Source organism: Saimiri boliviensis, chromosome 10 (genome assembly GCF_048565385.1).
Source record: "Saimiri boliviensis isolate mSaiBol1 chromosome 10, mSaiBol1.pri, whole genome shotgun sequence".
Lineage (NCBI taxonomy): Eukaryota > Metazoa > Chordata > Mammalia > Primates > Cebidae > Saimiri > Saimiri boliviensis.
Genome location: NC_133458.1, coordinates 41,871,101 through 42,015,279, shown reverse-complemented (window position 1 = coordinate 42,015,279; position 144,179 = coordinate 41,871,101). Strand labels below are relative to the sequence as shown.

Sequence of the window (144,179 nt, the reverse complement as noted above, 5' to 3'; positions counted from 1 at the left end):
AAGTAGCTGATATCATTGCCATGACTTTGGTTTATTATGAATAGTATTGTGCATAGCTTACATTTACTAAGTGCTGACCAAATAATCCTTGCCACCACCCTATAAGAAGAAAATTGAGCCAAAGTCATAGCAAGTAACTGCCCCACGGTGACATACAGTAGGTGACAGAGACAAAATTTCAACCAAGACAGTCTGAAATTGGGTCCTCCAGTCCTTCCCACCTTCCTAAGCTGCCTCTTTTCCCAAGTGGAGAAATAGTTGTGCTCATTCCCTCTTTGTCCAAATTCTGTCAATCATCTGATTCCTGTTTCCAGTCTCAAATTTTTAGGAAAGAGGTTCCTGAACACTATGGTTATTAATAATCTTGTCTAAACCTCGGTGTTCAAATACAGCATCTTTCCCAGAGATAAATAATTCTGAACATGGAAACTTCTATGTGAGCTACAAAGATTTGTGAAAATAGTAGGATAGTCAGAGTTTGGAAAGATGAAGGAAGAAAAATAACCTATTATGCAGAGGTATGGCACAAATCTGGGTAACACTCAGGAGTAAAGAGTTAACATGGAGTGCCAGAGGAATGGTGGGGACCACCCCACACCAGGCTGGAGAAAACCAAGATAAAATTGAATAGGGAGAGCAGCATTAGAGATTTTGACAGATTGCGGGTTTTGATCCTTCCTTCCTTCCTTCCTTCCTTCCTTCCTTCCTTCCTTCCTTCCTTCCTTCCTTCCTTCCTTTCTTCCTTCCTTCCTTCCTTCCTTTCACCCATCTTTCTTTCTTTCTTTGAGACATTCTCGCTCTGTCACTCAGGCTAGAGTGCAGTGATGCTAACAGAGCTCACTGTGACCTCAAATCCCTGGGCTCAAGTGATCCACCTGCCTCAGGTTCCTGAGTAGCTGGAACTACAAGAGGGTATCACCATGACTGTTTTTTTTTTCTTTTTTCTTTTTTTTTTTTGCACCATGCCTAACTATGTTACCTAGGCTAGTCTCAAACTCCTGGCTTCAAGTGATCATCCCACCACAGCCCTCCAAAGTGCCAGGATTACAGGCATGAGCTACCATGACTGGCCTTTATTTTTATCGTGAATGAAGCTGTTAAAAATAAAATATTAGAAAAGACACTAACAATAATTAAAAATTTCAGGAAGAATTAATCCATATTTGGGTAGTAGCTATAACTGATTAAAAGAGAAAAACAAAGCCAGGAAGACTAGTGGAGAATCTATCACAGCAATCCAAGTATGGAATAATGAGAGCTTGAAATGTGGTGTTAGTGGGGAAAATGAAAAAAAGAAAAAAAAAACAACAAAAAACTGTGCTGATTCACAAAGCACTTGGAGGAAGACAGTAAGTAGCTTCATTAATCACAGTTTAAAGTCAAGATGATTGGGAAATAGTGACTCACATCCACTTAGGTTGGTCAACTCTGTCCTTCTTTGAAGTGTATTTCTCTTAGTGGGTTACCAACACTTTTGTATTATGATGTCTCTCTTAAACTTTGCTTTGTACTCTGAAATGTAGACTGTCTTTTGTGATGAGGACAATGACTTTATTAATGTTTGTAATGTTACCATCCTTGTTGTCCAGGTATACAAGCATACTTTTTGAGGGTTGACTTGTTGGCAATCATGGATTACTTGATTCTGATTTTTTCCAGCCCTCACTACTACTCTGTGACTATTCATTGAAGGGGCAGAAAATAGCAGAAAGGGAATTAGGGAATTTTGTGCAATAAGGGGTTTCATATATTTTCAGATGTTTAATTACATAAGGTATAAGTTCTGTGTTCACAATTCCAAACATGGAAAAGTATGGACTTTACTTAGGTCACCTCCCACTCTCCCCCAGGCAGAAGTAATTAATTCTCTTTAATTATTTCCTTTGATTATTTGTTTTTCTTTTATTATTAACATTAATTATTATTATTTGACAGAGTCTTGTTCTGTCACTAGGCTAGAGTGCAGTGGTGCAATCTCGACTCACTGCAACCCCAGCCTCCTGTGTTCAAGCAATTCTGTATCAGCCTCCCTAGTAGCTGGGACTGCAGGCGCACACCACCACCCCCAGATAATTTTTTTTTTTGTAATTTTAGTAGAGACAGGGTTTCACCACGTTGGCCAGGATGATCTCTATCTCTGGACTTCACACCTCGTGATCTGCCTGTCTCAGCCTCCCAAACTGTTGGCATTACAGACATAAACCACCACACCTGACCTTCTTTATTACAGCTCTTATCACATTGTTTTCTTAGTTTGAAGCATACTTGCAGTTACTGCCATTAACTTTTGAGTTCTTGGGGAGAGTATTTATACCTGGAAGCCAGACTTTTATGGCAGCTTCCCAAAATATTTTTAGAAAGAGATGGAGAAAAGGAAAAAAGAAAAAGAGAAAAATAACTTGTTGTAGGGAGATACAGGTATGTGTATATACATGAGGCCAAAGAGAAAAGGAAACTTGACTAATAATTTGTACTAATTACACAGTCAGTTAATATATTACCATGAGTGTGTGCATGTGTGCACACAATTGTGCACACGCACACATGTACCTGTCTGGTAACAGCCGGAGGAATTATCTATAATGAATGTTTTATTTTTAAAGTTGTTTGAGTATATCTATGGTATTAACAATATTAGAGCAATGACAGCCTTTTTGTTACCTTTGCTAGTTCTGGACATAAGATAATTCCTCTGAGCAACATAGTGTTGTTTATCAGGAATGGAGCTGATGTGAAGTGATAAATCATTTTCTCTATAACTAATGCTTCAGCCAAGAGACAATGACAATGGTGGCGGTGGGGAGCTGAGTTGTTGGTGAGAGTGAGCTACAGCATCTTCCTAAAGCACTACAGGCACCCAGTTCTATTTGTTTGTGAGTACACTTGGTCCTTGGCATCTAAGGGGAATCTGTTCTAGGATCCCTGTGGATACCCAAATCTCGAATACTCAAGTCCCTTACATAAAATGGGGTCATATTAACAAATAACCTACACACATCCTCCTATATATTTAAACCTACCTCTAGCCTACTTATAATACCGAATACAGTACAAATGCTGTGTAAATGGTTGTTTTAAATACACACACACACACACACACACACACACACACACACATTTAATACTGTGGTCTGCAGTTGGTTAAATTCTCAAATGCAGAATGCAGGTATGGAAGGACAACTATATTCATGATACAGCTCCATATTTTCTGTGTATATAGATACTATTTGATATTGTACAGTTTGTCTCTTTTATGGACTTTATTGTGTATTATCTTGCTTACTGTTATATAATTTAAGGCAGAATCATGTCTTACTTGTTTTGAAGTTCTGCACAATGCTTAGCTCAATCTCTAGACTATAGCAGTTATTTTTAGTAAACTGAGTTGAGTTAAATGAACCAATCCTGTATAAATTTAATTTTACATGAACTATATACATTCAGTATATATCCTATCAAAAGTTTGCTTATTTTCTGTTCTTTTTTCTTCTGTTCATTCTTTTTCATCAACATGTACTGACTACATTTCTTCGACACTGAAATCAATGTTAGAAATTTTTAAAAACTGACTGAAAAAATACACAAAACTTCCCCAAAACATAGCACCTAATTTCAAGGAAATGACTTTCTTTACCTTTCTTTTTTTAAATTTTACCTTAAGTTCCAGGATACATATGCAGGACATGCAGGCTCATTACATAGTTATGTGTGTGCCATGGTGGTGTGCGGCATCTGTCAACCGTCATCTAGGTTTTAAGCCCTGCATGCATTAGCTATTTGTCCTGATGTTCTCCCTCCCCTCACCCCCATCCCAACAAGCCTTGGTGTGTGTTATTCCATGTGTTTTCACTGTTCAGCTCTCACTTATGAGTGAGAAGATGTGGTGTTTGGTTTCCTGTTTCTGTATTAGTTTGCTGAAGATGATGCTTCCAGCTTCATTCATGTCCCTGCAAAGGACATGATTTTATCTCTTTTTATGGCTGCATAGTATTCCATGGTGTCTATGTACCACATTTTCTTTATCCAGTCTATCACTGATGGGCATTTTGGTTGGTTCCATGTCTTTGCTATTGTAAATAGTGTTGCAAATAAACATACATGTGCATGTATCTTTGTAATAGAATGATTTATATTTTGGGGGTATTACCCAGTATTGGTATTGCTGGGTTAAATGGTATTTCTAGTTATAAATTCCTAAGAAATTACTACACTGCCTTCCACAATGGTTGAAATAATTTACATTCTCATTAACAGAGTAAAAGCATTCCTTTTCTCCACAGCCTTGCCAACATCTGTTGTTTCTTGACTTTTTAATAATCACCATTCTGACCAGTGTGAGACGGTATCTAATTGTGGTTTTCATTTGCATTTCTCTACTGATTAGTGATTTTGAGCTTTTTTTTTTTTCATATGTTTGTTGGTCACATAAATGTCTTCTTTTGAGAAGTATCTGTTCATGTCCTTTGCCCACTTTTTGATGTTTTTTTCCTTGTAAATTTATTTAAGTTCCTTGTGCATTCTGGCTATTAGACCTTTGTCAGATGGGTAGATTGCAAAAATTTTATTCCATGTTGTAGCTTGACTGTTGTCTCTGATGGTAGTATATCTTTCACTGTGCAGAAGCGGTTTAATTTAATTAGATCCCATTTGTCAATTTTAGCTTTTGCTACAATTGCTTTTGTTGATTTCATCATAAAATCTTTGCTCATACTTATGTCCTGAATGGTATTGCCTAGGTTTTCTTCTAGGGTTTTTATGGTTTTGGGTTTTACATTTTAGTCTTTGATCCATCCTGAGTTAATTTTTGTATAAGGTGTGATGGAGAGGTCCAGTTTCAGTTTTCTACATATAGCTAGCCAGTCTTCCCAGTACCATTTATTAAATAGGGATTTCTTTCCCCATTGCTTGTTTTTGTCAGGTTTGTTGAAAATCAGATGGTTGTAGATATGTGGTGTTATTTTAAGGTCTCTATTTGTTCCATTGGTCTATATGTTTGTTTTGCTTCCAGTACCATGCTGTTTTGCTTACTGCAGCCTTGTAGTATACTGTGAAGTCAGGTAGCATGATGCCTGCAGCTTTGTTGTTTTTGCTTAGGATTGTCTTGGCTCTGTGGGCTCTTTTTTGGTTCCATATGAATTTTAAAGTAGTTTTTTTAAAAAATCTGTGAAGAATATCAACTGTAGTTTGATAAGAATAGCATTGAATCTGTAATGCTTTCTATCCATGAGCATGGAAAATTTTTCCATTTGTTTGTGTCCTCTCTTATTTCCTTGAGCAGTGTTTTATAGTTTTCCTGGAAGAGGTCCTCACATTCCTTGTTAGCTGTATCACTACGCATTTTATTCTCTTTGTAACAATTGTGAATGGGAGTTCATTCATGATTCGGCTCTCTACTTGTCTGTTATTGGTGTACAGGAATATTTGTGATTTTTGCACATTGGTTTTGTCTCCCGAGACTTTGCTGAAGTTGATTATCAGTTTAAGGAGCTTTTGGTCTGAGATGATGTAGTTTTCTAAATCAAGGATTATGTCAGCCACAAACAGAGACGATCTGACTTCCTCTCTTCCTATTTGAATATCCTTTATTTATTTCTCTTACGTGGTTGCCCTGGCCAGTACTTTCAATACTATGTTGAATAGGTGTGGTGAAAGAGGGCATCCTTGTCTTATGTCATTTTTCAAAGGAAATGCTTCCAGCTTTTGTCCATTCAGTATGATGTTGGCTGTGGGTTTGTCATAAAAAGCTATTATTATTTTGAGTTATAGTCCATCAATACCTAGTTTAATAAGCGTTTTTAACATGAAGGAATATCGACTTTTACCAAAGGCCTTTTCTGCACCTGTTGAGATAATCATGTGATTTTTGTCATTGGTTCTGTTTATGTGAAGGATTATATTTATTGATTTTCATATATTAAATCAGCCTTGGATCCCAGGGATGAAGTGGATTTGATTGTGGTTGGTAAGTTTTTTGATGTGCTGTTGGATTTGATTTTCCAGTATTTTATGGAGGATTTTTGCATCAATGTTCATCAGGGATATTGGCCTGAAATTTTCCTTTTTTGTTGTGTCTCTGCTAGGTTTTGGTATCAGGATGATGCTGGCCTCATAAAATGAGTTAGGGAGGAGTCCCTCCTTCAATTGTTTGGAATAGTTTCAGAAGGAATGGTACCAGCTCCTGTTTGTATCACTGGTAGAAGTTGGCTGTGAATCTCTCTGGTCCTGGGTTTTTGTTGGTTGGTAGCCTATTTGTTACTGCCTCAATTTTAGAACTTGTTATTGGTCTATTCTGGTAGTCAACTTATTTCTGGATTGCTCTTTGGAGGGTGTATATGTCCAGGAATTTATCCATTTCTTTTAGGATTTCTAATATATTTGTATAGAGGTGTTTACAGTATTCTCTGATGACGGTTTGTATTTCCATGAGGTCAGGGTGGTATCCCCTTCATCATTTTTAGTGTGTCTATTTGGTTTTTTTAATTCTTTCTTCTTTATCAGTCTAGCTAGTGGTCTATCTATTTTGTTTTATTTATTTATTTTTTTCAAGAAAACAGCTCCTGGATTTATTGATTTTTTTTTGAAGGAGTTTTCCTGTCTCTATCTCCTTTAGTTCCACTCTGATTTTAGTTATTTTTTGTCTTCTGCTAGCTTTTGGATTTGTTTGCTCTTGCCTCTCTAGTGTTTTTAATTATGATGTTGGGGTGTCCATTTGAAATCTCTGTAGGTTTCTGATGTGAGTATTTAGGGCTATAAATTTCCCTTTTAACGCTGCTTTAGCTGCATCCCAGATTCTGTACATTGCCTTTTTTTTTTTTTCTCATTGTTTCAAAGAACTTCTTGATTTCTGTTTTAATTTCATTATTTGCCCTGGAGTCATCCAGGAGCAGGTTGTTAAATTTCCATGTAGTTGTGTGGTTTGGAGTAAGTTTTTTAAACTTGAATTCTAATCTGATTGTATTGTGATCGGAGAGACTGTTATTATTTCCAGTTCTTTTGCATTTGCTGAGGAGTGTTTTACTTCCAATTATATGGTCAATCTTAAATAATATTTTAAGTGCCCTGTGGGACTGAGAAGACTGTATATTCTGGTGATTTGGAGTGGAGATTTCTGTAGATGTCTATTAGTTCCATTTGATCCAGAGCTGAGTTCAAGTCCTGAATGTCCTTGTTAATTTTCTGTCTCATTGATCTGTCTAATATTGATAGATCTCCCACTATTATTGTTGGGGTGTCTGTCTCTTTGTAGATCTCTAAGAACTTGTTTTATGAATCTAGGTGCTCCCATATTGGTTGCGTATATATTTAGGGTAGTTAGCTCTTCCTGTTGAATTGATCCCTTTGCTATTGTGTAATGCCCTTTGTCTTTTGTGATCTTCGTTGGTTTAAAGCATATTATGTCAGAGATGAGGATCACAACCCCTGCTTTTTTCTGCTTTCCATTGGCATGGTAAATTTTCCTCCATTCCTTTATTTTGAACCTATGTGTGCCTTGGCATGTGAGATGGGTCTCCTGAATCCAGCATAGCAGCAGGGCTTGATACTTTATCTAATTGGCCAGTCTGTGTCTTTTAATAGGGGCATTTAGCCCATTTACATTTAAGGGTTATTTTGTTATGTGTGAATTAGATCCTGTCTTCTTGAGGCTAGCTGGTTATTTTAGACATTAGTTGATGGTTTCTTCACAGTTTTATTGGTCTTTATATTTTGGGGTGTCTTAGCAGTGGCTGGTACCGGTTAAAAAAGTAACATTCATGTTACATAATGGCAACACTACCTCAATTTTATTTGCTTGGTGGGTTCTACTTTGAAAGACTAATTATCTGTATCTAGGTTTTCACAATATTATTATTCTCTATAAAGAGTAGAAACCTGATGATTTTTTGTTGGAATTGAAACATTTGCCTCCATCTGTCATTTCTACTTTCATCCTTTAATTAATCTCTCTCTTTCTATTTAAAATAAAGATGCAATTAAATTATATTTTTAAATGCTAACATGAAAAGTAAATGATAAAAATTCAGAAGAAGAGATGGGGGATATCTCAATCCCTAGTACCTACATAAGGTGTAAATGTCCAAAACGTTTGTTTTATGGGTCTGCACTATTTCTGCACCTAAAAATTATTAACAGTTTGAAGAAACAATTTTGGATATCTACTTTGTCATCAATTAAGAAATATCCATGACATTTGACATTTGAAGTTGTATTACTATATAAATTTTACTGTTGTAAAGACATTAAGAGCTTACGGATTCTGGTAAGATAGTACTATGTTACAGATGAGGTAACACTGGCATAAGCCCCAGTGATAACCAAGGTCCTTTGCAAAGTAAAAGAACTTTGAACAGAACCCAAAATTCATGACTCTCATCTAGTCTAGAGATCTTTGTATTGTGCTATGCTTCTTAAAATGCCATGTAACACATTTTACTATTTCATTATGTATGCCATATATTTTGATTGTCACAGCAATTATAACACAATTCGATACATACAGCTTTGTCTAACTGCACTAGTTGAGGTTACAAAAAGGAATAAGATACTCATTTATTTCAATCATTCAGAAACATTCAGAACACCTATTCTGGGCCAGGCACCATGAAAGATACAGAAAGTATCCTGAAAGACATGGTCCTGACCTCTAAGAGCTGAGTAGTTTGTGCACTATTTTTACACCCTCCAGCTCCATTGAAGTGCATCAAAGATCATGTCTAAAACTGAAGAAGTTTCCACAGACCAATAAAAAAATTTTAAAGTAATTCATTTATTGACAATTTATCTGTTTCACACATGGTCTTAGGGAGGATTTCCCTTGAACGAAGAGCTCTAAATCTAGCCCAGTGAAATTGACTAATGTACAGAAAACATAAAAACTATATTTGAGATGAAAGAAAAATACATGGCCATGCCTCTGCTATAATAAACATTGTTTTCTCTAAAATAAAATTTATTATAAACCAAGTTCTTATTTCTTTTTCTTTCCCCATTTTCAGTGTTCCTCCGCACAGATATTTTTGACAATTTTAATAATTTTGATACTAACCTGGTCATCATGTTGAATAAAGAGCTACTTCCCTACAGATGTAAATGTTTTGCATTTAAAAAATGTTTATTCTTGGAATGATGTGATAGTTTTATTTTGCAGTTGATACAATATTATATTTGCTTACAGAATTAAACTTTTGCTATTTGGCATTTTGAATTAATCACACAAGTGGAATGAATGACTATTGGTTGGAGCAATATGATCTAGATTATGAAATGACTTTAGAACACAATACTCAGTTGTATCTTCTGACTAGATAGCTTAGATTTCATGATCATGTTAATAATGCCACCTAAGTGGAGAGGTCTGTCTTTTTTGTTTTATGCTGGTGCAAAATTTAATTTCATTGTAGCAATGAGATATAAACACCTTGCTCTTCTAGAGAGCTCTTGTATTTCTTGGCTGCTTAAAGTCACTCAAACTTCAGCCTATGACCCTATAACATTATCCAAGGCACTCAAAAATCACACAGAAATTTGCACCACTTGTTGCAACCAGCTGAACCTCAAAGATTCCTCAGAAAACTAAAAGCCACGTTGGATCCATATTAAGAGTTTAGGTTATTTGGTTGATAAACAACTAGCTAGACATAATAGCATAATTTGTCAAGTGAGTCCAAATTCCATTTCATTTATATCTACAGAACTTGGGGACTTTCAGAAGTTTATCAAAAGTTTTGCTTCTATTCAGGACCAACAAAAATAAGAGCTCTGCAATGAGCTCATTATGAAAATGTGTTTTTTTAAAACTAAATTTGCTATTTCTTTTACCTATGTAGACTATATTCTGTTGTTGAGAATATTAACAAGAAGGATCCTGTTAGAAAAAAAGAGAGAAACTTATTTGATAACGTAGTCTTCTAGAAACATGAAATTTCTGCAAATATACACTAGAAATTTAGAAATAACATTTAATACATGGTAGAATAGTAAGAAACATGTTTAAATAAATAGCTTTTGAATATTATAACTATATTTTTATAAAGGTTTTACTATGCATTCAATATGATGAACTCATAATATGTAAATGTATTCTGCTGTTAATATGCATTCACAGCATATGTGGATAATGGTTCCAAAGGAACTGTTATAAGATGTACTCTGAATATGTATGAAGAATAATAGACACATGTTATGGGTTCAATATATAGTAATGGTCCAAAGGCAGAATATATGGGTTTGTTAATCCTCATTCACTAAAAATACTGAAGCAACAAAAAGAGATACATTATGGCAAAAGTCTGAATACATATTGAATACACAGCACAAACTTAGCAAGCCTTTATGACTTCATCAATACTGCACAGTAATGTGATGAATAGTATTTTATTACAGATCATTAGCTAGTCCATAAACATAGACATTATATAGATTGAATAATATAACTCACATTTTAACAAAATGAAATACTTGGAAAAGATGTACACCTGTAATCTATTGATTGATGCAAAGGCTTGGTAAGTCTGTTTCTATTATAGAGGAATAAACCTCTAAGACACTAATCATCCCACAGATTACAGCTAAAAATTTTAGAGAAAATACAGATCAACTACCTGAAGGATATGAATAAAAACTATGGACAAAGGCTGAGAGATTTTAAAAGTGAGTCAAAACTTGAATTAAAGAAAGGGTATAGTATGAGTTCCTGGGTTTTACAAACTCTGGACTGAGGGTGGAAAGTTGAAACTCTGAGAAAAACTCATGGTCTGTCTGGACTAAGAAATCAAAACACAGACCTCAAGGGCTCACTGCCATAATAAAATGAAGGATAATCCTAAGAATCAAAGAGCTATAGAAGAGAATGATCTCTTAGAACTGGTATACCTTGGATGGGTATTAATTCTGCTCATGTTTCTGAGCCATGCATCAGGACCAAAAAAACTGTGTTTAGAGGGAAAATAATGGCTTTAAATACATCTATGTGAAAAGAAGAAAGTTTCAAATCAATGATGTGACTTAAGAACCCAGAAAAAAAAATAGAGCAAATTAAACCCATTATGCATAGAATAAAAGAAAAATATAGAGTAGAAGTCAATAAAACAGAGAAGCAATGAAGAAAATTTTAGAGTTAAAAGGTGAATTCTTTGAAAGGACCAATAAAATTGATAAACTTCTAACTAAACAGATCAAAAAATACAGAAAAAGAAAGAGTGTATGTAAAATCAAGAACAGGTGATGAATTATTATGGCATATCCTGTACATATTAAAAGGATAACAGGGGAATGTTAACAATAACATTGTGCCAAAATTTTTAACTTTTTAAAATGCAGTTTACCAAAAGTGACACCAGATGAAATAGAAAATCTGTGTTCTCAGTGCAGGCCAAGATTTCTTAGAAAGGACACACAAATATACAATAATGCTTCAATAGAGTTGTTGAATAAAATGCAGATTTGGGAAGTAGATTCTTAGTATCATATTTGTTATCTAACTATAGAGCTTTACATATATGCATTAGGAAAACACTAGAGAACACCACAGAAAGATTATGATGATTAAACACACTGTGTTTGGAAGCTTCCAACACGGTTCCTAATGATCCCCACCACTTGCTATTTACCCCCTCATGCTATCTACTCTTCTGTAGGGTAGACAATAGCTAGTCACCTGCTTCACACCAACAAATATGACAAAAGTAATGAGATGTCACTTGTGTCATCAGGTGTCTTCTCACTTGCTCACGCTCTTTCTGGTACTCTTTGGCCCACTTGTCCACTTGCTCTAATAAAACTATATTCCATGTTGTGATAATTTATAGAGAGGTGCATATAGCAAGAAATTACATGAGGCCTCTAGTCAATAGCTTACAAAAACGGCACCTTAGTCCAACTATGCATAAGAAACAGAATTATGTCAACAACCTTACAGGTGGGTGCATTAGCAAGTTCTGTCCCTAGAGGGACAGAACTAACATACACACACCCACACCCCCCCACACATATATATATCACATATATAACATTTTAATAACATATATATAACTCATATATATAAATGAGTTCATTAAGTATTAACTTACACAATCACAGTTCCACAATAGGCTGTCTGCAAACTTGAAGAGCAAGAAGAGTCAGTTTGAGTCTCAAAATTGAAGAACTTGGAGTCGAATGTTTGAGGGCAGGAAGCATCCAGCATGGGAGAAAGATGTAGGCTGGGAGGCTAGACAATCTCACCTGTTCACATTTTTCTGCCTGTTTTATATTTGCTGGCAGCTGATTAGATTGTGCCCACCAGATTAAGGGTGGGTCTGTCTTCCCCAGCCCAGTGACTCAAATGTTAATTTCCTTTGGCAATACTATCACAGACACACCCAGGATCAATACTTTGCATGCTTCAATTAAATCAAGTTGACACTCAGTATTAATCATCACAAGACCACTACCCCCTCGCTTTTTTTTTTTCTTTTTTTTTGAGATGGAGTCTTGCTCTTGTCCAGGATGGAGTGCAGTGGGACGATCTATGCTCACTGTAAACTCTGCCTCCCAGGTTCAAGCGATTCTCCTGCCTCAGCCTCCTGAGTAGCCAAGATTACAGGCAACAGCCACCACAACTGGCCAATTTTTGTATTTTTAGTAGAGATGGTGTTTCCCTCCATTTGCAAGGCTGGTCTCAAACTCTGACCTCAGATGATTCTCCTGCCTCAGCCTTCCAAAGTGCTGGGATTAATGGTGTGAGCCAGCATGCCTGGCCAAGTCCAACCCTTTTAAATTTGAACCTACACAGATCTCCTGAGATCATACATAATCTTCAAATAAATACAATAATAAGATTATAATTATGCCTAACATAATTCAAGGTCATAATTATGCCTAACATAATATAACTAACTGGAAGCACACCAATCTCCAACTCAAATGCTATTACATAAAGTTAAGGATACTTAAATGCTGATACGAAGTCAATAAATCTTATGCCACATGATAAAGGAAAAGAAAATAAAATGAAGGTATTTTCTTAGTATATGTGTATATATGCACAAACATGTTTTTAACAAAAGAAGGAGGAAATACTCATGACAGTTCCAATCTTCAGTTCTGCAGCTGGTCACGTGGTTGTAGTTGGTATTGATGACTAAACTCTTCTACTACCCATTCTGTATTCCCTTTGCCTTCAGGAAACACCTCAGCAGGTGAGGTTTTTTTTTTTTTGCCCCCTGGTAGAGTGACCTATATCCTCAACCCTGAGGGTTCTAGACTAGTTGCAGTCCTGCCTGGATTGGGGCTGTTGTGGTTTCCCATTGACATTAATCATAGGCCATGGTAATGCTAAGAGATGCCCTAATGGATCTCCTGTATTCCATGTGTACTCTTCCTTACCTCTGTTATGGAGTAGTAGACTAATTTCATCTTTATATTCTGGGTCAATCACCCTAGCCAACACTGTTACTCCCTTCTTAGCCTGTTGACTTAATTGTAGGAGGAGCCCAAAGTGTCCAGGTGGCAATCTTAACTTCCAGTTTAATAGAATCATTGTTGTGTCTCCTGGTGGTAGCTTTCTACCATCTGAGACTGAGATCTCTAGGCCAGCAGAATTAATGTTGCAGGAACAGGAAGGAAAAATTTTCCAGGAACAGGAAGCAAAAATTTTGCTAGTGGATCACTAGGGGCAATGGTGAGTGGTGCCTCTTCTACTTCCACCTCTTGATTCTTGGATCTATGAATCCTGGCTATGAGGGAAATAATACCATATATTGGATGTTGATTCAGAGCATACATGGTCTTCTGGAGAATTTAGCCCCAGCCGTGCAATGTATTGTCACCTAGTTGGTGTTGTAAATGTGACTTCAAAAGGCCATTCCACTGTTCTATCAATCCAGCTGCTTCAGGATGATGGGGAACATGGTAAGACTGGTGAATTCTAAGAGCATGAGTCGACTGCTGCACTTCTTTATCTGTAAAGTGAGTGCCTTGGTCAGAGGCAATCCTGTATCGAATACCATGATGGTGGATAAGACATTCTGTGAGTCTATAAATGGTAGTCTTGGCAGAATCATTGAATTCAGGATAGGCAAACCCACCTTCAGAGTAAGTGTCTATTCAAGTGAGGACAAACTTTTGCCTTTTCCATGATGGAAAAGGTCCAATAAAATCAATCTGCCACCAGGTAACTTGCTGACCACCCTGAGAAATGATGCCATATCGCAGGCTCAGTGTTGGTCTTTGCTGCTGGTACACTGGGTACTCAACAGTGGTCAGATGAACCCTAGAGAGTGGAAGTTCATGTTGCTGAGCCCACATGTAATTGTCATCCCTGTCACCATGGCCTCTTTTTTCATAGGCCCATTGGGCAATGTCAAGGGTGGTTGGGAAAGAAGCTGAGTTGTGTCCACAGAACAGGTCATTCTATCCACTTGATTATTAAAATCCTCCTCTGCTGAGGTCACCCATTGGTGAGCACTCACATGGGATACAAATATCTTCACTGTTTTTGACCACTCAGAAAGGTCCATCTGTATACCTCTTCCCCAAATGTCTTTGTCACCACCTTCCAATTGTGTAAATTAATTTTTATATATATATATATATATATATATATATATATATACACACACACACACACACACACACATATATATATACACACACATATATATACATATATGGATGTTGGCAGAAGACAAGAAACACTGCTGTCTGAGACAAAGAACAGTTTATTACTCACAGCGATAGTGGTAGCCAGAGTATCAGCATATATATATATATATATATGCAACTATGACAGGTTATCTAGTTAGCATGCAGGTAGGGTAAAATCTCTGATGCTTCATAGTTCTTGACAAAAATACTTGGTAATAAATATATCAAAATATGCCTCAACACTCAAAATTGTAAACATTACTGCCACTAAAGAGAATGTAAATAAATAGAGAGGCATAAGATTATTATTGATCAAGAGACTCACTATTAAGATATTCATTCTTCCTGTATTTAGAGATTCAATGCAATTCATTTCAAAATTCCAGGAGGCTATTTGCAAGAAATACACAAGATCATTCTAAAATTCATGTGAAAAGTCAGAGCATTTAAAACAGTCAAATCAATTTTGGAGAAAAAGCAACACTGGGAAACTCAAACTATATAACTTTAATGCTTACAGTAAAACTAGAGCTATGGTGTGGTATTCATGTAAGAAAGATAATTGATGGAACAGATAGAGTCCAGAAACAGACACATGGATTTATACTTGAGGTTTGGCAAAACTTGCAAATCGATTGGATGGGGGAAAGAAATGTATTTAACACATTTTGCTGGAACCACTGAATGTCTATATAAAAAAGTTAATCGAGAACCCTATCTCAATTAAAACATCCCAAAAGAACAATTGAGATAGACTAGAACTAAATTTAGAAATCAGAACCATAAAGCTTCTAAAGGAAAATTCACAGCCTCAGAGCTGACAAAGACTTCTTGGACAGGCTAAGACAAGCGTAAACCATTACATTTAAAAAGAGATAATTGGACATTATCAAAAATCAACATTTGACCCATCAAAAGACTTTGTCAAGAAATCAATAAACAAGCTACTGTCTGGGAGAAGTATTCACAGCACATACCTCTAAATAAAAGACTTATATAATACATAATTATAATAATATAATATTTCATATTAATACACACATACACATATGACAATAAAAATCCAAGCAACTCAACATAAAAATCAGCAAGATATATATGAATGGTCAATAAACACATGAAAAAGTGCATAATCTCATTATCTGTCAAAGAAATTCAAATTAATCCCACAGTGAAACATGATTTTTACCTACTACAATGGCTAAGATAAATACTACTAAAAAGATGAAATGTTACCAAGCATGTCAAGCAACTGGAACTCTCCAAAATGTCTAATGGGGTTATAAAATAGAAAAGCTCTGACAGTTTTTCAAAAAATTATCTGTATGCTTACAAAGAAATTCAGCCCCCAGGTACTTACCAAGCACAAATAAAAACATATATTTACACAAAAACTTGTACTCAAATATTTATAGTAGATTTATTCATAATAGGCAAAACTTTAAATAACCCAAATGCCCAACAGCAGATGAATGAATAAACAAATGATAGAATATCCACTTAAATAAATTAATCTCAGCAATAAAAAAATGAAACTACTAATGCTAGCTGCAGCATGAATAAATTTAAAAATTATGTTAAGCTAAGTGATCCAGACATGAAACACTACACAGTGTGTTTAAATGTATTCATGTAAGATCTACTTAAGACAAAACTAATATATGTTGATAGAAATTAGATAATTTAGAGTTGGAGAGTTTAGTGGGAAGAACTAGTGACAGAAAAAAAGGCAAGAATAAATTTTCTAGGGTAATGGAAATATTCTGTGGCTTTTGGGTAGCGGTTAAATAGAATTGTTCAAAACTTATCAAACTAAACATTTATGTTCTGTTCATTTTCTTACATATTATTCATATCTCAGTTAAAATATCCGAATAGCTGATGTTTTATGGGGGTAGAAAAAGTCATTTATTCATAGGTATGAAGGATAATATTAAGACTTTACTGGTAGGCACACATTTATTTTGAAAAAGACTGAAAAAGAATGTATTTATTTGGTATTTATTTGGTTTGAGAAGTAAAGAAACAATGATCCTCTGCTTAGGGAATGTCAGCATAAGTGCTGGGCAGTTAGATAGTTGCCAAGGCTAAAGCTGTCTCCTTATAGCCCTGAATGGTGTTCTATTATCCATTGTAGATTTAGAAAGAGACAAGTGGCTAAATGATTATATCAGTTATCTATCATTGCATTACAAATTACTGCAAAATTTACTGGCTTAAAACAACACCAATTTGTTATTGCATAGTTTCAGTGTGTCTAGAATCTAGGCAAGGCTTAGCCAGGCTCTCTACTTCAGGGTTTCTCACAGGCAGGAATCAAGTTGTCAGCAGGCTGTGGTCTCATTTGAAGGCTCAACTAGGGAAAGATTTTATTCTAAACTTACTTACATGGTTTTCAACTGGATCCAGTTCTTCAAGGGCTGTTGGCTGAAAGCCACCCTCAGTTCCTTGCTGTAATGAAACAGAGAGAGTAAGTGTCAACATGAAGAGGAGGAGGAGGAGGAAGAGGAGGAGGAGGAGGAGGAGGAAGAGGAGGAGGAGGAGGAGGAGGAGGAGGAGGAGGAGGAGGAGGAGGAGGAGGAGGAGGAGGAGGCAGGGAGAGAGACAGAGAGAGTAAGAGAGTGAAAGCATAAAGATGAAACTGTCAGGCTTTTGTAACCTAATCCTAGAAGAGATATCCCATGATTTTGCCTTATTATATTCATTAGAAGCAAGTCGCTGGGTTCAGCTACACAGGAGGTGAGGATCATAAAAGATTGTCTTAGAATGCTACCTGCTAAGATACTTAATAATGTGTCTAGGTAAGGAGATACTAAATGTAATATACTATTTTAAGGAAAATTATATTTTCTGGACCTCCATACACATAAGTTCTTTTGAGAAATTTTCATGACACTGTAGAGAAAATATAGCAATCTTTAAATATACCTTCATGTTATACAATAGTAAGATATGTATATATATGTATATATATATGTATCAGATAATTATATAATATAAACATTGGCTGATAGGGGAACAAAATACTTCAGAGTCATAAATATTAAATTTCTACTACAATGTGTAAAGGTAAGTAATAAAGGGATTATGATCTACATAAAGTAATTTAACTTGATTTTTTTTTGTATTTAAGAAGGCATGCAGTACATTTTATTTATTTAATTTTCAATTTTTATGGGTACACAGTGGGGGTATATATTCATGGAGTGCATGAAATATTTTGATGTCATTGCAAATGACTGGATCTCATGTTACTTATAGATCAATAGTACTCCATTTTGTATATGTACTATATTGTTTTTTATCCATTTGTCTGTTGATGGACACTTAGGTTGCTTTTAAATCTTGGCTGCTGTCAATTAACTAGATTTTTTAAGTTGACTATATCATTTTCAGAAATATAAATTTGTTCATTGTGTATAATAGCTATAACTTGACTATATGAAAAATTAATTTCATATTGGTTTGATATATCAATGAAAGAGCTCATCTCAAACCACCAAAAGTAATGATTTAAGTTGATTTTTAAAAAGTATTAATTTTAAAATAATTTATTAATTATGCTACTGTTATGCATTTAAAATATAGATGACAACAAAATAGTTTGAAAATTTTTATAATATGGGAAAAAATATATATCTTTTATGCAATATTTGGAATTTCCATTTGTCTCCTACTAACATCACAAAACTACACATTTATAGATAGGTAAACATTTTTATTAATATATTTTATTAGTTAAGCTTCTGTATTATCCATAATCCCAAAAGCAAGATTCTTTAAGGTAGAGGTTATCATTTTTTGGAAGAATTTTAACAAATCAAAAGAATGATGTTATGCTCACTAGAGATGAAAAGATGAATTTTCTTCATTTTGACTCATTTAAATATGTGCTATTTTTCACATATCTGTTGCTTTGGGTCAAATGCCACTAAGAAAGTATCTCAAACTGCTGGTTGTTTTGCTACAATATTTCAGTTTACTCTTGGATTAAGGTTTAGGGTTCCCTAATTAATCAAAAGTCTTCTCGTTCCCTGTTGCTCCCTTGTCTATATGGGGGAAGGGGTTTGGGGAGAGATGTGGCTTCTTGATGTAAGAACCATTGAGTCTTGGAAAGCATGACTTTAGCAAAGCTGAAGAAAGAAAGTGATTTCTGATCTTTATGCTGAACTAAAAATCAGAATCATAATTTGCATTAAGAATCCTCCAGCCTTGTTTTGAAGGCAGTTATGCTTACTATTGAAGATTACACTGAATTTTTAAAATGCTTTTACAAAAGTGATACTAAGAGAATCTCACGTCGTCTACAAGAACTGATTTATCAGAAGGAAAAAATCTGGGTGGCCCTAAGAAGTTGCTTCTATCTGGTGTTGAAGTCATCAGCTCCTTTGTAAGAAAGAGATTTAGTGTCTGTAACACTGAGCAATCACAGACAATGTCTGTTGGTCAGTATCTAAGAGAAGAGCACTGTGGGTCTGAGTGTATACCAAATGAGATATTCTAAAGTCACTCCAGCAAGTGCAAATAGAGTGGTTTCATTTTGTAATGGTTTGTTTCAACCTTACCTTTTTATAATCTTTGGCATTAATGTTTATGTTTTATATGGCTTATGTATTTCTTTTGACGTAGTTTAATAATTATATCTTTATAAACACCACTCGCTTTCTTTTGTTAAAAAAATTATCTCTTACTCATTAGTGGGCTTTCAAAATACCAGCTTCTTGGTTAATGAGAGACCCAGGAAAGATTTTTTTCTGCTCTTCAGCAACTAAATGATAGAGTATAGGATATAAATAGATGAACTAAGGGCCTCTAGACGAAGTCACACTTCAACAACACTGTGGAACCTATGAAGTGATGCGACACTATTCTATCTAATATTGGGGTGCAGTTTATGGTGTTAGTGCAAGTGAACCTTCTAAGAATACTTTTTTTTTTCCTATCATGTGAATTTTTGCCAGCAACATGCAGCCAAGGGCATCTTGGACATACTTCAAATGAGTTTTTGTCTGATCACTTAGGGGGAAATTGCATGAACAGTCTCATTGTTAGAGAGTAAAGCCCTATAAAAGAATTCTGAGACGAACTTAAAACTTCTGGAATGTGTAAATGTCCTATTTTGATACACATTTTAAGAAATACAACAGAGCAGGCATGGGATTTGTTTTCTGAATGTCTTCTCCTGTATCTTTGCACATGCTGTTCTATTTTCCCTTCCTTTCCTTTGTTCCATGATTAACTCCTTGTCAACCAGCATGTCTTCTCCAGACACATTTTATTTCTCAAATTCCTTTCTCTCCAGATTGGGTTTCATGATGCCTCTTCCATCCTTCTGCAGAACCTAATTCCTATCTCATCGTACGAATCTTCCATGAAGATCTAAGATGAAGATATTATTTTAATCTTTTCTTTATATCTTAATCCTCTCTTTACTTGGCCCTTTTCCCTACTGTACTTTTAATTTCTGTTAGAGCAGGGACTTTGTCTCTAATTCTTTTTTTTTTTTTCGAGATGGAGTCTCATTCTCACCCAGGCTGGAGTATACTGGCATGATCTCAGCTCATTGCAACCTGTCTCTCAGATTCAAGCAATTCTGCTGACTCAGCCTCCTGAGTAGCTGAGATTAGAGGCATGTGCCACCACGCCCAGCTAATTTTTGTATTTTTAGTAGACACAGGGTTTCACCATGTTGGCCAGGCTGGTCTTGAACTCCTGATCCCAAGTTCTCCATCCAACTAGGCCTCCCAAAGTGCTGGAATTACTTGCATGAACTACAGTGGCTGGCCCTTTGTCTCTAATTCTATGTGCCTCCTACACATTCTCACAGCATTTCATCATTTTCATCACTAAACACTATTTGTGCTTATATATTTATATGTGTGATTACTTGATTAATGCCTATCTGCCTCATGACTTAATTTTATAGAGCCAGAGCACATCAACTTTCTTTTCCATTTTACTCCAGTATTTGGCAAAGCAATGAATCTCTGTTGTTGAACAAATGAATTCTGTATTGCTAGGACCTAACAGGAGGTCTGGCATACAGTATGCACTCAGTATATATCTGATGAATAATTAGACGCAAAGTTCAGTTTAACTCCACACTTTTCAACTTACAGAGTGAAGATGACAATACATTTAATACCAGTTACAAAGAGTTATCCCAAGGATAAAATTGAGTGATGTGTGGTTTAAAAAAAAGTGTGCATTTTAAGAAACTTTCTGCATGAGAGTCATAATGAAGAGATGGGCTGGAACTGCAGAGATATTGGGACAGACATATGTCAGCCTCAAAACAAACAAACAAACAAACAAAAAAAAAACACAAAAAAACCAAAAAACAAAACACTGAGTTCCTTCAGAAATTAAAAGGTAAGATTGCTTGTCTTCTTGATAGGGAAAGAACAGCAAAATTTGAATACTGAAGATTGGCACACTGAGCCTAAATAGCCTCGATTTCACTATTCCTAAAGACAAGTTATATTGGTTTCCTGTGGCCACTGTGCCAAGTCACCCCAAGATTGGTGGCTTAAAAGAACAAAACATTATTCTCACAGTCATAGAGACCAGAAGTGTGAAAGTGAAGTGTTGAAAGGCCATCCTCCATTTGGAGGCTCTAGGGGAATATCCACTCCATGACCCTTCTGATTTCTGAAGGTTGGACAGCTTCTTCTGCTTGTGGTCATTTAACGCTGACTTCTGTGTCCATCTTTATAACACCTTCTCCTCTATGTCTGTCTTCTCCTCTGTGTGTCGCTTATAAGGATATTTGCCACTGAAATTAGGGCCTACCTGGATAATCCAGGAGTATCTCTTCATCTAAAAATATTTAACTTAATTACATCTGCAAAGACTATTGACCCAAATAGGTAGCAGACAGGATTAGGACATGAACATAGCTTTTAATGAGCCACCATTCAGCTCTACAGGTTGAATATCCCTTATTCAAAATGTTGGGACCAAAAGCATTTTGAATTTTGGATTTTTTCAGATATTGGAATATTTGCATATACATTTTGGGATCTCTTGGGGCTGGGACCTGAGTCTAAATATGAAATTCACTTATGTTTTATATAGACCTCAAAGATGTAGCCTGAAGAGAATTTTATATAATAATTTAAATAGTATATGTGACCTGTCACATGATGTCAGGTGCGAAATTTTCCATTGTGATGTCATGTCACACATGATTTTGGATTTTGGAGCATTTTGGATTTCAAATTTTTGGATTAGGAATGCTCAACCTGGATGAGCTTAGGTTAAAAAGACACACACATATGTATAGATATACTGTTTTAACCAAAATTTTCTAGTGCTGCTGATCTTAAAGCCAAACTAAGTAGTTGCTTCTACCTAATTTTAGGGATATATAACATCTTCATTTCTTCTAGTAATTTTATTACATTGCCTGATAATCTATCAATACAAGTTCATGTAATATTTTAATGATGATGATGATTTCTTATTTCTGGTGGCGATGGTGGTAGTAGTCGTAGTAGAAATTGTCATTATGATGGTCATAGTCATTATTTTGGACCTCTCGAACAGAGCTGAGTTAATCAGCACCTTGGTATATGGTACATTATATTCACTGGTCTGTGCAAGCCCCCCTTTTTTATGCCTATGTTTGTCTGCATGTATTTATTTGTTCTCTCTGATTCCCACTCTCCACTCTCTCTTCTGTCTCCTCAGAGGTTCTGTTCTCCCTGCACATGTTTTTAGTGATAAATTGTTGCTAAACAAAAAATATATCCTGCTTCTTACACTTTTCACTGTCGTTTTTGGATCCATTTTGTTTCTACATGTGTTTATCATCTGTTCCTTCTAACAGCTACACAATATCCCATGCTGTGCATCTACCTAATCAACTTCCTGTTTCCCAAGGATGAGTGCCTAGGTTGATTTCAACTCCCTGCCATACAAATAGTGTGGCAATAAATAACCTGTCTATGTCTTCTTGTGGGCCTAACTACATTTTTGAGGGTCTGTGAAGATAGAGACATAACTGTTGCTGGTAGAGTTAAGAAGATCATGAGTTATTCATATCTTTGTATTTAACATGTAAATCAAATGTATTCCTTATAATGCTTGGCACAAATTTTTACACTGTCTAAAGTTGATTACCTATGGTTGCAAGAAAAGAATACAGAGCCGCAAGTGCCAGGGAGACAGCCAGGTGCTGTTTGAAGTAGGAGAGAGAAGAAGGATGGGAGGTGGAAGGATATTCAAGAAACCCTGCCTTTTTCCCAATGTTGACTATAGATACCATGCTTGGGTGAACAATATACAGCTGTGCATAGCTTAACATATGTCCTGAGAAATGTGTCGCTGGGTGATTTTATTGTTGTGTGAATGTCACAGAGTGTACTTCCACAAACACAGATGGTATAGCTTACTACACACCTAGGCTGTATGGTATGCATATTGCTCTTAGGCTATACACCTGTACAATATGCTACTGTATTGAGCACTGTGGGCTATTGATACACAATAAGTATCTATATATCTAAACATAGAGAAGGTACAGTAAAAATATGGCATAAAAGATAAAAAATGGTAGACCTAAATAAGGCATTCTGTTACAGTCTTACAGAACCACTGTCATTATGTCATCTGTTGTTGACTGAAACATCGTTATGTTGCTCATGACTGTAGTTTTGTTATAATTCTGCTTTTTAAATTTAGCATGTATTCCTTAATAAAAAATTTGGAGAAATATGAGCACTGATTCAAATTTCAAAGTTGATATTTTCTTTCTTAACCTGAGACTTTAAATGAGATTAGGGATTACAGTAACAATAGAATCATCATCTTCTACACCATTTTAAACATTTTTGTCATGATCATCATGCTAACATTATTTCCAACTGCAGTTTCAGCACATTGGTCTGTATTTTCAGGAGCTCCTTGTATTTACTACTTTTCCACAATTTTTATTCTCCTGGAATATCTAGGTTCACTTTCTAAGTATGAAGAAAATGTCTACCTATTGTCTACTGCATATGTTATGACCATTTTCATTTCTGTCTTCAGTCATGTTGCTTTTATCTGACAAGTGCCACTGTATGCCTTAACATCTCCCTCCCTTCTTTTAAAACACAAGAAGGAAAGTACAGTGACAGCAAGGAAAGACCCTGAAGGCCAGTGCCCCAGGCCAGAGAAGTCAGCCAACTGAAAGGGACACTAACTGAGAGCTTGGAGAGGACTAATTCAGCAACAAGAGATTTTATGCCTGGTTCTTTGGTTACCCATTCACAACAGAAAAATCTTCAGAACTTCAAAATATAACAAAAGGCATGCTCTTGCTTCACCATCAATTAGAAGTGATGGATTCATTTACATGCAATATCCAGATAGCTACAGCAAGAAGCCTGGATGGCAAGAAACTCGCGCTCCTAAGGCTGGCTCTGTAATTAACCCACTAACTGACCTTTGCCAAGTCATTTAACTTCTCTGGGGCTTTCACATTTCTTCGTCTTTGCAAGTGTTACTTCTATGTGGAATTCCCTAACTTTCTTGAAAGGCAAACTTACTCATGACAATACTCAGTTTGGTATTATCTTCTCTCTGAAATGTACCCTGACTCTCCCCACCTACGCCTGAGCTGAGTTAGGTAGGTGCTACTTCCTTTTTGCTCCTGCAGTATGGTAAGCTTTCGTGTGACTGTTCTGCTGCTACATTGCTGCCTTCTTCTGCCCCTGGCCTTATAGTCTATAAACTCCCAGAAGACTAAAACAGTATTTCTTCTATATTTGAAATGCTAGTGTCTGGCATGTGGTTTGACACATAGTAAATATTCAATATAAATTTGTTGAACATAGTGAGTAAGCTTTATGTCGTTGTATTTTTTTATATGTTAAATGAAGAAGTTGAGTAAGACTGGTGACTTTTTAACTTTCAAAAAGTGGAGGAACCCATTGTTTCAGTTAAAATTTAAGAGAAGGACTGATACATTATGGAGGAAAAGAAGAACGTGTTCTACTCTAAGAGCAGGGTTCCAGAAACGTGTGAACGTGACCTTCTCTGCACCTGAGTGCACCTAACGCAGTACTAGGAGCTGGATGGAGCAGTGCCATCAAGACAGCTTTGCCTGGAATTATGATTGCTAATTTCCCTCGCAGCTGTAAAATTGTCATCTGTGGAATTTACTCTTTTAAGTAGCAACATTTTTTAAAAGGAATTTTTGAACATGTTTGAAGGAGTTTTTCCTAGAATATAAAAAGATTGACCTGACCCCCTAAAAACAGAACATAGCACTAACAAAACTAAATGAGTCTTTCCTTAATGACTCAGGGTCTCATTTGGAACATCGACTATTTCACGAAGCTGAATTCACAAAGGTGTTAAAACATGTTTACACCTGTATCTTCCTTGTCTGTCAGCTGTCATCTCTCCTGCTGTCAGTTTTTCTGACCTAATAGATCCCTTAGCTAATCTCTTCCCCTCAAAATCCCTGTGCCAAGTTTTCTTCTTCTAAAATACTGTGAGCTGAAACGAAAGAAAATAAAGTTTGATTAGAGGTGTGTATTCACAAAAGAACATGTAGGATTTGAGAAGAATTATGTCTTTTGTGTTGGCACTTTCTGAACATCATGAAGGTTATTTTAGGTATGTAGTGTGTTGATGTTATTTCCTGGTTTCTATGTCATTAGGTTTGGGGATTGCTAAAGTCCTGCTTCTAACCTAAAGGAGGTAAATATATTTTCCAGTAAACCTACCCTTGATATAATCTGGGAATGATTCCTTAGATTCAAAGCATTTAAATTTTTTTTTTAAACAAAGAAACAAAGTGTTTGAATGTGAACCCTTAATGTATGTTTACTTATAAATCATACCCAAGTACTTTTGTATGAATGTGCAATATAATACATAAAAACATACTCAGAAATGGAAATAAAAAATTATAACATAAAAACATGTATGAATGCTCACTCTAATATTTTCTGTCCACATATCAGTAGATTGTCGTATGCGTCCCTTGGGATGCTCTTACAGTTACACACCCCACTTGTAGACCTCTGGTTTAGAGATCTATGCCAGGAGATTAACTTTGATTTTACAAGGCAAATAAGCTTCTGTTCAAGTGAAAACTAATTTAGCTGCTTTTCAAGACATCAAATCAAATTTCTTTATCTCCAGAGCCTTACATGTGGCCTAGCATATAGTAGGTGCACAATAAATGTTTGATGAATGTTTAATGAATGAATGATGAAGATTAAGTAGTCCATAAGGATGCTTTATAAACTCCTTTAATTAGTTCTTTATTTTATTTGCTTAGCTCATGTCAGACCTTTTTAACAACGTGTTCACATACTATTATATCATCATTAGTGTGTACATCACTAGGCAGGAATGGTTGTAAGGCACACTAGAATTTCAAAGGCAGGGGGCTTTGATCCAGGGCTAGGGCATTTAGTTCCACCGGCAGGCTGATATCCCTGGAGAATTTCTACCCACCCAGATTAAGATAGCATAAGACATGGCAAAATCTAGCTTAATAAAGACAACCCAGGGAAATCTGTGGTAGCAAGTGGAACACTGACAGTAGTAGCACTTATAAACAGTAGTGGTTCTCCAAGCCAGGCAGATAATGGTATTACGCCACTGGGAAGGATGTGGAGGAAGGAAGACAGGCCAGTAAGGACACATGTGATTGAGTTCCAGGGCACAGCTCCGTCTTAGGGCTTCTGCTTTTACTCTGCACACTAACCTTGGACACTCTTCCAACCTGCTAGTTAGCAAAGTGCCTTATATATCCTTATAATCCAGGCACATGTCCAGCAGCCTGTGTAGGACAGTTCCAATTAGCCCTTTCACACATACTGCATCATTTACATGATTAACTCAGCAGCTTTCCCCAAAACCAGCCTCTCCTGAATGTTTCCATCTCTGTAGGTTGTATCACCACCATTTACCTAATTGCAGAAAGCTGGCAGTGTCTCTGAATTCCTCTAGCTTCCTCATCCTTTATCTCTATCTACTTGGCTCTTCCAACATTAGCCCTTGCCTCCAGATTGGACTCCGTAGATCCACTCTCAGTCCTCCACACAATTTTATGCATAATACCAGAATGGCTTTTATAAACAGTAAGTTAGAAAATATGTCTCCCCAAAGTTCATATGTTGAATCTTAATCACCAAGATGATGGTATTAGAAGGTGGGGTCTGGGGAACTCTCGTGTGTATTTTTTTTTATTTTTTATTTTTTAAGAGACAGGGTTTTGCTTTGTTGCTGGAGTTGGAGTGCAGTGGGCCACATAGGTCACGGTAACCTCCAGCTGGGGCTTAAGTGATCCTCCCGCCTCATCCTGTAGAGTAGCTGGCCACAGGAGTATGCCACTATGCTCTGCTAATTTTTAAAAAACAATTGTGTAGAGACCAGGTCTTTCTCTGTTGCCCAGGCTGGTCTTACAGTGCTGGCCTCAAAAGATCCTGCTTTTGTGTGAGCCACCACACCTAGCCTCTTGTGTCTTTTTGTAAGGGCATTAATTCTACTCATGAGGGCTCCACTCTTACAGCTTAATTACCTCCAAAGGCCCCACTTACTAATACTATGAGATTAGGGGCTAGGATTTCAGCATATGAATTTTGGGGAAACACAAACTTTCAGTTCTTGACACTGAGTACAACAATTAGAGATGAAGGTACTGCTTGTGCTTGTCAGGAAACAAACTAAGCAATCAGAACAAGCAACTGCAGCCAGGGATGTGGGAAATGGAGGCAGGGGGAACACTCAGGAACCCACACTCAACTCCCGGCATATCAGACACTAGGCTAATGGCATTAAGACCACCTCTACGTCCCAGAGGAGAACCTGAGTTACAAAGGATGCAGGATAGCCTAGAAGACAGACAGACTTGAGTTCTAATCCTAAGCAATTTACTTATAGAACCAATGGAAGAATTCATTGAGATCATTTGTGTCAGGTGCATAGCATGACAACCTGGTATTTTGATATTACCCTTTTGATACAGTCATTATGGCAGGCTCGGCATTACCCATCAAATGCTTCTGTGTATAATGGTAATAATAGTTAATACTTTTGAATACCTTTTCCCTTATTTGACAGTCTTCCAAATGCTATAGGAAAACTACCTTACTTAGTGCTCATAAAGAAACTCTATAAAGAATTTCATTCCCATATTATGAGGCAACCGAGGCATACAGTGGGTGACTAACTGCGCAAAGTCATAAGGCTGAACGAGGTACAGTATCTGACCACTTTGGTGATGCTACCCTACAGCTTCTCATTTGCTCAGAATGTTATGCTAATTTTGTGTCTTCTCCATTGGTGTAATATTAAGAACTGTGTGAAATTAAATGAAAAAATATTTCTCATTGATTATGGTTTTCTAGGAGAAAGCTGTAAATTCTTTATATTCTCGGATCTTAACATCTTTGTGAGAAAATTTTTAAAATAGGGCAAGGAATGGTACAGGGATAAAACAGAATTTTCCAGAGCAGGTAAATCTCCTTTGAGTGCAGATGATGCTGCAGTGGACTCTGAGACATCCTAAATGTTTGTTCTGTAGTAGTGACGAAGTCATCTTCAGAATTGATCTGCTTCCATCAAAGAAATTCCAAACAGTCCAGGCTCCTAGACAAATTTTCAGGATAGTTAATTCACTCAAATTCATACAATTTCTGAAATCTCCAAATTAAAAAAAAAAAAAAAAACAACATGATGGGTCTTTGGGCAAGATGTCATTTGTCTTTTGGGGAAGTATGGTCTAAGTGACTGTCCTCAGCAACTTTGAAGGCTGGCTTTTTTATGATCATTGAAATCAAGTTAGAATGTACTGCCTCTTCTTACATAAGAAATAAATTTTTGAAATCAATTCGAATCAATTCCAATAGGCTTTCCAAAGAAATGAAATTTCTGGTATATTATTAACGATGCACCTAGAAAGACAGTGAATCCAATGTACATTTTCTTCGATTTTGATGTTACTGTGATTCCTAGCTTGTCCTAGAGAGTCGAAGGATGAGTTCGTTCTATCTTTTTATAAATGAATTCTGCATTTCGCTCACAATGAAATAAAGAGCAAAAGTTATCAGAGTATATCATTAAAGTACTCTTTATCTGTAAATTACGCTTGCTATTCTCGGCTCATCAGATTAAGCTACAATCAGAATGTCTCACTTATAAACGGAAAGTTGATCAGCTTTTTACTTCCGACCACAAGTTTATCTCCCCTCAGATACCACTGATCCAGTGAGGCATTCAGCTTGCCATAGGCCAGGCTGGGGCCAGTTCCTGGGCATCCTCAAGGGTGTCAACCTTGTTTGCCTGGATGCCTTCAGTGGATTCGCGCAACTGCAACTGGTTTTACCTGATCAGAAATCCTGTTTGACGAAAGAATAATTTAGGAGCCAGAGATGAAGTGAGTAAACGTTCAACCGAGGGGTCAAGTTTTCAAACGCACACTTTTCTCTGTCCCGCCAGGAAAGTTCGATACTGTAGCAGTGTTTTGGTTTTACTTGTCCACCCTAAGGGTTTCCCTCAGGGTCTTCCCAAAGCCTCCGTATGGAGGCTGGAGTAGGGAGAAGGAATGAGGTGACGTTTTGGGCGGGGTAGGCGGACGTCTGGGCAGCCAGGGCCCTGCCCATTCACTCCCCTTTCCCAGCCCTGGGAAGGCGCAGCGCCCGGGTGGGGAGCCCGCGCCAGCTCAGGCCGGCTCTGGCCTCCTGACCCAGACAGCGCAGGGCGCGAGGGACCGCAGGGCCGAACCCGGGTCGCGCCGCCCCCAGCCTCGGGCCGCCCGCCAAGAGTTCGAGGCCTCTCCAATCCGGAAGTGATGAAAAGGAGCAACAGAGGGAGAAGTGTTTCAGGAGTGTAGGAGTGGAAGTGGGGAAAGAGAGGCAGAGAGGGGGAAGGCCCCATCGCTGGGGAGCCGGCCGGAGTGAGCTGGCTGGAAAGAGGGGGCGGAGTGCGCGGAGTCAGAGCCGCCGCTGCGGCGTCTGGGCAGAGCCGGAGGGAGGCGGGAGGGACGCGCAGGGGCCGCCGCCGCCGTCGTCAGGCCACCCGGGCGAAAATGCGGCCGCTGCTGAAGCCTCGCTAACTTTCCCGGGCGGAAGAGGAGGAGGAGGAGGAGGGGGCTTGGCGCGGTGAGGGGGATGCGGAGGTAGGTGGTGGTCTCCGGGCGGGGACGAGGAGGGGTCTGAGCCTCACCCCCGGCTTCTCCCAAACCCGCTCCCTCTTTCCAGCCCCTCCCCGCTGGGTCAGCCTCGGACCCCCGGGACCCCGCCGCTGGCAACTCGCGCAGTAACAGTTTTCCTCGCTAGTTTCAAATCAAAACTTCCCCGGGGTGGAGTTTGAGGGAGGGAAGTGAAGGGGGAGGGAACGTCCCGCAGGGGTGGTGTGCTCTTCTCTAAACACATTTTTAAATTTTTTAAAAATTCGTTTCCTCCAGAAGCAGTCAGTTCCCTGCACCCAGCACCTCGCAGCCCTTCCTCCGTGCGCCCCGCGGGGCGGCGAGCTAGGCGGCAGCGGCGCGGCGCGCGCTCGGCGGAGCGGCCCATGTCCCGCGCGGGCGAAGCCCTGGCTCCCGGGCCCGTGGGGCCGCCGCGCGAGGCCGAGGCGGGCGGCGGCCGGCTGGGCTCCCCGGCCCAGGGTGAGTGCGCGCTTGCAAGTTGCAAGCTTCTTTGTCCTTGTTGCGTTTTTCAGTTTGCTCACACGTGTACAGGTGGGGGTGGGGGGAGTGCTGTGAGGAGGGACTCCCGCCTCGTAGTTGAGAACTTTTGCACAGTTCGCGTTGCTCAGGCTAGTTCTCCAGGATCCTTGCCCTAGATCAACAACCGGATAAGAGGGCGGAATCCGTTGGCCCCCTCCACTCCCCCTTCCTTGGGTAGCGAAGAAACGGGATGACAGGATTGCGTCCTTTTTAAGCCTATGCATGTTTGGGCCTAAGCTCAACGTGTAGGTTCTGAAGCGCTTCTCCTGTAGGTCTCCAGCAGATCCAGGACTGCCGCAGCTCTCTCAACAAGCATGCACTCTCTCCGTTTCATCTTTCTGTTTCTTGTTGGCTTCTCCCCAACGCAGTTGATAATCCAGGTTTTTGTGACAAATCTCTTTGGAATGGCTTATGCATGTTTTCAATAACTGGTTTGTTTTGAGATAAACAAGCTTTATAAGAAACACTTTCCGAGAATGAATTAACTCCTTTGTCTTCTTCCAAAGTATAAGCACACACAGCCTGTAAAATACTCTTGTGTCTGGGAAACTTCCATAACAAGCTTATAAACGAGTTGCACAGTATCTTTCTTCTCTCGAAGGCAGTATACTTCAGGTTTCCATTGGTGACAGAGAGAAGGTTCTTAAACTTCTAATGCATTTTACTCTAAGGATGGTTTTGATCTAAAGAATTCTGTCACTGATATAGCAGAACTAAGTAATTTTTCGGATGCTCAAAAACCTACCGTATACCCTTGATTTTAAGCATTGTATGATAGCTTTATTTCCCACTTGTAGTAGTAATGTAGTGAATTTGGGGGAGATTTTCTTAAGGCAGCAAAAACTGGGGAAGAAGTTAACTTTCATGCCCCAATAGGTAAAAGCAGAAAACACCAATGGTTAAATTAAAATGTTCTGGCACCCAGGGCTGTTAAACTCAATTATATTTATCACTGTTTCTTTCTTTTTTCTTTTTTTTTGCTTCTGAATGAGTGACTCAGTTTTCTAAACAGAGAAAATGAAAATGATTAACCACAGAAAATCAGAGAACTAGAATGATAAACATGTTTTCTCAGAAGCAGCCCATGTTCTCCACATTGTATTGTCAGCACGATCATTTTCCTGTCTTTAGGCATGCCCTTGGTAGTCATATCACTCACGGATGCTCACGCTCGAGCTGCTAATCACTATTGTTAAACTAGGCTTATGTCAAAAATCATCATCAAGCACTCAAGAAAAACAATTGGACTTGGAAATAGTTAATATCTACAATATTCAACTTTAATAGTTTGTATTTTTCAAATCAGCTGGGAGAACCTCAAGTGGTACTTTATGTATCTGTGATTTAAGATGCTAGATAATGTCATGTGATCTGACCTTAAGAAGCAGAACATCTAAAATGGCCTGAAGTAGCATGTTTGTTGGGTACAACATACATATTATCAGTGTAGAAACTCTTGGGTTATATTTTACCTGAAAATTGCCTTAGCTTTACCAACATAGCTATATATGTTATCATTATTATTCATGTAACTTTGTTGTTAGAGATCTTTTTAATTTTTTTTAAAATAGGGATCAATTTAATTATAAATATAAAGTTGATTTTTGAAAAGAATCTGCAGAATCTTGTTGAAGTACTGTATCTTAAACAGGCAGATCTCATAAGGTGTATTTAAATGAAGAAATTTTTGGAGCACATTGGTAGAAGAAAGCTTCAAGGGAAGTTTGGTTAGATTGCTTTTTTTGATACAGACGTTTGTGAAGAAGCTTTGCTTAAAGGCCACTCTACTCTAAAGCCGCTTCTCAAGTTCTTCTATCCTCTTGCTTTTGTCCTTGGATTTTTTAAACCATTTTTTTCTGAAAAATAGCTTAATAATTCTCCAGTAGGATAGGACTGCTTAGTTAATAGAAGTCTAATTTTTAAATTCTTTGAAGTCAGTAAGGAAAATGGAATTTTAAATACAAATTAACAGAAAAAAATATTATTTCAGGAACATGAAGGATATGATCAAGTCTATCTCTGCAAAGTTAAATACACACATTTAGGTAAATAATAACATTATAAGTTCTACATATATTACTGTACTATGTTGTGATGAGCTATCCATACTCTTAACCAACGGCATAGAACCTTAGAGTTGAAAGCAATTTTGGGGATTCTCTAATCTGAACTGCCCATCAAGTCTACAATTCCATTCTACATCCTTTTAGATTTTTTGTTAAAAACCTTTAGTGCAGCCCATTCTAATATCAGCATTAAGAATTAGAAAAGTTGTCCATATTAAGAACATTTTGCCCCTCCTTAAAATTTCTACCTTTTGTTGTGGTTCTGCAAGCTTTACTATTGTTTTGAAAGCATTAAAAAGCATTACAAATCTTTCCCATGTGTTTTGAAAATAGTTACAGAACAGGAAACATAAGCTTACATGCTCTAGGCTGTAAGAGGGAACCAGGATAGATATCAGACAGTGTGGAGCAATGGGAATTTTGGGAAACTGGAGAGCTCAAGGGCCAGGAAACAACATTCCTCAGTTCCAGCTAATTGTTGGCATGTGGGTTAGTATCTTCTGACATTTCAAGTGACACTGGAAATCCAGATTTTTATGTATTGTCTCTCCATTTTTAAGAGTTTGCAACTAATTAAATACAATTTTTGTCCAGGCCAAATAAAACAACCACAACTGTAGGCTGGATGTGGTCTCTGAGCAGCTGATTTTTTATAGAAAAAAGAAAGTAAACATGTAACTTAAAGCTATATTGCTATTTGTGACTACCTTGTGAAATACTGACTTACTTTCCCATATAAAGTACTCATATACATGTCCTGATAGGTGAAAAGCCATTCGAATCAAACTTATTTTTCTTTTAAGACACAATGGATCTTGTTTATGTGGAACCTCTGATTGCCATTTGTCCTATTTTAATTAAGCATTTTAGAATTTGTGTTATCAAACAACATTGAAAATGTAGGTATTTACCCTTCAGTGTGTTACTAGAATTCCTGTAATCAAAAGAAGCTTTGAATTAAGTGCTTCTTTCATAAGTTTGGGATTTGTAACTAGAGGGGTCTTTAGAAGTAATTTAATCCAACCTGTTCATTTTTTAGATAAAGATAAGGATGTCCAATGAATTTAAGTGACTTGTCCAAGGTCTCATACACAGTCAGTAGCAAGAAATCAGGGTAGAAGCACAAATTAAAAACATAAATTGTGTGTCATTATGATAACCGCAGTTGAAGTAGAGAATCGGTTCAACTTTTTTTTTAGGGCTGGACACATTGACAGTAGGCATGGGATAGTGTGAATCACTTGAGCTTTTTCCCGTCCCTGTATCTTTCCCCCAAACCCCACAACATTGATTTGCCAAGACATAGACTATTGGACTCTGAGTGCTGGAATATATTTTAATGTGATAATGTGTGATTTAATGCACTCTTCTCTCTTGGGAGAGTCCTCTGAGACTATTAGGCGGACTTTTCTTAGCAGGATGCAAAATGCCAGTGAAGTTAATTAAAAATAATCTAAAATAGAAGCTGAGGAGAAAATCAAGTTGAAATTACATAAGAGGAGCTTTGACTTACAAACTTAGCTGAGTTGTCAGTAGTTTATAGAGGCTAATCAGATTTTCTTTTTGGGAAGCCAGTTTATTTCAGTGTATATAATGTATGCTTGTACATATCTGTATTCTTCTGTATTTATCATATTATTTTATCCTTTCGATTAAGTATGACATTTCAAAAAATGCGTCATTTTTGAACAGCTCCTATTCCTGGTTCTCTACTGGGGACAATTTTGCTCTTCAGGAGACATTTGACAATATCTAGAGGCATGTTTGGTGATCATAAAAGGGGTGCTACTAGCATCCAGTGAGTGGAGGTCAAGGACACTTCTCAACATCCTGTAATGCATAAGATACAACAACCTTTTTAAGCATTTTAAAGCATTTTCATAGTAAGTAGATTGAACTAATAAAACATTTTTATAGCAAAAAAAAAAAAAAAAAAGATATGACAACCTTTACAAGAAGGAATCACCAATAGTGTGGAGATTGAGAAACCCTGTTATTTCTGAGGCAATTGACATTTTTGGCTTCATTCGAGACTCATAGAATTAGGATATCTGGATGCAAGAGCCAAGAATCTGTGTTTTAATCAAGCTCCAGGTGCTCCTTAACTCTAGTTGAGAATTATTGTTTTACAGGCTTTAATCTCTAAAAAGATGTGTAATATTGATAGACAATTAAAAATAGTCTTTTTTTTTTTTTTTTTTGGAAAGCCTTCAGAAAGCTGTTTAAAAGTTCACCTTTTTGGCTGGGTACGGAAGCTCACATTTGTAATCCCAGCTCTTTGGGAGGCCAAGGTAGGTGGATCATGAGGTCAGGAGATCGAGACCATCCTGGCCAACATGATGAAATCCTGCCTCTACTAAAAATGCAAAAATTAGCTGGGCATGGTGGAGGGTGCCTGTAACCCCAGCCACTCAGAAGGCTGAGGTAGGAGAATTGCTTCAGCCTAGGAGGCGGAGGTTGCAGTGAGCTGAGATATCACCACTGCACTCCAGCCTGGGTGACAGTGCGAGACTCCATCTCCAAAAAAAAAAAGTTCACCTTTTCGAGTTCGAAAGTTTAAATTGTTACCCCTCCATTTAACTCTCTAATAATGCTCTCCAAAATTTTTATCATATGCTTTAATTCGTCCTCAAAATGCTGCTGCATAGTTATCCTCAAAAAAGCTTGTTTGTTTTCATAATTACATGCACTATAACTCAAATATATTGTGAACATTATAAAAGAAATGCAAAAGTAAAAAATAAAAGGATGAGGGAGTAAATAAACAGAATTTTAATACTTTATTTCACTATCTCGGTAGATATTCTTGCCACTCTACACTTCAGAGACTCCAACCTATGGCAAAACAAGGAAAGAAGTCTCCAGTTTTCACATGAGTTGTGTTCTGTTGTAAATTGGACTTTTGGAAGCTGGAGTCTACTTTCTCATAGAAATAGAGTGATAAATTATATTCCCTAATAAATACCAAAAGATTGTTAGAATTAAGTTTTATTAAATTTTGTTTGATTACAATGATAATTCATGGAAAACATACTATTATAAAACTGGCAGCAAATATGAATAACAAAGAATAGAATAGAACTGAATAGAAACTGGTTTAAAACACGTTGAATACAGATACTTGAGGAAGGACAGACTTAATTAGAAAATATAGGGAGACATGTAGATTGGAAAGAGGATTTGGGAACATTTTCAATTTAGAAAGTGAATCTTAGAACTTATACTTCTAGTTTTATTTTTATGTCTAAAGGAACTAATATACATTTTATGATTTTAGTTATACAAGTGGAGGGCTTATCAGCTGGGCACATTCATTTTCCCTTTGTTAAGAAAAAGAACCAAATGAATAAGAGAAGGGTGTAACTGGGAAAAACCAAAAAGGGAGGGAGGAAGTGGTTAAATAAGATATATCTGTAAGTTTAAGAAAGCATTTGGAGAAGTTGAACTGTTTGAGTTGAGATCTGTGAAAAAAAAAAAAAAAAAAAAAAAAAAAAAGTCCTGAGGAATATCATGGTGCATGCTGAGACTGTGGCTGGCATGTTAAGGAAATCAGTGCCATAATAGAGGCACAAAGAAAGTGGGATGGCAGAATATGGGCGAGAGAAAATGGGTCTAGTTGGAGATTTGGAAAAGCCTTAAGAAAAGTTTTGAATTGAGTTGGACCAGGAAGCCTCGTATTGTTGTAGGACTCAGCTCTGTGGAGATACATGGTAGCAAATAAGGCTTGAAGGAGATGTTTACAGAATATTGGGTACTTCACCAAGACCATCGTATGGGCTGTATAAAGGGACAGAGAACAAGACAGGCTAAAATCAATTCCAGGAGGGCCCTGATTCTCTTGCTGAGGAACTCGCATGTGCCTTATGTAGGAGTTGGTGAACACGGAAGTTTCTTACGAAGGAAAGGACAGGACCCACTCGTGTTTCTAGGACAACTGTTCTGGTGACAGTTCATAGGACGATTTTGAAGGAAGTAGCAAGAGCAGAGGCAGTGATTACAATAAGCTGATAAAAGATTAGAGGACTTAAGGCAACACCAGCAGGAGTAAAATTGAGGAAATTGATTTAAGAACAATAACAAAAGTAGGATAGAGCTTTCTTAGCTGTGAGAACCCCAGAGGTAGTAGATTTTTTACTTATTCATCTTTGAAACTCCTGAGACCAAGCACAGTGTCCACATTTTGATGAATTCATATAGTTGGATAAAATAAATGTGTGTGTGTGTGTGTGTGTGTGTGTGTGTGTGTGCGCGTGCGTATTTGAGATGGAGTCTCACTCTAGCACCCAGGCTGGAGTACAGTGGCATGATTTCAGCTCCCTGCAACCTCCACCTCCCGGGTTCAAGCAATTCTCTTGCCTCAGCCTCCTGAGTAGCTAGGACTACAGGTGCATGCCACCACACCCAGCTAATTTTTTGAAGTTTTTAGTAGAGATGGGGTTTTACCATATTGGCCAGGCTTTCACCATATTGGCCAGGCTGGTCTCGAACTCCTGAACTTGTACCTGCCTTGGCCTCCCAAAGTGCTGGGATTACAGGTGTGAGCCACTGTGCCCAGCCGGTGGTTGGGTAAAATATTTTATATGGGAGATGGTGGAAAATTAGAAATTTGAGGTAATTTGTAATTTGCTTTGGAGCCTGAGTGGAAACCTAGGAGAAGCTATTGAGTCTTAGTCAGGAGCATTAGATATTTGGTGGATACAAAAGATGAAAAGAGTTTGAGTTTTTTTTAAGGAGAAACAGGTGCATGGAGGACTTCTGTTGCTTAGATGGGAGGACTGAACACACCGTGCACTAATGAGAAAAAAGTCAGAAGATAGGAAGGAATTGAAGATGAAAGGAGATAGCGGAAGAAGGAAGTGGTACAGTAGGTGTTTGTAAGGGAAAGATAAAAATTCTGGGAAGGAATGGGATGAAAAGATCAATCTTTGGAAAGTTGGGAATGTTCCTCTTTGAGTTGGAGGTGGGAGAAAAGGATGGGTGATAATGTAGAGAAAATTTAATATGAAAAGGAATATCAAGGGCCTAGATCTCAGAAAATGGTAACATATGCTGAGAGCAAAGGAGGTTAGGATGAATTAAGAAATCTGAGATGTGTAGAGAAGATTTGGAAGAAGGAAAAATTAAAGAGGTAGTCAATCTGGGGCAAACAAAATGGATGCTGGATAACAGGAAGAGATTAACTAGGACTGAATGGCAGGAATTTTTAGTGGAAGTGATCGGCATGGTTGATCGCCTTTCTCAGAGAGGAACATGCAGGAGCTTGGGAAAGGAAGCAAATAGAATGGATTTTGCAATTAACATCGGGTTGGAGGTTGGCAGGGTGGAAGTGATGTGAGGATGACAAGGGAAGCTTATCACGCAAGTGTGGGAAGAGTGTGTTTATATTAATGGGTCTTGTGTTCCAGGCTGGGAAGAGAATCCAGAGTAATGCAATTGGCAGGCTAAGACTTCTGGTGAGGAAAAAAAATATGGCTGTTGCTTTGTTTGGTCAGTTCGCATATAAGGTTTTAATATATATGATTGAGTGACCTTTCAGGGCTATGAGGGAAGCTGTGGAATTTTGGGGTGTGTAAAGCCTTTTCCTGTTTCTTTGAACCTTGTTTCCTGGATCTTGTTGAGATGATTTCATGGAAAGAAGGCCTAATAACAGTGTGCAATTATTTTACTGGATTATATTTTTATAATAATAAAAGGTTTGGGGATAATAAGGAAACATCAGCTGACACAATCTAAAGTTAGGCCATTTGCACACACAAAGTTATTTAGAACAACAGCACGTGAAGCAGAAAAAATTCAACCAGATTATCTTTCCGAGATAATGTAAATATTCTCCTGTATAAGGCAGAAGATAAATAAAGTGATTTCTGTATTTCTACTCCTAAAAGTCTTTATTCAGTTTATATTAAGAGAAGATATTCTGTATTGACTAGATAGATTCTGGATTTTGGACATTTTAACTTCATTGATTCGTTAGAGTAGATCAAAGAAAGGTGCTGCATCCCTTCTGTCTTAATCAGTGCTATGTATATGCTCCAGTATTTTGGATACGTGACCTCTCTCTCTCTCTCTCTCTCTCTCTCTTTTTTTTCCCCTCCCCTTTTCTTCGTCTCTTTCCCTCTCTGTCTTGCCAGCAAAACTCTACTGAAGTTACTTAAACTTTTAATATCTTCTTTTTACATTAGCTTACATGTCCTGAAAGAGCAAAGCTTTTTAATCTTAAGTTTTTGAAACTGAGTTATATTGTATAGATTCGTTTTCTAATCACTTAGTGTATGCTAAGTAGGAACTATGAAAAGAGTTATTTTAACATGAATTTAATTTCGTTTGTGGTTTTTACTTACAGTCTACTTCTGTTTTCAGGTTCACACCCACATGATCTCAAGTGAGATGATTCATATACATGTGCCTTTATGCCCGATTTTTGGTAGTTCCAGGAAAAAAGTCTGAAATTAATTTTTATGCTAGCACATATATTTTACTATTGAGAGATTTGAAGGGGAAAACATTGTCCACAAATTTTTTTTGGTGTGCCTACAAGGTACTGTGAAGATTAAGAACGTATGGTTTTGCCCACAAGGAATATGCCAGCGGGATGAGAGAGGATGAGATCCAAATGTTTACCAAATTAAATTGCCATCTCTTACTGAAATATCAATTCAAGATTAAAATAACAGCCATGTGACAGATTAATTTATGGCCAGTTGCCAACTGACTGGTATCATCCTGGAGCATGTAAATTTAGAGGTTGAGAGAGGATTTCAGGTTGGCGAGAATGAATCAGTTTTGTCTGGGTTGGACTGCTAGTGACCCTACTTGAAGAACAACACAGTTTGTAGAGATTTTTGGTGAGAATTAGGCTGTGTTGAGCCCTGAAAATAAGGTACCCTGTGGTTGAGCAGGTGACAGGCTCTCTGAAACTAGGTGTCAGAGTAGGAAAGAACCAGCTTCCTCCCCTTACTTTTGCCATTCCAAGACATAGTCCTCCTATTCTTTTTCATGGTCAGTCAGCCCTGATCTTTTGGGTGTTTATAAACATAGACCCCACTTTTGGGTCTCTATAAACATAGTTCTTATTTCTTTCATTACCCAAGTAACACATAAGATCTGAGGGGTTGTACTATTTATTTCTCACTGGGATACAATAAAATTATTCAGCATGAAAAAGTATAGGAGTTTACAATGTAAAATATCTACAATGTTCAACTAACTATCAGTTTTCATTAATATTCAAAATGAATGTAATTCATATTTCAGCTAAGCAGTAACATATTTAATCCAGAAAGTATTTTTGGTTGGAGGGTAAAGAGAATGAGGCACTGGTAGTGGGTGTGGAAAAGAAAGTGTAGATTGGTGAGAAATTGAGAAGTTGTTACTAGCAGGATCTGGTAATTAATTATTTTAGAATAGGTGGCATAAGACGAAAATAAAGAGTTGAAGGTGATTCTGTAACTACTGTTAGCTAAGAGACAGACAACAGTTATAGAAACAGGCAGGGAGAGAAGAAATGTGATGAATTTTGGGAAGTGTTGAGTTTGAGTTGCTAAAGATATATTTATGTAGAGTGAAAACTTCAAATCTGTAGCTCAGGATAGGCGTCAGGGCTAGGATAATGGATCTACAGCTTATCTTCCTGCAAGCTACTGAAACTGGAATTTAAGAGACTGCAAAGATGGTAGAGCCAGAAGAATATAGGTTATGGTCTTAGAGGAGAATCCAAAGAACTCATTGCTCCACAGCAAGGGTGGAGAGGGCCCAGAAGGTGTGAGACTGAGTTAGTGAAATTTGTAAGAAGTTCCTGGATTTTGCCTTTATGCAAATTGCCAGAGGGCACACTTTCTGACTTCGAATCCATATATACCATTCTGACGTCCCAGAATCAATTTCAATATACTTCTAATTCACTTACCGTTATCTTATTTGTGCCTTTGCCACTATTTGAAAAGCTCTTCTCTGTCCTCTATTTATTTACTCCAAGATTGGACTCAAATGATAACTTTGAAATGCTCTTACAGATTACACAACCCCCTTTGATTCATTTTTTGATTTCCATTGACCTTCATTCTTGTAATAGTGCCAAGTGAGGGTTCATTGCTTAACTAGAGAGCTTGAGATTAAAAGTGCTCTTCATAAAATAACTGTGTAACTGAGAGGTAACAGAAGATTTTTAAAACTGTGGTGCATACGCAGATGATTATGCTGAAACACTAAAGATGGGTGTGAATCATCATTCAAAAAGGGGAAGATGTTAGAGTCTTCCATTCCTTTTTATTATAGAGTATATAGACTGACAGTTAAGGGAACTGCTATAGATATGGTGTCGCTGGACTTTGGCAGTCAGACAACCTCTTTCATGATAGTTTTCTAGACAAGATTAAGAAGGTTATTGTACCTATAAAACAGATTAGAATGTGATGCCTCTGAAAAACCATAGAATGAACTGAGCATGTTTAGCACAGGCAAGATAGAAGAACGTGAGATACTTTCTAATATGGTGCTGTCACATGGAGAGAAGATTATAATTTGATTTGTTTACTTGGTTTGATTTTGCAAGAAGCAAAATATGATGCATTAGTGACAATTTTAGGGAAGTAGATTTTAGTCAAATGTGAGGATGGTCCAAATAATTAAAACTGCCAAAGTGGAGTAAACTATTTTCTGAAGCTATTTCTCTATCCCTGTAAGTATTCATACATACAGTCCTTGACCTATTCTTGGAAATGTTGGATGTTGAATGTTTTCATCTGAATTTGTTTTATCAGTTTGTTCAGAGGGACCTCTAAGAGCTCATCTAACTCCAGATTCTTTAAGCCTAGGAATGTTTGGCTTTAGTATGAGCATATTGTTTGCCTGAATATACATAACTGAACCTGTATGTGAGGAAGAAGGAGTTTACTGTGCCTAAGGGTCAATCATCCTAAAAAAAAATTATTCTTAGGATAAGGAACAGTAGGTTTAGATGTAAAAGGTGCAAGAGACTAAGATGACTGTGATATGCCCTGTTTCTTATATCAGATTGCTGTTATCTAAGCACTTAGTTTCTTTTTTTATTTTTCACTTAAAAAAATATTTTGTCACACTTTAGGTTCTGGGGTACATGTGCAGAACATGCAGGATTGTTGCATAGGTACATATGCTTATTTTCTTAAGTGAAAAGTATAGAATTCTTCCTTCTCCCTGTATGTATTTAGAGCCCTGATTTATTGAGATGTATTTTAAATGGTTGCTGCACTCTGTACCTATCCCTTTGCATATTAATACTCAATTGCATTTTCATATAGTTTTATAATTTGTCTTCCAGTTTCCTGTGTGCATATTCCATTCCTTTTACCTACACCAAACCTATAAAGTCAATGTCATTTTCATCAATTCTTTTGAGTCTAAATATACCATAAGCTTCTAAATACATAAAAAGCCCTCCAAAGGAATATATTTTAGGTCTTGCTCAGAAGTCTTATTATTTTTCAAAATACTGATAACAATGAATTAATTAAGTTGATTTAAGCATTTGATTTACTCAACAAACATTTATAGTGTATGATTTTATAACTTCCTTGTGTTTGCAAAATCTTGAAGTTTTACGCATATGTTCACTCATCTGTTTAAATGCTTTGGTTATCTTAACATGCATTTTTGGACAATGAGATTTTAATCCATTTTAGAATGTTAGACAAAGCAGGCTGGTTTTGCAATGTGCCTTAAAGGTCATTAGGCTTGATGGTTTTTTTTTTTTTTTTTTTTTTTTTTTGGATCAGTGAAGAAGTAAAATTCCAGAGCCTCAGGTCTTCCTGAAAGCTGCCTTATCTTTGGTTTTTTAAAGGTTACAGTTGGGAAACATTTGTAGAATTTCCACATTATTCTGAACTGCTGGAAAAATACAGACCTAGATTTTTTTTACTTTCCCAGAGATTTTAGTCTCAGATTACTTGAAATTTCGTAACTAGAATACATATCTATCATTGGTAATAATGCTGGGTTTTTAATGGAAGAGTAAATATGAAGTTGTTTAAAGCAAGTTTGTTGTAGATAAAGGAGGTTTGAATATAAATTTCATATCAGCAATAACAACATACATAATAAGCAGATTATAAATGATCTGTTGTAGATTATCATCAAATATTTTTAATTGAAGTGTATGAGAGCTAACATGCAAAAGTCTCAGAATTTAAACACAAAGAGAATGATTTATGCTCCTTTCTATAAGAATATAAGTAGATTTCACACTGATGAAGTTTTATAAAGATTCCTGCCAATCGACATCATTTGTATTAGCCTTTCTTGTAGTAAGCAAATAAAAGTATGGATAACAAGTAGAAAATGCATTTTTCTTTTTTGTTTTTGTTTTTCCTGGTTTGTGAATTTACACACACTTCTGATTGTTTCAGTAGACTATTTGAGGTGGCTTATACGAATGCTTTTTAAAAAGGATTAAAACAGAATAATGGAAAATATAAGTAGACTAGGACATCCAAGTCTGGGGAAATCCGAATATATAGGTATAGATTTTGTGGTCAAACAGAGTTATTTAATTTTGTATGTAGATGTGCATTCAAAAGAAAACTTTTGGGGGATATACTTTTCATTGTCTATAAGGAAAAAAATAACATACAGCTACTCAGAGGAAACAATGCTTTTCCTTGTATTCAGTCTGGAAACGTACTTATTGCCTGGTTTTTCATATAGGGATTACTGAATGGATAATGAAATGGAGGCCCTCACCAGCCTCTCTATGATTTGTTTATAGCATGTTTTTAAAAGGTGCTTGTTGCAATAACAATTAAATTAATAATAATAACCAGTGTGAATGAGCTCTTACTCCACATCGGACACTGTACTTTTCTGGCTTGATTTCATTTATTTCCATATCCACCTTACGAGGCAGAGACAGTTGTAACTCCCATTCAAAGATGAAGAATCTGACAAAGATTAACTTGCCCAGGATCTACATCATTAGTGGTGGACCCAGGTACCCTGATTTTAGATCCTATGCTTTTAACAATTTCTCTAGTGCAGAGTACAGTTTGGGAATAGTCCCTCTGTCCCAGAGACACTAATGAGAATCTTTTTATTCATCAGGAAGGATTCAACTATCTGGACTTTGAAGTGACAGTATTGCCCCCATTTTTTTGAAAACGGTGGCATGTACAGAAACTTGAAGCAACATTCTCAGGTTCTTCTGCTATTATAATATTATTTGTTAAAAGCATTCAGCTATGGAAATAATGTTATTGCTTGATTAAAAATTGATAGAAAAAAATCCCTCTTCAATAGTTTAAACAGTGGTCTTATAGAAAAGGGAAAGCTTACTATTTCCACCTACAAAGAACAGAACTAAGGCTAGCTATAAATGACTTAATAGCAGATTTATGTTAAAAAATAACTTACTAATGTGCCAACCTGACCAAGAATAAAAGGTGTTCTGCTGTGAAGTACCAATCCTTGAAATTTTGGAGAATGGCTGAGTATTGCAGTAGTCCCCATCTTACAACTATCTAGACCATTCTTCTCTGGGTGGGAAGAAAGCTGAGCTGCAGATCTTTTCCAACTCTGGATTTTATCATCCTGTTTCCAACGGATCTACCTCTGAGACTCTGTTTTCTCATGAGTTAAAACTGAGCTAAGTATTTTTTTTTTCTATATTACATTGTTGATGGTTCTAAAGATCAAATAAATATTGTATATTTAAGTCCTTGGAAAACAATACTGTAATTGTAAACATTCATTAATTTACACTTTCAACAACAAAAAACATTATTTTTTAAAACTTATGTAACAACCACATATTAGCTGAGTGGCTATTACATGGCATATATCATGTTTTATATGTTATCTAATTTATTATTAATGCTCTTACATTTTTCTCTCTTGCTAATCACCATCTGATTATTTTATTCCCCAACTATTGGAGACAAAACTACAAAGTTTTAAATTTAGATAATGTGAACTAGGTAGAATATTATAGAATTTTAAAGTAAATGGAAATTCTATTTACTTGAATATTTTTCATTCTTCAACAGGAAAAATTGAGATTGGAGAAGATAATTTCTTACCATTCATGCCCTTCTTTAGAAAGAGGAAAATAAAGGGTATTGATCCTATAAGATAGATAGTCATTTCTGTGTGGGGTATATTGTATTTAAACTGATCATTAGGAACCCTCAGTTTTTCCATTTACTCTTGCTCAATTCATGTTCGTCACTTTCTTTGAGAATTAATTCAAATCCAATGCCCTGCAATGGCTTTTCTATGATTTCCTCTACTCCATTCTAAACAGTCTTCCGCGTGCATATGAGATTTTGGCTCTATTGTTTAGCCCTTGTGCAGAATCAGATTTGCAGAATTTTAGAGCCAGAAAGGACTCTGCATTCATCCAGTTCAATGCTGTCATTTCCTGATGAAGAGGATGAAGACAGTCAGTCTCAGTCACACAGCTGGTCAGCCTTTGAGCCAGAATTAGGAGGGCGCAGTTGTTACTACCTTCTGCTTTGTAGTTGTTTGATTGTTTATGTGTGTGTGTTTGGTGTCTCCAGCAAAAGGATATTTTGTGAGGGACCTAGCCTTTTTTCTCATCCAAAGGAAAGTAGTTCTTCCTCACTTCTTTGTCCAGAGTGGGCATACCAGGATGCACAGGAGCTAGCCTTTTGGAAGGAGATGCGAGTGGTGTTCAACTATCCTTTGATCTAGTACTATTTTTACCGTGTCTTCAGTTTTTAAATTTTAATATCTAAAACATGTTTCTTTTATCCCATTATTAGTAGAATTGATTAGCATTGTATATAATTTAGATTTCATATTCTTTTTTTGGGGAGTGTGGGGGGTGGATGGGGTTTTGCTCTTATTGCCCAGGCTGGAGTGCAGTGGCACAATCTTAGCTCACTGCAACCTCCGTCTCTTGGATTGAAATTATTCTCCTGCCTCAGCCTCTCAAGTAGTTGGGATTATGGGAATGCACCACCATGCCTAGCTATTTTTTAAATATTTAGTAGAGACAGAGTTTCACCATGTTGGTCAGGCTGGTCTCAACCTCAGGTTATCTCCCATCTTGGCATTCCAAAGTGGTGGGATTACAGCCATGAGCCACCGTGCCCAGCCAGATTTTGTATTCTTAATAGTTGTCCTTACATGGAGACAGAAATAAATACCTCTTTATTAGATGATTAGATACAAATCTATTTTCTAGTACTTAGAATACTATGACAAGGGGCTGAGTAGCTACATCTGTATCTCAATATTTGATATACCTAAGTTGTTTTTTTAAATACAAATAGCTGTGGAGTATAAGAGTTAACTTAGAATAGGGCCCCTCAAACATGATCATATATCACAATGATATCACTCCCCCAGCTCCACACACAACTGAGTTGAAATCTCTTAAGTTGGGCCTGTGTATCTTTACGTTTAAAGAGCTGTAGAGCAGTTCTGACCCAGAGGGAAAATAGAGGACCAGTGACTCAGAAGGACAGCATTGTTGAGATAATGAAGGCCTCCCTTTTAAGAGAAAATGCCTACACTGGGTTGGGGATGTACGCCTGTTGGACATGTAAATAGAAATCTTGTAGAAAGGCATAGACAGATTTCATATGTGACTGAAATCACTTGATTGCCTATGGACTGTCTTTCAGGACATGTAAATAGAAATCTTGTAGAAAGGCATAGAATGATTTCATACGTGACTGAAATCACTTGATTGCCTATGGATTGTCCTTCAGGCCTACTTACTAGTTGAGTCGCAGCTACGAACCTCCAATATCCAGAATGAAATTTATTAAACAAGGGCTGAGTCTCTGTTTCTCATTTCAGAAATGACACAGAAAACCTACATTGATAATAGAACTTGGTTACTAGAAACTTCCATTTTGTTATTGTAATGAGCAGTGGCTGACTCAACCCATTGAAAACTTTAGTAAGATTGGTTTTATGTTTGGATATCATGTTTCCCATCTTACAATTATCTGTCAATAAGTCCTGCTCTCTCTTGAGCACATTTCTTCAGTGATACATGTAACTGCTCACCATTTATGAGACTCATATGGGTAGTTAATTGAAATTAGTAAGTAGTAAGGATATATTAATAAAATAACATGTATAAATTAGAAAGTCATACAACAATCAAATGGTCACAGAGGTTTAGTTTATACAAGTGGAGAATTGGCAGGTCAATTGAAATTTTTTATTGGGAATCTTTTCTGAACTTTGGGCTGGGTGCTGTGGATCACAGCAAAAACCTGAGACCAACTTTTGAGCCAAGACATTTAGCTTTCAAGAGAGGCAAAGTTGAATAGGCTGAGAATAGTGAATGAATAATAATTGCATATTATTCATTGAATATAATCAGACGGAGAATGATAGATTTTTTGTTTTCACCTGAGAAGGGCACTGGGAATCACCTAATTCTGGAATTTCACAGATAAAGAAACTTTTTAAAAAGTGTGATAAATTGTCCATTAATAACAATTTAGAGCAGGAAGAGCTTCATTTTTTCGCCTAGAGTGGGTTACATAGTTGTACATTTATGTGTATATGGACCACATGGCATTTTCATTTATTCAATGGAAAGTTGAGAGGGTCTATGTTCAGCACTTGAATATTGGACATGATTCAAATGAGTCAAGTGTGTCTAGAGGCTTTATTCATACCTATTTTCTTTTAGTCAGCAATGCTTCATAATGCCTTGGTTTCATGAATTAATTTTAATGGAATTAAACGTGAACAGCTCAAAATTATATAATTAATTTCATTCAGCTTCAATTAAAGTTGCTAATTGAATCAAGCCTACTAGCATGACACCTGGCGGCAGTCAGCCACATAACAGTGGCAGCAAGTATGTAGGACTGTGCTGATGTGCTAGTTCATGTCTACTAGTGAGTTTCCATGAAAAATCTCTTTTATTGATAATCTCAGAATGGCCTTGAGTTGACTGTAGCAGTGGAATGATTTCTGGAGTTGTTTAAAAAAGTAAAGATTTTAATTGAAACTAACATATCTCATGAAGATTACATTTCTCTATGATAACGCTGAGTAAATGTTACATAAATCTAGAGCATATTGGTTTAGCATGTTTTCAATTTATATTTTACTGCTATTTGAATATGGTTTTGTTTTTAAAAATTCTTGGAATTTAAGACCCCATTTTGTTCAGAGACCTTAGCCTCTGGACTTGGTCCTAAGTGGATGTCTATTTATTTTTATGTGTTGAAATTTGTTTCATGGCAGAACTTTTTAATTGTTGTGAAATCCCCATGGTACATGAAAAAGTTTTGCATGTGCAGAAATTTTTTCCTTCCACTGGAAATGTTAACACGGTTGACTAACAACTTCTGTTTGAATCTCTTTCCTTTCTTTGCTTCCATGGCTTGACATCATCCAGCTTTTCTTACTTCTCTAACTTCTTCCTAATTGTACGGACTCTTCTTGGTACTTGCTACTCTTTAGGATACTTCTTAATATAGTCACTCTTTTAGTGAGCTCATTAATGTGAATGGCTTTGGAAATCAAGTATAGAAAGATGACTATTTCTAGCTCTAACCCTTTTTCTGACTTGCAAATTCAAATGTCCAGTACTGAACTCATCCACTAGACTGTAAACTCCAAGAAGGCCTGGGCAGCATTTCATAATTCATTGTATCCTCATCACTTAGCACAATGCCTAAACATCTACTGTGCAAAAATATCTGTTATTAAAAGAATAAATTGTTCTACTGATTTCTAGGCTTTCCCGGTCAAGTCCAGACTGAGAACTTGGTCATATCCAACCCCATCTTCCTCGATTATCTCTATAAACTCCTAGTTAGTGTCTCACATTTACCCTCTGTTCCCCTTTTTATCCAGTTAATTAAACTCTTGTCAACTTCAATATGGGCTTTGCTAAGTCTCTCTTTTAGCTTCCCTTACTGTATTCTCCCTCTTGCATGTATCCATACTCCAGTGGAATCATCTGAGTGCAGCCTCTTCTCCCTCAGTTGAAATAGAATCTTTGGTATTGGTACCCAGGAATACGGGTACGGCCAGAACTGATAATCATAAGTTTGCACAAGTTTATTAATCTTCCTAAGGCATGGCTCTGATAAGGCATTTCATAAAGCTTCAGTGGCTACTTTGACTTATTTTTCTTGCTTTTGAATTGCATCCAGATTTCTCACCTTAGCATTCTAATATCCACACAGTGTCTCTAATCAAACCTTTACAGTCTTATCTCCTAATTTTCCACTCACAGTACTTCATAGTCCAGAGAGTTGGAACCTTTGCCCAAATGCCTGCTTTTGGAGTTTGCCCATGCTGTTCTTCCACTTTTCTCCCAACTTCCCTTTTTGAAATCCAACTAATCTTTTAAAGACGATTCAACATGTACCTTTTTCTTCATCGCTTTTCTTGATCTCTGAATCCTGATGAGTATTTTTTCTTCACTTGAACCTCTTTAGTGCTCTGGACCTCTCATAGCATGCATTTTACCTTGTTACCAGTTTGCTTTTGGCTTGACTTAGATCCCGAAAAGACTTTACATTTCTTTACATATTGGCTTTCCCCCTGAGAATGCATAAAACCACCTGCAAATCTCTCATGCTAAACACCCACTTCTTGGAGGATGCAGTATACAGTCCTTGCCTTTTTCCTCACTTTTGACGGAGAGAATGTTATGCTTGCTTTCTATACCTCGTCACTACTCAAATCACTCCTCATTCAGCTGCAGGCTGACTTTAGTCTCCACCACTCATCAGAGCCTCTTCTCTTTTGCTCCTTTCTCTGCCACTCCACCCACTGCATGCATGGACTCACTCACTTTCAACCTTGCTGTCGTCTTTCCACATTGCTCTATCACTGGCACATCACTTGCTGTGCTAAAATTACTTGTAAATGTAACAGATCATTTTTACCATAAATATCTCTGGTTCTTTAATGTCAGGATGATAGTGGGTCCTCCGTAAATATCTGTTACTGAGCCAATAACAAGCAGCCATCAATAGAGTAATAGCTGTTTATTTCTTTAAATTGTGGCAGACTTGGAAGCATTTAGAAAAATCCATATACTAAACAAAGAGAAAAATATGTAAAATTCAATTATAATAACTGTATCTTTTTTTTTTAATTCAGGAAAATGTGATAAGGACAATACTGAGAAAGATATAATTCAAGCTAGTGATAGCCACTTCACACATGGAGAGATGCAAGACCAGTCCATTTGGGGAAATCCTTCAGATGGTGAACTCATCAGAAGTAAGTATTTTTAGAAACATTTTGAGTGATTTGGGGATATGACTATGATAATATATTCTCTGTTAATTGTCCCTGATAATTCTGCTGCTCATCTGTAAATCAAAAGAGTTTATCTGAAAGTGGTTTTATTAGGATTTTAAATTACAAAGCTAAAGCTAGGATATAAATAATGCTGTCAGTGTACTCTTTTCTTTAGAAAGGAAGAACTGACCCTTTAATATTGGACTCTATTCTCAGACAGACTGAGTCAAAATTCAGTTCCTTTTTGAGTAGCAACTAAGTGGAAGTCAAACAACTCTAAGTATATCTGGATGCAGAAACTAAAAAGAGAAAGCTGGAGCTAAAAGCTACTGTGGTCTCTGTTCTTCTGGCTAACTGACTGAATTTCTTTACAATTCATATTTTATCACTGCTGTTAAATTTTTTTCTGATATTCTTCTTCCTAAAATTTCTGTGTAGAATACATACAAAAGCTTTGGTCTGTTTTCATGTTACTCTTTGAATGCCCTGCAATACCATGTCTTTTGGGTAATGTTCAGAATGAGGATTCCGTGTCAGGTTCTGCTCTTGACCTTTTGGAGCTTACATTCTGGTCACTAACTTCCTGTAGGTGAATTCAAGATGAATTTGCCATACAATGAATTATTCTATATGTAGGTGTAAAGATTGCTGCTAGGCCACACCTGGAAGAGCATGGGAGTCAATCTTTTGATATTCTCCTTTCCAGTAACTAAAGTACCATGTTTCCTTCTCAGCTTTTCAGAGTGGATAGAGGATAATTTACTTCTGGGATCAAATGTTTATTTTATTTTTTAAAATTTAATTCTTTAGTTTAAATAACTTCGTATTAAAGACCCTTTACTCTCTTCCATATTATACTTTGAAGCTTAGAACATTTCTTTCCTCTCTAGAATACCACTACCTGTCCCTAACTGAAAACCAAACAAAATAAATTAGAAAAAAAGAAGGAAAAGAGACCAACTTAGGAGAAAACAAGCAACAACAATAAAAACACTATGGAAGGAAATTTCCAAGTTTCAAACAAAAGCTCTAAAAATGAGTATGTTTTAGTTTAATTTTAGGACCATTTTGGAGAAGGGAGTAGGAAGGAAGGAAATGAGACTCAGAAATTAGTAAGGAGTAAGATTTATATAGCTTTATCCAAAGAATCAAATAAACATTATTTCAAGAAAACATTTATCTCAGAAACATATATTGGTTAGCTTTCATTTAATATTGACTCTGCTATTGTGAAACACATGATTTTGTGGAATAACTGGCCTGTTTTGTCTCTGATTTCCTAGCAACCAGAGTTAGCACTAGAAGTCCTAGAGACAATTTTACCTCTACCTGTTGGGAAGCAAAATGGTTTTCTCACGTTTTTTCAGTAGTAACAATTTTAAGTGTATGTTTCAGTTAATTGATTTATTTCCTTAATCTCTTTTCCTAGGGCCCACAATAGGAAAATGTGAATAAGATTTCTTAGAACAGCAACAACGAAAATACAAACACTATTAAATAAGAATATGGAGACTCATGCTAATGTGTTAAATTTGTTTGTATTATTTGGTGAAGCTCATGCTAGTCATAGAATCCATACCATTAAAAAGAATGAATTAAGCCAGTTATTTAATTGCTTAAGTGGGTACTGATCAAATATATTGTAAATTGCATGAGCTTCTTCACTGTGATAATGATGTAACCTATGCCATGGGACTTTGGAACATTAGGGAACAACTATCTAGTTTCCTACTAATAGTCACCGAAGGAATGAAGAGATACAGAAATTTATAGCCTCATCTGAAAGGGCTGCTGGGAAAACTGACAGATGAATGGTTATACAAAAGACTGGCCAAAGATAGCAATGCCACTGCTGACTGAAACATAAGCTGGCAAGCATTTCCAAATATTTGCGGGTGACATCTGACTCTGAATTTTGATTACAGATTTCAAAAACTCCATTTTTGTTGTTTTCCCAGTCACACGTTTCTACACAAAGTCTGCTTTGTTGGATCAACAGAAAAAATTTGATATCTGGATTTGCAGAAGTGGAACATTTTATATCATCTTTAAAACTGACTCAATTCTGGATAGCATTTGAAAGTTCTGTATTGTGGTAGCCTCTGCGATTCCAACTCCTTTGATACTAAACTCTCAGAACTGCCTGACTTTCCTCCTTTGGCCTTCCCCACAGAGTCATTGGCCACCTCAGTGCAATTTAATGTCTGTCTGTCTTAACTCCGAGGTTACGAAGAGGTGTATTTTCTTCTTGCTTAAGCATCTCGCACATTTTGGGGGCCCAGTAACTCTTTTGTAATAGCAATAGGCCCTGGAAAAGGAGACTCTGGCTCAGAGGTCCATGGGAGGAGGGGAACATCTGTGGTGAGTCAGACCTGGGCTGGCTCCCATTCCAGGAGTCCTGTGTGGCTCTCTGAGCACCGTGCAAGAGGCTGAAGAGGCGGACAGCTGGCTCTCACGGAACTGATGTTAAGTGTTCCCACTGTAGTGCTGGTTTGGCTGAATAGAGGGATCATCAGAAAAATGAGGCTGGCCGGGGTGTGGGAACGTTTTCAAATGCACAACCCACTCTTTTTCCAAGCTTCCATGGGGCAGCTCAGCTGCATACTCAAGAAGTGAAGGAGAGACACGCTGTCGGATGTGACTTCTTTTTCTTTATTCTTGAAAGTGGCTAGTGAGGGCTGGCTGCTCGTGTCTCTGTTGTCCCGGATGGCTGCTGCCTTCTTTGCTGGACATTCAAGGCATAGTTTATAGGGGACTGTTAGCTGTCAGTGTAATGAGGCTGTTTTTACTTTTCTTTGCTGAGAATAACTGAGCTCTGGAAAGTAAAGGGAGTGGCTGCTTTGGAAATTGTATTCTAATTAAAGGGTGTATTCTCAGGCCTCATAAGGGATATTCAAGCTGAGAATAATTTCCAAATTATTCTGTGAACTTTAACCCTGACCTTAGTAGAGTACCTGGTTAGACTCACACTTGATTTATGCTCTACACAGAAGTTTGTACTTAGTCCGCTTTCCCTGGTCCACCTAGAAAACATTGCAGGTGGCAGACCTGGATACTGTGGTCTTTCAGGGTGTGGATTTCAAATTGATTGCCCTTGAATTGCTAACTTACTAAAGAGAATACATTCTGGAAGTAATAAATAAAAAGAAGAAACCCATATGGAACCAAACGTTTTGAATAAATTAGGCCACACACAATCTGGTCAGAACATGCACATTTTGGTTCTCTTTCTATGAAATTTAAATTTAAAAAGACAATTCCAGCCACTTAAATTTGTTTAAAAATTTCTAAATCAAATTAGTAAAGAATTAAAAACAACAGAAATTTTGTGAAAAAAATTTATAACTTGAAAATGTCCTTTTTAATTGTATGACTTTTTAATCCCTTTTATAGTTCAACAGGCTTTTATGTTCTTAGAATATATTTTACTGTATAATTTAATTTCTGGAAGTTGTCTTAAATTTTGGAATTTATAAGAGCATCAGCTAAGACTTTGGCTTTTCCCCTCATATTAGCATATATGGTATTGTATATAATTTAAAGCTATGCCATGTTTTAATAATCACTATTCCTCTGACTTCATAAAATAAATGTTACAGTGAAGTGACACCCTCAATTAATATTAATTTTTCTATTTAACCCATAATATGTATAAACTGATAACAGGCAATAGGCAATATTTCATGTTTAACTTAGACAAGAAAAGAAACAGAAGCAACATTTTCATCTCAGTCTTTGGGGGAATTTCTAAGGTAGGAGGTGGTGTGTAGTGTGTGTCTGTGTGTGTGTGTGTGTGTGTGTTACTGTGCTTACACTCAGGCATGTGTAATGTTTTCATTTAATTTAGGTCAAATTCTACTATTCTAATTATTTCCTATAGCGAGCTTACATTTTTCTTTGTTCCTCTTTGTAAAGTGCCTCAGGTCTCTATCTCAGGTTTTTCTAGGTCTTCTGAAAATTCTTATGACTTAACTTTATCCTTGGACATTGCTTTTACATAAACGTCTCTAATTCTAAATGTCATTACTTAACTCCAGAAATTTTCCTTAGCTTCTCTTCTGAAATAAATTTCCCATTAAATTAAACTAGTTTGTTCAGCTAATTCTCTCCTTTGTGATTTTATAGAATTCCCATGATCTGAAGCAAAGTTAGAATGCTCTACTTAAATGGTAATCCCCGTTCTATTTAACCCATTTATTCATTTTGAAGAGTTTTTAACTCTCATAATAGTAAGCATTTAATTGGCAGTAGAATGCAAGCTTTTCTCCAGTTCACACTTGCTCACCCTTACGGAGCTGCTGTATCATGCCTTTTCACTCATCCTGCTACTTGAAACCTTTCTATTGGCATCATCTGCGTTTCCTCTCAACATCAACAGTCTCTGTTATTAGAACTCTATTATTTCTTTTCCTAGCCTTTGCTAACTTAATGCAGATCACTCCTTAATGCATACCATTTCATCACTTTAGGGAATGCCTTCTTTATGTAAAACACTGAGAGAAAAGCAGATACTCAGGTATGCTATTTATCTACTTAGAACACTTTTACTTTGTTAGTAAGGAAAGAGCATTGAGAGATGTGTATTTAAGTTTATTTCACAGCTGTCATTTGAAGGCACATTTCAGTAAGTGTTAATCTGGATTTCTTTAGAATTTGCTTTATGCAAAAAAACATAAACCAGCCCCTAGATAACTATGACCTAGTTAAGACTGGAAGATACAGCTATCATATTATGTTTCTTAGGTAATGTAGGAGTTTTTTTTCCTACTGCTTTATACTCATTCGCTTTGGGGAGCACATATTGGAAGCAAATAATTCTGACTTTTGCCTTGCTCAGTGTCTTTTCTTCCTCCATTTGGCTCTCAAAAAAATTCTCTGTTTGCCGGGTGCGGTGGCTCAAGCCTGTAACCCCAGCACTTTGGGAGGCCGAGGCGGGTGGATCACGAGGTCGAGAGATCGAGACCATCCTGGTCAACGTGGTGAAACCCTGTCTCTACTAAAAATACAAAAAATTAGCTGGGCATGGTGGCACATGCCTGTAATCCCAGCTACTCAGGAGGCTGAGGCAGGAGAATTGCCTGAACCCAGGAGGCGGAGGTTGCGGTGAGCCGAGATCGCGCCATTGTACTCCAGCCTGGGTAACAAGAGCGAAACTCCGTCTCAAAAAAAAAAAAAAAAATTCTCTGTTTATTCCATATGTTGGCCAAACAGTTATGTGGCTATAGTTTACATGTTTTGATTATTGTTTTAAAGGGGAATCTTTATGGTCAATTATTACAAAATCAAACCAATCGTTTGGGTTTAAGGTTGGGTGGATAATCCTAAGTAATTTTTGAAGTGCTCCTTTATCTCATTGGCCAATGGCAACCATTAAGCTGTATTCTAGAATGGAGTTCAAGTTACCTGACACACTTCTTCTCAGGCTGCATTATTCCATCTTCATCTGGGTTCTGCCCAGAAGCTGGGGAGAATCATTTCATTTTGAGCCGATTTTAGTTTTGAGCATTTAATGTTCAAGGACTGAGAGGTCAATGGAAACTGACTTCCAGGAGTCAGACCCTGACTGTATCATTACTGCTAATGCTGGCCCGGTTACCTACCTACCCTGTGTGGGCTCTAATTTCTCATTTTTAAGAGGGTGGTGCTAACACTCTATGCCTCATTGTTATTTAAATTGTTATATTGTATACTTCCTTAGCCCAGAGCCAAATGAGTAAGCACTCACTGAATTTATTGGGTTTCATTATTATTATCCTTGAGCCTAACTTCATTTTAAGGCATGTTTTGTTTCAGGGTTCTTCATGGCTCCATTGTGTTACATGTCCAGACAGGCTGCATCCAAAAGATCATGTCTTTCTGAGACCCTTGGTATTGTCTACAACAATAGCCAGCACACTGATTGCTGCATGATTTATGCTTAATAAATGCATGATGACTTAAGTGTATTGAATTAATGAGGGGGAGGGAAGAGATGCTTTACCTACCTTGCCTCTCTTATTTCAGATGTTAAGGCCCTAAGGTGATTCTAAATCAATACAGTAGTCCATGTATTCCTTCCAACTCCTTTCTTACTCCCTAACCTCACGTGGTTTACTCATGTGAAGTTTGAATTATGTGTAGATGACTTTTATGATATTAAAGCAATCAAGTTCTAAGTTTGACTATCGTTTACTGATAAGGCTACTTTGAAGAGTTTTCAGTGAAGTTCTTATCGTAGTGCTCTGTGTAACTTTTATTTTCTGAAGAGGTGAATAGGAATGACACTTTATGGTCTTTTCTGCTTCCCATGTTCCTTATTTTTCTTGGCTACCCATAAGAAAAAAAAAAATTGAGAAGACCTTAGTTCCCTCCGTGCCTTTTGCATCCTTCCCTCCAGCTTGGATGAACTCTCCTTCCATACTTCCTTCTCTCCCTCCCATTCTTTTGTCTCCCCTTTCTTTCTTTTTTCTTCTTCTTTCTCATATTATTCTCTGCCTTTCTAACAGACGTGTATAATCCTACTGCATATATAGATATTGTTCATCTGTATAAAAGTATGTATAATGAAGCCCATTGCTATTTAAAGATTGTAATTGATAATAAATTCCTTCTCATATTTACCTCTACTTTTCTGGATTTGTAAATTTCAATTTCCTCATGGATTTTAATGAGTTGTGAAATGACAAGTTATATACAAACGAATTTGCTGAGTGAAACAAAAAAAGAGACTGCTTTGAAATTTATGGAAGTAGATGTTTCTATGTATACTTCTTTGTGTTTCCCCCAAACCAGGCTTCTTTTCAGGCTTTCTAGATACTTTCCATTATGTTTGAATAAGTGATCAGATTTGCTATTGTGAAGACTGGATAAGAATATTGTTAAAATGCTTTGAATACCATAAAGCACAATGTATGTTGCTATTGTCGTTCTTATGATCATTGATACCATCATTCTAATTTATTCCTTTACCTTTCACTTATATTGTATTTGATGACATTTGATTTGTAATCTGTATCTTGCTTCTTTGGCTAAAAGTTTTTAATCTCTTCCTATTATTCCTAAATTTTTTGGTCATTATTGGGGGAAATGAGATGGTATTAAAGTGTCAGTGGTGGGCAAGGGCTCAGTGAGGAAGCAGATGTATTCCTCTCCCGTTTGAGAGTGTTTGTAAGCCTCAGGAAGGAGCTGAGGCTTGGGAACTGGCTTAGAGATCTTCCCAAAAATGCTAACCACTGAAGAAATAAATAACATTTAATGATCAAGACCACAAATGCTGTGGTTTAGATAATTTTAGTACTCAAACCTCAAACTTCCTGGATCTGGACACTGTGAACTTACACATAAATTATGTTTTTGCAGATCATGTTGTTATATTGAAATTTGGGAATTAGGGGTTAAGGTGTAATTTTAAAAACAAAATTAAAAATTGATTACAGGAAGACTGAATGCTTACAGTTTACCAGCTGTGTTATGTTGGGGATACAGTAATGGATATGGGTTCTGCATTCAAAGGTTACAGCCTTTTGGGAGAGACAATTTATTGTGATATGATCATGTGTATTATGAGTGTACCAGAGGGGACGTGCAGGCTATGGTAAGTTCTTATGGGATAACACAAAGCCTCATGTGGGGAGGGGGCCAGAGAGAGCTTTCCAGTAGGAGTGCTGTCTGTGATGCCACCAACTGAAGCCGTTCATGGGAGGGGCTGAGGTTGGGGTGTTCCAAGCCCAGAGCACAGCACATCTACATGTCTAGAGGTAAGAGAGGATGTGGACATTTTGAGGAGCACTGGGGAAGTTTTGTGTAAGCTGGGATGTAAATGTTAGTTAAGGGGTGGAGAGAGATGAGAGAGAAATCATCTGTTAAAGAGTTAAGGGAAGATAGTATTGAAGGGAGAAGTGATCTAATCAACAGTGTGTTTTAATTTGGCTGTATTTTAGGATGATGATTCATGAAATAGTTAGAAAATAAATAGGAATGGGAAGGACTGAAGGCATTAAGAGATAGACTGGAAGACTTGTATAATTCTGCTGAGAAAGGAAGGTGTCTTGGACTGGGGTAATGATTGGTAGGATTACAAGGAGGAGATGGATTCAGCTTTCTACGGGACGAAGCCAGTAAGACGTATGTGGTTAAAGGAATGACAGGTGCTGAGAACGAGGCCAAGGTTTTAGTTTGAACAAGTGATAGGTGTGACGAAATGACAGTGGGGCAGATGATTTAAGGATATTGTCCAAAGAGGGTGTGAAGTGATGAGCTATGGCTATAAAATAGGTAGGGAAGGAAATAAAGACAAGAAAGGCATCACAAATAAGAAAAAACAGCAGCAGCGTTAATAGTCTCCTATTGTTTCAGAAATAAAACAGACGTAGTAACTGAATAGACAATATGGGAAGAGAAGATGCAGTATGAGAAATATGAATTTAAGATTTCTGAGTTGGAATGGTCTCAGGGGAGGTAGAGGCTCAAGGTATAGTCATAAGGAGGATGAGTGACTGAAATAGTTTATCCCAAACCAAAAGTGCAAGTTTTGGGAAAGCCTGTGTAAGAATTGCCATATGTAACAGTTGGGGAAGAAGGATCTAGAGGTTTGTTTTAATCAAACATATCCAATCATAGGTAAAGCTGGGTTTTTAATCAATGTTTCTTGAATTTCAGATGCTTCATTGAGCCTTAAATTTCAGGAGGGGCCAGGCACAGTGCCTCACACCTGCAATCTCAGCACTTCAGGAAGCCAAGGCATGAGGATTGCTTGATTTCAGGAGTTTGAGACTAGCCAGGGCAATACAGTGAATCCCTGACTCCACAAAACAAAACAAACAAACAAACAAACAAACAAACAAAAAATTAGCCAGGGATGGTGGTGCCTGCCTGTAGTTCCAGTTACCTGGGCAGCTTATGGGAAGATAGCTTGAGCCTAGGAGGATGAGACTACAGTGAACTGTGATTACATCACTGCCCTCCAGCCTGGGGGATGGAGGGAGATCATGCCTAAAAAAAAAAAAAAAAAGCTAAAGAAAAACAAGTGGTTTAGGAAGAAGAATAGCCAGTTGGTCAACTCTGGTTCTTTGCTGCTTTGGCCTAAGGTCAGTCACCTGTTGGGGATGAATGGAATAGTAATTTGATATTCTCTAAGGTGGGTCCCTGAAATGAATGGGAAAAAAATACAGACTTTTTGGAACCAGTCTTCATTAGTGTAAGATTCTAAAGAGTCTTCTCCATTTAGTCTAGTAGATAAACAAAATTATAATAAAAAAAGACATATGTCAGTATGTGTGTATATGTATAGATACATAAATATATGAAGGAAAGGTTAATATCAAATTATACATGTACATTTACATTTTTCTTAATGCAAGATATAGTTCCAGCTCCTCACAATGTTTCCTTTAGGGAGTTTTATGAAGTTGGGTGAAGAGGACTCCCAATTAATATTCTGTATTCTCTCTTCTGTATTGTTACTTTTTTCCCATGAAGTGAATTATTTTAGTATCTTAAAAACAAAAACATTTTTAAAAGAAAATTATTGCATGATATGACAAAATCATGCGGATGGGGTACCAGCTCTTCAAAGTGGCGTTAGAGCTTAGTTATCTGTAGAAGATCCTTCAGGTTATAGGTAGACTAGTACATTTAGCTTCCTTCAGGTTCTGTAGGAGACAGGATGACCTATATGATTCACAAGATGGAGGGCAGTGCAGAATGAGAATGTAGGGTCTCTTGTTAAAACATTATTAAGAATTTCAAGAGAACAACAGCAGAACATTAAGCCAGGCATGGGGGTCCTTCCAAGTACAGGGCTTTCTGCAACTGCATAGTTCACATCCACGATGCTGGGCCTGGCTGTAGGCATTGAAGGTGTGGGACTCCAGTTCCGGTAAACATAAAAAGTAATATTCTATACCTATTTTATAATTATCAGTAAATTCCCAGAATGCAGGAAAGAGAAGTTTTTCTGGGCTTGGGAAAATCAGTTGCTATGCTAGTCACAAACATGAGTAACTATAGCTATGTGGAACAATTGCCATGAGCAAGCTCCGGAAGACAGTTGCTCTCAGCTCTTAGCTGCCCTCGGCCAGCAAAAGGCGGGAAGACCTGTTTCCAGTGTTACCTAAGGCTCTGTACAGCGGGTAGAGCTATATCAGAATGAGAGAGGCTGCTGGATATCCCTCTCTAGCAAGCTGAGAATCAATACGTGATTTGCCCCTGGGTCTTTTTTTTTTTTTTTTTTTCAACTAGCCTTTAAGGAGTTAGTGGCAAATCCATGCTCCACAGTTTTCCACCAAAAGCTGGATTTTTTCCAGGTCCCTGAGTTCTGCAATAAGATATACAAAAGTCAAGGGAAATCTCTCCTAAAACACACAGATGCTCTCTTGGATGATGAAAATTACATTAAAATGAACCATAGAAGAGAGGAAGAGAGTGGGTGGAGAAATTTGTTCTGCTTTGGAACATTCTTTAATTAAATATATTTTCCATGGTTCATGATAACTTGTGAGAACTCCGATTAGAAAATTTAAGAAAAAAAAAAAGATTCCCACCATCTCAAATTGTCATGAATAATTGATTCACGGCAGTGTGATCATAATGAGATCATACTTTGGATGCTGCCCATCATTCCCTATCTTTATGAAAAAGATATTAATGTATCATTTATGTGGAGGCCTGTCTTTGCAGGTTATCTTCATGATATTCCTTCAGCATTGCAAAGGTGCTGTCATAATTACAAAGGGGAGTGATAATGTAGGCAGCAGTGGCAACAACAACACACCCAACGAATGGTGTGATTATTAATAATTACCATTTTCTTCCTATTCTTTGTGAATTGGGTTATTGCACTTCTCCCATATTCAGTAGATTTTTAAAAGTCTTATCAAATGGTTGTGTGTAAAAATACTTACTACTGAATATGTAATATTAAACCTATATTCTTACATAGTTAAGTTTACAATATTTTAGCCAATTTGTCATAGTTGATTTTTCATCTGGCTTTACATTTTTTAAAGAACAAGTTATTCAGCATTTTTTATTCAAATGCATGTAACTTGTTTTTTGATTTCTAAATTAAATTTTAAAGATTTTACCCCAATGAAATAAAAAAGTATATATAATAAAAAATCTTTTTTAAAAACAGGATGAAATAATATTGATTTTTGCTATAAAGTCTACATGTGTCTGGAATAATTCAAAGTAGACTGAAGAGTTTCAAGAACTTCTGATTATTTCAGCATTAAATTTGAAGCTAGTTGCCAATCTGGTTCCTGGATAGTGAAAGGGTGTTGATATTATATTAATTCCCAGGTGTCACAGAAAATCAAATAGCAGAACCTTGAATTAGTCAATCAGTCATTGTGTGAAACTGTGTTGAGTGTGATATGGCTGTGATTCTTTACGCCTTCTGCTCCACTTTCTAGCTCTGTGATCTCTAACTACAGTTGTTCTTTCAGTGTAGGAGTTTGGTTCCAGGACCCTTGAGCATACCCCAATATTCGGATGCTCAGGTGCCTTATGTAAGGCATGGTATTTGCAAAAAACCGATGCATATCTTCTAGCATACTTTAAATTATCTCCAGATTACTTATAATAACTAATACAATGTAAATGGCATGTAAATAGCTGTTATACTGTATTGTCTAGAGAACAATTACAAAGAAAAAGTTTGCACGTTTGGGATAGTCACATCCACCTTTCCCCCGCGTTGGGTAGTTTTGATTTGTGGTTGACTGAATCCACAGATTTGAAAAACATGGACACAGGAGCTGATTTTAGTGTCTTATTTGTCCTTCTAAGTCACAACTTCCCAGTACCAGACTGATCTAGAGCTTCTTTTCATTTGTTTGAAATCACATTGATTCTTGACTTCTTTAAGTCTAACAGCCTTACCTACTTCACTCAGTCCACCTTACACAGCCTATTGATATACCTTTGACTTTTTTATCAGGGAGATCTGCTCCATTCTAAGATTTTGAAACCAGAAATTCACATTCTAATTTCTCCCTGCCCTTTCCCTTAATAATAATTATGTCTAATCTGCTCATTATGTTATTTTCCTCTGTAGTATCTTATCTCCTTTTTGACCTCACCTGACTTTTTTCATGGTCAGCTGGAATCTGCAAATGATCTTTCACGGTCTCCCTAAATTCCGTAGTCTTGTACCATTTCTGCCATGCTTATGCTGAAGCTGTGGTAACAGACCATTCATCAGTCTTCTCACTTCAGGTTCCAAGCCTGTGGGGCATAGATGAAGAGTGTTATGTAGTGGAAGGATTAATTATAGTATCAATATGTGTCCTCTAATCCATGAAATGTCTCTGCTTCTCAGTTTTTAGTTGGTTTCCATTGTTAGTTCATTCTTGCCTTTTGATTTTATGACTCTTATTGTTGCGTAAGGATTCCGGTTATATTCTAGTCCCCACATTTCTGGGATACTGTAGTTTATATTTAAGCACATCTCCTGGTAGTCAAATCCAGTTCTGCTGTAGACGCCTGATACGTTAAGCCATTTTGGTCTATGTCCTGGAAGAATTAGTAAATACTGCCACAGTAATCTTTTGATACTGATAGGTTGTATATCTCAGTGCAGTGGCCTCTTCTCAATCCTTATTCTATCTGTAGCGTTTGACAGGGCATGTTTTCTGCTTGAAATTCACTCCTTATCCCGCTACTCCTCTTACCACTTTCTGCCTCTATAGTTCATATTGACTTCCTTTCAGTCTCTCAGATGCCATTGGGTTCCTTTCTGCCTCTGGTCTTTTGCATACCAGATCTTCAGAAAGGCCTTCCCAGACTCACATCTAAAGTAGCTTTTCCTGTTCCTCACAACACCCTTTTCTTTTTAGCTGTTGCCACAATTGTAATTTATTTGTGCAATTCACATGTCTAATGTTTGCTGGCCCTATGTTGTACCCCCAGCAATCAGCATAATCCCAGGACCACAATAAACTTTCAGTAAACAATTTTGGATGATGTATTTTAAAAATTAAAAATAAATTGATTTTTTTTCTGTACCACTTCCTTTCATGAACTTTTACCATAACCAAAATATTTTACTTGTGCCTCTGTTCACTTGTCCAGTGTTTTCCTTCTCCCAGGCTTCACTCATGTTACCTGTCTCTCCACATCTCTTGCTCAACAAGCAAGGCCTTTGTGATTTCTGCCTCATCTTGGATTTGCAGTGTTTACCTGTATCTCTCCTAAAGGACTCATTAATTTCAAAATTGTAATACCTGTGTTTATGACCCTCTTCTCCATTACTGGATTGAAGGCTCCTTAAGGGTAAGATTTTTGTCTCCTTCAGCTCTGTAGTCCTCATATCCCTTAGCCCAGGGCCACCAAAGTTCCCCCCAATGCGTCTATGTTAATTGTTGAATAAATGGAAGTCTTTACCTTTTGACTACATTTAGCTTCTCTGTAGGAGACTGACAGCTTTCAATTTGTTAAGCTGTGGTGATTTGTTTAAAATGTAGATTGACTATCTTTGCTTCTCTTAAGGAGCTAATTTTCTCAGTCCACAGTTCATGCACATTAAAGGGTGTATTAATTAGTAATATTAACAATGTTATTACCACAGCTTTTTACAGTTAATAAAGTTTTTCGTATTTTGATCTAACCTGGCCTATCAGCAGCTCAAACAGTTGGGATAAGTATCTTTATTACTTATCAATAAGACTGAGCTCCAAAGTCAAGCAAGTGGCCTAGGGCCATGCACCTAATACCTTGATTTTTCCCACATAGCTTTAACCCTGGAGTAATTCTCAAATGGAGAGTGGAGGGGATATAAGGATAGGGAAGGGACTTTGTGATGTATATGGTCCTCTAGAGAGTATGTTAGAATCACAGGAGAGGGGACAGTTTTTCCAAGTTATAATCTTATTCCAAGCTCCCAGTTCTAGTCCATTTTTCTAGTTGAAAATTAAAGCTCTTTTACCACTAGTATTAATAAGATTGCATTCTGCCCTTGTGTTGGCCAGAGAAAAGTTGGAAAAATTGCAGTATACCATACTCCTTCAGAATTTCATCTTTGTTGTGCTAAATTCAAAACAGTTCTTGGGCTTTATACATACATATATATAGATAGATAGATATATATACATACATATATATACACATATATATATACACACACATATATACATATATATGTATATATATATATGCCATCTTAGAAAAAGGGGCTTTTTTATTCTTTAATACCATGTACTTATTGCCTCTAAGAGAACTTAGTCTCATTCCAAGGGATAGGTAGAGAATCTCAGCATATGCCATTTTTAATGTGCTATAAATATGCATTTTCCTTCTGCAGCAAGACAAAACACTTGATAACTAAAGCTATGATATGAGGTAGGGGTAGGAATTATTATTCTATACTCATATCCTTTTGTGTCAAATAATGTTTCTCAACTCTTTATCTGAGCTTAAAATACGTACTGATGTCCAGAACCCACCCCAGACCAATGAGCCTAGAATCACTGGGAGTAGGGCTTGGGCATTTGTAAGCCTTCAGTTACTTCTGAGGTACAGCACAGATTTAGTGTTAAGGTGTTTGATTAAAAATATTGCCCTACAACAAAGCTTGTAAAATAAGTCGACTACTAGTCATTTATTTGAATACTTAAATACCTTGTTTCAGAAAGTGGTATTTTATACTTATGACTGATGGACCACAGGAACTGATAGGTAGGGCTTTCTGTTTGGGATAGCTCATGGATTGGCTTCTTAGAAGGCTTAGCCCTTAGCTATTTTGGGAAGTTGTTTTCTCAAGAGATGTCAGCATTGTTCAGAATGTGTTTCTGACTTTTAGTTTTACTCTGTAACACTTTTACCTAAGTTTTATAATATTACAAAACAATGATTATAATTTGCACAGGTAGTCTGGCTAAATGGTACAGTGAAAGGACTTTAAAATCTTTCAGATGTAGTCATAAGAAATTAGTTGATTATCTTAGGATCTGTGGTATATTAAATTGAAATCAAGGTTTATGTTAGATTTGAGTAAAGTTTTTAAGGATGAAAACTATTTTGCCTTTTTTTTCTGAAGAATTACGAACACCTGCTTCTTTTATCTTCCTTTGACCCTCTGCTCCTGAATTGGAGTAAGCTGTGTTTTTAGTTAAAAATTTCTGGAATAAGCAGCCTTCCAATCGAGTGTTTGTAGATATATTGGAAATAATGTCTCCTTAACTATCATAGCTAGAGTTTGTTCTTGGCGTAAAGCAAAGTCTCTTATAATAGAGATACAGTTTACCTAAGAGTCATATTAATAAGTAAAAAAAGATCAGCTTTTTGAATAATATATGAATTCATATGGTATCAGTGGTATCTAGGCATTTGGGACAATACATAATTAGTTTCAATTCCCTTTGAGAGGGAGATGTGGATGTTAAAATAAATTGCTGATGAAGCATATACTTTGGAGAACAGTGTATTTCAAAACTGTGCAATATCAGCTTTTTCTTTCAATGGTATGGAAATACAGCATAAGACCAAGAAGATGTATTAGAGGAAACTTTAAGCCATTCTTACTGTATAAAAGTTCATAGTTTGCTCATTTAGGAGTAGTTACCAAAACAAAGATAATAACAAATACTTATAGGCCTGCTAGGAAAACATTGCTTCTATGCAATTTTTGGCAGCATTGTGGTCAATAAGCCAATAATAATTATTTGCTTGTATCAGAATAATCTATCATATTATTTAAACATTTAATAGGACTTAGCCATTTAATTATTAAAAGTTACTCTTTTATTAAAAACTGAGTAATGGACTTACTCCAGAAAAATTAGCACTCACAAAGTAGGAAAACTTATCATTGTGAAATAAATATGTGCTGAGAAAGAGCAGAAGGAACACAGCTTGTGATAATTTGATTTTATTAAGTAAAAGTGAAGAAACTGCCTCTGTGGAAGGAACTATTTTGCTACCAGGAATAAGTATTATAAACTAAACTGCTCTTGCAAAATAGAATTCTAATCACTCTCACATTGAGGGAGTTCCTTTATTGGCTTTAGTTTTACTGTGGAAACTAATTAGTATACAACGTACACAGTCCATGTAGCATAAGACCATTTGCAAGCACCATATACTCCGGATTTTTTTGGAGACATGCAAACAAAATACAATCTCTTATCTTTTGAACAATTCTGTGAAGTCTTTACTCTGAAATTGATTTAGGTTATCATCATTACCTTAAATATGTTTAAAACTATTTTCCCTAAAATATGGAGCCTATTACTTAGCTAAGGAATCGCCATTCCTCATTTATTATCTTCCTCAGGTTTGCTTATTTTGATAAACATTGGGTTCATGATCAGTTCCTTGTCCTCATTAAGCCTAGAGGAAATGAGGGGTTTGTTATAATACTGACTGAGAAGAAGTCTTCAATTTTGTTTGTTTGTGTTATGACATCTACAGTATTAAAGTAACACTATTTGAATGACACAGTTCACAGAGTACATACTTTCTGTGCAGAAACCACAAATGTGTGGTAGTGTTCATTTTCTGAATTAATTTTTCTTTTTACTAAAAACAAACACAAGACCACCTATCACTTCTTGAGCCTATAAAACAAAATTAGATAAATAAGCTCTCAGAGTCAGAAGCTACAGCTCTGGCATGACTGAGTAGGTGTGATGACAGCCTGGTCAGTAATAATGACAGATTTTAGTGTCCATTTTAGTGTATGAAACACTAAATTACAGTGAATCGAAAAATGGGTGGTTTATAGTCCTAGAATAGTATTTCTCAGAGAGCAAAGAAGACATTAAATCACTTGGGGATGGTTTTATTCTTCTCCCTCTTAATTGAAGGTGTAGTGTCATTTTCACATCTTTGTATGTTAATACAAATGTGAAAATATTTGTGAAAGTTCTCTTGGAAGACAGGCTCATTATCATGTGCATCTCCACTTTTGACATAGCTGCTTGATATTGTTTTGGCATACAACATTAAAACTTAGTCTTTTGAAAAATGCCATAAGGAAGTTTCATTATTCAGATAACTTAATTTCAACTTAGAGAGTTTCCAGTCAGTCAGGCCCATTGCAGTCCACTCCAGTGTGCCTTGGGAAATAACTGCTGAAATTTCACCACATAATGATTATGTAGGAAGACTTTGGAATAACCGGAGGTGTCAGTGACTATAGATACAAACATAGAATGGTGCTTTTAAAAAAAAAAAATTAAAAAAAGGAAGGTACACCTGTTGTAAGCTAATTAGCTTGACTCCCACGTTCTAAATTGACTAGTAATAGTAATAATAATAATACAACTGGTGGAAAATTGAAAATAAAAGAATGGTTAAAAGCGTACCTTACTCATCAGCCACTCCCTGTTTAATAGGAGCGAGGTTCCTAGTTAGATGCTGTTAAAGGGGTAGGCAGCATATAACACCAGTGTGTAGTGAAAGACCACATGTACTTAGAGAAGGTGAGGTGTGGACCTCTGTGATTCAGATTCTAATTCTACTAAAACTATTAATCCTACTAAAACAAGTAAGAGAGGGTAGAAGATATCACACCTTTTACCCTCTTTTAATTGTTTCTCTAGAAAAGAAAATTTTAATAATTATGTTAATAAATATTATTTAGATGGCTTAGATTCTGAATTACAAGGCCTAATGAAGTAGGTACTTATATTGATTCTTTCCAGATTGTTTCCTAGATATCATGTCATATACACATTGTTTTTCTACATGTTGACAATAAATCATGGATCTATACTCTTTTAATTTAAAGATAGGGAAGATGCTCAGAGATCAGTGTGTTCAACCTCTGTCTTTCTCAATTGACTGATTGAAGCAGAGAGGTAAGTAGTTTGTTCAAGAATACTTAGATAGTGGCAGAGCCAGAGCTGTAACTTTTGAAAGTGATCTTTGATTATCAATGAGAATATGTAGTAACCACTTGAAATTTGTAAACCATGATATGGGATTTGAAAGGCTATATTAATAGAAAATAATTACTTGAAATTAATGGGAATTGTTAAGGACTTAGATATATAGAGATTCAATTTGCTGTCAAGTGTCCATTTTGTTCTCCCATAGGGGTTTGCCCTTATGATAAAAACTGCCCTTGGTCATCATTCTAACCTTCCATTTTTCCAGTATTAGAATTACTATTCTCCAGTGAAGTGCAGAAGGCAGGAGACGTAAGAGTCTCTGGAGCAGGAGACTGTTTTTTTGAACCTCACAGGATATTACTAAAGGATGTGCTCAGATAAACTCTGTGGAGTTGAAAAAGGTTGAGAACTATTGCTAGAGAATTACATGTTTTAATTGACTAGGAACCATATTTACAAAATTAAACTAAAATATAAAGATAGATACAAATCAGAGGAATAGTCTCACTTCTAAAATTTGAGCAGATTCATAAGAATGGCAACATGATTCCCACAACCATTCATTTTATTATTAAAAAGCATCAAATCATTCATGGTATTCTCTCTAGCCTAAGAACAATTTTCATTCAATTTCAATATAAATAGGTTTTCAGAGAAATGAATGTGTTTCTTTCTTGGAAAGTAATTAAGGTATAAAATTTCTATAAATGTTTTCTAATATTCCAAATTGTGGTTATGTTTTACATTTATATACAGTCAATGACCCCTATATGTAACTTAGAAGAACCTTTTATTGGGAGTGTCTTGGTTTGCAGTAAATTTTTAAGCCAATTTCTGGTCAGTTATACTGAGAGTGGTCTTATGAATGAATAATTTATGATGGTAATGGCTTATATGGTAAATAAGCACAATATTTGGAAGAATATTGCCGGGAAAGGTTTATGGAAGTACATTCTGTGATTGTTCTAATGTATTTGTTAATGTTTATCATTTGATTTAGGCAATAAACATACAGTCCAGAGGACAGTGTGTGTATTCTCTGGCCACACTGGCTTTCCATCAGGTCAGCAAATGTGCTGAGCCCTGTTCTGCTTCAGGGCTTTGCAGGTGTTGTTAATCTGATCTGAGACCCTGTTACTCCTTGTCTTTATGAGGGCCCTTTCCCTTCAGATCTTTGTTGAAGTGCCATTCCTTGGTATCCAAACTAAAATATTTCCCCTGGCATTCTCTCTGCCAGTAGTATTTTTATACTAGTTGCCATAATTTAAAACTGGGTGTCTATTATTTGTTTGTTTTTGAGGCAAGGTCTGTCAGCCTGTTACCCAGGCTGGAGTGCAGTGGCACAATTATAGATTACTGCAGCCTCAACCTCCTGGGCTCCAGCCATCTACCAGCCTCAGCCTCCCAAGTAGCTAGGGCTACAGGCAGGTGCCACCATTCCTGATTAAGTTTTTAAAAATTTTTGTAGGCCAGGCACGGTGGCTCAAGCCTGTAATCCCAGCACTTTGGGAGGCCGAGGCGGGTGGATCACGAGGTCAAGAGATCGAGACCCTCCTGGTCAACATGGTGAAACCCCGTCTCTACTAAAAATACTAAAAATTAGCTGGGCATGGTGGCGTGTGCCTGTAATCCCAGCTACTCAGGAGGCTGAGGCAGGAGAATTGCCTGAACCCAGGAGGCAGAGGTTGCGGTGAGCCGAGATCGCGCCATTGCACTCCAGCCTGGGCAACAAGAGCGAAACTCCGTCTCAAAAAAAAAACAAAAAAAACAAAAAAAAAAAAAATTTTTTTTTAGAGATGGGGTCTTGCTATGTTGCCCAAGCTGATCTTGAATTCATGGCCTCAACTGATCCTCCTGGCTTAGCCTCCCAAAGTGCTGGGAATACAGGTGTGAGCCACTGTGCTGGGCTTTGTTTACTTACACGTTTAGCTTATTGTTGTTCACCTCTATTTAACTCATATTAGCATTGTGTCTGTTACACAGTAGATAAATGGTAAAAGATTGCATAACATAAAGAAAACATAATTTCATATATAATGGGTATTTCCATTCCCTGTTTTTCTTCAAGTGCTGAAATCTTTTTATTGTTTCAGTTGTTTTGTTAGCTCCATGTATTATTTATGGGGTTTTGTCTACTGCTGGAATACAGAGTTCCATTTTCTAACTATTGATGAAGTTAATGTGAGGTCTGTGGTAATGAATACATTTGACATTGTCATTTTTCCAACCCATTTGAATTAGAAATAATAATTGGCCTTTTGAGTTATGTGCAGGAGATGGTTATGGTGGTTTGGAAGATGCAGACACTTTCTACAGGTTTCAAAAATTATCAGGGTTAAGTAGCAGAAGTCAGATTACATCAGGGAAGTGCAGAGAAAGGCAATTACATTATTATTTTTTTTAATTTGCTTTTCTAGTTAAGCAATATGTACTTATTCAGATTTTATTTAAACATTGAAATGGGGAGCTGCAGTAGAACATTATTGCTTCTTTCTATTCTTACTGTATGTCATTTTTCTATGTGGCTACTGTTCTCAGTGCTGGATCAGAAGAATAGCACTGTATGTATGTGGTTTTCCATATGTCATTTAATAAATGTTTGTTGAGTGACTATATGAATGAAGGAGTGGAATGTTTCTTGCTATGGACAAGCATATAATTTGGAGGAGAGGACACACCTTTAAACAAATTTTGCTCTAGATACAGAGGAGGAAGCGGCAAGGTTCCCAGGGGAACCATTTAGCAAAGGCAGATAGTAGACGACATTGAGCTTGGTGCTCATGTAAGACTAGGATATAGTGAAGGGCATTCCAAGGACAGGAGTAGTAGGTGCAAGGCCTGGAGGCCTGGAAAGATCATGATATCTTTGGGAATTAGGAGAAATTCAGTGTAGCTAGAGCATGGGGAAATAAGAGAAAACAATGGGATAGGAGTTTGGAGCAATACTGTGAAGGGTTTGGAAGAGCCTACTGAGTTGTGATTTTATCCTGGAGATAAGCAAACCTGCTGGAGCTTTCATCTAGCACATTAGTATAAACAAGTTTTGTTTTGGTTTTATTTTTTAGAGATATATTTTTTGTAGTGAAATGGAAGATGGGCTGGAAGAGGAAATCTGAGGGCTGGGAGTGCAGGTTAGGAGACCAAGATAACTTAGATAAGAGATGGTGAGGACTTAAACTGATCTTGGCAAGGAAGATGGAATGGAAAAGATGGATTATGGAACACGGTTGACATTTGAGAGGTATTTGTGTTCAAGGCACATAGCAAGGGCATACTCATTCAGTCAGTGGCAGGTGGTGGCGAATGAGCAGAGACAGGCCAGTTTTGTAATCTAGGAGAGTTTTCGAGATGTATTCCCTCTCTGACCCCTATTAACTAGCACAGAGTTTTCTGGATATTATTAGGTGCTCAATGAAAGTTTATAGTATGAGAAAAAGTAATCTTTTCTTTCTCTCTCATTTGGTTGTATCTTTCCCTGTTTTATTATTTCATTTTTCTTACATTTTACCCTTGTATTCTGAATTAGTTTAGTTTTGCATTTGTTTTCCCCTAGAAGAGTACTTCAGTTAAAATGCATCACATGCAAAACAGAATAACACACCTCCATGCCCTGTTGGTTCAGGTTACAATTTTTCTATATACGTATAGTATGACAACAGGATGCTGTTTCTAGAGACAACACTTAAAACCCAAATCTCTAGATTTCTTTTAGTTGACTTTAGTGTTTCACATATTTTCCAGATGCTATTGTCATTGAAAATAAGAATTGATTAAATTTCAGGATTTCATTAATGAAAGCAATCTTTTGAGCAAATTTAGAAAATCAATTTAGTTTTAGTAGGCTATATTATTTATTTGATGTAGCAAAATTAGTTCTTCATAATGTCAAAGATAACAGTTAGTGCTTTACATTATCAAAGTAAATTCCCAAAGGTGAAGAATGATTTGTGAGTGCCACTGGGCTTGGCTGTGCTGAAACTGTGAGCCTGTTGTTACTTCTCTTTTACGACTCGGAGAGTCTGTGCTCATTATGCTCACTCTAATGTCCTAGTCAGGAAAAAAAAAAAAAAGAAAAAAGAAAAACTACCACCAAACTGGATGTTGTCATTTTAATATGGTTTATTTTTTCTATCCTCAAGACAAAACCACCAAGATAACATTTTTTGAAGCACCCACCTGCACTTCAGGCTGATGAGACCTAGTGGAAGGTGTCATCATGGAATTTTACAACCTACAGTCACATGACTTTGGCTCCCACCAAGAAAATATAAAAAAGAACAGGTTGTTTGTGTCACTAAACACTATAATAAAATAATAAAATAACATTTACAGAATAATAATTTATACCGGAGCAATAGTTTAAAATCTGATTGTATGTCAGGATCACCTGAAAGCTTTTTTCAAATATTGTTTCTAGGATCCACTCCGTGAAAGGTTTTGATCTGGTAGGACAGGGTTAGGCCCCCAGAGTGTATGTAGAAGTTGTATCTGGGAAGCATGGTTAGTAGTAAGAGGACAATTTGGAGGACAGACTATTCTAGGAGATTGTTAATGGACAGAATTTAGCTTCTCAGTGATGTTAAGGGATGAAGGTGCTAATATTCAGTTATTCAAAAAAGTGTATTGGATTTTTTTAAAAATTAAATGTACCTACTTAAAGCAAATATATAAAACGTTCAGATTTTTAAAATTCTGGTAAATTTCTTGGTGTTATATATTATTCCCAATACTTTTCTTTTTTTAAATGTTTTGACAAGTAATTACTTGTTGCTGTCTGAACATTTGGCTTCTTTCTTAAGAGAGTATAGATTTTGTTCGGATGTAAAAAAGTCAGAGGAAAAGATTTTGATTAGTTTCAGCTAGTCACAGTCATCCTATTCCCCTTACCAGTGATTGGCTTGGGAGTCAGCCTGTGACTCTGTGCTGACCAACGAGATGTGAGAGGAAATCTCCTGGAGGATTTCTGGGAAAGAGCTTTTAAATATTTTTAGAAAAAGACATTAAGGGAGAATGCCTCCTTTTTTCAAGGCTTGATGTCATTCTTTGATGAAATACTTGAAGCTGCATCATAGACTCATAACTATGAGGGCAACAGTCAGATGAGAAAGTTGATATGCTGGAGATGACTGTAAAGATACAGAACCTGTGTCTTTCATAATATAAAGCTGTGAAATTAATAATACTAGAGCTGCCCTATTTTCGGATTTCCTGTTATGTAAAATGATAAATATTTGCAAGTTTTAAGAGGGCCAAGTCTTTACAAGATTGTTCATTGCAATGTCCCTTATTCCTAGAACGGTGCCTGGCGCCATAGTATATAAAACAAATATTTTATAATGATGTATTTAAGTCAATTTGCAGCCAAACTTACCTTGAGAGATTTAGTAGGTTTTAATTGCACAATTAGAGGAAAAATATTTGTGTAAATGGTCTCAATAATATTAATCTTTTTTTATCTTTTTATTTTTTTGACTAAGTCTCTCTTTGTTGCTCCATTTGGAGTGGTGCAGTCTCAACTTACAGCAGCCTAGCCCTCCCAGTCTCAAGCGATTCTGCCACCTTAGCCTCTCCAGTAGAAGAGACCACAGGCACAGGCTACCGTGCCCAGCTCATTTAAAAAAGACAGGGTCTTGCTATGTTACCCAGGCTGGTGTCAAACTTGTGGGCTCAAGAGATCCTCCTGCCTCAGCCTACCAAAGTGCTGGAATTACAGGCCTGAGCCACCATGCCCAGCCTTAATCATGTTAAAATCTTAAAATATGATTAATGAGTTTGTCTCTTTATGCCATTTACAGATGCTTATATGTGTCTTTGAGACAGAGTCTCATTCTGTTGCCTAGGCTGGAGTGCAATGGCATGATCTTGGCACACTGCAACCTTCGCCTCCTGGGCTCAACTGATTCTCTTGCCTCAGTCTCCTGAGTAGCTGGGATTACAGGCGCCTGTCACCATGCTTGACTAATTTTTGTGTTTTTAATAGAGATGGGTTTCACCATGTTGGCCGGGCTGGTTACGAACTCCTTACCTTAAATGGTCCACCTACCTCGGCCTCCCAAAATGCTGGGACTGTAGGCATGAGCCACCACACCTGGTCTGCAGATGCTTATTTTTTATGTAACATTTTATTCCCAGAGAGTTTAAAATTGTCTTGCTACTTTGATAAAGACAAAAATCTAAAATTCATACTCTCGAATCATGCTCCAAAAAATTAAAACATGGGCAAGATTTTAATCTCAGGAGAAAACAAATGAGCATAGTGAGAAAATAGTGTCATTTTTACTTATTTATTTACATGCTAAAATTTTTCATTATGTTTAAGCTATAATCTTTGACATAAAAAAATTTAAAATTCGTATATGTGAATCTGCATCTGCAGGTTTGAAAACTTTTGTTGCATGAATTTATCTGAATATTGTTCTTTGATTAGGTGGGATAAGCAGCTTGTTCATTACTTCTTTACGGAGGAAACTCCCCAGGATTTTCTATATGGTTTGGACAAGCTTATTAGCACCATCCTAGTTTTTTTCCTAAGTCAATTCTTAGAACTCTGCTTGCATTCCTATATTATCAACTTATGTCAGAGAGAGGGTCATCTATACTGAGAACTATTATTAGAATTAAAGCCAAAGATTTCCTTTTCTCAGGCTGCATTTTAAGGGAATTTATAGAAGCCCTTCTAGTGACAACTGCTCAGCAATGAACTGTCGGCGACCTTCGTGGTCGCCAGATGTTGGGGACCGTCCAGGATGGGTAGGCACGTCTGCTGGGGGTCTCTCGACCTGCAAGAGGGTCCCAATACCTGGAAGAGAGAGTGCGCTTGAGTGGGGATCTGGAGGGCTGATAGGCCATGCCTAAACAGCAAATTTTATTTTTCAAAGGCCAGGAATAAATACACTTTCTTCTGCTCTGGTTTACGTCATAGCAAGAGGAAATGCAAATGTATACCTTACATGGCCTATACAAGAGAGAAATCAGATACACAATGGTTGCAAGAGGAAATGCACATGTATATCTTACATGGCCTATACAATTGAAAAGTCAGATACACAATCAGTGGTTGTAAAAAGTAACAGAATTTCCTGTGATCACAAAGCTTGTTTACATCCAGACATTATTCCTCCTGGCTGTAGGTATCTCTGGTTTGATCTTGTTTTAGAACTGAGATGTGAAAAGGTTTTCAGGTTTTCCTCATCAGAATATCTTTTAACCGGATTCTCCTTTGTCTGCTCCTGACTCAACTTAACTCAACTTCCCCATTCAGGAGTCTCTGAGTCAGAAATCAAGGCCATCCCTTATGGTGGCATTTGCTTTGCAAATATCCCAACAGTTAAACCATTGTCTAGGGTACAAGGCAGTCAGGCAGGTAAAGAAAAGGTTAAAACTTATTCTTAAAGAGTCATAAGAAAGTTAAAAGCAGGAACTGGTTGCTGGCAGGGGGTCACTCGGTCTAGCAGCACCGCATAGTTTTAGGCCCAAACGATATTATGGTTGATATTAGAAACTGATCATTCATCTTTAAGTTCCTTTTTCCGGATAGCTCGACTGCCTCCAGTAGGAAACTGTTTGGGATCAAACTCACCGTATAGTGAGACTCACGCCTTTTGGGGGTCTCACACGGGAATGTTCCCCACAATGAACTTCAAGGGCTATCAGCACTACTGTTAAAGCTTTGGAAGTATATAATAATAGAATTGATTTTCTCCTGATTTACCTTGTGTATACTACCAGAAATTAATTTACTTTTGTAAATGTTCAGTTAGCAATCTGTATGTTCCTCTACCTAATTCTGTATCTTCTAACAGGAACCTCATTTGCATACCCACTGCCATAATCTCAAGGAGATACTAGTTTCACTTGTGTATTAGGTTGGGTTTGCTTTTATTACAAGGAGGAAAAAAACAACTTTTAGATACATAATTTGACTTTGACGTTTCTAATACTGTTTTCAAAAAGGTTACTTAACTAGTACTTTTGATGCATTTTTCTACACACGGTATGATATCTGTAACTGAATCTCTAATTCCCTTGTTACAGCAGAGTGAATTTCTTGAATCCTTGCTACAGTTCCACCATCCTCATATTATGCTTTTACAGCAATTCCCTAGACTCATGAAGGTGAAGGATGAAGTTTATAATGGTATTGAATACCAAACTGTTGCTTGATTTATTCAGGAAGGTTGTTATATTCTGGGATCAAGTGACAGCTTAAAAGCTAGTATAATTCATCATCATCAGTTAATTTTCACTGGGTGTCCACTGGGTGCTGAACAATGTACAAGGCTCTTTGTCAGCATACATGTCTGATAAGGTTGATGGAATTCTAAGAATACAGGATCTTGTCCTTAAGGAACGCTATATAATCAAGGCCAGTCAGCAAATGCCCAGTATTGTCAAACTGGGTGCACAAAATGCAGACAATTAAAAATACTTTATTTTTGTGAAGGGTTTATGTCAGTAAGTTGAGGTCCCAGACTCAGTATCTTTACTACTACCAGAAGAAAGGGGTCATGTTGGAGAGACCAAGAGAACTTATCTACTGTGGTCTTGTTTTTGGCTGATCAGCACACAGGTATGTGTGTGTAAACATGCAGATACTGTCACAGTGTTTCTACTTAATGAGATCCAGTGATCCCTCACACAAACGTATATGTACTTCTTTCCCTAATGAGAGGAATCAAAGTCACATCCAGATGAAGCATCTAGAGCTGGTGTCATCTTATTCTGCAGACCTCTAGGTAATGTTTGTTACTCCTCTGAAGTAATTCAGAAATCTGACCTAAATCAGATTTGGATGGAGCCCTTCTTGATCTTGCAACATATGGCTTAAAACATAGTCTGAATAGACAGATTGTAGGCCAACCACAGTGTAAACTCTGAAGTACAGTGCTGGTCTAGGGAATCCATTGTATTTCCCTGGCCAGGGCTGGTACAGAAGCTGATATGGCCAGGGACTATCATAAGCATCTTGCTGTTGAGTTTCTTCCCTACCCTCGGTCTGGGTTCTGTCACAGTGGATTTGTTTACTGCAGGATTATCTGCCAAGAAGATTCCCCTTGTTTGCCGTCTCTGAGAAGGGGTTCAGGGAGGATTCCCTTGGAGGAGCCTCAGCAGTGCTTTTCTTGTTGGTAACAAGGACTTGGATTCAGATTGCCTTAGAGTGGAACAGTCATAAGCCTTTATTTGCTAGGCTAGGGATGTTTCTAGCAATACAGTTTCTTTATGAGTTTTGTTGATTGCTTATCTATCCTTATTTTTTCGAGGTAGCAGTAGAAGACTTCGTTTTCTGGCTACTGGCTCCAAATTTGTGTCAAATAATGATCTTTGACTCTGGTCCCTTGCTTCACCACTTTTGATTTTGGGCTCTGGGCTCTCCATATCTCCTTTAGTATCAATTTAATAGCTTCCTGTCACTAGCTCTACTTCTGTGAGTGGTGAGGCTTGACCCGGATTGCTGCACCTTCTCCAGAATTTACCCCTTGTGAATGAATTAGCTGAATGACTTAAGGGCAGTGAGTGGGAGAGGCACTTGGGTGAGCCTGGGGTTTCAGTCTGCAACAGCTCAATCTCCTCCCTAATATTTCCTGTTCCATTTTCCAGCACTTTAGCCAGCACACTAAATTCAAATTGTAACAAGTAACTTGGCTGCTGAAATTCAGCTAACATGTATAAGGTTATCTTAGCTTTAGTGGTCCCAGATCCCTGACTACCAAGACTGTTGCTTAGTTTGTACATGTGTGAATCGCACAAAGGCAAGTCGGGACTGAGCTCCAGTTCTTCCTCTACTCAACAGTGCCGGAGCCACACCAGGCATGATTTTTGGAAATGTATCTGTATGGAGGAGAGGACCTTTTTAAGTTTACACAATAGCAAATTTATTTGCATGTTGCTGGCTTTGGCTGTATCACCTGTAGGTAAAAAATAGCTTTTAATAAAGCTGTCTACTTTTTCTAGTTGGCTTTGACTTCAGCTAGTTAGAATGAAGTTTACTGTTTTGTTGTAAATACTTCTAACGGCCATAAGAAGTCTAACGTACCAATACATGGGCAGTTTTCTGCAGAGTACCCTGAAGCTCCAGACTTAGCATACACATTCCAAGAACTGCTGAGGCTTGTATTAACCAACCACTTAGCTGCTCTTTAATATTAAGTGATCGTTTTTCAGGTTAGGATGGAGTGATCCCATTGTTTGCATTCTTACCTTTATTTAGCTAGCTTCATATTTCAACAATCTACTTCTGATACAGGTGATTTTATTAGGTCAGAATTCTTGGTTTCAGTTTTGGTTTATATTTTTGTCTTATCAGAGACCCTGAATCACACAGAGGAGGCTAAAGATATCCAAAGGCAGGGCTGGGTCTGGGACCTGTATCAGAAAGCTAATCTGCATCTATCTAAGTTTCTCAATATGCATATTGAGTTGAAACCTAAGAGTGTTGCATGCTTCTTAATGGGAGGTCTTCTTGCATGCTTTGTGGCCTCTAATGCTTGCTTTGATCCTCAGATGAATGACACATTTGGCTTTACATCAGGCCAGCTATTGTACGTCATAATTTCTAGTTAACGTCTCTGGATAACAAGCATTAGAGACAAACTATGCTAGGTGGGAATATAGTGTATATATTTGTTTTCTTCATTGGTTTGCTATCTGGGGATGTTTTGGTAATACATGCAGATCTTAAAAGAAAATGATGAGTATTCTCTTTAAAACCATTTACATTTGGTTTACTTTACTATCACATCATAATTTTTCTGAAAAATGAAAGAAAATATTTGTATATTACCTTGAAAAATGTTTATTTGCCAAAAGGTTCTGGGCTGATTTACAGAAAACAAAACAAAACAAAACAAACACTAATAACACAGAATAAAAAATACTCAAAAGACAAAAAGTAAATCACGAAGAAATGGGGAAATTTATGTAGAGGAGAATAAGGAAAGGGAAAAACAAGGGTAAGGGGCTGGGAAGGTGGGCCTCCCCATATATAAGAGGATCTGTTATTTCTCTCATTCGCAAGCAAAGGTCCTAATGTGTGGGAGGGAGGGAGTGTTTAGGGTAAGGGGTGAAGTAACTTTTGCAAGACAGAACTGGGAAATACTGTCTCTAGCATTCAAACTCTGGTTTGTCTTGTTCAAAATCTACAGGTTTACCACTGTTTATCATTGCCAATATCTTGTTTGAGGAAAGCTGTTTGAGAAAAGCTTATAAATTATTCCAGATCCAAAGGTGACCAACTCATCCTGGATTGCCTTGGACAGACCTGGTTTTAAAACTAAAAATTCTTCATCCAAGGAAGCCCCACTCCACTCCACCACCCACTTAGTCCTGAGTAAACTGGGATGGTTGGGTAACCCTATTGGATACCCTCCTAGCCATGATTAGGATGGAAATTTGGCAAAATTGTAAATAATTCAAATGGCAAAGTAGGTGGGGTATTTTTTCTGCAAAACTATATGATATCGGCCTGGCATGGTGGCTCATGCCTGTAGTCCCAGCACTCTGGGAGGCCAAGACGGATGGGTCATGAGGTCAGGAATTCGAGATCAGCCTGACCAACATGGTGAAACCCCTTCTCTACTAAATATTCAGACATTAGCCAGTCACGGTGGTGCACGCCTGTAATCTTATCTACTCAGGAGGCTAAGGCAGGAGAATCTCTTGAACCTGGGAGAAGGAGGTTGCAGTGAACTGAGATCACTCCACTGTACTCCAGCCTGGGTGACAGAACGATACACCTTCTTAAAAAACAAAGCAAAAACAAAACAGAAAAACAAAAAAACTACATTATATTATTATCATACCTCATTAATAATTAGACCTTGCATTGTAAAGATTGTCAACTTTTTCTTTCTTTTTCTCTTTTCCTTTCTTTTCTTTCTTTATTATTTCTTAAGACAGGATCTCCCTCTGTTACTCAGGATGGAGTGCTGTGGTCTGATCATGGTTCACTGTAACCTTGCCTTCCTGAGCTGAGCCATCTTCCTAACTTAGTGTCCTGAGTAGCTGGGACTACAGATATGTGCCATCACACTTGGCTAATTTTTTTTTTTTTTTTTTTTTTTTCGTAGAAACAGAGTTTTACTATGTTGCTCTGGCTGATCTCCAACTCCCGGGCTCAAGTAATCCTCCCATCTCAGCCTCCCAAAGCACTGGGCTCTGCGCCTGGTTCAGATTGTCTGTTTTCTAAGATCCACTGTAGCTGTGGATTAAGCAGCATTCTTTCTACTGCTATTAAGAGATTGTTTATGTGTTACTAATAGATTGTTTATATTTGTAGCTGATCATCATTTAAACATTTCTTTCTTGTGAAATTTGGCATATTTTGAGTCATTTGGGCTAAGGGCAGTTTATGTATTGTAGATATTCCTTTATGTATGAATATATATGTATATATGAATATATGTGTGTGTGTATATATATATATTCACAGTACTTAGCTGTTAATAGGCCTTGATAGACGCTATTAATGTTTTACAGGGTCCCAGCATTAATTCTGTAGCTTAAATAGGATAAAAGTTAATTCCTTATGGAACAGTAGGAAATGAGCACTGCAGGTCAGTGAGAGAGGCTCCCCTCCTTGCTGCCATGCATATTCTTTTTGTTTTTTTCTCTCCAACATCCCTTAAGAGATTTCACTCAGCTGTGGTTAAAACTGGTTTGCTGCCAACTGCAAAAAAGAAAGCAGAGAGTGCACACCCAGGTTTTAAAACCCAGTCCTAAAAGTGGCAGAAATAATTCCAGCTCTCATTCCTTTAGAGAGAACATGGCTACATAGCTGAACCTAACTGCAAGGAAAAACTGGGAAATGGGACTAGCCACGTACTTAGGACAATTGGGAAAATTAATTTGGAGAAAAGTCTGTCACTCCATACATTATTTAAATCTGTTTAAGTACTGCCTAAATGTTCTTTATGAAATGCAGAAAAATTATTGCCTCTCTAAATAACCTCTAAAGTTTTATCCTTTCTTTGGTGAGGGTGGGATTCTACTTCCTGTTGTCATCTGGAGTTGTACTTCCTGTTGACATCTGCAGATTTATTTTGCAATCATTAAAACTGAACTAATGTTAAAAATTCTGTATGATGTGATATAATCATAAAACAATTGTCTCCTATGCAAGTTCCCAGCCAGGTAGTTACAGAATTTGACTGGGATCCTTAAATTGGTCAGTGCTCCAAAAAATGTCAGGATCCCAAAATGTATTTCAGTGTGTTAAATATATACATCAAATAAAATTAAGATGGAAAATATGATCTCATAAAAGAGTCCAGAAGCTCAAGAGGTAAAGGGGAAAAAAAAAAATTTAGAAGGCCCTTTCAGGAGAACTAAAGAAAACAGATACTGAAAGTGCCAGGAGCTTCTAGACTATGTCAATATTAGGATATGGGGTCCATACAGGGTCTCCATATTGAGAAACACTTGGATCAACTTGATGAAAAAACCTGGATGTTAGGATGTTTATTTTAGTTGATTTTAGCCTAAATTCACATTATATAGCAATATAAAAGATAGTTTTATCATATTAGTGCATATTGAAGTAACTTTTCATCTTCTTTTAAAGCTGTTGTTGTGTGTATATATATATATATATATGCATATTAGATATATCATATTTGATGTATATTACATATATATATATATCCTCCACTATCTGTGTGTGTGTGTGTATATTTGGCCCATTGTGACCATGGAGTGGCAAGGTCCTGGGCACTAGATAAAGCTTTGTTGCTATCCCTGAGGAAAGTCATTTAGTTTTACACCAAGTCATTTTCTCCCTTCATATTTTACATTGAACGTTTTGTTACTGACAGTTTTACATCCTGAGCGTTTAATTTTGATTTTTTTATGTGTACAACAACCATTTAAACTGAATAGCATGAGAATTCTTTTGTAATCTTATTAAATCTGACTTGTGTAAAGAGACCAGTAGCTGAAGATGATTTGCACATGCTAATAGATTATACGCTATAGCAAAATGTTGCTTTATATTGCTACTCCAGCTCCAGCAGCTTTGGTTTCAAACATAGTTATTACTAGCTACAATATCACCAATTTTTAAACAAAAATCAAAAAGAAGTTCATGCTATTGACTCATTTACTCCCATATTTATTATTCTTATTGAAAATCACTAGACCTAATTTTATTGGTTTTCTTCCTGATTGAAAACATTTGAACCTAGAAAGCGCAGTATTTCTTAAGACATTTGTAACTATTCATCATGGATATTAAAATTACAATCATGCTGCATTGTGTCAGCAATGATTTTTTTTTTTTCCAAATTTTTACACATATGGTAAGCGGGTGACCAATACTATCCAGGTTTGAAGATGCTGAATGTTCTTATAAGTGGTATTTGAAATTTTGATGTGTATTGCATTCATTACTGAATATCAAGAATACATGGGTTTTTTTTTTTTGCTAGTATTATAGAGTAAATTTAAAATAGGGTCTTTTGTAGAAGCACCCATCCTGTTTAGAATGATATAACAGATGCTGAATGTTCACATATCAAACAAAATGCCAGCTTTCTGTAGAAAAGAGGTGTCAAAAAGTTTCTTTGTACCTTCAACGCATGTGATTATGTAGTACAAAATGCAGAGTTTGTAAAATTTCTTGAATATACAGGCAAAAAAATGAATAATTCAAAACAACTCATAAGTTCTACATTCTATTGTCCCTTTATAACGCAGGCAGAAGATAGCAGTGCGCTCCCAATAGAGCTGAATTTGCACAAGTTACACCTCTGAAAATGCCAGATGGTCTATGGTCTACTTTTGAGAGCTGTCATATATGTAAAGATTTGAAAAAAGAAAGACAGCTGAATGAGAGCAGTGGATCATTAAAGGGAGAGTGAGGGTCCCTAGGCATCACTTGTGTTTTAAGAAGCATTGTGTCGTTTCCATATTAACGTGCTTTTTTTTTTTTTTTTTAAAGCCGTACACAACTTTGACACAATACGGAGGAAATCTGTTTAAAGTCAAGTGGTTGTGGTTTAATTGGTTGGGCATTTTTGTTCTTTATTTGAAAATAAAATCATGTTTCCTACTTGGTTTTAACTGTAATTTTACCATAATTCAAGTCATACCTATAAACAGTTATCAATAAAGTTAAATTTAATTTTTGTTGAGATAGTTAATGTATGTAAGGCTTACCCAGTTTTGATTTGACTGACTTACTACACACATGTGGCAAAATTATTCAACTAAGAAATTATTTTAATTTAAAAAAAATTGGAGTAAAGGGATAATACTTGGTTATCTGATTATAATCCAAACTATAGTGAAAATAATTAGGTGACAGTGAAGCAAAAATAATGTACTATTACTTATTTGCCAACAGAAATGGATATCATTTTGAAGACTGAAACATAGATAAATCATTAAGAATGCATGAGAATAGCACTCCAGCCATACCTAGTAATTTGCAAAATAATCAATTTTGATATCAGAAAAAGGTCAAATATGTTAATTTTAGAATTTGGTAGCAGGATGCAAGTGTCGTTTACCACTTTTTCTTTATTGACAATGTTTATTACATAGTAATTCTGAATTTATTTTGGATTATGAAATATGACAGGATGTTTTTGAATGACAAGGAGTCTCCTCAGCATTGGTCAACGACATTTCAACTTCTTCAAGCTCTCAGATTGCTTGAATTATTCTTTTCAGAGGAAAAAGTGGCCCAAAACATTCCATTTATTTGTGATGTTTTTATTAGAAATTATTAGAAAGTGCTCTGAAAAGAACACCAAATTAGGTTTGACTTTTTTCTTCTTTTTTTTGGCATCTTTTTAAAGAGATATGCATAACTAGCTTTATGTCCAATAGCAGTCATTAGAATGTCATTCTAGTTGATACAGGAAGTTACAGAAGCAGCAAATTAATATCTAAATCCAACGATTGCACACCAATAAGAAATAAATCTCCCTTTAGAGATGCTTTGTAGATTTTAGTTATAAGAAGGGCATATATAATTGCTAAACAGATGTTTACTTTTAGACTATTATTCCTCTTTATCACTAAATAACTGAGAAACTATTAACAGGATTTTCTATATTTTTATAAATCAGATAATGTTAATAGACTTGGTACGAAAGTATGCATTTAAATTAAAAAATCCATCATTTTTCTTGAAATATGCTTATAAATGAGTAGAATGTTTTGATATGTTACAATATTTTTCTTTATAGTACATAGGATATATGAACAAAACTTGAAGTAAATAATGGCTTACTAAAGACTCAGATGCAAACTGTCTTATTTTTTTCTGAAAAATGTTTCAAGTCCTATCTGATCCCCATACTAGAGATAATAAGCTCTCTTTAGCACATTCATCAACCCCATGTATAGCTGTTATAGGTTTACATGCAATACCTTTTCCAAGTGGAACAATTCTTCATAGTCTTATGTAATTTGCATTTCATAATCGCTCGTAATCGTGAACAGAAAAAAAGACCAATTAAAACAGCAAGTTTTAGATTTTGAAATTCCAGGAAAGTATAGCACAGTAAAATTTTCACAATGATTTTTTTGTTGTTGTTGCTGGTGATTTTGCTGAAAAGCTGTCATTTATATCTTTTCTTAAAATTTATACAGTGAAGGTAAATGGTTTTAGTAATAACCTTATTACTTAACTGATGTAAATAGATAACTTTTGGGGAGACATCAGGGCTTTTAGCTGCAAAACTCTTGACTAATTTAAATAGAAAATAAATTTATTAGCAGCACATGGATGCTCCCAGAATTATACAGACAAGGATCATGTCCATCCATTCAGTAGGGCTTTTCTATTGAAAATCCCACTCCTATAGCACTGGGCCACTGTTTTGCTAGGAGGTGGACACCGTGACTTGTCCCTCACTGCCGAAGTCAACAAATACCTCTTCATTGCCTGTGCTAAGACTCCACCACCCTGGTGTGGCTAACAGCTTGCATCAATCACTTCCAAATGCAAGCCATGCTTATTTTCAGTAGAACTTAGGTCACATCCTTGTCCTCTAGTTCCAGAGTAGACTAGGGATGTCATAGAGGAATTTACCTAGCCCCATGAATGTGACCAAAAATGCCGGACACTACAACACAACACGACACAACACAACACTTGAATATTCACCCCATTTGTTTTATGATTCATTGGCTAAAGAATCATATTTGTTTGTGCTTATGCTATTAAAACAGTCTTGTCCATTTTCACTTAAAATAAAAAGTTTTGTCTTTTCTATATAGACATTTATTAAACTTGGAATTTACATGTACCAATTATATTAATTACATGATATCCAACTTATATTGTCAATTACATAAATATTATATTTATATATTTAATATATAATGTATACAATATATAAATATTAAATATGTATATAATTAACATAATTATGCTATATATTAATATAAACATTAACCTATGTTGTATCTTGCTACATTAATATTTATGTCAATATTAATATTTAATTATATTTATTGATACAATACATAAATTAATTATACATATTAATTATATTATGCCCAAATATGTAGGTGTACGCATGTCTACCTAACATTAATATACAAGTCCCATGTTTGGGGCTCAATAATTTCATAAGCTTCCTTGGCTTATATGTCTCTGCTTTATCCAATGCCGTACTGCTTTAGGTACTGTAATATAAATATCTTGTAAGTCAAATCCCGCAACCCTCTTTTCCTTTTTAAAATTTCCTTGGTGTTTCTTGATTACTATTCCATCTAAATATTTGGATCAGCTTGTCAAATTCCAAAACAAGCATATTGGAAGTGTTATGGAACTGACATTAAATAATAAATTGGGGAGAATTAACATAAGTAACATATTTATATTCGCTCCACTTATTTGAGTTTCTTTTATGCCTTTCAGTTGTATTTTGTAATTTTTGCCATAAAACCTCTGCCTATTTTTTCTAGTTTAATTCCAGGATACGTATATCATCTTTTGTTTGTTCGTTGGCTTATTCTTTCTTTTTTTGCTATTGTGAAGAGTCATTTTTCTTGTGTATTTGTTAATTGGTTATACTATTTCCATATAGGAGCATTGTTGATTTTATGTGGTTCTTCGTGTATCAATCTCGCTAGATTTTTGGACTTTCAGTATTTATAGTCTCTTAGATTATCCCCAGAACATTCAAATCTGTGCATATCTCAAAAATTTTGTTTATTCTGGTCTAGAAGTTGGACGTATTAAATTTCTTTGTCTTGTTTACTGCCTGTACTAGGATCTCCTGTGGAATGTTGTATAAGTTGTGTAAAGGTGGACATTCTTTGCTGGTTCCTGACCTCAGGGAGTATGTCTAAAGTCCTGACATTTAATTTTGGTAGATATGTTTTATTAAAGAAATTAGCTTGTATTCCTAACTTTTCATAACTGGTTTCTTTAAAAATAAAATTAAAGAATAAATACGGAAAATATTTTCTTCTGCAGGATTTACAATGGGGTTTTTTAAGAAAGCACTGTATATCTCTTTGTATTGTCCAGCTTTGAATACCAGAACTTATCGTTTCTTTCCTTTTATTTGAAAAAACAATTGAGTTGTTTATTAGTTGTAGTAGTATTGAGATAACACTGTTGTATCTATTGTACAAAGAAGGCCCAGCACAAAGAAAACAATCAATATGGTCTGAATAAGAATTACCTTTCAGATTTTTAACTTGAATTTCCTTTAAAACCACCCCAAACAGTATTTCTTTGCTCTACTTTTTATATCCTTGTACAAACCCACTTTCGATGAGCCTGTTCCCTTTTTCCTTTTAGTAAATTATACTTCCTCTATGTCTCTTTCAGTAAATTATATTTTCTCTATGTCTAATTGAGTTGTTGATTAGTTGTAGTAGTATTGAGATAACACTGCCCTGTCTATTGCACAGAGGGCCCGGCACATAGAAAACAGTTTTCTCTGAATCAGAATTACCTTTTCAGATTTTTAATTTGAATTTCCTTTAAAACCACCCCAAAACAGCAGTTCTCTACTCTACTTTTTATATCCTTGTACAAACCCACTTTTGATGACCCCATTCCCATTTTTCCTTTTAGTAAATTATACTTTCTCTATGTCTGTTAGTATTTTTCTTCCTTTCTTTTCTTTCTTGCCTCTTCAGTGTTAGTATCATGAGTAAAACCCCAAATCTCTGTTACTGAATGTGTTTTCATTATGTAAAAATATGAACTTATTTTTCTTTAACTGGCTGACTTTTTTTTTTTTTTTAGCCCAACCTCAGCGCTTGCCTCAGCTTCAGACTTCAGCACAGGCACTGAGTGATGAGGAAATAAGCAAGATAAAGAACGGCCACACAGGTCTGAGCAATGGAAATGGAATTCACCATGGGGCCAAACATGGATCCACAGATAATCGCAAACTTTCAGCACCTGTTTCTCAAAAAATGCATAGAAAAATTCAGTCCAGCTTGTCTGTAAACAGCGATATCAGTAAGAAGAGCAAAGTAAATGCTGTCTTTTCCCAAAAGACAGGCTCTTCACCTGAAGGTAAGTTTGAGATACATGTAGATTTTATTTGACCAGATGTAAAATAATATTTTTTGGTAATTATTTGATCAAGCCAATATAATTGAAGAATCTTGCTTATCCTTCAGACAAACAGGAATTTTGGTAAGATGCAGATTAACTTCCCCAAAGGAAAGCACAAGTTAGAAAAGGAAGCAGTGGCAGCTGACATCCTGCTTTTAGATGATCGTCTTCTAGAGTGAATAGTCATTACTTTAAATATATCTGCTATACTTCTTTTTTTAATGCCACATTTAAAAATATAAATACAACATTTCGATGGCATACACGACTATGTGTGTGCGTATTTTTATCCCTCCCTGATGCAATATGTTATTCTATAGTTCAGAGATAAGATTACCTGCTTGTATTTTTGTCTTGCAAACCAGTTCTTAAATAGACAAAGTTAAAATGAGAGAAAGATTAGGTAATTTTCACACTTTTGCCATGGAATGGGCCAGGTGATTTCTGTTGCTTGACTGACCAGCATCTTCCAGCCACCATGTTGGCCAGCACCACAACTGCCTCCACTCCCATCACATTCCAGCCTCACTGTGGTCAGGTCACCAACTCCTCCTTTAGAGGCACTTGGCTGTGTTCTCTGTCCCCTGGGGAACTAGTTATTACCTCTTCAGTTCTATCTCATCCTGCCCTTGGCCGGGTTAAAGGCAGGTTAAATACTATGAACCTGAGAAAGTTTTTCTTTATTAATCAAACAAATTGCACAGGATGACAAACTACAGCCTCCCTTTACATGATTCATTTTATTACATTAAAAAAATAAAAATCTCCTCTCATATTTAAGGATCTGAATTTCCTTCAATGTATCCATGGTACTCTGGTTTTCCTCCTTTCCTCTTTTAGCAGTTATTGCATGTCTAAAGTCTTGAATCTGTTATATGTATCTGATATACATATATTTCTCCTTATTCCCTTTTCCTTTCTATTTTGCTATGGAATCTTAAATAAGAGAAATTCTGTGGAATGCCTCTGTGAAGTTGGTCATGCTTATTCATAGAGATAAATTGAGTTGTAAATAGGAAATTGTATTGAGAATTACCGGTAATGAGTGGGAGAAACGATATTACATTTTGGCTACAGGTGTCTCAAACTCAACTGAGATAAAGTGTTAGGTTGATCAAATGATATGATAATAAATGGTCTGCATAGTTCCAGGTCAGTGACACTACTTTCCAAACTAATTAGATTGAAAGGGACTTGATTGACACTTTAAAATGAGTTTGACATGTAAGCTGCATGGTCATCTCTGAAGCATAGGTAGGCTGTTAACTAAACCGGCTCTCCAAGGAGTTGGGAAGGCAATGCAATTTTCTTTAGAGGATCTTCGCTTCTAGGTGATTGGGTGAAATAATTGAATGCAATTGAAATCTACTTGTTTTATACATTTGAATTTACTTACTATGTTCCTAACCTCTTATTTTCCATTTGATATTTACTTATTTTTGTATTAAAGAACGGTAACATTTGCATATCAATCCTAACTTGAAATAGCTTATACAATTTTTATAATTTTTGTTATTATTGTTTGCCTTTAATACCATGTCTGAATTTATTTCTAGTGTAAGAATGCAGCTTCATAAGTAACATATGAAGGAGGAAGAAAATCACCAGTATGTGACTGAGATACAGTTTTGCTCTTCCTCTTTCTCTTCCTTCTCCTTTCTTCTCTCCATTCCTTCCCGCTTTTTCTTTTTCTTTCTCTTCTCCTCTCATGCTCACTTTCACACTTATGGCCTATTACAGAGCTCTAGATAAAGGAAGTCTCTTGTAATCTGCTTTTATCACAAAATACGTTCCAGATTGGGTTGGGGACATGAGGAGCATAAAATACAAATGTAACTGTCTAAATATATTTTGCAAAGTCTTACCCGTATCTTCACTGTAAGACTACAGAATTTAGACAATTGTAGTTTTCTTTTATTGCGATTGCCTGAATATAGATGAAAATTTCATTGTCCATATTTTTCTCAAAGTTGGATGTCTTCAGGATTTTTCACTATTTAAGGTTGCACCCTAAAATTTTGTTGTTTCTTCTGACTTTCAGTTTTGAAGTTACATTTATTCTCTGGCAATGTGCTGTAATAAAGACCAAAACCAAACCAAAACAAAAAAATCTACTGAACTGGTAGATGGCAAATTAAAAGGAAAAACATTCTCAATTCTGCCACCAGCTTTCTAGGGGACTTGAGTTTCTATGGGCCTGCTTTTTCTATGAAATGAAGGGTTTGGATTAGATAATTTTAAAAATTAAATTCAGTGCCAAGATTCTGTGAGTCTCTTTTCACAGCACCTGCTTTACTCTCAGGATAGATCTCTTGCTGTATAGAAGATGTGGTTTCTTGTTGAGGAAACACCTCACACCTGTTGTGTGGAACAGGGCAGAGGCAGAAACAGTTGTGGTGGACAGAAATAGCACTTGAATTTCAGGGGATCCATATGTCAGAACAGTAAGCCTCAAATAGGCTTGATTTATTGTGCAAACAAAAACGGATGGAAATTATTTTTTATAAAGCATAAGAATGAGGGGATTTAGTGGCTAGGTGTCTTAGTCTGCTTGTACTGCTATAACATGATACCTGGGACTAAAGCCTAGTTGGGTTGGCTCTTACCTGTAATCCCAGCTCTTTGGGAGAGCTGCCAGGGAGGATCACTTGAGGCCAGGTGTTCAAGACCAGTCTGGGCTACATAGCAAGATCTCATCTCTACAGAAAAGAAAAAAAAAAATCTAGCTGGGCACAGTGGCATGCACCTGCAGTCTTAACTACTCAGGAGGCTGAGGTGGGAGGATCATTTGAGCCCAAGATTTTGAGGTTACGGTGAGCTATGATTGTGCCACTACATTCCAGCCTGGGTGACAAAGTGAGACCCTGTCTCTAAAATAAATAAATAAATAGATAAATAAATAAATAAAACACCTGAGACTGGATATTTGATGAAGATCAGAAGTTTATTTTCTCTCAGTTTTAAATGCTGGGAAGAGAAAGATCAAGGTGCTGGCAGGGTAGGGTGTCTGGTGATGGCCATTCTCTGCTTCTAAGATGATGCCCTGTCACTGCCTCCTTGGAAAGGGAGGAGCGCTGTGTCCTGCCATGGCAGAAAGCAGAAGGGCAAGAGACCAAAAACTGCATGAAGCCTCTTTTATAATGGCCTTAATCTCCTTAATTAGGGAGAAGGCCTCATGAACAAATCACCTCTTAAAGGACTTGACTTACCTCTTAATACCATCACATTGGCCATTAAGTTTCAACATGTGCATTTTGGAGAGGTTACATTCAAACCATAGCACAAAGCTTTTCTCAGTTTTATGATTTTTCTGCTTCACATTTTTGTTAAATCATCATCTTCTATGCCTGTTCTTCCAACAGCAAATGGACAAATAGCAAACAAATAGCAAAATAATATTAACTAAAATTCTCAAAAGCGGCTAATCATGCCCACTTTGACAATGTTTTGTATATTGACATGAAAAGATAGTGCTTGTGGTTGTGATTTTCATACTGCATATAAATTATATCAATAACTAAAAGAGTTTTTTTGTACTGATAAGGGAATAAAATATTTACAAATTTTCTAGTGTTTGATTAAGAACACTAAGGGTGTCTTTGCTAACGAGCACAGCAAAACACTGCTAAGACATGATTCATACCAGCCATAATTGAGTCTGTGGGTTGGCAAGATGTTTTAATATGTCTTTATCTGTGAGTGTCCTAAGGCCTGAGAACAAAGAGGCCTGCACTTCATCAGGTACTTTTTAAGCCATGTTGATTCATATAATTAGAGTGCCTTCTATGTGCTACCTGCTTCTCTCACATAAACTCATTTAGTCCTCCCAACAACACTGCAATTCTATGAATTCTGTGAAATTATCTAATTATAAAGGAGGAAACTGAGGCACAGAGAAGTTAAAGGAAATCACCCAAGGCAACTGGTGCATGGTAAAATTGAGATTCAAACTGAGACATTCTGGTTCCACATTCCATGTTCCTAAGCTCTGTGCTATTTTGTGTAACTGAAGTTTTCTGAGAAAAAGGTAATTTATCGGACATTTCAACATCACGTAGGATGTTCACGGGTTACAGCTGTGGGCCAAAAAGTGATCTTCTTATTAGTACACATTTGCCTCTTGAAGCCCTTCTTACCACAGTTTTAAAAACAACTCTCACACCTGTGGTCTCTGTTTTCCTTTTCCTACTAGATTGTAAATTTGTGAAAATGCTGGACTGAGTCTGAGTCAAAAAAAATTGTTTTAATGCATGTGGTGCCCAGCATAAAAGCATTGTAGAGTCTCGCAAGAGTTAATAAATGATACAATGCTCTATTCCGAATCACTTTATCCTACTCTTCCTTGAAACAAGCCCTGGAAAATAAAATGTGTGCTCATAGTCACACAAAAAAGTGTTCTTTTAGAAAGTTCCATTTTTGCAATAAAGGAAAAAAATCCATGTGGGAAAAAAATTGCATGTATTATTTAAAGGTTATTAAATTAGTAGATTTCTACTTGTTTTGTATAATTAAATATTTTCATACATACTTTAATTTTCTGATTGCATCACCCAGGTGGAGAGTTTTAAGACTAAATGTTTAAGATTCTTGACCTTTGAAATAATTGTAGTATAATTTAGTATCATATAATATTCAAATTGCCAAGGGTTTTCATTAGACTCAAAGACACTTTTCTTATCATAGGAATGGTGAATCCTAATGTGTTTTACATATGCCAGTTACATCTATATATTGTTATAAAAATCAAGTTCCAACAAAATACTTTTAAAGAGATTTTATGCTTGTTAGGAATTTTTGATAGTTAATTTACACTCCATACTTGATATTCCACATTTAGAATGTATAGAGAAATATATATCTAGTCTTAGTATATCATTGAACATACATGCTAAACAAGACAATGAAGACCATTATACAGATGGAAATAACTACAGTCATCTCTTTTTAATCACGTTGAAGCAGTATGTTGTAGTAATTAGAGCACAGACTCTGAAACTAGTCTGGTTGGGATCGAATATTGGCTTTATTAGTAACCAGTGATGTGTCCTTGGGCAGGTTACTTAGCCTCTGTTTGCATCATTTTCTTATCTCTAAATTGGGTATATTATTAGTACCTACTTCATAGGATTGTTATGAAGAAGACTTGAATCGGTACTGCTTAGTGCTTAGAATACAGACTGGCCCAGATGAAGTGTTCGGTATGTGTTAGCTGCTGTGATGATCATTAGTAATAAGGTTCACAGTGGGGTCAGGAATGTTAGCTTTATGGAAAAGTCAGTGCCTGGATGGGGACCTGAAAGACAAGACAAAGAGAGTTTAGGGAGTTGGGAATAGAGGGAGGCATTCAAAGCCAAAGGATCTTTTTTCTTTTTTTTGAGGGGGGTGCTTTTCTTTTTTTTTTTTTAACTTTAATTTTAAATTCAGGGATACATGTGAAGATTTGTTAGACAGGTAAACATATGTCATGGGGGTTTGTTGTACAGGTTATTTTATTGCCCATATATTAAGCCTAGTGCCCCCTGGTTATTTTTGCTGATCCTCTCTGTCCTCTCACTCCTGTCTCTGAAAGTTCCCAGTGTGTGTTGCTCCTCTCTATGTAAATTCATGAATTCGTAAGTTTTATTCAGAGAACATAAACAGTTTGCTGTTGCTCAGAAGCTAAATTAGTAGAGAAGAAGCTAGAGGAGTAGGAATGGACCAGTCTATAGAACCCGGGATGCCCTGTTCTTCTGAAGCTGTTAACATCACACAGATTTATATGATTTATCTAAAGGATATCATATCCCATATATACCTTTTTGGAAAATCGTGTCTTCTTTTCTCTCTGTAATACAAAAATTCCATGATTGGAATGATATAGAATCAGGGTCCTTTCTTACCTGTAGCCAATACAGCTATGTATTAGCCTGCCCTGCCACCTGGACTCTGATTGCCTTTGCAGTCTTTTTGTACATTAATAATGAATTGTCATCAAAAAGGAAATTATGAATTGGTTTTTGATGTGTTGAACATGGGATGCTAATGAGCTCCACAGGAGGCATTTGGACCTATGGAAGGACTGAAACCCAGTTCGTATTTTACAAGCTTTTTCTAAAACTATTTTTTGGTTTCTAAGGTCTATGACCTTACTTTGTTTTCTTTTTAGGCTTTGCTCCTTTGTCTTTTCGGTGCATTTTTTCCTTACATTTATAGCAAAACAGCTTTTCAGAATATGCCAGAGGGATAGTGCATACTCCCCACCAGCAAGAGTACAGCCAAGATTATCCGGGAGACAGTCTGGGTAGGGCAAACAGCTTTAAAAAAGGATGAAGCAGAATTGGGCAGGACAGTTCGAAAAGCCCATAAAGCGATTTCACCTCCTTCCTTGTGACTCACTGGTAAAATGGTAAAAATATCTTTCCTTGACCTTACTACTTCCCCTTCCTTTCATCATCTGCAAACTCCAGGCCTAACTCCTTGCACTTGGAATTGTGCCTCCGCTGTAATCCACAGATGTGTCTGCATACGTGGTCAGGTGAGACACTGCCGAATGCCCTTGTTTCTTTTCTCCCCTCAGCCTGGAATGTTCTCATAACTCTCTTTGCATTCTTGATCTCCACACATTTTTTTTCAGAACTCATCTTCGGCATCATCTCCTGATGACCTATTTTGGGCTAATTGCCCCTCTTTTGGATCTTCATAGCATGCTTGGGGCACAAAATTGTACTGAAGTGTATCTATTCATCTGCCTTTCTCTGTTACAATGTAATCTCATTGAAAACAGGATTCTGTCTTACTCATCTTTTAATGTTTAGCATACAGACTAGTGCCTGTCTTATACAAATTCAGTAAAATGTGAGTTAAGAGTGTCAACTGGAGAACTGGACTTGTTCTTTACCACTTCATAGATGTTGTGGTTGAAGGGAAAGGAGTGGCTGAAATCCCTGAGGGAGAGAATGTGAAGAAATAAAAGGAAGGGCAAATGTTGGAGCTAAAAGAAATACAAAAAGAGATTCCGCAGAAGGAGGCCTGGAACTCAGAGCTCCTACCTCCCAACCCCATTAAGTTTTCTCGCTATTTCATATGGTTTTCAAACAACTCCATATTCCTGAATTTTGAAGCTGGGAAAAGAAACTAGAAAGGTAAAATGAAATTGAGTTGTTTGTTGTTAGTTTCAACAGCGTTGTAAAATATTAGATTCATTTTTTCCCATAAAAAGCATCTCTGTTTAGACTATAATCGTAGAAGTGCTACAGTAGTATTTTAGTGGAAAGATAATAATAGGAACTCATGATATGACCATAAAAGTTATAATCAGAGCTTCCAGAAACAAATTTTCTGTGACTTTGGCAAGATACGTCACTGCATTCCTCAAAATACTTAATTTGCTTGGATGATGTTTTGTTTTTTTATGTTCTGTTTTCTCAGGCACAGGGCCTCCCATCCCATGTCACAATAATGGTGTGGGCGAAAGGTTTAGAATTCTGCTTTCCAATGCAATATTTGCTAGCTCTTTGGAAAATAGGACTTCAAGAAATTTCACTGCTCAGCCAAAACGTTAAATGGAAAAATAGTAATACAATGACGGGTGTGTGTGTGAAGAGTAAGCGTGATCAAAGTTGACTACATCAAAGCATAAATCATTCTACACATAGAAATCATTAATTTTTGTTTACTTGAAATGTTTAAATAGCTGGTTTTTAAAAATTAAAGCAATTATCCATCAGATGTATTTATAAATAGTAAATGTTTCTGTAGGGCCAAAAGTAAGCATTTAAGTACCTTTAGAGTTTAGGAAAATAAGTTAAATATGTGGTTTGTTCTCATACCTATCTATTTGGTGAGAAGCAAAGAAAATATTTTACAAGGTTCTGAAAAATATGTGACTTAACATTGAAACATAGAGATAACTCAAAATATGCCTCAAGGCTCAGAGTTCTTTTTTTGTAATAACAAATTACAGGCCATCTTAAAGAAGAGATAGAAGCTATCAGCTATGTATGGACTTCATTTATGTATGGGCAGACTTTTGGTTTTGTAGACAAGCTGCCTTAGGTTACTGCTCTAGCAAATTAAATTAGCTCAGCAGTCACTCAGGAGAGGGGTGGGGAGGAAATAAAACAATGGAGATACAGATAGATTGTCCAGGAAGCTTTGGGGTGTGGGGTAGTTGGATGCAGAGACTATTTAGAAACCAAGCTTCAGAATCATAGAAAGAATTGAATATATCTTATGATCCTACTAATGCACCAAGATTTTGTTTTGCTTTTTAGTACAGTGATGAAATGTTAGGTGATTTTATTTATTTATTTATTTATTTATTTGGGTCAGACATAATGTATAGGCACAGTAGCCAGGCTGGAGATGAAAGTTTGTTCTTGAGGGATTCAACCCCAAGTGCTGTGTCAAGTGCAGGCAGCAGAGGAATTGAAGATTTACTTTACAGTTTCAGGATTAAATGAGTGGTCATCGTCTAGAGCTAAATCTGGGTAGACCTAGAAGAGCAGTCAGATATGTATTATTCTGAGCATGGCTGTCATTAACATTTTAGTTCCATTAGTTGGAAAATTGAATAGAGATTAAGAAATTAGGAGGAATAGCTGAATGTAGTTTGGAGATGATCATGAGTTGAGTTTAGATCTGTTCGGCTTTCTGAGATTATACACAGTTTAAGAGAAGAGTTCCAAAATGCATTTGGAAATATGCAACTGGAGCTGGAGAGAAGGAGTTAGAGGCAAACATACTTGTTTATATTTGTTCTCAGAGATATTTGACTATGAATCTGGATGAGTTTTTTAAAGTAGAGATTTAAGAGAAAAGGTCAGATGGCTGAGAACTGAGTGACTCAGGGATCACTGGAGGCCAGCCAGTTTGGTGGGATGGGAGTGTGGGTTCAGCTTGTGTGCTTGGGAGGCAAGCCCATGGAAAGTTCAGATTTTTCTCCAGAGGTAATATCAGATAGACAGTAAGTCAGAGTCAGGCCATACTGATAAGATAGCCTAGGAGAAAGGTCACAGTGCAAAGAGAAGAGGAAGATTATCTGGCTGAGAGGAAACAAGAAAGGTGAGAGGAGAGACAGACTGTAGAGAATGATATCATGAGGCAGAAAAAGAATTTTTTTAAGAAGAGGAAGAGAACTGTATCAAGGTGCACCAGATATTGATGACAGGTTCAGTAAGATGAGTACTGAAATATTTCTGTTGGTTGTGACAACGTGGGCGTCATTTGGTGACCTTAGTTAGAGTTGTTTTCGTGGAGAAGCCACGATGATGTGGGTTGTGGAATGTGAAAACAGTTCTAGAAAGGCCAAAATTCAGGGCGGAAGTGCAAGTATAGAAGGGTTGTTTGTTTGGTTTGTATTATTTTGCTTTAAGGTGGGAACAATTTCAGTATGTTTACATTTGGATGGAAAAGATCCAGGGAGAAGAAACATTTGAAGATATGAGAAGGCAATAATGATACCTTCTTGACAACCCAGCAAGTAGTGTCTTTAGGGTTTAGATCTAGAGTTTAATACACTGAACTAAATAAATGCATTTACATTGTCAAAACAAGAGAATTGAGCAATCAGAGAAGCATTTACTGCATTGTTAACCTCAATGGCTCTGCTCTGTATGGGTTATGTGGTTGATTAATTTTAGAAGACTTCTGAGTAACCTCTGTGGAATGATTTGGGATGAGGACATGTAAACTTTGATGATTAAAAAGCGTTTCTCAAATCACTACTCCTACTTCATTGCATGAACATTCATTTAATTTGAATGGAGGGCATTGGTAGGGCCTTATGATTCTGAGTTCCAGATTTCTGACTTTTGTGTTTTGGACCACAGATTGATGAAAATCTATAGCATCTTACACTTTATGTTCATAAGGCTCTTAATTGAATTTAATCATAGCTTTTACACATAGTATAAGGAGTAAAACAAGCATAGCTAAGCAAACAGTCTAAGAGATGAAAAGATAAGTAAAGAAGCCACTGCATAATCCAGACAAATGGGAAACAGTAGGTTAATTTTAAAATATATTTAAAGTAAATTTATGCTTTAGTATGACCTACTCATCACTCAATTACTATCACAAACAAAGGCTTGAAAAGGTTAAGACTGAATCTATAATAAATTGGAGTTTCGATTAATTGTGATAGTCTTTTACACAGTGATTCTGATCATTTTTGATCACATGGGCTTCTTTGAGAATCTGGCAAGGGTTATTATTTCCTCCCACAAAGTTTTAAAGACAGGCAACAAGATCCTGTTAGCATTGTGCTATTCTTGAAGGTAACTGAATAGATTGGATAATTCCAGTTCTAAAATCAAACATCTTTAAGAACTGACCAGATAATGAGGTGCCTAATGAGCCATTGTAACATTTTTGATTTTGAGGTAGGAAACCTGCATCAGGCTATGAGCAGATGGCTGATATGATCTGACTTACCATTTTTAAACATCACTTTGCCTTTTGTGCTCAGAGTCTATTACAGGTACACAAGGTCCAAAACATGGAGACCTGCCATGACACAATTGCTGTGCTTCACATGGGAGGCAGTAGGATTGCATCGGGGTGACAGTGGTGGAGGTGATGAGATGTTGTTGCATTTGGATGTATTTTGAAGGCAGAACAAGATTTGCTGAAGAATGAGATTTTGGTGTGAAAGACAAGGATTAAGGATGACTCCCAAGTTTCTGGACCTGAGCAATTGCAAGTATGGAGTGGCCATCAACTGAGATGAGAAGACTATAGGAATAATGGGGTTTGGTTCATGGAGGAAGGTCATGTTTGGTTTTGAAGATACTGAATTTGAGATGCCCATTATCTGTACAAGTGGTGATGTGGAGGAGGTGTTTGGATAAGGGGTCTGGAGTTCAAAGGAAAGATCTACAACTTGAGATATGTTTTGTGAGTTTTCAAGGTGCAGAAGGTACAGTGGATGAGATTGCTGGCAATTGGGGTTCTCAACCCTGGCATGTGGATATTTGGAGAAAGAGCTTTAGGGAAAAGGGAATAGGAAATGAAATACAAATCAGCAGTTATGATTCATTTGGAATGGAGTAGATCCAAGGTGCCAGCATCCTTTAGAAGCTTCTTATATGATTCTCATTTGAATGTAGGATTAAGAACTCTTGCCCATATATAGATAAAGTGTAGAAATACTCCAAAAACTGAGCCCTAGGCCATTATGCTGATGGTAGGAAATGAAGAGAAACCATGAAATAAGTGAGGTTGAGTAGCCAGTGAGGGAGAAGGTATAAAGAGTGGCAGCTTAGAAACCAAATGAAGGAAGTATTTTAAAACAGAGGGAGTGATCATGTGTCAAAAGCAACTGAGAAGTCCAATAAGATGAATGAGACGTGACCACTGAAATTGTCATGTAAGAGTCACTGGTGACCTTCATACTTTTGGTGTTGTGATGGGGATAGAGTCTGTCTGAGGTGGATTCCAGAGAAAATGAGAAAATAAAAATGGAAAATTGAAAATCTAGATTAGTTTGATCAAGGGATTTTCCAAAAGGGGAATAAGTAAAAAGGCTGGGATATAAAGGTGAACGTTTTTAAAAATGGGGTATATGGGTTTAGTGCTATAGGTAACATGCTAGTAGAGGAGACATTGATGATGCAGGACTATGATGTTCTTGAGAAGGTGAGAGGGGAGGAGATTCATTACAAAGTACCCTGCGGTATTTTGTGTGTGTGTGTGTGTGTGTGCGTGTGTGTGTGTGTGTGTGTGTGTGTGTGTGTGTTTATCCCTCTCAAATTTTAAAGAAAGAGTCACTGAGGGCAGTGGTGGTGACTCAAGACCCAGAAAAGAAAATGGCTTGAGATTACGAGTTCAAGACCAGTTTGGACCTCATCTCTACAGGAAAGAAAAAAATATAGCCAGGCATGTTGCTGCATGTCTGTGGTCCTAGCTACTTAGGAGGCTGAGATGGGAGCATCACTTGAGTCCAGGAGTCTGAGGCTGTGGTGCACTATGGTCATGCCACCATGCTCCAGCCTGGGCAACAGAGTGTGAAAGCAGGACCCTGCATCTAAACAGAAAAAAAAAAAAAAAAAGAAAGAAAGAAAGAAAGAAAGAGAAAAGAAAAAGAAAGGGCCCATGCAATTTGTTTAACTGGAGCGCTTTCAAATGACCAGTAGGATATAGCATAGTAGATTTACACTTTTTGGAGACTTTCCACCTAAGAAAATATTTTATCATTTGGGATGATGAAAAATACACTAAAAGTTTCCATTCATTTTACAAGGACTTCAAAAAATTATTTCTTAGTTACAATAATAGCACTAGACACTCCATAATGCTACAATTCAGAGGAGGAAGTGTTTGGGAAAAGATACAGATTGTGCAGGATGTTTTGAATTTTCTGACAAAAACTCTCTAATGACTCATGAGTGTCTTGTGGTTAAGAGTATACATAGAGAAAAATAGTATCAGAGTATTATTCATTGAATATAACTTTCAACTTCAGTTACTTATGATAACCACCTACAGTAAAACCTTATCTCAGGTGTTCATGGTAAATAAAAATAGTTTCTTTTTATTTTTCACTTTGCTTTAGCTTAAATATTAGCTAAAATATTTTACCTTTTAGAAAAATGAGTTGCATTGTTGAGGGTGGAAGAGTGAATATATTTAAATCAGCTGAACTAAAGAAATACACTGATGTGTAATACATGCCTTAATTCATATCCGTGACATGTGGTCTACCTTTTGGAAATCTGGAGAGTAGAGAACATTCTAAATTTTAAGCTTAGCTAGATTATGTTCGTATTCTTTGTCTTCAACTGGAACTACTTCTTATGATACTACCTTTTATATATTTTATATTTTTGTTATTGCCTTTGGTAACTTTATAATTACCTGTTTTCTCCCCAAATTTGTTACTATATTCTTTCCATTCTTTTTGGTGTGCTTCCACCTCTATCTTTATAGACTTAAAAGATCTGTTGTTTGCCTGGCTGAATTGACACCAACATGTTTAAGAATAGAGTATGCTAATATTGGGGAAAATTAATTTTGAACCTGAAGTTTTTAAAAAAGAAAAGATTTTGAAGGAATAGGAACAAAAGGGCACCACTCATGTCAGGGGTATGACTGTTTTATGTCTAGTAAGAGGAGCGTCTGTCTTTGCAGAGCTAGCCTGCTGCTTCCAGAGTTTTGGTGATCTCATTTTTCTTGTTACTCTACAGTACACCTTTCGTATCTCTGTCTGACTGTCTCTGTCCCCCATGTCTCTTCCTCATCTCTCCTTCCTCTCTTCTCTCATTTCTTTTTTCCATACTTTCTCTCCTTCCCCTTCCCTTCCCTATTTCATTTGCAAATTTTACATGATTTCATTTAATTATTGATTGCAATTTACAGAAACCCAAATGGCAGTGATTAATGATGTTTTCCATAATATTTTAATATTTTTTTCAGGTAGTTTTATTCTTAGCTTGTATGTTTGTGAGTTGTGGGTACATAATTTAAAAGAAAGACCTCCAAAAATCTCCATTGAACAACCAGAATTTTTCAACAGTTATTTTTTAAAATTAATTTCTCACAGCATTTGAATTTATTATTATTCTTTCGAAATACATACTTACTTAGCTATTTGCTGCTTTTTAAAAAATTACATTCCAAGATGACTCTCAAAACTAATTGAAGCAACATAGAAATCTTAGCTTCTTTTAGAAATACTTTTACTTTTTAAATTACTTATGTTGTTAAACTATTATATATGGTTTGGAGAATCTTTTATAATTAATAGGTATAATTCTCAACTAATATATTGTAAAATAGTATAGAAGGAAGCTCATAGTTTAAAGTTGAATATTTCTTAAGACCTCTTGCAAGGGGAATTTTTAAAATATAGAAGGTTTAAGTTGAATATAACAGGAAGGTATTAGGAAGATTCGCTTATGAACCTCCAGCTCAGGAGTCCTTAGCATGGAGAGAGGGTGCAATGCTAAGTCTGAAGTAACCAACTTAATTTTACTAACTTCTAAACTTTAAATTAAATTTAGTATGTCTCTCAATTATACATATAGGCAATAAACTTCAGTGGCACTCATAGTACCTGTGGCTTTGTTGATGACATTTGCGTTTGTTAAAGTTGTTGCAGAAATTAGGAAATATTATTTATGCCAATCACAACTTTAAAATTATAGTAGTTATCAGATCACTGCTAGAACTTGTTATTAATGTGTTTAAAAAGAAGCATATATTCAAAAAAAAAATAGAAAAAGCAGCACATATTTATTCTACCTTAACTCTAATGTTATCAACTATAGTCACAGGGCCACATAACACTTCATTCAACTATGTGCCACACATAGCATGATGGTCTCATAGATTATAACACTGTTTTTACTGTACCTTTTCTATGTTTAGGTATACAAATACTTACCACTGTGTTGCAGTCGCCTGCAGTACTCAGTACAATAATATGCTGAACAACTTTGTAGCCTAGGAGTGATAGACTATCTATATAGCCTAGGTATGTGGTTGACTATACCATCTAGATTTGTGTAAGTGCACTCTCTGATGTTTATACAATGATGAAATCACCTAACGACCCCTTCCTCAGAATGTGTCCCTGTATTTTAACATAATTTGTTTCCTTCAAAATCCTGTGCATTCTATTTCATGGATTTAAAAATACTTTATCTCCATGGCACACCACAGAAAACTAAAAATGCCTGCTCTTGCCCCTCAGAATCAAAAGCATTCTTTGTAGTAAAAGTAATTTATTTTGTAACATAAATTTTTTATAAATTTGCATTTCTGTATGTAATTTTCACGATGCAGGGAACACAGATTTTTTTAATAGCTTCTTTTTGCTTATATTAAATTGAAATGATAATAAAGGACATATTCAATTTTTCACCTTAAAAAACTATGTTAAATATTAAATTTAACATAGTTTCTAAGTGACTTGTTTTCACGTTTGCATTTTAATGTCATGCTTTTACCAATGCATAGTCAGCAATGCCAGGATGCAGAAGAATGGAGAAAATAAAATTCTTAGGTTTTGTATGGCACAATTTAGATAGTCTTAATTTAAATTTCCATAAATAAGTGCAAGAGAAAACAGAGGCAGTGCTTCAAAGTCAACAACCTGGTGACACATGTTTTTCAGGGTTTCCAGGCAAATCTTCTCATGGGATTCTAATTGATATGCAACATAGTGTGGCCTCAGGCCCCCTTCCAAGCACAGGACCCTGGTAATTTGTACCAGCTTTCCTTCCTCTTATACACTTGACTGAAGGGAAAAATGGAAGGTGGTAGGCATCCTCTCAAGTGGATGTAGGAGGCAATTAGAAGAATAAAATTGAATACTTATTAAGTAGTCTGCTCAAGGATATTAATCATTCTATCCGCTTCGAAGGAGAAAAAATATTCCCACAAATAAATAGTAGTTGTCTCTTAGAAGACTGAGAAATTCAGGAGTTTGGGGTAAATGTGAAGGTAATTGAAAGAAAAGAGCAAAATGGATTAAAAACATACTAGTTTTCCAAAGAAATATGAAACCTGCCTAAATTTCCACTGTAACTTCTCTTGGGAAATCAAACTGGAAGGACTGGTCCTCTTGGGGAATAGTATCACCATAACATAACACAATTTGAAGTTGACACTAGAAGTTGAAGTTTATTTTTTTTTTTCCTGATAATTATGCTCAGGGAAGGATGCAGAAATTGCGTTTTGGAATGACAGAAGAGTAGTTATTTTAGAAAGAACATTTTAACATCTATGGCAGATATCTCCTAGAAAATGTGGTCTGTGGAGTGACGGGAAGTTAAAACCAAAAGCCGTCATTACCTTGGGCCATAAAACTGAATTGCATTGAGTCAACAGGTGTTTATTAAGGGTCTGCTGTACGTCCAGGGCAGTCTGCTGGAGTCTGTAGAGAAGTCCTGTTTTATTTTTTGATCAAGTGCCCTTGAGTTTTTGTTCCTATTGCTTTTAAAAATTACACTCTTAGTCAGAAATAAGTATGAACCTACTGGCTCTTGAACTCTAATTAACTATGAAAAAAACATAAATGTATGTGGGTAGACATGTTTAAAACTGGCCTCCCAGCTGGGCACATTGACTCACACCTGTAATTCCAGCACTTTGGGAGGCTGAGGCATGTTGGTCACCCGAGGTCAGGAGTTTGAGACCAGCCTGGCCAACATGGCAAAACCCCGTCTCTACTAAAATTACAAAAATTAGCCAGTTGTGGTGGCACATGCCTGTAATTGCAGCTGCTTGGGAGGTTGAGGCAGAAGAATTGCTTGAGTCCAGAAGGTGGAGTGTGCAGTGAGCCAACATTGCACCAAGGCACTCCAGCCTGGACAACAGAGCTACACTCTGTCTCAAAAAAAAAAAAAAAAAGGCTCTCATATGCTTTTTTCCCCCGTTATCCAGAGTTGTATTTCCTGGTGAAATGTCTAACTTACTTGTGACCCTGTCATTCTGACATACCTACCTTTCAGAACCAAAAATCTGGATTATCTGTCTTTTCAACTCCTGTCTATACTAGGAAGCTAAACACTCCTGAAGAAACCGTGACGACCATAAATATCACTATCACTACACATGTGTGCTCTCAGCTCTCAACCAAAGCCTCAGAATCCCTCCACAGTACTTCAGTGTGTCCCAAATTCCTGCAACAAATCATTCTCAAGCACTGACTCTGTGGCATATAAGTGTCACACTCTGCTGGGTACCATTCGGGAACACGGCAGTGAACTACAAAGACAAGCAAACCTGCCCTCTCCCATTTCCCACAATGACCATCCCATTTTGGTGCCATTCTCTTTAAAGAAGCTCTCAGCAACTTTCCCTCACTCTCCAGCGGGGGAGGAGGCCATCCGGCTTTTCCTCAGGATCTCCACCCTAGGCCCTACCTGTAAACTTACCTAATTCTGAGCCTGTTTTTTACCGTCCACTCAGAGAAGGAGAGACGGCTCTTCCTGTTGCAGCCCACGTCCCATCACGTCCATCTTTGCATACACTCACTCCACTGAGTAGCCCTTTCTGCATTCTGTTTGAACTTTCTTCTGGAGAATAGTTAACGTGTGTAAGTCTTTCCTATCTAAAAATGCATGCTTGGCGAGTGTGTGTATGTGTGAGTGTATCTCTTCACAGACTCTGCATCCTTAGTTTTCTCCTCCTCCTTACAAATAGATGTCTTGGAAAGCTAGCTGCATGTGTGGTCTCTGTTCCTTCACTTTTCAGTCACTCTTCATGTCACTGCCATTCGTGTCTAGATCTAACACATCACTAAAATTTCTCTGGCCACAGTACCTGACACAGCCTCCTTGAAATATTGTTATCTTGCACTTCCATGGCACCTCCCTTTCCTAGTTTCTACTTCCATGTTTACTCCTCTGTCTCCTCTGCCAGCTCTTCCCTTTCTTAAATGCTTTCGTTACCTCGAATCTCTTGTCACTGAGTACATGCTCCCTGGGCAGCTGAATAAGCCCATTCACTATGACAGTTTCAGCCACCTTTCAACCGCTAGCTCAGGTCTGCTTTCCAAGCTCTGGATCATGGTCTGCATCTCCATTTGAGTATCCCCAGACTTAACAAGTCTCAGACTCAACTTATTTCAAATCAAACTGTTTTTCCTCCTGGATTTCTTCCTTAGTAAATGGCCTCAGAAACCAGGGAGTCGTGCTTGACTCTTCGCATCACTGCTTCTTTCATGGTCTTAGCAACTCATGCTAATCCTACTTTCTTGCTATTTCCTCAAAGACATCCTGCCTGACCCCAATGTCACTGTATTATCACTGTATGCCATTCCTGCTTCCTCATTTCTGACATGGAAAATTGAAGATGTTTTATTTACCTGATTTCTTTAGATCCAACAAAAATATGGAGCCACTGGCATCTCTGAAACTGTCTTCTTGCCCCTGTGTCTTTGCATAACTTCCCTACTGGCTGGAAAAATCTTTGCTTTTATATCCCCTAACATATATGCTTCTTCTTTAAGACATAGCTCAGGAATCCCCCTTACTTTCTTCTCTACCCTATGCTCTCTTCTTCCCTTTCAGAGCTCCATCTTACAAATCCGAATTGGATATTGGATATTCCATCCATTTGTACCTCCAGTTTTTCATCTATAAAATGGGGTTAATAATAGCATTTATCTTACACAATTATTGTAAGAGTTTAGTGAGTAAATATTTATAAACTACTTGCAGCAGTGCCTGGAATACAGTAAGTACTATATAAAATGTTGCTAAATAAAAATTTTAAAAAATACAATAAAACATGGAGACATTATCTCTTGGTGATGAGAATAGCTGTTGGAATCACATAGATCTAAATTTGAATCCCAGAGCTCCCCTTAGTAGCTTTGTACCACAAGCCACTATATAAAGATTTTGAAAATCAGGTTCCTCATCTATGAAATGAGACAAATGTTCACCTTATGAGATTGTCTGTGATGCAGAGGCAATGCCTGGGAGGCACTTACTGTGTAAGTGCTCCTTGCTCATAATTTACTCCAGTCAGGCACGATGGCTCACGCCTATAATCCTAGTAGCTCATGCCTGTAATCCAGCGTTTAGGGAGGCAGAGGCGAAAGGATAGCCTGAACCCAAGAAGTTGAAGACCTGCCTGGGCAATATAGTGAGAAGCTGTTCTCCACAAAGAGAAAAAGCAAAAAGGACAAAAATTAAACAAGTGTAACTCATTACTTACTCTACCAGGATGATGTGTTTGTCTAGATCACAACAGTTACCGCACTGTATTGTAACTATATTTTTATTTACCTACACTTTATGTTCCTTGACATTTGTCTGTGAAGTTTGGGCAGAATCTGACATGTAGTCAAATGCTCAGTGAAGATTTGTTGAATGAACATTTAACCATGAAGGCATTGTCTCTGGGCTCCTCTGCTGGTTAGGAATGAAGACTGTTTTTATTCCATTTTCTTCCACTTCCTGTAAACTCACTGCTCTCAGAGTCTTCTGTGGCTAATTCGGTGTGCCTCTGATGTCCCTGATGGACCAGAGTATACAGGTTACACTTTGATCATTGGCCATTATTTTTATGACGCCTACCTTCTAGGTCCACATTCAGTGTCTACGACAAGGCAGGCAAGGCCTTGTCTCTGTGGTTTCTGCACGGTATGGATATTTGCTCCCAGAGCTTGGCCAACTTGAATCAACTTGTATTCAGCATTAATTAACTTTCCATTCTGTTTTGAATATTGCATTAAACCTAGTAATGGCCCTGTTCAAGGCCATGTGCTAGATTTAACTATCTATTGGTTATAGAAAATGGATTCTATCTTCTTAGAACTTCAGAGCTTGAAACAAACTTAGTATTTTCCGTTTACTTGTATGTGTATCGACAACAAGTGGAATGACCTGTTTGAGATACTCACTCAGCCAAGTAGTGGCAGAGCCAAGACCAGAAAGCTGGTTTTAATTTTCCAGCATCACAAGCCTCATAAATACGCTAATACTTGGCTTTCTTTGCCACTTGTGAAGTTGGAAGGGTGATCATTAATTGAAACACCTTCGTTTTTATGCTACTATGTTGTGTCCGTGTTGCTAATAGTCTCATTTAAACTAAACAAACCGCAGTAACAACCACAGGCACTTACAGCCCTTTCTTTTTGCAGTTCTGGCATTAGCTTGCCCAAATGGTACTAGTAGGTAATGAGCTGTGACAGGAATAACTCAGTTGCGGGGTGGCTCGTATGACACGCAGGGAATGGGGAAGCACCTCAGAAAGAGGATTTTAATTTTATCTTATTTTCCCCAGTAATAAGTAATAATACAGTAGACCACAACATTTTTATTGCATGAGAAAACTAGGTTTATCTGGTTTTGGCAATTTTAGAGAATACTTACAAACAACATCCTCCTAGATTGTTTTTAGCTCCGGAATTGTTTGTACACTAAATTAAGGCAGAGGTATTTATACCTTATAATTTCAGTGTCATACTATCCTCTTCACCTGAGGCTTGCAACAGTGCCTTAAAAAAAATCAAATGTTATTAATAGATAACATGGGTGGAGAGGGAGGGATGTGGAAAGAGTAACAATGCCATCATTGATTCACAAATTAATTCCATAAATAATAGGATTTACCTCCTGTGCACTGCTTTGAAATGTGCTTTGGTGTCTCATTTCTCTGTAACATTTCACTCTGCTTGCTTCGCTTCATCTTGCGTGGCCTGTCTGTTAGACTGCTGTGCCTCTTTGGTTGGGGCCTGTCTCTTCTGTCAGGAATGGGGAGTGCATCCTGGGCCTTCTCAGGCGAGGCTCCTCCTGCCTGTGTGAGGTCTGCACCTCCCGCTGGGGATGCTGCCCCTGCCTCCAGGGGTCCTGCTGGAATAGTCACTGCTGGGGACCTCTCAGCCCTTTGGATTGCAAAAGTGCCCTTTGGATTCTTGCTGAGCCCTGGCTGGTCAAGTGCCTGGAGAATTGTTGCGTATCATCCCAGTCCTGTGAATATTGTCAGCATCAGTCTGCCTTCTTTTAGTGTGTGTGTTTCCTCCCATACTGCCGTAAAGACCTTATGTCCTAGGTGACCGGGACAACTCTGTGCATCTCTGTAACAGGCCAATATCAGTGACTGAAAACATTGAATATGGCCAGGTGTTATTTTACTCATCATGATCACCATCAGCAGCAGCAGCAGCTTTTACAGAATCACCCAAGGGGCACATTATGGTTTAAGTTTTGTAAACAAGACAAAACTGGTTTATTTTTATTTATAGCTTGCACACTGTATAAGCCAAGGACAAATAAAAAGAAGTGAAGCTGAAATGTGAATTGTGAAATAAACACAGTTGGGAAAATAAAAATGGGAAATATATTAAGTATTTGGAAGAGTTTTTTTGGATTATTTTTATCCCAATGCACATTTTCATTAAAATTAGAGGGTTTACTTGCTTGTATTTTTGTCCTAGCTATAAATGGTATTATTACCAACTTGAGTGAACTGTTGGACATTGATCCTTTCTAGGAAAATGTGTTTAAGATCTAAAGTAGATTTTATTATCCAAAAATTACATTCAACTTTGTTATTATTTAAACTCATTATATTAGAAATATTTCAACTGGTCAGCTTAAAATAGCACCGAATAGGTTCAAGTAAAGTATACTTTTACTGTTTTTGTTTTCTAGCTTCTGGAAAAAATAAATAGATAATAATTGAAATATGGAAAGATAAGTTATTATTTTTAAATCTTCTGCTGTAGCCAAACACAAGGTTAATTCTCGCTGGGCAGATTTATGCTCTACTCCTTTGCAAATTCTGTTTCTTAGAGTTGTCTTCTTGGTTCGTTCTTTCAAGTGTTTGAGCTGTGGTCAGAGCCTTTTACAAACCTCCTTAGGTTAAAATAGAATCGCCTTATCTCGGTGTGATAATCAAAGTAAATGGAACATGGGTAGGTGGAGAGGGTGTGGTTTTGCTAGAATAAGTATTTTGCTATTATCATCACTGTTGTCACAGCAATAATATTTAGTAAGCACTTACATGTTAAATCCTTTATTGAGCACTTAATGTGCGTTATCTCTTTTAATCTTCATCATAACCCTATGAGGACAGTAATGTTGTTACCAGCTATTAAGCTTGTGATCTTAAAATGTAGAGATTCAGTAAGTGAATGTAAATATTATTTGCACCATTGATATTTTCTAGCCTTTCTTTCTCTCCTTCTGCCCAAAAACTGATCTTCTAGGTAAAAAATTTTAAATAAGAACTTCTAATAACTAAACTTTTATCCCTCTTCAGAGTTCTGTGTTAAGCTTTTAAGAATCAAAGTATTTTCTGAGATCTATCTATCTTGTGTGTGTGTGTGTGTGTGTGTGTGTGTGTGTATGTATATGTATATGTATGCATGTGTGTGTGTATATATATATATTTGTTCTGGACTTTGTTTTGCTTTTGAGTCAGGGTCTCTCTCTGTCACCCAGGCTTGAGTGCAGCGATTATGGCTCACTGCAGCCTTGACCTCCTGGGGCTCAGGTGATCTTCCTACCTTAGCACCCCCACCTCCCCCACACCCAGCTTCAGCCCCTACCTCCTCCCCCAAGTAGCTGGGATTATAGGTATTTGCCATCGCACTGAGCTAATTTTTGTTTTTTTGTGTGTTTTTGGTAGAGACAGAGTTTTGTCACGCTGCCCAGGCTAGTCTCAAACTTCTGGGCTCAAGGCATCCACTTGCCTCGGGATTTATAGGCATGAACTACCTCGCCTCAGCTTAACTTACTAGACTTCGTAAAATCCATATCTTTAGAAAAGACTACTCGACCAATGCTAGAGTTAAGTAATGATCAACAATGACTGGATTCGATCTCTCTGAGAGTTTCAAATATTAATGAATCAACTACAGATCAGGCAGGGGGGTAAACAAATAAGAGAAGAAAAAAATCTGTGCTATCCACTTGCTGTCTTTTAAAATATGAAAGCACCTCCTATAGGATGGAGATGGATTCGAGGATTTGCCCATGTGGTAGGAAGCTGACTGCGGAGTGGCCTTGGGGGTGTGGAGGGACAGTGCTGTTTTTTCCTAGGTTCTTTTGACTTTGTTGAGAGGAAAGATAATAGTAAAGATTATTGTTCAATTTCCCAAAATACGGTTTTCTTTGTCCTGCAGTGGAAAATGTAGCTTTTCTCTAACTTTCTTTTTACCTCCTGACCCATCTCACTTTGTTCCCCACTAGGAAAATGTTGATTGGATTCTGGCAAAGATGCATGGCCTCTCGGGAGAGTCTTGGGCCAGAGCGTTCTGTGTAGGAGGCTCACTTTAGGCCAATTTATTCAGGCAGCAGGTCAGACTAGGGCTGTTGGCCAGAAGCGCTGTGTGTCCTCTGTCTTGGAGACATGAGCTACTTGGAGCTGAGCTACCGTGTGATATTAGTAAACATTTCCAGCCCCCCCACACACACTTGAGGAGCAGAACTCCCCAGAGATGTCTGTCTCGTCCCTCACAGCTGGGTTTTCACAGAGGCTAAATGCTCACTTAGCTATCTCAGCTGTGATTCAGGATAACCACAGCCCACTTCTAGCTTGCTTTTTGCTTTTTGTACTGAGAAAGAACAGTCACGGTAAGGCAGTATCTAGGAAGAGGAATGCCTTCACTTAGACTTCTGCACAGAGTCTTTGTTATACCTCCACTGGGCAGATGATAGTCATTGCAGCTAAAGAATGGGGAGCAACTGGGGGTGCTCTGTGTCTTTGATGTTAAAGCTACAGAGTCAGGTTTGACCTGAAAGCAATAAACATAACTCTGATTGCTCATGTTCTAATCCCCCGTCTTTGGCATATTACTGGCCTGTTAAATGCTAATAAACCTTTGTTTCTCAGCATGTAGTTTATATGATGTGAACCTGATTAAGAAAGTATTTTCAAGCCTCTTATTTCATAGGGAACTTTATTAGAGATAAGACCCATTCAAATCGCATTCTCTTAGAAATGGATTGTGGGTTATTCTCAGAATTCTCTGCTGTCTGTCTTTTCCTGTACTCCACTTTAGCTGTTTGGTATCTCTGTTCCAAGAAATTCAGAGCACCTGTCATACCACATCTTAAGAAGAGGAAATGAAAGAGATAGAAGAGGCTTGTTTAGAGGAGAGCTGAGTTTACTGTATAAATAGTTTTCTGATGACTCAATCATGTTTCCTTCCACTTTAATAAACTGCATTCCTCATATTCCCTAGTGTAATTTGGCCACATACTGATCAGGTATCAGTATCAATTGGGATAATTTCATTATAAACTGATTTGTTTTTACAAAAGCTGATCTTCAGTCTCATTTTAAGCAGCACAGAGTTCTTGGGAGCAGTCACAGACATTTTCACCAGATTTCTAAGATGCTATTTAAGTAGATTCCAGTTGTTACCTAAATGGTGTTGAGGAGCTAGAAGTTCTCCAGATAATAGGCCAGCTGCCTGGGCGTAACACCGATGACCTTTTGTAGGACTCAAAAGTTTTGTTTGGGGTTGTGTCTTCAGTAATTCATAACAGCTTATGTGGTTTTGTTTTGCTTTGAAATCAAACATGGTAAAGATTTCCTTTTACACTCTCCTCTTAGCTACTTGGCTTCTTCAATGTTACTTTGTTTTCCTAAATTTACAGTAGCTGTCAGTCTTGTGCTGATTCTCCTCTAAGTACACGAAATTGTGCAATTCTTACTTGGCCCAATTTTGCACAGCAGTCTTTCCCAGAACCCCATGGGCTTCTCAGAGGTTAAACACTTTTGTCAAAAACTGTAAATAATGAAGGAATAAAACAATAAAAACTGAAATCTCAAGGACAAGGGGAAAAGATGAATCCTGACTACAAGCCACACGGATGCAGAGGATCCATTTCTGTAAAAAAAAAAAAAAAAAAAAAAAAAAAAAAAAAATTGTTTCTCTATTCCAGCCTTCTTAAGTTGATAATTCTTATCATCTTCTCTTTCCCTCAAATAAAACCATGATTATTGTGCCTTTTATAATTCCTGATACCTGTTAGCAGTGGTAGAAATGCAAACTGTAACAACTGTTTCTTCTTAATTTACTTTAACCTTTTCATTACCTTGAATCACAGTCAAACTATGACTTAAAAATAGAAGGTTACAAATAGAAGGGTTTTATAAAGAGGTCCCACCAAAAAATAAATAAATAAATAAATAAATAAATCGTTTTTGGGGAAAAAACAAACAAACAAACAAACAAAAACACACCAACCAGAGTATTTAAAGATGTGGTAGAAGTTAAGGAACCTTTTTTGGTTGATTTTTTGTTGCCATTTTGATTGATTTTTTGTTGTCATTTCTAGATATTTCTCTACTTAAACAATACAGAAAATGAACGTGTTTCTGGTAGATACTTCTGTAGATACTTCTTGCTTAATATTTGTATGATCTTGTAAATGCATTTTGGTTTGTGGCTTCTTTAGATGCCTGTTAATAGATTTGGTTTTACAGAGTAACCCAAAGTACTATTCTAGTAAATTATGAAGGACTTATGTTTTAAAACAATGTCTCCATTTTGTAAGTTTTAATATTTACATTAAGAGCTACATATGGAACTCTTGATCATGTAACTACAGACCTTAATTTTTATGTTTTAGATTTATAGATTGGTATCTTTTGGTTGAGACATAATCTCTCTCCACATAGCCTTCTCTCTTATGTCTATTTTAATAAGGCAACTGGCAGTTTATTAATTCTTCAACTTAGTGTTGACTTTGTTTTTACATATTGAAGAGTAACATTTATTGTCAACTTTTTATTGAAACTAAAATTTAGAGTAATTTTTAAAAAAGAAAAGGAACATAAACCAAGGCTAAAAACAGATAGATGAACAAAACAAATCAGCAGAGTTTTGAATTTGTAACTCTTCTTCCTCCAAGGAACATCAACCCAGTGTGAGAAGTGACCCACTCCTGTAGCATCAGCATAGCTTGCAGGCTGAGAGCATGGTCTCAGGAGGTTAACTGCTTGGGTCCTGGTTCTTGTTCTGCTGCTTACTCCCTCTATGACCTTGGGAAATTTTCATAAATTTTCTGTGAATCAGTCTCTGCCCTGGTAAAATAGGCATAATACCAGCATGACTTCTTAGGAGTATTATTAGAATTAAATTAATCAATATTTATAAAGACCTTAAAAGAGTGCTTAGTACAAAGTAAGTGTGTAAATTTTTTTCAAAAAATGAAAAATTGATGAAAACATCTCTACTTTTAAAGTAATATGTGTCTCAGTTTTGAAAACAGCAAATAAATACTTTTCTTGCATTAATGCTAGAGCTCCTGTTCTAGTAAAGCAACCACTTATATCAGTTAGTTATAGAAGCCAGGTTTTGTTGAAGAAGATAAGTTTGAAAAGGAGTATTTGATCTATTTAGGGCTAAGAACATAAAAAACAATTTTTTCTACTAAAAATAAAATGACATTTAACAGGCAAATTAATTTATAAATCTTGTTTACTAAAGTAAGAGTTAGGAGAGATTCATTTTTTGGCTTAAGGCTTTTAAATTCTTCATGACATGTGTCATTGTGGTCTACAATCTAGAAGAAATATTAATTTTCAAATGAATATATCCTATGGGAGGCAACAAATGGTTTCGTTTGGAATGTCACTCCCATCTCTCTTCATCCTCAGGGCTTTGGTCTCACACCAATCACATCCAATCTCTCTCTCCTAATTGCTTATTGGTTTCTTCCCCCTTTCTGTCACTAGCATGGCTGAATTCCTTGTTTTGAATCAGATACTAAAATTTTTTATTTCATTCTGCTATCAGATCTTTTTAACACCTTTTCCTTTTGCTGATTATCAGATTTTTCTCTCTGCAACTTGACTTCCTCAGCTATGTAATCCCATAACTCCAGTGTTATCAAACAAGATTTAATTTGGCTTTCCCTTCCTCACCTTAAACTCTCAGAGTGCAAAAGTTAACTTATCTCCCTCTTGTTAGTTTGTTTTAATTAAGACAAGTCATATTCTGAGAGAAGACAATCATATTTAACCAAGAACCAGTATCTTGAATTTATGAAAAACCTTTACAAATCAATGAGAAAAAGGAGGCAACCCATTATAAAAGTGAGGGGAAAATATGAACATGCTGAACACTCACATCAAAGAAGAGGAAACATGAATGGCCAATGAACTTGAATAAATGTCCAAACCTTTTAGGAAACAAGGTAAAGCGAAATAAAACCACCAGAGATGCCATTTCATGAATGCAACTTGTACATGTTAAATTGTGACAGTTTCAAAGATTGGTGAGAATGTGGAGAAATGAGCACTCTCATATTTAGTTTGAGGGAGTAAATTTTGGAGCAACAACTTTGGGAAAAAAATTGGCATTATCTAATAAGATTAAAGATGTGGAAGCCTGTGACCCAACATCCTACTGCTGGTTATTTAGCATGTATGTTGGGAGACTTGCCTAAGATTGATTCAAACAGCAAAGTTAGGAAGAGCAAAAACATTGGTGATGACCAAAGTATTTATAAATAGTAGAATGGGGCTGGGTGCAGTGGTTTATGCCTGTAATCCCAGCACTTTGGGAGGCCAAGGCAGGTGGATCACCTGAGGTCAAGAGTTTGAGGTCAGCCTGTCCAACATGGTGAAAGCCCATCTCTACTAAAAACAGGAAAAAGTAGCCAGGTGTGGTGGCGGGCACCTGTAGTCAGCTACTTGGGAGGCTAAGGCAGGAAAGTTGTTTGAACATGGGAGGTGGAGGTTGCAGTGAGCCAAGATCGCACCACTGCTCTGCAGCTTGGGTGACAGAGTAAGACTTTGTCTTGAAAAAAAAAAAAAAAAAATAGTAGAATGGATAAATCAATCATGGTATATTAATTAGTTGAATACTAGGCACCTGGAAAGTAAGTGAACTACAGCTACGTAAATCAACAAAGGTAAATCTCAAACACATGATATTGAGCAGAAGATGCAACTCACAGAATTCACATAGTTTCCAGTCTGATACATTTTTTAGGGATGTGTACACATGTACTGCTGTGAAAAATACAATGAAAAGCCAGGGAAAGATCACTTATTATTTAAGAGAGTAGTCACTTCTCTGGAGAAGAAGATGTATTCAGGAAGGGACCAAAAGAGGCTTCAAAAATATTGTAACCTTCTATTTCTAAGGCTGCATGAGACAAACATTCTTTCCCCTTTAAAATAGATAGATCTATTATATGTAGTTCTATGTCTGATAAATTTTATGATTAGTATAAAAATAATTTACATACTCAATAACTACTCTTAACCTTTTAAAAACTTTCAGTTAAATGTTCTTCAATGTCAAGTGGGTTTTTGTTGAATTCCTCTCAGTCTTGATATTTAAACATTGCATAGTAGAACAGAAAGTTAAGGTTTTGTTTTGTTTTGTTTTTTTCTTACCTGAAGCATTTGTAGCCAAGGAATTTGTAATAGAGGAATTCTGTCAATTCACAACTGCATGCAGTTATATGGCATTCTATAGAGAAGAGCATGCTATTTTATAATAGCATGGCTGCCAAGCAACAACCTGTTTTTCTTTTCTTTGTCTTTGGTTTTCCCAGTTTGCTGACACTCCATCGAAGACTCTTAAATTTAATACCAAATATGGAAGCACAAAGGACATGTGACAATGGGAAGAGGATGGGGACTGTTGTATCTTATCGTTATTGTAGGAAGTGGAATCTTCTTATTAAAACTTGCATTAAACAAAATACAAAAACAAAACAAAAAACAAGAAACCCACACAAAATAACTCAGAATTCATCCTTGTGAAAATTCACAACTATTTCTGATATCAGACAAATGTCTTGTAACATTGATTTTAAATAATATTATTATATGTGTTAAAGTTGTCTAGAAACAGAAATTTCTTTCCATTACTCCTCTGCCCCAGAATTCTAAAGGAATGGGCGTTAGAACATTAGAATCTAAATTTATTAAATTGTAATCTGTTTGATTTCTCAACATTTTTATCAGTTTATGAAGTTTAGTGAACATTGTTGTTTAGAGAGGCACTATTAGAGATGTCTGAGGAGATAACAGGGATGTTAAAGTTCTTGGCCACCAAAGGAAGTGGAAAAGCGATGTTACTGTGTCATTATTCACATTTGCTAAGGTACAAATTCCTTTGTTAGAAGTAGGTAGAAGAACCATTCTAGACACACTAGTTGGAACCAAACAGAGAGTCTCACTGTTCTTATTTAATTTTTTTGAAATAAAAAAAAATCTAAAACCATGAAATTGAGTCAGTTGTATTGGAAAGTGAAGTCTTAAAGGATTCTGTTTAACTATTGAATTAATTTTTAATAATATATCAAATATTTCATATTTAAATTTGTTCTTTTCCAATTTTAGAGCAGGTAGGTGAAGCAATTAAAGGAAATTTCTATTTCTGAAGGACTTTAATAACTATAATGTTATTGTTTTAGCACAATGTTGTAAATAACAATAAGATACAGAAAGATGGGTAAGAAGCCTAGAGAAGTGGTGTCTAGGACCAAGGGTCACTGCAAAGTTTGTGAGAGTAATAATCTAATGCATGTGCATGTGCACACACATTCCTTTTTTTTTTTTTTTTTTTCCAAATGAAGTATCTACTTCTAAAGATCACTCATCTAGAGTTTCACGTAGGCTCCTTTAGAGTTTCTAGCTCACAAAGCAAACTTCATTTGGGTTGTGGATTGCTTCACTATTTTGCTCAATTCTTATTGAGTCTGTTGATAACATGTATTTTGTGTTCCTCCTCTTTCTCACTATGTGGTCTCCTCGCCACTGAAAATGAAGATTGTTGTGTCCACTGTATCCTGGCATGCTTGTTCTGCGAATTCCTGACTCTCTGCAATATTGTCCTGGGACAAGCGTCATGTGGCATCTGCACCTCAGAAGCCTGCTGCTGTTGCTGTGGGGACGAGATGGGGGATGACTGTAACTGCCCTTGTGATATGGACTGTGGCATCATGGATGCCTGTTGTGAATCATCAGACTGCTTGGAAATCTGTATGGAATGCTGTGGAATTTGTTTTCCTTCATAAATATTTATCTTTTGTTTGTGTTAAAACTGGAGAGTGTTTAAAAATTTTACTTTTGGGGGGAAAGAAAAGCACATGGTAAGATTCTCATGAAACACCATGGTGTTTGCACTGTTAACTCATTATTGTAAGTAATCTCTGAAAGCCTTTTTACTTTAACCAAATCTACATGGTTTAATATGTGAAATTTTAACTACTTTAACTAGTTTTATAAACTTCTTCATATGTTACAATAACTTAGGGACATTTTGACACTCCTCTCCCCAAATGTTTAATGTCTTCTCCTTTTTACTGATATTTCTATTTCTTCTAACTATTCTCAGGAGCCCTTTGCTCCAAATATATTATTTTTCTGTGGATATTTAAACCAGGCAGTTTATTTTGATGTGTATCTGTTCATAATTAAAAGTAAGCAGTCTTTATTTTAAAGGAAACTTTAGGAAACAAACCCACATAATAGTTGGGAAACAGTGTTGATCTCTGTGCCTTACCTTCACCACTTGTTCAACAGATGCTGAATGCCTACTGTGTAGACTCTCTGCTTCAGGTTGTGGGGACAGATACACTTTCACTCCAGTCCACAGGAACATGAGATTTAGCAGACTAAGGAGATCTGTAAAGACTGAACCATACCACAAGGCATACTGAAGTGAGGGTTGTTAGAGAAAAAAACTCAAAAGGCTGTCAGGAATACACAAAAAAATTGCTACTAGAGTATTCAGAAAGGCTTCAGGGAGGATGTGTATTTGAGGACTCTCTTAGGATGAGTGATTCATCTGTTATTTAAATAAATTATTTAGATTTTTGAAAAAGTTTTAGGTAGACACCCTAAACTGTGCGTGCCCTTAACCAGTTAAAAGAACAAATGCCCTCTGCATACCTTTTTGTTATTTGCAGGATTATAGCTTTTTTCAAAAGCTATCAAGTTTAAATTAACTAAAAACATGCATTTTCTTACACATAACTTAAATATTATCATACTTTTTTGATGAAAACATAATGCCTTAGTAAAATAGCTCTATCTAATAAAGAAGATTGATTACTCTGACACATTACATTTAAATTAGGAAATTTTTAATATTAAAATCCTAGTGTTCTGAGTTATTCAGAGGCTTTCTTTTATTTTGAGAGCTTTAGGTCTTTTGGGATGAGAGCAGCATTTTGGTTGTTTGCTCTGGTTTGTTTCTTAAGCAGTGCTATTTTTCGTAAACACAGATAAATGCAAAACCATTCTTTTCAATGCAGAAGAAATCTAGACATCCACTTGTATGACCAAATTTCTGTGTTACAATTTTATGTTAAATTAAACTAATATGGCAGGTTATAATAATCCTTAAGTGTAAAGAAATAAGTCAATTACAAGACTAATTATACAGTTATTGAGACGTGGAGACTGTGTGGCTTAGATGAAAGGGAGAGTAAATGTTCATACTATGCACTCTCCTACTCAGTTTGATCTCTCTAAAATTGTAGTTTGGTTTGCTTTAATACATGACTTTGTAGAAATTTTCAAAGTATGCTTTGGGATTAATAATTATTTTTAATTTTTCTGGATGAATATCAAATTAATAGTAAAAACAGAAGCATATTTTTAGGAAGCCTTCAGCAAACCTAGCCTTTTAAGAGAGGTTTTTAAGCTGAAGAATGAGAATATCACCTGTGGTTTTTCTTTTGAGATGAAACCTAGTTTTCAATTATATCATTACTTAAAGGGCTTAAAAAAGAAAAAGCAAAGTTTTGAATGTTTCTTTTATTGCTATTTACACATACATACACACATTTTAAAAGACCTTTAAATTTTTGGATCTAAGTAGAATTCTAGTAAACAGCTCTCTTCATTTTTCTCCTCTAAAAGAACTTTTTTCATTTGTTACATAAAATATAAGGAAATCTTTGAGCTATTTTACAGTAACCAGAATCTGAATATTTACATATACCCCAAATTAACTTATGCACATATATTAGAATGTGAGAATATCCTGTTTATGGACACATAAAACCTTCTAATGACCTGGAATTGTTAGAATATTTGAGTTTTTATATGCAAAGTGTTTCAGCCAAGTGATTTGTCTAATATTTAAACATATACTGTCACAATTTGTGATGAAAATATTAGCACATTTGGAATAATGTTTCTCCGTAACAGAGAATGTTAGTGGATACCAGAATTTTATTTTTGTATTTATGTTCATAGTACTTTTCCTTTTGTCTACTCCAGTCAGTCATTCCATAAAGCATCTTGTATAATTAAAAGGAAAACAGAAAAAGGAAAAGTAGGCAAATGTGAAAATAGTTTCAATATATTTTAGGATTTCTTTATGTAAAATGTTTTGTTGAACTGTATGGTTATCATGACTAAGTGCTCAAATTTATAGTTATAGTTGGTGTCTTTTTAAATGTGGAAAGGCTTTTAAAAATATTTCAAAACTGGACTTGTATTATCCTGAATACACTATTCTGAAAATTTTTAAAAATAACTTCGTTATTTTGCTTTAGCATGTATTTATATGTGATTGACATATTAACTTACATTTGAAAGAATTCAACCATAAATTAAAACGTAAGGGTTTCTTTATCTTGTTACATGCACGTCTGAAGATTTCCTAGTCTTCTTATGTAAATCACATAACTCAAGCTCATAAATGAACTATGAAAGATATCAATCAGTTTATGATGTAAACGATCGTTGACACGTGATTTCAAAACATAGTGTACTTTTAAAATTTCATGGCTGGGCACTGTGGCTCATGCCTGTAATTGTAATCTCAGCACTTTGTGAGGCTGAGGCAGGCGGATGACAAGGTCAGGAGATTGAGACCATCCAGGCCAACATGGTGAAACCCCGTATCTACTAAAATAAAAAATTAGCTGAGTGTGGTGAGTACACCTGTAGTCCCAGCTGCCTGGGAGGCTGAGGCAGGGGACTTGCTTGAACCTGGGAGGCGGAGGTTGCTGTGAGCCGAGATTGCACCACTGTACTCCAGCCTGGCGACCCCATCTCAATAAATAAATAAATAATTTATAATATGTCAAAGTACATTTTTTTTTACATTGTTTTAGTAAATTAATTTCACTTATTTACTTTGGAACTATATTTCAACTTAGAAAAACTAAGGTAATTTTACAATATATGCCAAGATTTAAAACCAAGATTAAAATGCTTGAACATCTATGAAATTGAGTCTTAGATTTAGTGAATTTCTCATGAAAGTAAATCATCTGAAGAATTTCCATCTAGAGCATGTAGTGGCACAATTTTTGTAAATGCTTGGCAGTTAGCATCTAACTAAAACAATACAGTATGACTTTATTTAGGAGAAGGCTTTTTATTTAGAAAATTATTTTTGCATTTTTACAGTGTATCAGCTGTATCCATTTTCCTCACCTGGATAGTCAAGTGTTATCTGAGCAGTTCAAGGGGTAACCAAGACAACCTTATATAATAACTTTCCATTCTTTATCCATACAAACTCTATCAGTGCCCTAGATTCTAATGCTATAAACGTCAAACGTCACTGCCTAACATACATAAGACTCGAGCCCAGAGACTCTATATCTTGCCTTCTTGAGTGCTAGTTAAATGTTTAGATTTACCTAACTGCCTAATAAACAAGGCTACTTATTAATAAGATTATTTTTCAAATTATTCAAGACCTTTATGCCCCTTCCAATTACTTGTGATTTGTAGGCCCATAGGATTGCTGCATCTAATCTGACAGGTGAGATAAAATTTCATCAAATACTTTAATACCCATTTTTTTCTTTTACACTAATGCAGCAGAGCATATCATTTTTGTTTTAAACGATGGTCAATATTTTAACAGGGTTTCTTTCACACTTATTATTTATAGTTTCTATAATCAAGCACTGGGTATTAAAACAGAATCCTTTCAACCCTTCGTTTCCAAATGCCCCTATAATAAATTAAAATGAGTGTTTTCTTGTGCTTGGACTGGTAGTAGGAACCTCAAGAAAGTCACATAACCCTAAATAAGTTTCAATCCAGGAAGAAATTTGGAACCTCTCATGAGAAAACAGTTCCAACAGTGAAGCTGCCAGTATTTACTTCCTTATTTAAGATTACTTTTAGAGTTTGCTTAAAATGGAATAAGTAGTGGAGAGGGGATACTACTGTAATGCAGCCCTAACATGGAGGGTAGGTTTTGCAAAAACTATCATTGGGGATTAAATCTTCTACATACATTGCAAAATTCTCAGTGGGCAATGACTGCACCTTTTAGAGCACTGCAATGCAAGATATCATTTATGATGAAATTTAAACGAAGACAATCGACAATCGGGAAGTGAAATAAAGTCACAGCTGAACCTCACATGGAAAGCAGTGTCTCTATGCAAACAGGATTTGCACCACCCCATTCTTCACCAAGCTCTCATAATAGTATGATGTTTTCTGCTAGAGCCACAACTATAACTCTTAAGCAGCCAGATGTCAAGTTAAGTAGTTTCCTGCTTTCTAACTGAACTGTGGTTAGTAGTTCTACTTCCATTGTGTGTTTGTCTGTCTGTGTATGCTCTCAATCCCTCATCACATCCCATTTAGTGTCCACTGAAAAAAAAAAGCATTAATGTAGTTGTGACCATGAACAAATCATTTCAGATAACCATCCTTTGACACATTACTAACATGGGGTATAGATACATGTGTTAAAGACAAAGTATAGCTCTGCAATTAGGTGTTCACTTCCAGGCAGGTCTTTGTGTGGGGTTTAGTTGAGAATGTAATTATTAGGAAAATGGTGAAAAGCAAATTCAAACAAATTCTAAGTTTAGCTTGAAAAATGGAAAAGGTTCTTAAGTTCTGTCTGATGCATAAAGGGGTAGAAGCAAAGGAATTATGCTCCAAAGCCAAGAAAGAGGGTGTACAAAAGCAGCTGATCCACTTGACATAGTTCATAGCCTTTTGCAAAGGAATAAAAGCCTGTTGAGCAGGGAACCAAAAGATCTCATTATAGGATGAAGCCAAGCCATATTAAAGCTTGTGCACTAGTAACTATGTCTAAAAACAGCCTGCTGTTTTATATTGAACCAATACATTTCTTAACTTGGTAGGTTGCAGTGTAAAGATGTACAGAGCCTGTCTGCTGGATGCTATGCCAATTACAGATGTGGCAGAGTGGTGTCAAATACCTACAAACAGTTAGATCCTAAGTAATCTTAGAGTGAAACAAAAGAAGTTTTAAAATGTCACCTCAAAACCCAGAAAGCACAGTTCATCATGTGTGTTTTACTCTTAGAGTCTTGAAATCACCTTTATTTTATAATTTTATGTGGACATCATATGATCCCTCAATCAGAATGCACAATTCTTTCAAGGAGATGAATAGTGCCTGAGAGATAAGGAGAATATCTTTTAAAAGTAACACCTTTAGATGACAAGGTATCTCTGATCAGCTCTGCAGAAACTGTGTTTTATTGGTGCTGAGGTGAAGGAGGAGTAAAATACCCATGAATCCATATTATATTAGATGTTGTTAGATCATCAAAAAGAATAATTGGGTATATTTACACAATTGTATTCTTGTAAACTGTTATGCCAGCTTAACTATAATACATATTCTGGTAAATGTACATTAAATAACAATCCAAAAGTAATTTAGCTGCTGAGAACATTTTTAAAATCTAATTATTCACAAATTAATGAATAAAATTAAATTCCAATCACTGAAGAAAATGAAGCAATGGTGAGAATCAGAAGTACAGATTAGTTAAAGCAAAGATATGCAATGCATAACAGAATTAAAGCATTTCTTTTATTCAAACTCGGTGCTTAAAAAAGAACAAATCCATCATCTAGAAATTTGACTTGTAGCTTGACATTAAAAATAATATGAGTAGAATTTTCAGTGGGGTAAGCACAAAACTAGTTCAAGTTGTGTCACTCTCAATTACTGTACTCAGGTGGTGTACCCATTAAAATTCCCACTTGTGGGTTCCGCTCACTATGCAAATGGGGTCATTACCTGGAGAATTTAATTGGTTATGACACTGGGAGTAGGACTTTTCCTTTCAAAATAAACCTACTTACACACATTTTCACTAGAAATTTGATTGTTATATATACTTTGGATTGTTTTGCTCTATAAACATTTACAAAAATTAGATTGTCCTTGTTTACTTATTTGTTACAAATAATTAAAAACAGGTCCAAATTAATATGATATGGTTTATTTGTAAGTCTAGTTAAAATGAACCTTTTGTAAGTCATATTGCTTATCAAAACATTATTTTTTAAAAAAGTCTTTGTATCTTTCGGCTGTCCATCAGATGTGGGTACATTTTCAGGAATGTTTTTCATCATTTAATAGTAATATTTTCCCTTTTATAATAGTTCTAAATATTTAATTTGAAAGGTTTCTTCTAGTTTTCTCCTTTATTGTCACTTTAAAAATATTAAAGGGTTAGCCTATCCTTAGATTATATATGAAATATATAATATGTAATATTGCTGAGGAGTCATGTCTATAACACTTTCAAGGTCTTTTATGTTCACTGATAGCACTGAATGGGGGCATTATGCTGTCAGAGTCAGTACTAGAGCCATGACTGTGAGCCATGAGACTATTAATATATAGTGGACAAACAACAAATTGGTATGAAAAGCACAGGGCTCCATACAATTTTAATTGATTGTGGCAACTTAAACTAGAGAATGCTAAGTTTATTAGCTACCCAACAAGAATATTGATAATGGCCTGAATTTACAAGAACACTGAAATTACAGTGTGGTTTACTGGATATGATATTGAACTGAACATCCAAGAATTTAGTTCCTAGATACTGACTCGAAGAGCAGTTCCCAGACTGAACTTGAAGTAGGAACAGAGTTACTGTAAGTATTAATGGAATAATCCCAGGGAAGCACTAATAGTTTCTTAAAAGAGAGTTACACAGTCTAAATTTTTATTACTACATCAAGCTGTACAACAAGCGAAGTTTTTATCACTAGTTTATCTGGACCTAAAGGGAATATTTTTCCTTTAATGTAAAAAAGGAAATCTGAGAAAAATAATTCCAGGGATATAGAAAAGGAAATACTATAAATTTATAACTGGACCATTGGGCAGGATTTTTAACATCTGTAACTATGGGGAATTTCCCATAGAATATCAAATATGGATCCAAGTCTCTGACATTCATTTTTCTATGATATTTCTAATTGTGCCCGGAGGATAAGAAAGAGTTGGCGCATCCAATAAATATAATCATTTACATGCACGGAGCTCCCTTTGAAGTTAATAGGACCTATGGAAAGGGGAGTTATGCACCACGAAAACGAAGTTCAACGTGAATCTAGTTCTTTCTTTTTAAAATGCAGTGGTATTACCAATGCATTTGGATTTTCTTGCTGCTTATCTTTCCTTTGTGTGTGATGTTTAAGTTGGAGTTGAGTGAAGTGCTCCATGTGTAGAGGAAAGATAGCCCAAAAAAGAGGATGTAGTGATTGGCAGGCTTACACCCAGGGACAGCTTTAGGAGATAGCAAAAGTGATAGGTTTGACATGTGTAGAACTTGTTTAACTTTTCAGAAGAAAACCGTATCCATTTTCTCATTTGATCTTCACAAAATTATGATTCTTCTAGGTTAGGCATTTTTACTTCCATTTTACAGATGAAAAATTTGGGACAGATTGTTTATGTTTACTTTTTAAAGTAACCCTGTTAGTTACTGATAAACCTAGGAAACATAATTTCTATTTCTGTATCTTTCCATTAGATGGATATTTATTATGTATTGCATATTACCAAATGTAATACATAGGTTCAATCATGACAGCTTTGTTTGAAGGTGGGATAGAAATATGGGGATCTGAAGTCTGGCCTGTCTTCTTCCTTGTCTCCTATCTTTCCTACCTTGAGTGGGTATCTTGCTTAGGGCTCTAAGGGCGAATACAATTCATAGCTACTGTACTACTTATCTTTCATGACATGCATTGACTCAAAAGTCAATGAACTCACAATGTGTTACTGTTCTGTGCCTACTTATCAACAATATCCTTTTTTTTTTTTTTTTGGTTGGATGAGGCATCAAGAGTTAGAAGTTCTTCATAAGATTAGGTGTCACTCATTTTCCATTTACCCTCTCAGATCAGTTTTCTCTTTCTGCCTGATTTTTGTGTGAGGGTCTCTTATTTTCTGGTTTCCGGTTGGCTTTGGCTGATGGTAGACACTGGTGGGAAATCAAAAGATGGGAGAGAAGTCAAGGTATTAATTCCTACCCCATCCCTTCCCCTGTTCCTTGCAGACGGTGGTTTGACAGTAGCTCTGTTCCTCCACGTTAGGGGTTCCTGTGCAGCGGCTCCTCTCTCATAGCTACATTCTCCCCTGGTACCTCTTCAAGCTTGGGGAAGTAGCGGTTTCCTAACGTTGTTAGTTCCTGGAACTTCAAACTCCCTTGTTGGTTTTCTTACAACTGATTGTTTCTCTGCTAACAGTCCCTTTTATTAAACTCACTTCAATTAAACCCTATGAGGGAGCCATCTGTTTCCTGCCAGTACTCTGAATAATGAGGTTGTGAGAAAGAGTGAGCTTGTGTGTGTGCAGATGCACATGTCGGAGTTCAATCTTGTTATCATGTATTTCTAAGATTTATGAAAACATTATAAATCCTGGGGTATCTAGGATGTTTGTGTCTATTTAACATTGACAGTTACTCAAATACAACAATACAAGAACTACACTAGACACTCCAGAAACTTGCTCAATAGTTTTGGTTCAATGCCTACATATCCTACATGTTAACTTTTGACACTGTAACAAGCTGGGGATGGGGGAGAGAAATAAAGAGGGTATCATTATCATGAGTGACACAAAGCTTATGGTTAAGTTACAGGAGTTTAGGATTCCTAAAGGTGATGAAATTTTCCTTTATCCCTCACAATCCAGAATGACTCAGCATCATTATCAACATAAGCATACCCATAGCAGAAATCTTAGCTTACAAATCAACCCAGAAATGCCATTTTTGGGGATTCTATATAAATGTACCCAATGGTTACAAGTTAATATGGCATCAATATGCCTTCGGCAACAAATACTTCTAAAGTAAGTTAGGTCTGTTATCAGATCTTAAATACCTAGTTTAACCCTAAGTGAGAAAACTCACTACTTTTTTTTTTTTTGAGACGGGGTTTCACTCTTGTTATCCAGGCTGGAGTGCAATGGCGCGATCTCGGCTCACCGCAACCTCTGTCTTCTGGGTTCAAGCAATTCTCCTGCCTCAGCCTCCCGAGTAGCTGAGACTACAGGCGTGCACCACCATGCCCAGCTAATTTTTGTATTTTTAGTAGAGACGGGGTTTCACCATGTTGACCAGGATGGTCTCGATCTCTTGACCCCGTGATCCACCCGCCTAGGCCTCCCAAAGTGCTGGGATTACAGGCTTGAGCCACCGCGCCCGGCTTTTTTTTTTTTTTTTTTTTTTTTTTTTTTAACAGAGTCTTACTCTGTCACCCAGGCTGGAGTGCAGTGGTGCAGTCTCAGCTCACTGCGCCTCTGCCTCTTGGGTTCAAGTGATTCTCCTGCCTCAGCCTCCTGAGTAGCTGGGATTACAGGTATGTGCCACCACTCCGGCTATTTTTTGTATTTTTAGTAGAGACGGGATTTCACCATGTTGACCTGGCTGGTCTTGAACTCCTGACCTCAAGTGATCTGCCCACCTTGGCTTTTCAAAGTGCTAAGATTACAGGTGTGAGCCACGTCTGGCCCACAGAGAGAGAATGCATGTTAATTTGATATCATTAAATAGTTAGAATAGAAACAAGTGTAATAGCAATGAGAGTTGAGAAGTAAGAGTGATTAAGGTTCCCTAGGAGAATCAGGAAATTTTCTCAGAAGAGGAAGCATTCAAACTTGGATTTGGAGAAAGAGTATTCATCCATGCATAATTCATTATGCATTGTGTATTTGCAGTTATTGTGCAGCAGGATGGTACTCTCCATCTGGGGAGAAATAGGAAGAAGCAGAACTGAGTCCAACGAGGCAGCACCTTAAACGCCTTGCTGAAGGCTCCCAATTTTGTCTTTTAGGCAATAGGAGCCTTCTGAAGATTTACATTAAGGGAATGGTGAGATAAAATGTATAGTTTGATCAGATTTTTATGGGGGAAGCAATATAGATAATAAACTCAAAGAGATAAAGAATGAACTTGGAAAGGCAGTGGAGAGGTTTCCCGTTCATTTACGAACACAAAAGATGGTGAGGACCTGAACTAACACGTTGGCTGTAGGAACAGATGGCTGAGAGGGGATTGAATTAAATACCTTTCTGAAAGGGTATTGAAAAACCATCCTAGGTGAATAAACATATTAAATGTGCCCAGTGTTTGCATACAAACTGACCATATGAATGTTAAATAAAACTGACTATATGAATGTTAAATAAAAATAAAGTTTATAGAAGTTATAAAGTACATTCATGTTTCAGGTTACAAATGTTATGTTTTCCTTAAGCAAGGCAATGGATTTGAAAGCGATTGTAAGCAGTTTCACCAACATCAGAAACTTTCATCATATTACCTATTAGGATTTATAGGATGGCAATGGTGCTCGGGTGGGTGAACTGGTAAGATAAATACCAGAGTAAAACCTTCCAATTCCCTAGCATGCCAAGGTTGCCTATTAGTCAGGGGGGTTGGTAGGCAGAAGTGAGAGAAACACAAGGAGCAAAAAGACGGACAAAGCATATCCAGAGTGCCTGGCATATAAGAGATGCTAATTATATATTTGTTGGTTTTTAAGTGAATGAATGGGTGCATACATATGCATATTATAGTGTGAGTAACCTAAATAACGTGAACAATGGGATACGTAGTCCTAAGACACACACTGCATGACAATTACAAGCACAATAGTTGAAAGAGAGAAAAAATTTCCACCAACCTATATGCACACACTGGCTTGACAATTTTTAACTAAATCTACTGATTAGCTAGCCTGTTACTGGTTACTAATTGACTAGTTAAATGAATTTATTTTTAATTTGCTTAATGAAGAAGTTCAGTTCCTATCTTAAGTCTTAGGTACTATATGATCCAAATCTCTGGTTGGTCTCCGGCAGCTCTGCAATTAGTGAGTAAATCTTCCAAAATTATTTTTTTTTCCAGCCTTTGTCTCTTACACAATCTGATTCAAATTCTCAGTTGGGCATGTTTCAAATTTTGTGTTAGTCTGGGAGGGTGTTTACTGGCCCCAAGGGATTGCCTAATTTGTCATAATTTATGTGCATCACACATTTTGTTTCCTTAGTCCTAATGAAATGATCCAAACTCGCCTTAACAATTTTATTTTCACAATAAATTACAACAGGGTCATGGAATGAAAATTTGTTTTTGTTTTTTTTAAATTACATTAAAATGTAAATATTTAAATTTGCATTGGAAATACAAGTGAAATTTCAAGGTCTTTAAAATACAGGTGCTTACTAAGAAAAATAAGAAGAGTAGACACATGGATTATTTTTGTCTCTTGTAGTAGAGGATGATACTCAAAGGCAATCACAAGGCAGCTTTCCAGGCAGGAGTTCAACTTGCATCTGGCAACAAGATCATCAAATAGGAATGAACAACTTTTATCTGTTCCTTCAAATATTTATTTTGACATAATTGCTGAAAGCATGGGAGATAAGGCAACGGGAATCCAAACCGTAATATAAAATCTTAAATTTACCAGAATCTTGAAAGATTTCATATTCTGATTCCATGAGTGTTTTTGTGTTGAATGAATGTCATAGACGAGAAGGAATAATGGGCTGAGGCCTTCCATTTGTAGGGAAGGTAAAAGGTTGCCATTCATTTTGGTTACATTTTCTCTCAAGCAAATGCTTTTAGACTCTTAGTCCCAAATATAATGAATTGTACTAAATACATAGATAATTCAGATATTTAGGCAGAGGTTTTCACAAAATCTATTTTTAAAATATTTCAATACTCAGTGCTAGCATTTTAATCGTTTCTTCTTCAAAGAAAAGCAACCTCAGACAAATGGCCATTTCCATGTGGACCAAAATTAATATTTAACAAGAGAAAACATTTCACTTTTATGCTTTCTTAAATTTCAACAAGTATACAATTTTGAAAAGCATCAAAATGCCAGAATATCTTTGGGATGAAAAAGTTATATTCTTTCTGTATTCATTTAAAAATTCCCATTATTTATAAGTTGGCAGACTGTCTTCACAAAGTTTTTTCTAAATGAAAAAAATATTGCGGGATAACATATTGCATAATTACATTCCAGGTTTGCATTAATAAAGTATTATACTTTAACTTTTACAAGTAGAAGTAACACTGTGGTTGTCATATATTACAGTAACCACAATTTGATTGTTATGGAGCAGACATCTGCCAGAAACATTTCAGTTTAGCATGATGAATTTACCTTAGCCCTGTCAAGAATCACATTACAATGCTTTAAATGTATGTTAAAAAACAGAAATAAATTTGTTGAGGTAGGGTTTCAAATCTCCTCAGAACCATGTCATTACTGGTACTGTGGCTAGGCACATGTGAGTTCAAGTTACTCTGTGGGGGATTTACCAATAGTAAATGTCACTCATTTAATCAGAACAGCTAAAGAAAACATGTTGTTGACTGTGGGTGATGCAAGGAGTTTATCAGCATCACAGCAAGGATTCTATCATACTCAATTTACATAAAAGTACAAGGATATTTAAAACATAATCCCTTTCCAAGCCACTGAATCATATTCACATGAGAAGTTGCTTATCTGTATCCTTTTTCTGCTAATGGTATACCTCTCTGAAAGAATTAGCTTAATAATTAATAAACGCTATATTTACCTCAAAATACTGAATCATAGCCCTTTTCTTTTGTTCAAATAGTGGAAGGTACACTTTCCTTGTGTGTGAAACACAAGGTTATTATAGGGGAGACAGCAGGAGAGGCAAACAACAGGCAGATTGTTTCAAACTCACGCAGGAAGTAGTGACACATTCATTTCTAGTGTCTTTGGGAGCCTTGCTAGATCACAGTCTTCTCTGCAGCACACTGTGGCAACGCCAGATGAAATTTTACTCTAATTTCTTGAAAGTCCTGTGAATTCTATCAAGAATTTGCTGCACACTTTGGAAAGATTTTACCATATAGACATGACCACATGATAGGCTTCTTATATCCATAGCAACTTTTAAAGTCTAAGATGCAGAATAAAGACTACTGCCTTAATAATACCAAAGGGCTACATTCACATAGGCAAGATTGTGAGCAAGGTTCACAGTTTAACTACCATAAAATTTAGCTGCCGCTTTCATTTGAGAAATGTGGCAGATAAAAGCAGTTTCAATATTGCACCATTGCATTAATGTAGATGTCGCACAGATATATTAAATTTTTTCCTCTCAACACCATGCTCTAAGAAAGTAGTAGAAGTATTGTGTTTGCATGATACTGATTTGACATGTAGTCTGAGAAATATATGAAATGTATTTTTAAAGGACTTGGCTTATGAAAAGTGATATCTGAGGGAGTGTGGAATCAATTCTCAGGGATAGTTTATGGTCTAGGAACTCTTACAAGGTAATGGGAGAAACTGGTATATATATATATGTGTGTGTGTAAAAACTCTAGCCAAAGAAAAATTAATATCCTATATTGAACCTCATCGAAGGAGAATAAAAATACAATCACTTTTTACGTTTATATATGCAACATGTCAACAATATTCCCTTCATCTAAAAAAAAAATTAGGTTGATGTCATTTTCCAGTTTGCCTTTTGTATCTTATAGTTGTTTCCAATTCATCCAGAAGTACAGATTTTTATTTTATTCTGATGAGCTAAGTATTAACAGATTCCAGAAAATAATAAATTTTAATGGTGTATTGATACAAAGACACACACACACACACACACACACACACACACACACACACACGTATAATTAGGATACAGGAGATATATCTCTATATTTATCTATCTATCTATCTATCTATCTATCTATCTATCTATCTAACTGTCTCATCTCCTTGTTCGATGTAAACATCTATATCCTGGAAGAACATTCTGAATATCTGATATGGAAGAGGTTCACTGACACTACAGTAGCAAAATCTTACTATAATATAGGCATGAGGAATATGGTTGTCTCCTTTAAGAAGGAGAACCCATGGAAAAATAGCCCAGATTAACAGAAAACATGGACAGGTACAGAACATGTAAATACAATTATAATATACTAAGAAAACATTAACAGAGATGATTGACAGCATTGAAGCCAAAGGATTTATAGAACAACTAATTGTGACACAATAGACTATCACATCACTGCAGAACAAGAGAAAAGGATCACTGCACTCTTGGGGAAATATTATTTTTATTAGGACTCTAGAAAATTCTTTTTCATATGAATTCAAAATGTAGGGACATCACAATAAGTTTGGCATCTCTCCAACCTATTTTCTATATTGAAATTAAAAAAAGATTGCACATCTTATCTATTTGAGTACTACAGTCTGGCGAGGGGAATTAATTAACAGTGTAAATCAAAACTTTTTCTTCTAAAGTTACTTATATGATAAAGCATGTTGAGTTTTTTTGTGTGTGAAAGTTTCCGAGACTTTTTGCAGCCTAATACCACTACTCCTGGGGTTCCACCTCTGGCTTTTAAATCAAGTAAAATATGAGAAACTCAGAAACTGATGCTCAACATTCTTTCTGACACACAAGCCTGGAGCACCAAGTTTCTTAAGAGAGAAAGTGCAGTTTATGAAACATTCCAAAATCAAAAACATCATTTTAATCACTTAATATTATTGCATGCATAACGCCTTTATGTGCACAATATTTTTAAAGAATAATTTGACATATTAAGCTCAATTAACTCTAAGAATATAGAAGTTTGTATACATAGCAGCAATACATTGGAAATTTAGCATTAATCACCCGTAGGACAAGTTTTGTTTTTAAATTATGGCAACATCTCTGAACCTGAGCATTTGTCTGTGCCATCTCTATTACTCCTCTCTTTGCATTCTGGCTGTGGACATTTTTCTTATGACTTCTGGCTTTCCTTTTACATTTGAGCTCCATTTTCATTCACCACTCTTTACTTCTCCCAAATTGTCTGTTTATAAATAAGGTCTCCTCAGTTCATCATTCTTTCCCTGGGTCTTTCTTTAATGTCTGCTTTTCTCTTGACATTCTCAGTACATTTCAATTGAATTTTGGCACATAGTTTTTAAGCAGCCACTTTCTTCTAAGCACTGGGAAGACAAGATAAATCAACATTGCAGCATTTATGGAGCACACAGTAGACTCAGGGAAATAATGAAGTGAACAAATATTAAAATACATTGTAAGAAGGCAGAGAAATGTGAAAATTATATGGGATTACAGAAGACCAAAGCTTGGGAGGAGCAAAAATTGTAATGGAAATGTTATTTGATTTAGTTCTTGAAAAATGATTTCAGGCAGACACGAGAGAGGATTGTTCAGGCAGAAGGAAGAGAATCTACAACAAATAGGTGAAGAGATGAAGAGCACAAACTTTTTTAAGACCAGAGGATGTTCAATGTGTCTGAAAAACAACTTTTACAATAAGGACAAAGCAGAAGATGAGACTGAAAAACTGTGGCTATATCATGAAGGTTTTTGGAATTTTTAATCCATACCAAGTAACTCGTATTTCGTTCTCTCTGCAGTAATTTAAAGCCAGAAGTGCAGTTTCAGATTTGTGTTTTAGAGAGATCATTAGGCAAATGGAGTGGAAGATACTGGAAATGAGGGAAGAGACAAGGGAGAAAGTGAGACCAGGTATGAGGCTGTTAGTGTAGAGAGGTAAGTGATTGTCCTGAACTCAAGGCTAAGGCGAGGACAGTGGGGATAGGAGGAGGGTGGGTGAAATGAGAAATCTGGGAGATAAATTGATGATCAGATAGAATGAGAAAGAGTCAAGAGTGACACCAAAGGTTTTTTTTTTTTTTTTTTTTTTTTTTATCTTGAAGAACTGCCTCATAATGATGTCACTAACCAAGACAAGAGACATTAGATGGATGGAATGTGCTAAGAATGAAGGACATGAAAGTTAAATTATGCATGCAGTTTGGCATGCTGGATGGGATCTCAAAAGAGAGGTCACTAGCAGAAAAGTGAATTTGAGAGTTGTTTTAGCTTGGATAAGTTTGGCCTGAAAGAACAGTCTAAAACAAGAATTCACATTTAGTTTATTTGGGAGTTTGGGAGATGATTTTTTTTTTTTTAGAGGGGGTCTCACTGCTCCCATCATGCAGGCTAGAGTGCAGTGATGTGATCTTGGCTTACTGCAGCCTCCACCTACCAGGTTCAAGTGATTCTCCTTCCTCAGCCTCTCAAGTAGCTGGGATTACAGACAGGTGTGTGCCACTCCGCCTGATTAACTTTTTTTGTATAAGTACAGACGGGTTTTTGCCATGTTGGCCAGGCTGGTCTCGAACTCCTGATCTCAGGTGATCCACCCACCTTGGCCTCCCAAAGTGGTAGGATTACAGGCATGAGCCACTGTGCCCTGCCTTGGGAGGCGATCTTAAGAGCAGGAATGAGGGAGCAGGAAGAGGGAGACAGATAAGGAAGAAAAGCCAGGTTGAGTGTCATTGAGGTTGTCACTGTGGGTAGTGGAGCTCCATTCCACCACTACCGCTGAGAAGACACAGAATGTTTCCCAGAAATGTGCGCCTAAAGAATAGGCGGTAGGAACATTAATCTCTAAACTCCTATTCCAGTGTCTGACGTTGCTGCCAGTAGTAACATCCCACATTGCCAACCTGCACTTACTCTGACCAAACTAGATTGTATGGTGGTCTGAGCTAGAACTCTCGATGCAGAACATTAGGAAGGGGTTATTTTATGTCAGATTTGATCGGCAAGCACTCCGGGAACTATCGACCCCATTCACAGCTGAAACAGAGGTAGCACTCTTAGATCACTTAGAGGTGAATCAGGGCATTAGATGAGTTTCTGTAAGATGCAACCACAAACAGGTGCTAGTTGAAGCTACTTGATTTGATGATATTATTAGAGTAAACACATAAACTGGCACGTCTTTTCATGGCCCTATTACACTGTCAAGTGATAGAAAGTATGCGATGTGTTTGTATTTATTTCTATATGCCCTTTTCTGGGAAATAAGTCCATCATTTTCATGAAGGTTTCAAAGTGGCTGTTGATCCAGAATAGCTTAAGAATACAAATTTGGAGCAAGCACAGAAGTGTAAGAGAAAACATTTTGGGAAAACAAGGTTTAAGAATCAGCGAGAAGAAGAGGAAAGAAGTAAGTACCCAGGCTTTGGAATCATAAAGGACTGGGTTTGATCTGGTCTCCATAACCCACTGGCTATGTAAATTTGAGCACATTACTGCATTCTCTGAGCCTCATTATGCTCCTCTGTAAAACAGATAAAATAGGGATAATAACACATATTATGTGATGTTGTGAGCATAAAATAGGAAACATGTGCTAAGTACCAAGGATAAAATAAATGCTCATTAAATGAAGAGTTGTTAGAAGGTACAAAAATACCTATAAAGAAACAGTATCATAGAATCCAAGGAAAAATTGCAAATATAGTTTTAATTAGGCAAATATATAAAATGTACTGAAAAGGGTTTATTGTATTTTTGATGACTTTGTCAAGAATAATCAAAACTTATGGGTTGTGTAGAAAAGGTCAGGGAAGTAGTGTGATGAGTGTAGTATTGAATTATCAAAGCGACTCACACAAATCAGACATCACACCCAGTACTAAGCTTTACAAATAATTTTAAAGTTATCAGTCCAGAAGCACAGCTGAAGCAGAAAGCTCTGGGACTTCTGTGTAGCTCCTTGGGCCCTTCTTTTTGGATTGGACATATGGTCTTTGGCCCAGAGTCATATGAGGCTTCCAAGCAAGGTCTTGTAAGGTCTCCTGATACGGTCAGAAGCATTTAAATGGTATGACATTTCCATTTTTTTTTTTAATCCAAGAGAGTTCTATAATTTATGGGACATTGTCCTGGAAGTCATGCCTCATAAATCGATAGATGCTGGATATATTTATTATAAATAATCCTTTACTCAGGGACATCCTGCTAAGAGAGTTCTGTGAATAAGGTCTCTTTCTCCTAGCAAATATTATTAGTCTATTGCATGGAAGTCCAGTTGACAAGGAGATCAGATCAAATTACTTTATCTTATTTTCTTGAACCCAGAGGTCCTCCCCATTGACAAAGTGACTGAACGTATCCTGAGTCAAAGAATTCCTGCTTGAACTCTTTATTCCTCAAGACCTGACTCATTGCCCCACACACATCCAACCCAAATGCCCAATCATTTCTCTTCTAGTAGATAAGTAATCATCTGTAATTCTTCCAGAACTTTCTTTAAATATTTACATACTTATTTGTGCATGTGGGATTCAAGAATGGGTTTATAGTGGGTGTATATTCATATGTGCACATGAATATATATGTACATATTACATGTATTATGTATAAGTATTCATATATGTATATGCAGTAAAAAATTTTTTTCTTTAGTAATATGTCTTGAAGATCATTCCACATAATTTCATGGAGACTTATCTCAATCTTTTAACAATGTCTAGACCTGTGAAGAGTTTGAGAGCTTACTCTGTCTGAGTTAAAAGTCAGCCTGCCACAGTTTTATAGATGCTGTCAGAAGACATGAAATTCCTGGGCTAAAGACAAAGAACGTAATTACTAACAGAAGTAGCAATATCCAGAATATCAGCATTTGCACCGCATCCCTGAGCTCCAACTCCCACAAGGTAAAACAAAGAGGAATGGGCAATGCCTATATATGCAGAAGGCTGGGTTGCCCAACCTCAGAGAACTCAAATATTTTCTAATCTGCAGCAAACAAATGTGTTTTACTTTTGTCCTGGAGGAATATGTTGTATTTATTACACTGGAGAATAAGCAACATGACCTGGGCTTCAGAGAGAGATACTATTTCTGTCTCCCAAGGATGTTCATTTTACAAACATTCTTGTAATTCATGCAGAAATGTGAGACAGCCAGTATCTGAGTTGGATTTTGGGTTTTCGTTAAGTCTGAATGCCCTTCTTCCTGCCTCTCAAAATATATGTTATCCTATAAACTATGATCCCAAGTAATTTATACCACCTATGTTCATACTCTTTTCAAAGAACAGTGGGAGGAGAAGGCAGGAAGTAGCAAACAACTTTCCAGATACTTGTTTCAAGAACTAAGGTTGGTACAGGCTCCCACATTATGTGGGATCTTCATTACATCGCAGTAAAAAAAACCTTCTGCTATCTTGACCTGTGTGTGGGTCCAGAGCTCAGTGGGGCTACAGCCTCAGCTTCGTTAATCACTTAATATACCTGTTTCAGTCTATTCTACAGAGCCACTGTATAGCTTGTTTTGAGATGAAATTTCTCTCACTTTTCCTATATATAGAATCTATCTATCTGCATATATAGATAACATATATCTATATAGCTATTTGGAGAACAAATTTATAGTTTTGTTCAAACAATTGATTTTATTTCCAATCTCAGAACTTTCTTTCTGCCCTAATAATTTGATGACTTTAAGACATTTATATATTTGCCATATGTTAAATATTACTGTCATGTCTACCAAGTTATAATTACCCAGAATCCAGACACAGATCTCTTGGGAGGCAGGAACAGAAGAGAGTATCAGCACAGGAGTAATGAGGAATTAATATGCTCAATTTTAAAATATATCAGGTTTGTCAATATTAAAAGTTGAACGCTATTTTTTGGGCCATCATCATAAGCATCTTTGTATCTCAAATCTAAAAAGTTAAAAAGTAAGAAACAACATTTGAATATAGCTCAGAATTCAATAAATTTTTTTATCATTTAGAATTCTATAAATGTAGAAAGAAAACCATTTGTCTTTTAAGAAATACGGTAACTCAAAATACAACAGTGTAGCATTTAATTTTCTGCTGTTATTTATAAATGGTGTAAAACATAATTTTTAAAAAGGTTTCAAAGTTGAATAAATTGTTAGGCACAATTACTGAAGGACAATGTAATCAGACCTTGAAGGACTTTCTTTTCTAATATTGTATGCTTTTTACTTAGATTGTCACTTATCTAGTAATATGAATTAAAATAAGGAATATGTGTGTGTGTGTGCGTGTGTGCGTGTGTGTGTGTGTGTGTGTGTGTATCAGACCTACATATTCAGTGAGGGAAAATTAGTTAAATATCAAAAACACGTCCTCAACTAAATATTTATCTTAATAAAAAGACCTAAATCTTTTCCCAGTTCATTTTTGTGTTATACAGAGAGATAAAAAATAATGCCTTTCAGAAGATAAGATTTATTGAGAGATTTTTCTACCTGAAATTTTTTAGAGAAGTTACCAGATTTATAAGATCTTAGAAGATATAATATTCATGTTGCTACTTTATACTAGTAATATTTAAATAGTAATATTTATATTAATAATGGTGGCCATTAAAATGCTGTCTCATTTGGATAGTCAGTCTTTATTTCCCCCTGAATTTCCCTGAAAACTTATAGCATATAGAAATTCAAACTTTCAGATGTCTTAGACCAGTAAAAATTTCAGAAACAGTTTTAAGAATAAACTGGATTTTGTTTTGCTATGAAAATACATTGTTTTAAAAAAACTACTAGATTTAGCTCATATCATCAAAAGACTATTTAACACATAAAATTAATCAAAGACATAATGTTGGAATAAGACATCATGTTGAAACAAATTCCCTGCCTTCAAAAGATTGCACTTCAGGAAGAAGAGACAATATATGTTAACTGGTGATGTTGTATCAGATGGAGAAGAATAAAGCTGAGTAAATATAATAAGGAGTGACAAAATGGGATGGGTGGTTATCATATGTAGAACAGATAAAGGATATCTCTTCAATAAGGTGAAATTTGTACAGAGACCTGAAGGAAGTGAGGGAATAAATCATTTCATTATCTGGGAGAAGAATGTTCCTGGCAGAGGGAAAAGCAAGAGCAAAGTTCTTGAGGCAGACACGTGCTTAAGATGTTAGAAGAACTGCCTGTGTCCCGCATGGCTGGAGCCAGGTGAGCTAGGGAAAGACTACCCAGGGGAAAAAAAAAAAAAAAACAACTAGAAAGTTGGTGGGTGGCCAGACTACATAGGGATTTTAAGCATTTTGGTTCTAACTTTGTATGAAATAGGTAGCAAATGAATTTTGAACAGAGATGTAACATGATCTACCTTAAGATTTTTCTCCCTCAAAAACTTAATTTTTTAAAATTTTAGAAGAATCTTTGGGTTTACTGAACAGTTGCAAAGACAGCATTGAGAGTTCCTATATTGTTATCATCCAGTTTCCCCCATTAGTAATATCTTACATGGCATTTTTCAAAATTAATAACCAACATTGCTGCATTTCTATTAACCACATTCTAGACTTCATTTAGATTTAATCAGTTTCTCCATTAATATCTTTGATGTGTTGTATAGTTCAGTCTAGGGCATTGCATTGCTTTAAGTTGGCTTGGCTCCCCTATCTCCTCTGGTCTGTGACAGTTTCTCATGACCTTAGCAATCTTTTTTTTTTTTTTTTAAATTGCATTTTAGAACCTTAGCAATCTTCATTAACAGTGGTCACTGTATTTGATAGGAGTGGTTGGCTGGGGATGGGAGGGGATGCTGGCCAATTTGATTTTTAAAGATTCTTTGGGTAATGTTACATGTTAAATAAAACAAACTATTATTGTAACAATGAGCAATAGGACTAGATAAATCACATGCATTTTCCAGGAATCCTGTCAGAAAAATTCTTTAAAGTAGAGGTTCTCAAACTGTAGTGCCTGTACTCCTGGGAGCCCATGAGAACCTTGCAATGGGTCTTCAAGACTGAAACTATTTTCATAGTAACAGGAAGACACTATTTGATGTTTTTCACCATGCCAATATTTGTATACTTATGGTGCAAACAGTTTGCTGAGTAAAACTGCTCTTTAACACAAAGCATGATATTGAAACCAAACTGAAAAATTAAACATTGTCTCCTGTGTCAGCACAAGCTGATATTAAAAGAAGCTGCCATTTTCCCTCAAGAGTATCTTTGATGAAGCAGTAATGCCTACTATTGCATGCAATCTTGACCCTTAGGCACAAGATTTTCTAAATACTCAGCTTGACAAAATTGAAAGAACACTTCTTCACGCTGTAATAAAATGACTTTATTGAGGAAAAAAACATGTGGGATTCAGTCATGAGCTAAACAAGCCACTTTCATGGTGAATCATTTTTACTTGAAACAATTACTAATTGACAACTTATGGTTTTTTCAGACTGTTATGGTATTTGGCAGATTTAGCTCAAAAATGGATGAAGTAAATCTGTCACCTCAAGGGAAACAACTGTCAGTATTTATTGTGAATAATAAGATGTGAACTTTCAAGTGAAAATTTGAATTTTGGAAAATTTGTATCCATTACTCAGAATCTTTTCTTTAAATGAAATCAATGATAGTAGCAATAAGTGCGATTTGAAAACATTTTATAATGAAATATGTTAGTAGTTGGAAGCTCTGTATAACTAAGGAAACCAAATTTCCCAGAGACAAATGAATGATGTTAAAGGATTGTGTAAGAGACCTTTCAATGTGTAAGTTAGGTCAACAGATTTTAATGCAACAGTATAAAAAGTTTATTGGCATCATTTCAGATTTCTAGTTGCAATTAGCTTTTAAGAAACTGGTGTGTGTGCAATTATATATGTAATATTTGGTGTGTAAGGAGCATCAAAGAAGAATATCTATAATTATTTGAAAAGGCCATCATAATATTCTTTTTTTTCTAACAGCATATTTGTGTGAAGCTGGATTTTTCTACCCCTTCTTTAACCAAAGAACCATATTGCAATAGACTGAATACAAATACAGATATTAGACTCCAGCTCTTGTCTATTAAGTCACACATTTAAGAGTTTTGCAAATGTGTAAAAACAATGAAACTTTTCTTCCTAAATATTTTTATTTTGGAAAATATTGTTATTTTTCACAAATTCATGCTATTTATATTGAATGAGTTCATAAATACAGTTTCACAAAATATCTTAGTTTTAATATCTAGTATGGAAACTATTGACAGATATAACCAAGCATAATGGGAACCTGAAACTAAAGATTTGAAAATTGCTGCCCCAAACACTGCTGTGATCAAACCACCACTATCTTTTATATAAATCTTTAGTGATTTCTTAGGTATGCAAGCAATGGGGAAAAGACATAATGTTGAAACAAAGTCTCTGCTTTCAAAAGATTACACTTCAGGAAGAGGATTCACTTCATGAATTTACAAAAAAAAAAACAAAAAAACAAAAAACAAAAAACAAAAAACAAAAAACCAACTCCAAAACACAGAAACAAAATTATTAGGCAAAATGGCTAACCAGGAGCATTGCTACAACAAACATGAAGAGACAAGATATTGATATCCTTTATGTAAGAATCCATTGTTTTTTAAATAATAGTAAATCCCCCATTTTATGAGATTTTCTTTCTAGCTCTTTTATTCCTTTAGAAAATTATACTAATGCTTAATAGTAGTTGCCTCTAATTCGTGAGATTTGAATACTTTTGGTGATTTTTGTTCTTTCTGTGATCTTTGTCTCCCAAATTTCTAAACAGTATGCCAGGAAAAAAAATATGCTATTTCAGGCATTTAAAAAAATATTATTAAATTGATAATTTATGTATATTAGCATTCTTTACTATGCAAAACCAAAAATCATTCATTCTGAACCTTTGTGATTATTTGAATAAAACAGTTAAGAATGCTTAAATCTATTTATATATGGTTTCCTTATGGATATTAGTAATCAATCAATATTTTTGATACTTCCTCCAAGCATTTAATACTTTTTCAAAAATCAAATATATTATATGTAACTTTCAAAAACACAGAGCCCCAGTTGGTGTATTAATAAGTGTCTTTGATTATTAGCAATTCTGATTTTTTAAATAAGAAATATTTCGTGAGAAAAAAAGAAAAAAAGTAGTATAAATAGGTTTGGGAAATATATATTGATTTAAATTATTCTTGCCCTAACAGTACCCTGTTACTAAAACAAATCAAGAATTGTTAATATCTGATCACACATGATTTTAGGGATTAGCTCAATAATTTGAATTGTGGAAGAATTAGCATTTAACTTACTGTGTTTTTATTTATTTACGTTTATTTCAGTGTGAAGTGATAAATGATAAAGGAAGATTTAAATTAATTTAAAATTCTATCTTATTTACATTATAGCATTTCAGCATTTACATACATTTAAAAAATTTAAAATATGCTAAAATGAAACAATAAAAGTAATGTTCTACTTTGTGTCTTCTCTGTGGTACAGTTGGATTGCACTATATTTGCTGTATTAACCGTCAAATCTGTCAGCAGAACTTTGTGGTAGCTTAAATAATACCTAACCATATCAAGCAAACTTAGCTAAATTCAACCTCTCTTCCCCAAAAAGCTTAGAGAACTTAAAGTGAATGGTTTGCCACTGATCTCTGCCGTTTTTGAGTACACTGATACTCTTTGCAATATCAAATGCTGAGTTTACTAACAGTACCCTCAGTTCTGAATTTCTCTTACCAGCTCAAAATTCTGGAAAATGGTTGTGCTTCTAGTGATGGTGCCTTTGAACTCACTTTATGAGAACTGTCTTTAGAAAGTTTTGTTTATGTTATAGCGAACCTCCAAAAAGATACTCTCCTAGGTAATTAAATGTACAATAATTATCATAGCTTTTCTTTGTGAATTACCTAATAACTTGTTTCCATATTTCTATTTTTACTAGGAAGAAATATATTCCGTTATTAATCATACCCATCTGTAGTTATGAGCCAGAATAAATTTTTAGCCATTAGAAATTCTCTTAATATGAAAATCCAGCTCAGCTCCAGTTTTGTCCCTTTTTCTCATTGTTCTTCCATTTCTCACTTGCCTTTTGATTTCTTTCAATTGGTTTGCACCAGTATTCATCTCCTCCTTTGAGAAGGCTGCCTCAGATTGTCATTAGGTCAAAAGCCACAAGCTTCCTTGAACTTTTGCTTGCTTTGCAGCACTCTGAGCTTAGCCCATTGAACAGATGCTCATATTTGTTATTGAGTATTTTAAGGAATGCTATAGAAAAGAATTATTTAGGGTAATTCAACCCTTGATGATCATTTTCCTAAAAATCTTGAGGCAGTTGAAGGTCAGTTGTTCTTTCTCCTTTTTTCTTACTGTCTGGTTCGATCAATTTGTCTTTCCTTGTAGGGGTATTGAAAGGTCTCATTTTCATGTTTATTTCTGCCAAATGGACTGAAACTTTTTGTATGCCTTCATTCAACTTTGTTCCTACATACATTTTTATTTTAATCAAAGGCTTTCTTGGAGTGAGTGAAGGCCACCTACAGAGCTAGTTTATGTCTTTAAAAGCTTTGTTTATCACCCAGACTGATAGTCTATCATAGAGGATTCATTTTGGTTCAAGGACGTATTATTGTCTTGATTGGGCTTATACATCAAAGGAAAGAATTAAAGGGTTCTGATGAAAACTTTCCACCCGACACACAGGTGGCTGAAAGTATGTGCTATCTTTTCTTGGGTCCTTTTGTCACTTTTCTTAGCTTTCTTGTTTTGAAACATGATAATAGTAGTATTTGAGTTTTCTGGGGATTTTTGTTCTATATTGCATGCTGTGAAAGGATTTTTCTAGGTTCTGCTTCTGGGCTCCCTCTGATCTTGTGATGTTAAACACACTGCTGTCTTCCCTCGGCATTACTCTCATCATTTTCTTCTCCACTTGTTCCACTTCTGTCCTGTGTATGTGGGAGGGGGCTGTATAGAAGATGTGAGAGGAAATTTAGTAGAATGGCAGGGTAGGGGGATGTCAGGGAATCACACTGCTGAAAAAAAGGCCTCCACAACTTCTAAAAGAAAAAAGGATAGGCTGTACTGGTCTTTGCATTTTTTTTTTTCAACATAACCACAAAAGTTAACTTTTTTTTTTTTCCCAATGAAAGCTTTAAAAAAGAAATAAGAAATATTGCCACTTATCTTTGAATTTTGATACCATCCAGTTCCTAGAGTTGTGTCCCAAATTCATGAAAATTCATGGTTTGTTTTCTAAACAGTAGAGAATGATTTATGTAACTCAAATCTCGTATTTTCCAGTAAGACTAGTGTCACTTTGACCTTGAAGAACTGTGTGAATTGTAATGAAAATAAATACTTTGATAAAGCATGACATCATATCTTGATTCATTTTATATTGTGTGTGTTTAAGGAAATACTAGAACTTCCTTCTGATCGTTTTAATACCTTGGGAAATATGTTGACGTTTGCTTTCTGGCTGCCCCAGGGTCATGTTTAAAAATTCCACTCAGTATTAGAACCAGATTTAGTCAGTCAACAACAACACAGAATGTTGGATTTTTCATCTTATGGACTAGATAACAATTTTTAAATATTCTCCCTATGCCAGTCATTCTGGTGAGAAATACATATACAGATAAACACCAAGGAAAGTAAACTGTTGACAAACACGTTGAAGAGTAAGCTAATATGGATCAAATATCTTATACATAAGATCTTTCCACTATCAATTTCTGCAATTCAAGGTTACTGTTTAATCTGTCTGATTGTTTTTCTTTTTTCTCAAATGAAGGGTTGAGATTATATAATTCAAACAACCTGCATGTACTAACATAAATTTGATTGTTCTAGACATAAGGATTAAATTTAATACTAACCATGATAAACTTTGATGGTAAATAATCAGACTTTTGGAGGCTATCTCTTTTGTACTTCATAACCATCAGAAATATTTTATGTTTATTAAAGAATTTAGTATAGTTCCTGGCACACATATCTAGGAAATAAATATATATATGCTTTTGTTGAATGAATAAATCAGAGATATACCAAGCAAATTTAGTACCTAACAACTTTTTCTTTTCTTTTCAAAAATATATTTTGATTCTAAGAGAACCAATGCTTAAAAACAAGCATGTAGTGAATGACTAAGACAGCTGGAAAATAAGCACTGAATGAGTCATAAACTGATAAAATTAATTGCTCTCCCAGTTCCCTTAGTGAAACATAAGCGTATTTGTGAGTAAAAAGGGGATGTTGTTTTCTACACGCAGTGCTTTCATTCAGTAAGGCACACAAATAATTGTAGGTTTATATTTAAAAACCTCAGAGGGCAATTCACAATTACTCTTATTAACATAGTCTAATGCTAGTGAGAGTTTCTCTTTCTCTCCCCAGGTGATAGTATATTATAATTGGTTCAAAAAAGGTCCCTCTCTTGTTTTATCTATTCATTTGTTTTCTTTTATCCACACACCATCTTTCATTCTTTCTCATTGAATAATCTTTGCATACATTCTATCAAATATCATATTGTTTTTTTGCATATAGTCTTTGATTTTGGTAAATGATATTGCATATTGGATGAACTACTTTTTTCTACTCAGAACACTATTTTAGACCTTTCTAGTTGAGTGCAGTGGCTCATGCTTGTAATCCCAACACTTTGGAAAACCAAAGCAGGCAGATCACTTGAGGTCAGGAGTTCAAAACCAGAATGGCCACCATGGTGAAACCCTGTCTCTACTGAAAATACAATAATTAGCCAGGCATGATGATGCGTGCCTGTAATCCCAGCTACTGTGGAGGCTGAGACAAGAGAATTGCTTGAATCTGGGAGGCAGAGGTTGCAGTAGGCTGAGATCACACCTCTGCACTGCAGTCTGGGCAACAGAGCTCTGTCTCCAAAAAAAAAAAAAAAATTAGATCAACTTATGCT

At 36.3% G+C, this 144,179-nt stretch overlaps 1 protein-coding gene across 2 annotated transcripts; it reads left to right on the top strand.

The window, feature by feature from the left end:
- The first annotated feature begins 29,277 nt into the window (after positions 1–29,277).
- MDFIC (MyoD family inhibitor domain containing) lies at positions 29,278–118,840 on the top strand. 2 transcript variants are annotated; one of them, XM_039473024.2, is made up of 5 exons: positions 29,278–29,746; positions 30,035–30,235; positions 49,447–49,569; positions 86,617–86,892; positions 116,119–118,840. In XM_039473024.2, the coding sequence occupies exons 2-5, from the start codon at positions 30,142–30,144 to the stop codon at positions 116,364–116,366; spliced, it is 741 nt and encodes a 246-aa protein (XP_039328958.1). In that variant the 5' UTR covers positions 29,278–29,746; positions 30,035–30,141; the 3' UTR covers positions 116,367–118,840. The 2 variants fall into 2 exon arrangements, with proteins under 2 accessions (XP_039328958.1, XP_074235281.1); XM_074379180.1 differs by lacking the exon at positions 29,278–29,746 and having other exon boundaries at positions 29,965–30,235.
- Positions 118,841–144,179: the final 25,339 nt, after the last annotated feature.

Bases quoted from the DNA above. Each gene is read 5' to 3' on its own strand.
- MDFIC (XM_039473024.2), top strand. From the start codon at position 30,142: ATGTCCCGCGCGGGCGAAGCCCTGGCTCCCGGGCCCGTGGGGCCGCCG. The intron at 30,236-49,446 runs GTGAGTGCGCGC...TTTTTAATTCAG, and splicing joins GCTGGGCTCCCCGGCCCAGG to GAAAATGTGATAAGGACAAT. The intron at 86,893-116,118 runs GTAAGTTTGAGA...CTGAAAATGAAG, and splicing joins GACAGGCTCTTCACCTGAAG to ATTGTTGTGTCCACTGTATC.